The following is a 136,500-nucleotide window of genomic DNA, read 5'->3' on the forward strand; positions in this document are numbered from 1 at the left end:
AATTGTTTGAGGAAAAAAGAATATTCTTTGCGTTTTTCGTTTGACCGTCAGCTGATGATGTATTCCTGCTAACCCATCATTGTACTGTAAGTTGTGCAAAAAGAGTTTATCATTATAAACACGCAAAAATTTGACGCGGTCACGCGCTGGTTTTGTCGCCTGGTATGAATGACCAGCATATTGAGGTGCCCGCACCTCGTCAGGGGCCCTAATACCGTCACCCTGCGTAAAATTGTTACAAGCGCATTAACAAAAATTTATGCCTGGGACTGTGTTCAGTACCGCTTGAAACTTGGCAGGGGTACCACAACCAAGCAAACTGTAGTGAAAACGGAACAGTTTTTCTCGAAAAACTTAAATTTATATCAGGAATACGTGTTATAGGTATCATCACGGTCACCCGCACGCATCTTTTACGTGCTTGTCGATGGGAGTATCACGGCCACCCGCACACGTCTTTTACGTGCTTTGTCTATGGGAGCGCGGTTGACGAGTTGCGGGCCCCTTCCTTAGCGCACAACTATTCCGCATCGTTCGCGTTTGAGGACGATAGCTGCAAATTTCCGGTATCGATGAGTGAAGTTGTGGTTCTATTGGTATCTTCAGCAATTTTCCTGTATGTGAGTGGGATTTCATAGAATTTCAGTGACGAAATGTGATTAAAAAATGCATAAACATTAACTATGACGAGGTGCGGGTCACTCAACTATACAGGCAGTATTCAAAGTCCGTGATCAAAACTAGATCCGTTCTTTTCTCCCTATCTGTCTGCTACCATGAAGGATGTAAACAGGTGACAGTGACTTCAGTATGGACGGAAGGGCTCGTCAAACTTCCTGTCGGGAAAATAATTTTCAGCTCGTAAATAACGCGTGGGTATGAATGCCTTTCGTACTATGACCTGATGACGTATTTCAAACCTAGGGGAAGTCGTAACAACTTGTTTGCGCAAACGTAAGCACATACGTTGCTTGTCAAACTAAGGCAAGCTGGTCGCTCCGTTTCAGGTTAATGAAATTTTGAAGTCAATAGCACTATTTGATCGGAGACCTATGTACTCTGATGCTATGAGACTGAGTGCAAGATAGACATACGAAACGTTACTATCAGAGCTAACTCTGTAATGCGCACACTAAACTCGATCTCAACTTTCGTTATTCGGACACCACACAGTCATAAACGTTGGGCTACAAAACTGTTTTGATTAAACGGAGGTAAGCCTCTGCAGTCTTGTTCATGACGACAGCACAATTGTTTTTAATTTCTATAAAACATAAATTTTTATGAGATAGAAAATCGAAAACCGAACGACCTGTGGTAAAACAACAACAACAACAACAACAAGCAAACTGAAGAGGCTGGCAAAGTGAGCAATACCAGCAATAAGTATTGTACGCCAGTTACCCATCCCCTCATGAATTCCTTCCCCCCCCCCCTCCCTAACGAGAATGAACAGTGAACGTATATGGGTGATTGCATTTTTTGCTAACTTTTTCAGTTCGTTCATATTCGCAAAATTTGTAATGATATTCCACGATGATTACATGGAAACTACTTTTTCCCCCCGTAGTCAAGTGACAGGATTATGTAACAGTAACACTGATGTAACAGGACGGTTCTGAACAGTTCCTTTAATGTTTCGTTTAGGGTCTTTCTTTTCTTCGTGCCGTCTATACCTCCTGTGTCATTGTGTCCCTGAAGATGTTCAGATGTGGATTGATGTGTAGGCGGAATGACTTTCTGGAGCAAGATATTCGATACCTTCGCGAACCACATGTGAGTAGCTTATTTGCGACTGCGAAAATATATTCTGTGCCCTTGTGCTCTCATTCTATGACAGGATGATTCATACGAGCGATTTGTGAAGGATGAACTAGGGAAAGATAGCGGGATCCGTAAATTGGCATTCAGATCTTCCACATATCATCATCTTTCCGGATTTTTTTTTTGTAACGCTTTATGGCGGTGTAGCCTGATGATGTATCGCCGGCGAGCTGGTAAATGAAGCCATCTGCAAATAGGTATAGTCTGAAGGTTGAGACACCTGCGAGAATAGGTGCGATATTATACTCTTGCCTGGGGTGGGGAAAACACGGGCAATATTGGTTTCTGAAAATGTTCCACGAGACAATTATTGTCGCTGCTTCGACGAACGCTCTGTGTTTGAGATCAATCTTTCGAAGAGCGTATCTATAGCTTTTATCGGCGTGCTTCAAATACTTCGTATTGCTCCCTTTCTATATACGTGATGAAGGTTTCTCTGGGATTCCACCAACCCTCAGCGCTGCAACATTGTGTTTCACAAATCAAAATAAAGCAACAGACAAAGATGAGTAGGAGGAGGAGGAAGAAGAAGAAGAAGAAGAAGAAGAAGAATATCGAGACTGAAAAGAAAGAATTTCAAGTTTTGAGTTTAGCAACTGTCAAGGATCAATTGATTGACATAGAGAAAGAAGGATTTGTCATTTTTTGTCTTTTTTTGGCCAAGTATCAGAATGTTTCCTTTCTTGTCTCTTGGTTTGATCATTCTCTCTTTATCATGTTGCATTGTCGCCATGAACATAGTTTAGATGAATTTTAGCTCCCTATTAACTCCTCTACGTTTCTTGTTCATTTGTTGATGTATTTTGTGTTTGATTTCTTTGAAAACAGCGCATATAATATAGCCAGCGAATTACATTGTACAAACAGTTATTTTGCTGCAGTATTGTGCTTCTTCCATCTTTAGCCATTTGCAGTTAAGTCAGCTTTTTATATTACATTGGCAGACAGTGCATGCCCTAATCAAGAATAAAGGAAACGCATTGATATGTTAACGAGAAATTTTCGTTGATTGGTTGGAATTTCGACTGAAGTCCGAATTTGTTTAACGTAGCCACTGAGGAAGCAGCCAAATGTTTGACAATATCTCGTATAGATGGACGCCTTAACTATACTTAAAATCCACTCTAAATGACTAGGATGTAAGGACAAAGTACCAGCTTAGGGCGATACTCCTCCTGTATCGACGGAATCAAACCAAAAACCTCGTAAAAGAATCCGTGGGCTTTCCGCTGAGCCGCCAACAGTGACGTGATAATCAGGGGAGTTTATGAGTGGTTTTATGAGTGGTTCACAATCTACAAGCTTTGCTTTTTAGTGGACCTCTCTATTCTTTCTTCCTTTTTTTTCAACTGAAGCATGACTTTGTATTATTCTATCTGCCAGTATGCGCTCTTATGTTTATCGATATCATTTATTTATTGCAAAGGCAAGTGTTTTTTGTTTATGATGTAATACCTGATTCATCTTGTGTTATGTTTTTGTTGAAAAAAAGGAAGAATGAAAATAAATGAATTGAATTGAATTGAATTGAATTGTTCACGCTTAGCGCATATCTTTCCTTTTATTTGCTGCTACACCACAGACTTTCAAATAACATGGAAAGGTCTTGAAGCATTCTTTGTAGAAGCACGCCATCTTTGTAATCAATGTAGGCCTAAATAAAATGCATGGAGAGCTTTTGTTAAACATTGCTGATAAATTGTAATTTAGTATGAGACATATGACTAAATATTTCAGATTCTTTTTGCTTTAAAGTCAATGACAAATACACGAACATTCTCATTTGACCGTTGTTTTGCACATGCGCAAATCACAACCGTGAACTCCTTATTTGCGAAAGATCGATAGGCATTATCAAAAAAAAAAATCAGGTTACCGTTCCGTCATGTTGCCAGGTGCGTAGATCGCATGGCTCCAAGTCCCGCGGCAATGCATCTCTCCTTACATTCTGCGAAAGAACATCCGGTCCCTCTGCTTGACCTTCCGGTGACCAAGAAGCATTGTGGGTATCTCCCACGTCAAAGACATCCTTTTTAAAGGAAACCAAAAAACCTAAAGAGAAATGTGGATTGAGTGAAAGCAGCAACATTAGTAGAACACATCAGTAAAAGTTTGAGGAAAATCGGACAATCGATGCAAAACTTATGAATATTTAAGTTTTGATGTTGGAACAGCTGGATGAGGAGACTATAGACTAGAGTTCATGACGTCATGTGTGTACAACAATATAAAGAAAATTTAAAGAGAATTCCACAAAATTCATTTTTTCATGAAAATTGCATATTCCATCAACTTGATACTGACATATTATGTTAAGGATAAATAGTAATTATTAGCCTTGCTTTCTGAAAGCGGTTAGTCAAGTGCTCTTTCATAATGCTAGAAAATTGAAATCATGTTTAATTTTCTGTATAATTTCTCTATAACGTTGTCCACACGTGATGCCATAAACTCAAGTAGTCTCCTCATCCAGCGGTTCCAACACCAAAACTTTAAAAATTCAAAACTTTTGCATTGATTGTCCGATTTTCCTCAAACTTTCACTGATGTGTTTTACTAATGTTGCTGCTTTCACTCAATCCACATCTTTATTTGGGTTTGGGTTTCCTTTAATTGTGAGATGTGATAGCATGTGTAGTCTTACCGTGGGGTTTTTTTTTTTTTTTGGGGGGGGGGTATTCTTGTTTTAATGTTAATTTGATCGTTTAGGAGAGCTGTTCTGTAATGCTCGGTGTTGTGATATTTGTCTTTGTTTTGTTTGATTCTTGGTAAGAATAGCATATCGATAAAACGAGTATGATATTCATACAGATCATGATAATAATGATCATGATCGTAACAGTAGTGTCATTGTTTCAATGCTTCGGACGCAGCTCATGATCTCCAAGCGTTTAGATTGTTAAATTTTAATAGGTACGAGGTAATCACAACAAATTAGACTTGGTACGTCATTGTGACTTGAACCATTGACTCGTAAAATATTGCCTGACTGTATAGCTTGTCTCTGAGTAATACACGCCTTCAAATGTACTTGGTATAGGGTTCTTTTTTATTTATTTTTGTTTTATCAAGGGATCAAAACATCACACAATCTTTAGAGGCAGATATAAGCAGATAGGTAACAGAATTTACGACCGTGTAGGGTCCATGTTGCGACAAATCACAATGTTCAGAATGATCACAACTCTGCGACAGCTTTCGGAAGGCCGGTTAAGATTAGAGCATTATTGCAGAATTGGTTTCAAGATGCTGAGCGCAAGGTTCTTTCTGCCGATCTTCACAAGGGTTCGCAAACGCTGAAAACCCTTCCCTGCATGCATTGTCTGATCAGCAGCTATTGACGTGTTCAAGACAAATACCAATCACTGTCGTCGTCATAAGTGAGCGTCACAGGCGTAAGGCCGCATTGATGGCCCATTAAAAGGCAATCGGATCAGGGGCATCCAAGAATTCGAGCACGTTTTGAAACTGGCCAAGTGGTATATATTCAGAAGCTGGGCCGTTTCATAGTTTCGCAGTATTCCTTCTGAAGCGGGCGCAGGGGAGTGGGGGATGGTAGATGGGGGGGGGGGGGGGGGGGAGGGGGAGACATCAAGGGAAGTTGTCCCCCTCCTCCTCCTCCCACGAAATTTCCAGATATTGATTTTAATCGCTCAAATGCAATTCATCTTTAAAAAACAAATAGTCTAAATGTCCCAAGATAATTGTAAAGAAATATATTTGGAATAATCTCATGTAAAACTGCGAGCGATATAGTAGAGCAAAGAAGATGAAGTAAATGTATAATTTTCGCCCTGTGACAGTCAATTGGGTTCAGTCTATGTAGAGAGTTATTTCTACTTCCGAAACTGTTGCAGTAGTCGGCCAAACGTCCTTGCAAGATGTTTTCATGAGGTCAGATTTGATTCGAGTGCATGACTTAAATCAAGGTAACATTTTTTTTTCTACAATATGAGTTTACGGTGCTACAAAGCGGACTCACAGTATGAAAATACATTATATAAAAGTACGCACCACATTATACGAACAATCGAAGGAACGCAGCAGCGCTGGGTATCATGTTTTGCTAAAAAAAAAAAAAAAAACCCACAAAAGTGTCGCTTTATTTAATCGCCAACGTTTTTTATATGAAACCCACACATACCTTATGCTGATTGGCGATTTACTTGGATTTAAATGTTTTCACGCCCATTAACTGCTTTTCAGCATTCCATTCATTCACATTACAGATAGATATCATGTACTTGGCATTACGTTGCTATGGGCGCACAGTCATGACATTTGTCTGCTACAAACTGCAAATACACGGGTACGCACGGCAGAGACAATTCCCGCGAAATTCGTTGAAAAGCATCGAGAAGTTTGGCGTTATCGGCTGAATATCTGTCCCCTTCGTCAAGTTGAATAGATTAAAGTGAAGATACAACCGTCAGCCCTCGGGATGATTCAATTACCGGCTGGGTCTAAAAGCATTTTAAGCCTCCTCACCCTGCGCAAATTGTTCGTGATGCTCGGAGCGAAATTTCGCCCGTTTGAAAGAAGAAAAAGTCAGTTGCAGCAGCAAGAATTCGACCCAAAAAGGGAAAACAAACAGAGAAAGAGAGAGAAACGCTTATTGTAGTCTATACTGTATATTGTACGACCTGTTCTTTCAACACACAAAATTTACTTATTCTATCTGAATGCATCAATCCTTTCTATGATATCGTCCCAGTCAAAATACGTTTCATTCACGTCCTCCCTGCATTCCAAGAAGCCTCAGAAACTCCCATTCTGTAGGGGTAAAACACTGGACCTTTCCCATGCGGCTCTTAGGCGACGAAGCGGTGCAGTATATCCTTGCTCTTTTAGTGACAGCGCGGTAAATGGTGCTTGTAAAATGTCTGCAGTATCATATCGAAGTATTTGATCTGCCATGGGCAGCCGCCATCTAACTGTCAGACAGCAACGAGTCATGTATGGCACAACTATGCCATTTATGGAAGTCTTTAGTCAATTGTTCCGATTTTATACAACAAATAACGCATAGTGGATAAAACCTCGGACTATCAATCACGGGGTCCCTGCATGGTTCGAGCCTCAATATAGGTCACTGCGGTGTTCCCCTAATGAGTAAAACATTATCTTCATTGCCTATAGTCCCTCGTAAGGACTGAAAGCCACCGCCTGCATGCCACGAACTCGATACCCACGACTCACACAGCTAACAAGCTATAGTAAGTGAACAAGGCCCACGAGCTCGACATAAAGTAAACGAGGACCACGAGCTACACGGTCCACGAGCTGTAAGACACAAGCAGGAAAAATAAAAGGCCCTCAAGCTAGACACTAGGCAAATTGGCCTACAAGTTTCGACATTTACGTGGTGATTTTGCAGCGTATGTATGTGTGTGTGTGTGTGTGTGTGTGTGTACGGGGGGGGGGTAATATTTCAGACGAGAACATTATCAGAACGATATTTCGACCGGAAGTTCTCGAATAACCAAAAGTCATAAGGGCACTCACTCACATGATGACCTTAAGGCTTCAGGCAGTGCAGCTGCCAATATGACAGAGCGAAGATTTAATTTCGTCGCTTTTTTCTTCTGTTTTTCTTAGGACTCCCCCTAAAACATTAGAAAATATAAATGTTTCTCCCTTATGGTCAAAATATGACCTCCAAAAAAGACGGGAATGATTCTGTTTTGAAAACACTCCTTCAAATTTATGTCATATTATGCTTAAGATTTGAAATGGAAAATAAAGAACAAAGAAAGAATTCATTTAGATTGAAGTGAATTGAATAGCGGCATCTATAACAAATTAGGGACAGTGTGAATCAACTAGCAACAAATCTCTGTGCAAACAAAGCTGGTGTGCGACATCCCGTTCGTTCTGTTCATACTTTGAGGAGCGACAAAGCATTCAGCCTGCTGGAAATGTGCACCTCTTTGAAAGGTTCTGGGCCGGAGGTGGTCAGATTTTTTTTTCTTCTTCTTCTTTTGTAACCCTGAATGGCGGTGTGACCTATAACTTGTCATGAAAAATTGCACGCAAGACTCCCCCTAAGGTGACTCTCGGATTTTACAACAGACGAGCGACGCATTTCCCGCCCAAACTCATATTTACACTCTCCTGCGCCCATCAGCTCAATGGCCACCTCGCCTATCAACTCAATTGACCCATCTTTCAGCTCGACCGGAGCTTCTTCCCTTGCATCCTGCTTTTTTCCTTCTTTTTTCTTTCTTACATGGCATTGCAGTGTTGTGCTGGTCGGACTAAATTCAACAGAAAGCAGAAATCGTCATTTCTCATTTTCATAACACATGAATAATTCGAAGTTGCCAAAATCCCAGGACAGTCATTTCTGTATTGTGCTGTGCATAGTTATGATTGATGGTGTGTGTGTTTATGTTCGTATAGTGTGAATGTGTTTGAAAGCGTACACATAGACTTTTGATCTCTTCCATCTTCTGACGTCATTAACTCGCCTTTGACCGAAACATCACACACAGAAGACTTCATAGTTTAGAATTCGACTGAACGGTATAGATGATATACATCTATTAACGAAAATGGTGACGAATATTAAAAAAGATACTGCAGCGATGAATTACTCTTCACGTTTAGTCTAAGGCGCGAGGATCTGAAGTGTCAAAAGCAGTGTGTTAACCCTCTGCACGCCATATGAATCTCCTGTCCATATAGGTATGATTAGTTGGTGTGTGAGGTTTGTTCACATTTGACTGGTTAGCACTGAAGGGGTTAAAGAGGGAAGGGTGCGTTCCCTCACGACGTCCATCACGTGATTTTTCTCTGTACACACTCGATTGATAGGTGTGCAAAGAAGACGTATTGCATTATGCAGTATGTCCCCAAAAAAATTACAATCAAATTTTTGCATTGATAACACCCAAAATGATTAAACTGTCTAAATGCCACTTCAGGGCCTTAAAATATAACATCTAAGCTCTATTTTGCAGAATACCCCATTCAATTTGGTTAAGCGGTCACAGAGAAATGTGAAAAGTTGTAAAGCATGTCATGAGTTTAATTCTTCCAAGTTTAGCGCTTCGATGCTTTTGTGTGTGAATACAATAGACAGAACTTGGAGGGAAGAGATTCTTGACATCCTCTACAAAATTCCTCATTTCTCTTTGACCACTGAAGCAAATCGAATGGGGCTTTCTGTAAGATGTGGGCAATGAGTTATAGTTTCATACCCTGAATTTGTATTTGGATTGATTCACTATTTTTAAAGATATCATTGCGGAGGGTCCCGTTGTAATTCTTTTTGGGACTTACGGTATTGTATTGTATACGACATAATACATTGACGAGGGTTGCTTATTCTCGTTACAATTTTGATGTTGACGAACACGGGGGGAGGGGGGCGTGGGGTGTTGGCCCATTTTTTGCATGACATATAGGAAAACATAGGGTTTAACCACTAGGCCCCCACTTTTTTTTTTACCCCGGAAGTGGCACCATAAAAATGTGGTTAAGATTTTTTTTGTGTTTGCTTTCAAGCCGATTAACGCTGGAAGTTGTACCAAAAAATTGCCACCGAAGGCTTTTTTTTTTGCTTGTCAGCTGATGAAACCCGGAAGTGGCAATAGAAATATAGTCTGCTCCTTCCCCCCCCCCCTCCCCCTACTTTTAAAAACGCAGCGCCGGCCCTGAACACTACTCATTGATCATGATAGTATCATGTCGAATTAAAAAAAAAAAAAAACTCTCGTAGAGGATAAACGATGAACATTTTGACACATTCAAACAAAAATGTATGCATGTCTTCTTATTCGTTTATATGACACTTAGAGTTTAAAAAAAAATCATTTCAATATTCATAACAATGGAGTCTGTTCATGTTGATAAAATGACAGAAGAAAATACCGATAAGAACTCATGGACCATTTTCGACCAGTAGGTAAGACCCACGGCCCCGTTTACGTCGTCAATGGATTTATCGTGTCCGTGTGTATACGCGGGTAGGTGGATGATTTTGGAGGAGCCGTGCACGGGCACACTATCGTGTACTTGACCTAGAAGTGTCAAGGATATCGGCTATCAAAATGGCTGGACAATTTAAGGCTAATGTAAGGGGAGGAGGTTTTACCGCCCCCATCGTTCTACTTCCCCCGGCGGTCTATCCCAGCATGATATAACGGTTGTCGTACTCAATCTGCTGGAAGCGGGGACATTAATCAAAACATGCTGGTCGCAGTGTGACGTTCAAGGCCACCGCAATGTGTACCATGTTGATTTGCGTGAGGATCATGATGAAATTCATTAGTTCGTGAAGGATGCGCACGAGGGGAGGAGTTTTAGAGAATGTGTGGATGTGTGATGTGGCAGTGCGTTTGTGGTGAATTCGCTTAGTGATGTCCTAATGACCATTTTTTCCCATCAAGAATAATGTCTGTTCTTCTGCAGGGGCCGAGGAACGTTTTTGTTTTGTTTTCTTTTTTCTTAATGGGGGCGTCAATTCTATTCAATTCAATTCAATTCAAATGAGTGTCAAGGTTCAAGGGTTAATGATACCCCTCCGTTCCAATGTTAGAGCTAAACATTCAGAAAGTCATGTCTTTTCTGAATTGTTCTCCTTAGGAGAAGACCCAAGCCCTCAGCCCCCACCCCACCCCCGTTCGGCGTTACTTTTCATGTCCGTCCCGTTTGTAGTTGAGTCAGTCGCTTAGAATGCTTATAGAGCAAATACCAGGAGGATCAGGATTGTCAACCAGGATGATGTCGTTCATGTGTCATTTTATTTGTGTGTGTGTGTGTATGTATGTACGTGTTCGGATAAAGTCATGCACATTCACGAACCGATCCTTTACCCACATCATTTCAAAAGACTGAAAGAAATGTAATATAATACTTATATAATATGTATCATAATATATCTACATGTATACTATGTAAAATATAATATAATATATATATATATATATATATATATATATATATATATATATATATAATACATCATATATATAATATTATCTCAGCATTTCAGTCTTTCAGCCGTATTGGAAATGAACGTGGAGAGGAGTTATAAATGTGAACGTGTGAATGTTTACTAGAAATATAAGTTAATGGCGCATCGTCATAATTAACGGCTCCGGTTTGTTCATTACCCCGCTACGTGCCACATTAATGCTCTGTTCATAATGTGTATGTAGAAATTGGGGTGCATTAATTTTGATTCATCGGCACGGAAAGAGGTAAACCTTTTTAGAAAGAAAAAAAAAACAAAGGGAAAATCCGCATCCGTTGCCATTTCTGTAAATAGGATATTAAGAAAGATACATTGTTGCATGTTACAGTACATCGTTTCACTGTCACCTGATATACTCCACGTGACCCAAAACATTGCACCAAAGTAGCATGCATCATTCTGTGCAGTGCTTCCCTTTCAACAGCAACAACCCGAGATTGCATCACTTTCTGAGCTCGTTGAATGATGACGTGAACATATCTACGTCATCATTTCTCATAGTTTACTTGTAGTCGAAGTCACAGATACTATGTGTAATCAGACATCAAGTGTTATCCTGTACACATCTCACACACCAGCAGAGGGGGATAGGACATCCACATGATTATCATTGTTTTGCTTGACGTGGCTTTGTAGAGGCTAAGGATGCATTCTGTCTGTATCAAAATACAATGCTTAGTCGACATCTGGCCTGTATCAAAATACAATGCTTAGTCACCATCTGGCCTGCCGGTAAACAAAGCTGGAGGAATATTTGTGATTAATTTCTAGCAACCACGCTTTCCTCTAGACGTTCTACAGGAACAGAAGGGACAAATGAATCAAGATCTCCCCCTAATGACTGCAAATGGAAACCGACCTTTAAGCGCAATTCTGGTTGTGGTTAGCCGGCCAAAAGGGTATCTTAATGCGCTCAGTCAATACAATATTTTCATCGTGCCATCCTTTCTTCTCTCTCTCACACATATTCTCTCTCTATCTCGCTCGCTTCCCCCTATCTCTCCCCTCTATCTCTTTTAGTTTAACACTCTTAAAGGAGCTTGACTAGTATTGATTCATTATACACTGAACATCACTTGTGTGGCCAAAAGAATGTCTAAATACATATATGTTCCATATATTTCATAATAATGTTACTCATATCAATAACATGGAAACGTGATTACGCTCATTTTTTAATGGAAGGTGCATCCCACTGTCTTTTACTACTCGTAGTGTAGTAATGTAATAAGAGGTGGCGATTGACAGATGATGTCACTGACAGAATATTGGTTTGAATGTGTTTTTTTTTATGTGGGCGTATATGGAACTAATCTGAAGAAAAATGGTAGAAAATTATTATCAAACATAATGATTTAATGACACGTATTCAGATAATCAGTTGGCGACACAAGTGATGTTGAGGATGAACACTAGTCAACATGCATTTCAATTCACGTAGCACCTTTAACCCGTTTCCCTCGATATTCTGAAATCCCCATAGGCATTGTACAGTTTTGGCAGTCGATGTGTTAGTCTGTTGTTGTCTTCTTTCGTGTCTTTCCTTCACTGTCTTTATCAGATCGGGGGGGGGGGGGGTCCGCCTGTTTCTCTTTGTGTATGCGTCTTGGTCCCTATACAGTCATACTATAGTAGGCATTATAAACTTCTTCTCTCGCTTAGTGCGTGTCTGTTTTGCCGTACCTGTATATCAATATTTCTCTTTAATTATTGCTGTCTCTATCTTTCAATCTCCTCTTCGCCCGCTCTCTACCTGTCTCTCCAACTCTCTCTAGCTCTCACTCTCTCTATCTCCATCTATCTATCTATCTCTATCTATCTCTCACTCTTTTTATCGCTATCTATCTATCTATCTCTCACTCTCTCTATATCGATCTATTTCTCACTCTCTCTATATCTATCTATCTATCTATCTTTATCTTTCTCTCACTCTCTCTATATCTATCTAACTATCTATCTATCTATCTATCTGTCTATCTATATCTATCTATTTCTCACTCTTTCTATCTCTATCTATCTATCTATCTATCTATCTATCTATATATCTATATTTATCTATCTATCTATCAATCTATCTCTCACTCTCTATATCTATCTATCTATCTATATGTCGGTCTACATCTCTCACTCTCTCTATCTCCATATATATCTTTCTCTCTCTCTCACACACACGCCCTCTCCGTGTTTACCTTTCGACATCGTCTGATCGCCAACCCGAGCGATGAACCTCTCGTCAAAGCGGATAATGTTTTGACGTCCTTGCAGACGAATCATGTTCGATTGAAGTCGGCCTTCTTCTCCCTCTGTTTGCCGAGACTTGGCCCGTCCACACGCACACACTTACGGAGTCATCTTGGATGGCAAAGTAAACGGGCTTTGTGGTTCCCATCATCAATCTCTGCACGGGAAGCCGCAACCAAGGACATTATTTCCAATCATCTACCCATGTTGTATCCCCTTTTTCACTTTCACTCTCACTCTAATGTATATGCCGCCTGTATGTGGGGCGAGATGGTGTCGATGGTGTCATTGACACCTCCACATTTCTCATCATTGTGTCAAATTTAGGCCCAGGATACAGGCTTTTGCTACTAATGTTTTGGGTTAATGATGATGACAGTGTGCTCCTCCCCATTTCACATTCTGATTTATAAAAGCTTCTTCATCTTCCTCATCGTGTTTGAATATACATACATACATATATATATATATATATATATATATATATATATCTTGAAACAAACAAAGAAAGGGAAAACTGACTAGAAACAAAATTAATGATAAACAGTGCAAACTTTGAGCAAAGAAAATGGGTTTCCATCGGGATTCGAACCCGAGCACCGGTTTAGTAATCCGGAGGTCACGGGTTCGAATCCCGATGGAAACCCATTTTCTTTGCTCAAAGTTTTCACTATATTATGTATATGTATATGTATATATATATATATATATATATATATGCATACCTACATAATATGTGATTCCAGTTTTGAGGAGACAGTGTGTGGGAAATCCGATTCAAGTAATGCAAGCAGTAAAGCATGCGATTGAATGGGATCTACTAGAACGTTAAGGAGACACAATATTGTCTCCATAAGGTCACGTACGTGTCTCGTTAATAAAGTAATTATGAGCACATAATGTCTCCCTAAAGCTGGATCCATACCATGACACACACACACACACACACACACACACACACACACACACACACTGACACACATAAACACTTAAACACACAACGTGTATTGCTGCAGTGCAGAAAAGCATATAAGTCGATCATTGAACTATCTAAGGTAGATAGTAAAACACCAGATAGCGCGCATTTTTTCTATGATGATACAGAACATGCATGAAGCGGTAAAGTCTGCGATGCAGTGTTCTTCGCCTTAGGGGATTCATGTTATTTATGTTGTTAGGATGATGGGAAATAGAAGTAACATAACCACATTACTCGTTCAGCTTGCTTACTGGATAATCAAATAATACGAAAATGCTTACGGATATTTCTCAACCATGTCCACCACCCCGCATTTTCATAACGATGTTATACAACTAATTCTATTGATTAAGGATCGCTTCTAGTTTATCAGAAAGGCACTGACTTAAATTGATTTGCACGCTCTCAGCCATGCTTCGCCCTCGTTCCAATTCTCTATAACAAGACCGTGATTAGGATGTTAAATTAAATCACAAGGTTTAACCTTACATTGCACATAGAGAGTGGCCCTTATAAACAGCTCATCATCGTTTTATTGTGATGTTTGTAAAATGTTGCAACGGTCGTTGGCTTTGTATCTAACGCATCCCATGGATGCGGTGTTACAAAAATTAGTTTCGGCAAAGTCTAATGATATGACTTCTTATCAACCAGGAAGTTTCATCGAACCATAATAATAATAATAATAATAATAATGATAATAATAATAATAACAATAATAATGATAATGATAATGATAATAATGATAATAATAATGATAATAATAATAATAATAATAATAATAATAATAATAATAGTAATAAGGTCCTCTTTATCCAGGGTAGCCTCTTCAGTGTTTACACTGCTCTACCAGAGGACCCTGCCATTATTATTACATTAGCGTTGTCAGGTACCCATTTATACACCTGGGTCGAGAGGGACATTCATGGGTAAAAACATCTTGTCCAAGGACCTAAGCATTGGGCAGCGATCGAACTCGGGTCCTCCGATTGGGAGTCGGAAGTCTTATCCACAACAGCGCCCTGTTGTTATCGTCAGAGTCGATGAAATCGGTTATTAAAACTATAAGCAGCTAACGGAATCGCCGAGCTTTGAAGTAATTACAACGCGTTTTAGCAAGACGTCCTCATGATAGAGTGATATCTTGGTCTCACAACGTACAACGTATCATAACACCGCTTTACTGCGTATTCTGAAAGGTTATCATGAAACTTTTCCTGATATTTCAATGCTACAACATTTCCCGTATTTTTAAGAATGTGATGACCTAGGAGAATCATGTGTAGAGGTTATTGCGCTCGATTTTTTTTTCTATTAAAATCATTTGTTTCATAAGTCATTAACTGGCATGCTGTTGTTCTACATTAGAGAGTGATGTAATGATCACGGATATTTGTATAAACGTTAGGACAACGTGTGATGAATGTCTCTGTCTGTGTCTCTGTCCTTGTCACTGTCTGGGGTCTGTATCTCCATTTATCATAATTGTGTTTATCAAATTACCCACATATCATATTAATGTTTGTTAAAGGTACACTCGCTATAAAGGTTCTTTACTTCTAGAGATTATGCCTAGGGATCTTCAAATTGATCGCATCGTGATATTCGCTGGAAATAAATGTCATTGAACCGAACTGCACTGAACTGAATTCTTAATACTAGCGTGCACAACAAACAGCGTGGCGTTATTTCGTGGCGTTAGTGGAGATGCAGCTCACTCTCGGGTATTTACAATGTAGTGCAACATGCACTCGGCTTCTCCTCGTGCATGTTTCACAATTGTAAATACCCTCGAGTGCGCTACGCCTCCACTAACGCACTCTATCCTGTGCATCATTTGTATATTATAAAATGGGTTCAAGAATGTAGCCAATTGGAAGCGCTGAAATGAGTCACGTGGCGTGCATTATTTTCTTCAGGTATGCACTAAGAAGAGTCTCTCTTCCACCTCCCTGGCCTGACGTATGTCACAATGTTTTACACTAGCAGTGCGCACTCAATCAGTTGTTACAAGTGCGTCACGCGCTACTATACGCGCTGTCAATCCTGTAAACAACTTCTAGTTCGGGCCGCGGGCTGCCACAACAGCCGGCGGCCTTTCTTGTGCATAACAGTACGTGGCGTACGTATACTCTTATACGTACGTACAGTACTTATGTGCGGGATTTCCGAGTGCGACGTGCGTAAATGTTTGGGACGAACATCTTCGGACATCTTGACTTTTGAGCGAGTGCTACATGTAGCTGACTGGTATTGACCCACAAAGGTACGTGAATAATGCTGTTAGTTTTCGACCCATTTTATAAAACAAATGATGCACAAGATTATTTCGTGGCGGATGTCGCACCATTGTCAATACTCTCGAGCGCGCCGCACCTTCACTAACACACTCTATCCTGTGCATCATTAGTATAACAACAACTCCAGCCGCAAACAACCATTATTATACATTTGAGATATAGCACTGAAACGGGTGGTATAGTTTTGCCGTGGATTGGGATCCGGGTTTAACTGTTTGCGAGATGATCATAAACCACTTGTATGACATTATTAAGGAACATACAAGTCTAAGAGGAATTAAAAATTCATTTGATGAAAATCAGTTTTGAAATGGCTGAGATATCAAAAAACAAAGTAAAACAAACTGACCCTAGGAAAAAGGTTGGTCCCACCTTTTATTAGGTCATCTTTGTTTCTGGATATCTCAGCCATTTCAAAACCAGTTTTCGTCAAATAAACTTTGAATTCCTCTTAGCATTGTAAACGCTTAAAATATTTCATATAAGTGGTTTCTAATTATCTGGCAAAAAGTTAAAACCTGCATCCCCATCTCAACCAAGACTATACCACCCCTTTAATGAAGAGATGTTGGTATTACACAGAAAAAGAAGGGACCGTCTGGTGTCGGAAGTGCATGGAGCACACCGTCTGAAGAGAGACTGTGCTTGAAAGCAAGAGAATATTAAGTAGAGGGGTGAAGGTTGACGTGACTTTTCTTCAATTTGACTCCATCTAACAGAGATGAGCAGTTGCGATCTTACAAATTTCATTTGTTAGAGGGAGACAAATTGAAGAAAATTCACACCTCAACCTTCACCCCTCTATACATAATATTCTCTTGCATTTATTTATGCCGTGTCCGCTTTGGACTATACTTAACATAACAATGTCGGAATTTCGAAGCTTGGGTATTAATTTTGTTCCACGTTCATCGTGTCACTGCCGGAAATCAGGGACAGCCTGGTGGTATAGTGTCGCTGCTCGGAAAGCAGTAGATGACAGGTTCGAGTCCCACTGGTTCTTTTTTTTTCCGACATGCTTGTTAAATTACAGATCAGCAGTTGTGATCTTACAAATTTCGTTTGTTAGAGGGGGACAAATTGAAGAAAATTCACGCTTCAAGAGACAGTCCTTGTAAATGGATTTCTTTAAATAGAGGAGTACTGGATTCTTTTAGTCGAACACCTTCGGGGACTGATGAGTCGTAGAGGGAAATTAAGTCAAAACTTAATGATGTAAGTGATGTAAGTGACGAATTATCCTATATGACCCCATTATTATACAACGGATGATGATAAGAGTGTCTTTGAAAGGTATCCGTATGTCTTGACAACGTGAGAAACTGTACAACCTACAACTTTCTGATCAAATGTTGCATCTCGGTTAAGAAAAAATGATAAGAGCGATTTGTTCAACTTTGCTCTATTTTCATTAAAAATAACTTGTTAACATGGCGCAGAGTTCTACTGTAAGACATTAATTCCCAATTCCGATCATGCGTCTCGTTCTTCATTCATTTTTCGTGCAATAAATCAATGTTAGCTTCAATATTCATCTCCAGGTTCAAGCTACCATGATAATTAGCAAAAAGGGCATATGACCTTCTAGGTTCGCTGTCAATATCGCAAACTTTCAATCCTCGCTTGAGAACAAATATCTGCCTTCAACACATCTACATCTGACTGAAAAATATTTCCTGTCCACGCCCTCACTTGTCAAAGCGCCGCACTACACACTCTGTTGTTCTTACGTCATAGTGAGAGGTGGACCCCTTCAAGGTAGTAAAAGAGGGGCTAGCTTCAGCCACTATCTCAAAGGTTTGCCTAGATCACACCTGCTCGGTGTCACATTGCCTTGGGAGCGCGAAGAACGAGGCAAGAAAAGTACGGTGGCCGTAAAGAAATCAGGTCGCTGGGATTAGGTGTAATCAAGGTGCCAAGTCGACTTGAAACAAAATATGACCGCCTCCAAGTAAGGAGAAAAAAAAAAGAAAATGCGAGAGAGATAGAGAGAAGGAAAAAAGCGACAGGATAGAGAGAATATTAAACGTCATATTTCAGCTTCGAGAAATGGGATGTACTTCTTCGCATCGGGTGGAAGATGTTTATTCATATTTCCAGCCCGCAGTGTATGGGTAACGCGTCGAAAATACTGTATGTATTGCAATGTGGTCTTCGTCAATACCGAAAGTCCTCGAGAGATATGCGACGCTAATGAAAAGTAACGTCTTCGGTGTTGAATCAGACGTATGGGGCGCCAAGTGTGGCATGGTCTATTTCGTTACGAAATCAGTCATTTCGTTGATGAAATGGCATACAGACGGTCCGCCTGTATCGCTTTGCGCTTTGCGCTTTGTTCCGCCCTCTGTGTCGCTCATTACCCCTTTCTATGCCAATGAGTCTATCGATGTACAAATTGCACGTGTACAAAACGTATGAACAAAGGCAATACATTTTGCACACAGACAGTGACAGAGAGTTAAACTTGACTTGTTGGTGTGACGTGTGTGTCCAAGTTTTGTGTCTTTTCGTGGGTGCTGGTGTGAAGTGAGTAGATGTGTGTGTGCATAATATGCGTGTGTGTGTTTGTGTGTAAGAGATGGTCAAGTGTACATGCATTGGGTTTGTAATAAGGGGAAGTACATTCCATTATCAGAAAATAAACTTAGTTGTGTCTGATTTGTCTAGGAAGCAAACAAGTTTCTGTATTGCAGTCATTTCTCATGCCATTAACTAATATCAATTCGATTATTCTTGCTTGGCAAGTTTTTTGCTTCGATCGCATGAGTTTTCCACAGTAATCAAGCATTGCTTTTTCCTGCACATTCTTTTTTCCCCTCAGAGCATGGATGATAATATGGATGATAATATATCTAGTTTGTATGTATTCAGGCTTTTAATATGCTAAATACCTTTATTTGTATTGTACAGTTACCCAAGATCATTTATTTTGTTATTTTGTTATGTTCTGTGAACGAAGACAAAATAAAAATAAATTGAATTCAATTCAATTCAACAGAATTGAATAGAATAGAAATAGTGTGAATAACGTGTGTGACTCAATGGCTCCATCCATTATTCATCGTGTTAGTTATTTAAGTTGAACCATTCACTCACCTTACCAATACCATATGATTGGATTTTTTTTTCAAACAATTCCCACAGTTCCCTTTGGATTATCTAATGTACAGGGAAGTCTTTTTATTGAAATCATGAGAAGGCTGGTATGGAGGGCAGAGGTAACACCGAGAAAACATCATAGCATTATTTTTATGTCGTTTTTGAAACGGCTCTGCAATGTCTTGTCTAGTCATGGACGGGAGGCTCCATCATGAGCGGATACATTCTCCCCCGTTCTGTCAATAAAATGAATCAATTTTTGTCTGGCGGCAGTGTATTTATAAAATATCGAACGATCACGATCGAAGCAATCGATACTTCATAAAATTCAGTATAGTCACCATAGCATGGTGCCATGTATGTGTGCATTAGGTTACATTCATGATTGAAACCAGTTCACTTACCGATGTCGTGGGGCTCTCAGTTAGGGGGTAATTTTCCTCGCTTAGATGTCTCCCAAATCAGGAAATGAAAACAGAGACATTCCCCGCGTCTACAGACTGCTGCCATTGTGCCGAATGAGTCCATGAGTCAATGTAATACCGCAATTCCTTTTGCCAATTTGAACGGTTATGTTTTGATATAATTACAATAATTCAAAGTTATTTGTTTAGCAAAGGCAATGGCTGGGAATTTCGTATTTCTTTTCTATGCAATGATAAACGATAAATATTTTATATGTCATTATGACACGGCTGATGTATACTGGAGTAAAATGCGTGAAATTTACTTTGCTAGTATATCAAGACAATATGAAACATTACTTTGAAAAAATGCTGATGTTTTGATAATCTATTCTTCATTTCAAATGTCAGACATGAGTAGAACAGAGATAGATAGACAGAGGGGGGGGGGGACGTTGCTCTGTGTTGTAGTTCCCGTCCACTTCCCAGATCCCTGCTAATCATCAAGGTTTAATCTGACGCCATCCGTGCCGTAGTCATGGAAACGGACATTTCAACGGTGAACACTGACCATGACTTTGCAAACAAGGTCTATCATATACCCTCCAATCGCGAGGTCCGCAATCCTGTGGAGTTGTTGACTGTATAGCTTTCAATCGTTCTCCTGTGACTTTCCATGTTACAATGTTTTACTTGTTATGAAACATATTCATCAAACACTGCTCAGTCAAAATATCTATGTCGCAATATATAAACGTCATAATGGAAGCTCGTTTCATATCATTCCCTTTATCCCTTTAGAATTTATAAGAAACATAATAATGGCTTATTAAAACACAAAAAGGATTACCCTAAATTTCTAGATATTCCTAGTTATCTTAGTTCATAGTCACTGTTAGCTTAATCATATACTTTTATGCAATATCAAATGAAGCCATTCATGAATCCCTCCCGACCTGCACTTGCACATTTTTCTTGTTTTGTTTGCAATTCCTTAAACAAATTTTTAAGTCAGTTTTGTCATGGCAAGAGGGCTGTCATCTCATCAATCATCATTATTTCGTATGTTTACTGAGACGCCCCGGCATCGTGCCACATGGCATAGAAGAGAAAAAATGCACCAATTTACTGTACTTTGCATCGAAATGATTATTGATTGATTGATTGATTGATTGAAAAAAAATGAAAATAAAGTTTGGATTTGAATTGATTTTATTTTATTTTATTTCTGAATTTCCTTTCAATACATAAATGATATACAAAGATAATTGAACGAAATAATTGAGCACAGTATAATCTTAATCTGACAGTTAAAACGGATGAATGATTAATTCAAATATCAAACATATTTTTTCTAACACAATGCAAAATGAAAACAAGCAAGCATTATTTTATGCATATATTTATGCAAACATAGGATCCCATGTATTTGTCGTTCAAAGACAAAATAAGCAACTCTGGATGATGTCACAGAAATATAGGAGACCATCATCATGAGCAAACGCTTGACGAGGACAATGGCCTCAGAAATGATTGTCTAAATAATACGACACAGCAAGAATATAATATTCAAGTCTTCACTCACTGAGTGGCGATAAAGAGAGAGAGAGAGAGAGGAGAATAAGGAGGAAAAAAAAAGAAAAAATCTAAATTACCAAAAAAAACCTAAATTTTGTAAGACATTTTTCGTAGAAAATCTATTTACCAAAATATATGTTCTTGTTTTGTTTTCGTTCTTACATGCCATTTATCAAAGAAAAGGCTGCAGAAATAAAATGAAATTGAAATTGAAATTGAAAATTGACAAAATAAAAAAGGAATGATATCTGATATGCAATTGAAACACATTGCAGCTTGATTACTTTCACAAAAATGACATTCAATACTACACCAATCTCTCGTATTCGGCCTAACCAGTCTCATTTCGGCCGTCCAGTCTCGAGGTGCAACTATTTGAGCAAACACGATTTTGTGAACTCTCTAATTAGGCACGCGGAGATTAAATAAGATCGGACATGCGATATGTAACAGAACTCGGCCGTGGAAACGAGGCCTTCGTTATGAATGCAGTGAACGTTGTCAAGAGGTTTTCCACGTGAAGGGGGGGGGGGGGGGGGACAAGAAAAATACATTGCACCTCTTGTGCGTCGCTGCAGTATGTGGAGATAGTATTGCGTACGTATACAGTACTATATCGACTCATCTATATAGCATCTTGCGTGCTTTCCATGCACAATACTTATGCATAGTTTATACGTTGTGGGGTCAAATATTGTACCATAACACGCATGAGATCTTTACTTGTTTTTAGAGTACAAAAAGCGCATTTTTCTGGTGCCACTTCCGGGATAAGAGAGAGTGGGGACCCAAAATGGTTAGACCCTATGCCGAGTATTCCGATGTATATATTATGCAAAAAAAGGGGCCGAGCCCTCCCCCCCCCCCCCGGCTCCCCCGGTTGCGCCGGCCCAGATATGTATCAATTTCTCAATCGATCTTTTGTTAGAATACGTTCCCAAATGTGCATTAACTATTTTATTCTTATGTACTTAAAAAACAAAACTGTTGTCATAGCATATAGGTTACATCTTTATTTCTCAATTTTAGCATTTTACCTCCGCCATGCCATTGTGCGCAAACCCTCTCCACTAATTGTGTTTTTGCATATAGATAGACTAGTAATCAGAAAACCGCTCAAGAGAGTAGTTACATAGTGATGTCCATCTTTGACGCAATAACATGTATCAGCTTTTTACAGTCCTGAACAAAAAGAAATCTATTTTTAAAGAGGTTCTAAATACAAAACAATTTTAAAAAAAAACTTCAACTTGCATCTCCGCTTTAAGATCTTTCAGTATCCTTTCAATTTTCTGCCCAGTCAGGGAAGAAAGTGTATGTGTATGTCTATGTCTATGTGTTATGTGTATGTGTGTGTGTGTGTGTGTGTGTGTGTGTGTGTGTGTGTGTGTGTATGTTGCTGTGTGTGCGTGTGTGTTTGTGTGTGTGGATGGGTGGCATGGGGCAGTGTGCGTGCAATTTCCTCTCCTTCAGTCAGCGAAAAGTGTGTGTAAAAGGGGGGGGGGGGGAGAGGTTAGCGAATGTAGGAGGCGTGTGTTGGAGCGTTCTTTACCTCCGTCATTTATCAGTTTATTGTCCAGGCACACTATACCGTGATATTACACGCAGTTCCCCTCGTGAAAATATATTGACACGAATGCTATACCCTCAATACGGGCGCGATACATCATATCGTGGCAGCGATAACTCCAAATGGCATCGGTGGTTATAAAAATGTCGCGAACAGTTTATTTTTCATACAAGGCACTACATGCTGAGAAATAAACGTAGTAACTCGATTTGGTGCACCATGAAAACTGAAGATGGCTATGTTTTTTCCGGCTATGTTTTGTCCGGAGAGGAATGAAAAAGCAGAGACTCGCTGGAATGTATTTTCATTTTAAAGAATGGTATATGCTTCGAGATGACTTCGCTGTTATGTTATTTTTCTATATGGAAAACGAAAGTAATGCCGTGTTTTTGTATGAACACTTCTTGAATCATAAATGTGCATAATATATATGCGTTTTTGTATTTGCGTGTTTCTGTGCTTAGAAATCATATAAAAAGAATTAGGGGTTAAGGTATTCGTTAAGGGTTTTTTTTCATAACGAGTACTAGTATTTTGAAGTCGTTTTGTTTGTCCTTGACAGTTATGACGTTTACAGACTAATACTTTGAAAAGATCCTCTTTCCTCTTCCTTTTTTATACTTGTCTTCTTTTGTTGTTTATCTGTCTTTCTTTTCTACCACAAATAGTTGGTGTTTCCAGTATTTCTCCTTTTTCGCATAAATATGTCCTATTTTTGTCTCAAAAAAGTCGACCATGCAGAAGAACGGCATTGATTACTTGCATGGCTGCAGCACATTTTGTCCCCAGGCGAAACCAAATTTTATATTCGGTGTCGGTTTCTTTGCGAAAGGAAAACAATGAAATATTGTCTGTTCGACCCCTTTGGCACAACGTGGTGACATAAGCGGTAAAAAAAAAGTTATTTCAAGCACCCAAAAATACGAAGAAAATAAAAGGAAAAAATTAGGTGAAGATGTCGATTTTGCTCTGTAAACCGACCTGAGCGAAGATAACCTGCGACGATAGAGTGCATTGAATATCGCATAGAATTGATTCTGACTGCTTAAAACAGTGATTCATATTTCGCCTGGCGTATCCGTTTGCGCAGACACTTCATCACTGCATGCGGCTCGTGCCCTACTCTCGGTGAGTTCGAATGAAATCGGAGGGTCGGCGTGTCTTTGTAAAAGCGATCGATATATTTCAAAGAAGGAGGAGAACGCTACTGCGCATGCGTGATCATCCTCGAGGGACATTCATCAGCTTCCCACCCAGCATGCACCTGGTAGCTAAGAGAGCCAAAGTGGGGCGTAATTAGAGAAAAGAATCGATTAGCGGAAGAGAAAGCTCAAAAATTTGCGCAATCACTTTAATAGATTCACTGTATAGTCTTCGATCAAAGTGTCGTCTTTTATACCACAGAATTAATGTACTAAAATGATCTTTATACACGTAAATAAATAAAAAAAAATTTGAATGTTAGAAACTGCTGAAATTCTATGCTTCATAATAATCATTTTCTCTATTTAAAAAAAAAAAATATTTCCATGATTCATAGTAAATGAATGAATATTGTACGATAAGATAACGAAATAAAGAAAAAAAAATCAAATAGAATCCCTGGCAATTGATATACATTTTCATACATGATTTATTTAGATTAATGTAGGTACACTTGTAGAAAAGACCTGCGTTTTTATTGATGGTTGCTCTCCACGAATGGAATGAAAAGAAGACTGACTATATTTGGAAATACAACTGTAGTCGACTATCCGTAATCATTTTAAATGGCCCAAACTCCCTGACTTTGGGTGTAACAAGACTTCAACGGTTGAAATCGTGTCTTTTTTTAACTGTTCCAAGTTAGACGGGTAATAATGATCATTAAGTGTGAACACTCTAGTCACTTAACTCACGTCACAGACTTATAACAAAGCGATTAGTAATATTCACGACGAAAAAGGTAAGCATACCATGCGTGACATGGCGCCTTGATTGGTGTAAAGAACATGCAACTATTATAACTCTTCTTGGAAATCATTTTGATATTCTGCTACCTTATGCGCAAAATTTGATATAGAGAATGAATATGGCAAAACGTATTGTGTCCACTGGAAGCAAATGTAATCATCTGGGCGAAATGAAACTTGTGTGACTATAAAGAGAAACAAAAGAAAGACCTTATTTCCCCAGGAGTTCAACAAATATGATAAATAGATAAATATCAAATATCATATATGTGCAAAATAATTCAATTATGTCCATAGCCCTCAGCAAAACATATAGCATAGTTTTTTCAGGACGAAAACAAGTCCATCTTTTTCCTTTTTTTTCTACGACCCCTCGCGCCGTGGGGCAAGAAGCGTATTTGTCCGTCCACTGGAAAAATGTCAGAAATATGAAATGTTTACCCTGTTGAAATTGTTTCTTCCAAAGTTGAAAAAAAATGGCAGATGCCGTGCCATCGAATTTGTGCGAATAACAGTACAGGAATGGCGACTGAGAGAGACACTACGAAAGTGAGAACAAAAACGAAGAAATTCGATTCGACAAGAGCAGGGACGGTAATAGGATTACTTGAGAGAGATAAAAGAAATTCAGAAGGCGACAGGCGTAAAGTAGAAGGACAAAAAAAATGAAGCAAAGTTAATGGAAACGCAAAAGAGAAAACGGCAAAAGCGTATCACAGAGGCAGAAGGAAGGAGATAAGGTACAGACCAACGGAAAAAGAAATACTAAGTAGGTTTGATCTCGTAGATTGTGTCTCTTTGATGTATAACAGCAAAAAGTTTCTGCTCTGAATCTAGAAGATATTGGTTCACGACAGTCTAAATTAAAGAAACTCCATGGAAGACGTTGTTTTAACGATTTTTCGCCCATATACAATATAAGCTTTATATATATATATATATTCTATCAGAAGAGGAAGACAAAAAAAAGGAACTGGGCGTGGAATCTAGCATTTTTCATAACATAACATCTCAGCTTAAACTGCATCTTTTTGACCTAAATTAAGCAAAATTGCTGCACGTTTTCAGTTTGTTTGTTTTTTTGTTTTGTTTTTGTTTTGAATCGTGAGAATCACCTTTCTTAAACAACAAGGTTATGAGACTCTTCTGTTCGACATCAATATTGTTACATAGTCATTCAAAGCATTCAAAGGTTTGTGTTTTTTTTTCTCATCCCTGACCAAAGCATCTGATATCTGACACATGAATACCATCATTTTAGGAAAGATATTTCAAGGGCATGGGAAATGATCAAATACTGCACTACGGTTAAAGATGTTTGCGTATAGCTACTAAATCAGTGAAAATGTCAGATCAGATTATTTGGCCCAACAAACATGTGTTATATAATAAATATAAATCCACGTATGTACGTATATTGTTTACCTAATTAAATCTCTAATGAGGCAAAGTAAAGTGAGATATTGAGCTTTTAACGAGAGACGAAGACAGCGCTAGAAACAAATTTAAAACTGAGCACTATGAATGAATGGCGTATACTAACTACAAGACAAAATATAGACAAGACACAAAAAGAATTGAAAGAGCAAGATAAGTTATAAGAGAAGGGGAAAAGTTTTGTCTGACCAAAAATCTATACAAGTGTTCCAAGGCTATAAACTGTGTTCTCACGCGTCTTCACACGACTAGTAGATAGATCTTTCGTAACCATGACAACCCGCATAATCGATTATCGATCGGTACGACGACATACTTTCATGCACGGCGAAGATAGCCGTGAAAGACGAGAAAAGGTGGTGGAATTCATGATGGGGGTGACTGTAAGCCAATCTTAGAAATTAGAGAAAAATCAATGCAGTTTTTGAAAGGTAAGCTGTCTCCAAATGTCATGTTTGTATCTCGAGAAGTGTGATGCCGTTAGGGAAAATGACAATGCGCAAAAGACCTGTGACAAATTGTATAATTGTGCCTTGGATGTATACATAGGAGAGGGAAAAAAATGAAAATAGACACTCTTAGAAGAAAGAGATTGCAATTGAACCAGACCTTTTTCAAATGGTGTCTCTCGGACGATATATATTATTCATGTATCCGCTTATTTGGCCGCTGACAATCTGTGACAAGTACAGGACGCATTATTATGACAGTGCAGTGAAGGAGAACAGACTAAAAACATGAGAAAAGAGAAAAATTGTATCAGTTTCGTCACTCGGATGACAAGCAAAATTCATGTGTCCTAATGTCATAAATATGCATTTGTACCAAGTGGGTGTGGCCTGTTCGGCCCACGTTCATTGACGTTGAAGAGAGACATGGATCGAGACTGTGGACGATGGCGAGGGAAGAATAAAGTTTTCTCGTTACTTTAAGTTTGATATCATGGTGGTGGTGATTTGCTTTGTTGTCAGAATGTATGACATGTTGTTGGACCACCAACATTTCTCTCCCTTCAGTAATACTAACCATAAAGAAGATATAATGATGTACTGATATCGTAATAGTGTCGAATCCAAAAATGTTGAATCAGAGGGAGTGGTTGACACCGCCTTTTTATATAATCCCTGCTGGAAAGAACACAGTGTCCCACAGTGTGAGAGCCACAATGTGAACACAGTGTGAACACAGTTTGAAATCTCTTAACACTGTTAAATTCGAGCGTTTTAACAGTGTGAAGACATTGTGAGTCATCAATTCACAGTGTGAAACAAAGCATTACTATGTGAACACTCTGTGAAAACCATACCACAGTGTGAAATTATCTTCACACTGTTAAATTCGAGCGTTTTAACCGTGTGAACACATTGTGAGTCATCAATTCACAGTGTGAAACAAAGCATTACTATGTGAACACTCTGTGAAAACCACACCACAGTGTGAAATTATCTTCACACTGTTAAATTCGAGCGTTTTCACATAGTTGACTATGTGAACACACTGTGAACACACTGTGGGACACTGTGTTCTTTCCAGTGGGGATATGCCGCGCGATTTTCCACAATACGGCAGTATGACGTAAAAAAGGGCTATTCATAATATTTATAAAAATGCATTGAATCAAGAAGTCTCACGTACGTCTCTCGTCTTTTTCTTCTTTTTCTTCTCTCTCTCTCTCTCTCTCTCTTTCGGCATACAATATCCCATCACGAAGCTGTACAATAAGAAGGCTCACTAACTTGGCAAATTTCGTAAAATCTGTGAAACTTCATTTCCCGAACACTCACGTACACATGATCATCTGTATAATGCCCGATTGTGATATCTAGCAGTAGTAGTGTGGAAGCAGAAATGGTAATGATTATAGTAATAATGATAGTAATGATGATAGTAATAATGATGATAATGATAATGATAATTAGAAGAAGAAAAAGAAAAAGAAGAAGATAAGTGATAAAGTAGCAAGAACTATGATGCTTATCACTTATGATGATGATGATGATGATGATACTAACCAATGACAAATTTATAATAATAATAATAATAATAATAATAATAATAATAATAATAATAATTGTTTGGATATAAACTCCAAATTTTATTGTCCGAGAATGGAAATTCTTTTTGCCCAATTGATCGTGGGCCCGGCAGCCACTGAGCAGCGCCAGATCGACGTTGCTCTAACCTTTCCAACTGTTGAACGGCAAACAAGGTAGCAGCAACTCCCATCTTTTAACGTCTTTTGGTATGACGCGGCCGGGGTTTGAACCCACGACCTCCCGATTGTGAGGGCAGCCGCTCTACTCACTGAGCCAACACATCGGTAAATTGATGATAACTAGATGGTATAAAGGTACTCACGATAATTGAAACTAAAATAATGAAAATGAACCATTCTTCAATTCAATTCAAATGATTTTATTTCCATATAAAGTAATACAAAGCAATACACGTAACGCTTACATGAGTAGGCCTATTAATATTTCAAGGAACTTTGAATAAAAAAGGAGCTGAAAACCAACGACGTAGTGCCATGCACAAAAGAATCAACTTTTGAAACAGAAAAACACTCTACCAGAAAGTGACTGCATGGTGAATATCGAGAGAGCAAATCTCGCCATTTGGCCTTGACTTCTCGCCTTTTAAAAGAATCTAATGAATATTCTACGGGACACTCCAGTACGTGTGTTCCTCATTCAAAAGCACCATCCCAACGAAAGTGGAAAGGCTAAAAGGAGGCGGGCTTGGTATATGGGTTCATGTGTTTTATGAACTTTCGTACCTCGGAGTTAAAGATCATGCAGTGAGCTTGAGTTTGAGCTTGAGCTTGACCCTGAGTTTTTCAGTTTTGTGAGTAAGCTCGGTTCTTGTCGAGCACAGTGAACTTGTACAGTCAGTCTCTGCCAACTTTTAGGATTTCCTGAAAAATAAAACAAACACAAAGGAATCTTATGTGAAGTTTCCATTTTTATTAGTAGTCTTGTTCGTTAGACTTGACAGATTTTAACGAGTACCTATTTTCCAAGGCAGGTACCACGCAGGATGACAGATGGTTGACAGCCTAGTTGAGCTCTGGGAATTTTCAAGACGACTATAGTAATTTGATAATGAGTTTGTAATCAAATGAATGTATCAAAACGCTTTGACAATGAGACGTATGAAACTATTAGGCATGTGTCCCTGAAAGGTCTCAAATGAAAAATTACTTAAATGGCTTGCATATGACACAATATCATATTATTCCTTTGTGTGACCTTATAATGCGATATTTTACAGGACAGACTTGAACCAGAATGTCATGGTGTGATTCTTGGAGAGCTCTTAAGAAAGTCAATAAAAACATGTTAACATATATGAAGAAAACGCTTTCATTTTCAAGGGGTGCCTACCTAGGAAGTTAAAATTTAATGTCATACGCGCTATTTTGATGTCAGTGCTTTCTTCAGAACAGAGGGGAAAAATGGACAGATCAGAAAGTAGATGGGCAGAGAGGAGGGAATTGCCTCCAGCTTCGTTGGAGAAAAACACACATTCCATGTTGATTCAGGAAATGGAGAAACGTATCCGTCTCGTTTCATACCCAAAATCAGAAAAAAGGGGGAAAAGAGTAAATATAGGGGGAAAAAGGATACGACATTTCGAGTTTGCTTTCCCTGATCTCTGATATGTACGGCAGCTGACGTGGAGGGCTTTTGTGGCCGTTCACCCCTCGTTTTTCCAGCGCCTGACGTCCTCCTTAGTTTCCGCCACGCACTGAGCTCTCCCCTCGCTCTGTCCCCACGGGAAAACATCCTGAGAAAAAAAAGGGGGGAAATTCAAGCCCCCTTATTATGCATACCTCGCGGGCTTGAATGAGGCATGATGGTGCAACCACGCATACTGGTACTCTCCGTATACACCCAGGGGTGCAAAACGGGCGACGGGGATCCAGCAAGTACAACGTATGATATACAAAGACATCATAGCCTTGCCAAGTCAGTTTGATTTTGAACGATTCCATCAACTTACCCAGGGGCGTCACCAGCTTTTTTTCAAGGGGGGTGCGTTTTGACACTAATTGTAACGAGATTTTTTGGACAGACATTTGGAACATAGGAAGCTCTCAATCCCTAGACTTTTACGGTTTTTTTGAGGGAAGCCAAGCAGGGAAAGGGCACCTGCGTATCTAGGATTTCATCTTGAGGGGGGGGGGGGGGGGGGTGGGGGGGAGCGAGAGGAGTGAGCGAGGGGAGGATGTGGGAGGGAGTGTCCCCCTCCCACGGTGAGCACTTTTTGCATTTTGATGTTGTAAATACTCGTAGTGCAATTTGATGCAAGTTTTTTGCGTGTTTTATCGACTTGAAACAGTCCCACTTGTTTAAGGTATCAGTACATTTTGAAGTAAATTGTTATTGAACAATTTGCCTATAAATGGTGTAATCTAAATAAACTTCTAGTAATAATTCTTACACTGATGTCATGAACGCGACCGAGCCCGAACTAGCGGAACGAGCAAGGGGGGAGGTTGTGGGAGGGAGTTGTCCCCCTATAAATGGCTTATGGAATGACGGTGTGAAACGACAAATTACTGGCAGCAATATCAGGAGAATGGCATAACGACTACATGCGAGCGAGCGGAGCGAGCGAGCTTGAAAGTTTTGACATTTTACAGTCCAAAAACTGCCGTTTGTAGCCATATTTTTTATTTTTTTTTTGAGTTGGAAATTAGGGAGGGGGGGGGGGGGGCGCACCGGGCGCAACTGCTGGCAATTACAGGCAGCAACATCAGGTGAATGGCATAACAATTAAATGCGAGCGAGCGAAGAGAGCGAGCTCGAAAATTGTGATATTTTACAGTCCCCAAACTGCCATTTGGAGCCATATTTTGCGCAACTGCCGGCAATTACTGGCAGCAACATCAGGAGAATTGCATAACAATTAAATGCGAGCGAGCGGAGCGAGCGAGCTTGAACATTTTGACATTTTACAGTAAAAAAAACTGCCGTTTGTAGCTATACTTTTTCGCTTTGGAATTTAAGGGGGGCACATCGGGCGCAACTGCTGGCAATTACTGGCAGCAATATCAGGAGAGCATAACGATTACATGCGAGCGAGCGGAACGAGCGAGCTCGAAAATTTTACATTTTACAGTCCAAAAACTGCCGTTCTTAGCCATATTTTTTCGCTTTGGAAATTAAGGGGGGGGGCACCGGGCGGAACTGCTGGCAATTACTGGCAGCAACATCAGGTGAATTACATAACGATTAAATGCGAGCGAGCGAAGAGAGCGAGCTTGAAAATTTTACATTTACAGTCCAAAAACTGCCGTTCTTAGCCATATTTTTTCGCTTTGGAAATCAAGGGGGGCGCACCAGACGCAACTGCTGGCAATTACTGCAGTTGCAGCAACATCAGGTGAACTGCATAACGATTAAATGCGAGCGAGCGAAGAGAGCGAGCTTGAAAATTTTACATTTTACAGTCCAAAAACTGCCGTTGGAAATCAAGGGGGGCGCACCGGGCGCAACTACTGGCAATTACTGGCAGCAACATCAGGTGAACTGCATAACGATTCAATGCGAGCGAAGAGAGCGAGCTTCAAAATTTTGATATTTTACAGTAAAAAACTACCGTTTGTAGCTATATTTTTTCGCTTTGGAAATTAAGGGGGGGGGGGCACACCGGGCGCAACTGCTGACAATTACTGGCAGTAACATCAGAAGAATTGCATAAAGATTAAATGCGAGCGAGCTTGAAAATTTTGACATTTTACAGTCCCAAAACTGCCGTTTGAAGCTATATCTGTTTTTTGCTTTAGAAATTAAGGGGGACGCACCGGGCGCAACTGTTGGCAATTACTGGCAGCAATATCAAGAGAATTTAAATGCGAGCGAGCGGAGCGAGAGAGCTTGAAAATTGTGACATTTCCAGTCCCCAAACTGCCGTTTGTAGGTATATTTTTCGCTTTGGAAATTAAGGGGGGCGCACCGGGCGCAACTGCCGGCAATTACTGGGAGCAACTTCAGGAGAATGGCATTACGACTAAATGCGAGCGAGCGGAGCGAGCGAGCTTGAAAATTTTGACATTTAAGAGTCCAAAAACTGCCGTTTGAAGCTATATTTTTTCGCTTTGGAAATTAAGAGGAGGGGGGGGGACGCCCGATGCGCCCCTCCCCCTGGATCCGCCACTGGTAGTCAAGGATGTCGGTTTATGTCCATGACTGGGGGAGGTATGACTAGCGAGGTGGCGTCGAAGTGACCAAGCGGGGGAAGGATGTCCAAAATCTGCACTTTAGAGCATCCCCTGCTCCGTATCGTACGGAAGTACAGTACGGTCGATAAATAGTAGATATGTATAAAATCATTGCTGCCAGAACCAGGGGTGCGAATTGTTTTTGCCAACGAATTTTCAATTTCTTTTTTTTTTTTGGTCCCTGGTGCAAAATATAAAAAAAAAAATAGAAAAGAATGATTATTTAGCGTCCGGCGTTGAGGTCGCTCGCAGACTGATTCTTTTTTTTTTTTTTTAATAGGATCTGAAGGGGGGTGCGTTCGCACCCAACGCACCCCCCCTGGTGACGCCCATGTTACCAATACCATCCCATTTCGTTACTGATCGTTGCATATTCTCTCCCTCGTCTGCGGATGGATATTGTCAATGTTTTATAAACATTCTTTGTATTAGAATCAATAAAAAGATGTAAAACGAAAGCCAATATAGTCTGTCACCAAGATTCAACATCAGAAGACACAAGATATGGATAAAAACACGACGAACACAAAACACAATACCAAAGATTGACATATATCAAATATCATCCTTACAGAACTAATATTGGAGAACTACGTTCTCCAATATAAAAAGATATGTTCATAATTTACACATTACTGGGGTGAAATGCTGTGACATCCTATCATGTGGGAACACATTCTTTTATTGCTTGGGTTATTGTAGCCGTCATATCCAAAACCAAAACCAAAAAAAAAAAAAATCATAACTTTTGAACGGATTGGATTATAGTTTGTCTTTAAACAAAACTGGTGTGTTCTTCTATGTTTCTGTGTACTCAATAAATCCATAAGTTTATATATATATATATATATATATATATATATTGGGTGTAAAATTCCCCTTTAAGAAACATAACGTCAGCCCCGATTCTATATGTTGCCACGCCACGATGCCACCGTCACCATTGACATTATACAACAAAAAAAAAAGTCGCCCACTTCGATACCTACAGTAACATTACATTTTAGTCGTTGTCAAACACATTCCCCCCAAAAAAGTTTTTGCACGATACATCACTGCAAATTAAACATATTTTAAAGGAACATAAGATGATTGATATTTCTCACCACTGTATGGCTCAGTGTTATGAAACTCAAATTATATACAAAATTCGACCAGTCTGTTCACATCTTCTTTTCTCCACGGTGATACAAAAGGTCGGTATATTTCTTAGTAACAAAGTAACTTAGTGTTATGGTTGTTGTTGTTTTTTTCCTGGAAAATGTGCTAGTCGTACAAAAGATGCACAATTCATAATTCCCAATTTGGTTGTCACTTGATTTACATCAAGAAAATCTTAGTGATGTCTTCTTTCTTCATAAAAATGCGGAAGTATCTTGGCAATAAGCGTTCTTATAAGGTCTGCTTGTGGCTCTAACACCCCCCCTCCCCTTGTAGCTAAGTTTACAAATACAGGCGAAGACCATATATAATGAATTCCGGGGAAACTCATAAGGAAGTAATAATGACATTGATGACGTGTCTTACGAGTTCAAAGATATTACGGTCTCGAGCCATTGCCGCCAACCCCAGTTCGATATTCTTCCCCGAAACGCCGGCGTTGAAAGTGAATCGGCGTAGTGATGTATACGATTAGGGATCGATTATGGGAGCTGAAGTGTTTAGTGGTAATTGAATTTCCAGGCGACAAAGTAAATCTTCGGAGCAGTGGTGAGTGTCAATCTGCTCCATGTCCTCCGCAGGATTCCCATTCTCTATGTTCTCGGAGATGCTTGAAATTGAAGGAGAAGATGATGAAGAAGAAGAAGAAGAAGAAGAAGAAGGAGAAGAGGAGAAGAAGGAGAAGAAGGAGAAGAAGGAAGAAGAAATATGATGAAGAAGAAGGAGAAGAAAGAAGAAGAAGGAGGAGGAGGAGGAGAAGAAGAAGAAGAAGTAGAAAGGAACAAAAACGCTCGAAACACTATACAGTCTAAGCCATTGTTAAGCATAAAAACCAGAAATCCGGGTCATTCAATTTTTAAGCAAAGGGTTACATTCCAAACGTGGTTTACATAAAAACGATCACCATTAAGAGATACACGCTGCTGTATGGGAAATCAACAAAGGCCAAAAATTTGCGGTTACAAGAGAACTCATATACATTAAGAATATGAAGAGTTTGTTCGCAAAAACCGATAAGTCCATTTTTGAAGATTTTTAAGTACTGTCTCTGTCATAAAGTACAAAATAATACCTTTTAAATGATATTTTGGTCGCTACATATAAAGGTACATTTTTGAAGTTATGGTCAAAAGAAGCAAAAATTTACTAATTATTCTCTATTTTTCTTGACCTTTAATCGCAAATATCTCCATTTGGTAAATATGGACTTATCGGTTTTTGCGAACAAACTCTTCATATACAGTTTGGAGTTAGGGTATGATGAATTGAAAAGGCTTTGAGTGCGAGGAATATATTTGAAGTACGATTGCTTATCAGAAATCCTTTTCTGGAAATCGTTTGCTTCGTAAGCAGTCAGGAACTAAATTGTACCATATATTTAGAGTTAGCAACATATCCCTGAGATTTTATTTGGTTTCAGCGATATTTCATGTCTTTGTTCTGATTTCTACGTACTGAAAATTACAGGGATTCTCCAGGAATGCTATATACTTAATTATAAGATACATTAAAGCTTATCTAAGAAATGCTTTAGGTATGTGTGTGTAGTGAATGTGTGTACATTACGGGGGAGGGGGGATGATCACCTCACCAACAAAATAATGTTACTGTACAACCCGTGTAAGTATTTGTGGAATGTATAGTGTAGGTTGTTGACGCGTCTTTCCAACCACACTGCAAACTCCTGTACTCCCTTTTGTATCTGTAGAAGAGCTTACATTTTTTTCTTATTCTTTCGACAATGAGTTGTGTAGCCCTGAGTGTTTCTTCCTTTTCTTTTTTTTCTGTGAAAAAAAAAATTAGGAGTGTACCGCTACTGTTTATAAAATGTCCATTCATTTTTTTTTCTTTTTGTACATATATAACAATCTGTAGCGTTAAAAATGTATTAGTTGTGTATACAGAATGTTTGAATGTAATGTATTTTTTTATGTATTATGATTATGTTATTATTTCATCTGTTTTGCTGTATAATCTTTGTATATCTGTGTAATTCGACTTTTAGTCGCCGACTCAGATTTTATTTGAATAAAGACCTTTTAATCAATCAATCAATCAATCAATCATGTCGGCTAATTTCAGTGGATACCATGCAGAAAATAATAGCCTCTCACTCTCCACGTAGGTGTCATTATACACCCTCTCGCAGATTGTATCGTGAACTCGCTTTGCCACGAGTCTGATACAAGTGAGGGAAAATATGACAAGAGTTCTCACCTTCCATTTCCACCCTGTGACATTTGGGAGAGATGTCAAATGTACATTATGTAAAATAAGGTGCAAATTGAATATTTATACCGGATTCGTTATGAGCTCAAATTTTGCCCAGGCTGGCGACTTCATGACATGAAGTCGATGATGACATCCTTAAAAGCTCGCCTCGGGACCGGACACTGCTTGTCATCGAAGAATACGATCGCAAATGGAGAAACTAAAAAATTCAAGGTGACGTTGAAACCGTTGTGAACGTGTAACCTTTCATCAGTAACATACACTGAAGGGGATTACCGGGATGATCCCTGGCATCAGAGCTGTCTAGCTTCCGTCCTTCCGGGTTTTTTTTTGAGAGTTTTGATGCAGAGTTTGAAGACGAGGAAGCTAGAGGAAGACCGGAGCAGCATGGAGTCATGAAATTCTTTTTCGCGGGAAGAGAGGAAAAAAAAGAGGAAGAGGAGCTTGAAGGGTGTGAATGTCATCGATAGTTTGCCAAGAAGCAAAGAGCAAGACGACGATGGTGATGATGACATTGAAGGAAAAGAAGGAAGCAAAGAAACAGAAGAAGTATTAGGAGGAGGAGGAGGAGGAAGAAGGAGCAGAAGAAGTATTACTAGTATTAGGAGGAAGATTAGGAGGGGTGGAACTGTAGCAGGAGGAGCAGGAGAAGGAGCAGGAGCAGGAAGAGGAGGAGGAGGAGAAGGAGGATGAGAAGGAAGATCAGGATGAGGTGCAGGAGGAAGAGGAGGAGGAGGAGGAGATAAGAGAAGACAGAGGCAAACATGATGGCAAAACGAAGCAGACGGGGGGGGGGCGTGAAAGCGATGAGAAATCGAAACAAGGACTGTGAAGCAGCCAAATGCGAAAAAAAAGGAGTTTGAAGAAGCAAAAGCAACGAAGAGAAGGATAGTAGAAGATTTGGTAGAAGGTAGAGGATATCGTTCATATTCTGCAACAACCATCGCAGCAAAGCAAAGGAAGTAGATCTGTGGGAGTTCACACACGCACACACCGTGCCAAAGTGCAGTGTTACAGTTTGATTAATAATTCGGTTAGGAATACTCAGCAAGCGATGTGCCACACACTGTCCCACACTTTCTAAGGGGGAAGAGGAGTTAATGACCCAAGATGAAGAAAACAGAGCGAGCTAATGGGGTTGCCGGGTAAAGGACCATTTCTGGGTCATCCGACGACAGCCGGAAATGACGTATAAGAATCATACTAGTCTGTGTGCATCATAATTATGTTTGTATATTAACCTTGAGACTGGTAGGAAATCTATTAACAAATTTCTGTCGCGTTACCCACGGTGTCCTCGGTGGATAGGCGTATGAAGACAAGACGATCACTGAGGATGGGGGACTGTATTGTCTTTAAAGGACAAGTCTACCTTCATAGACATGTGGATTGAGTCAATGCAGCAAATCAGTGAAGGTTTGAGGAAATTGGACAATCCGTTCAAAAGTTATGAATTTTTGAAGTTTTTGCTCAGTCACTGCTGGTTGTGAAGACTACTACAGCTTGTGATGTCACATGTGTAGAACGATATAAAGAAAATGTAAAGAACATTCAACATATTTTCACTTTTCTCGCATAATAAAAGAACACTTGACTTCCCTATTTCAGAAGGTAGGGAGAATGATATAACCATTAACATATACGACAGTGGCAAATTGAGGAATTGTGATATTTTTCTAAAAAGTAAAATTTTGTGAAATTCTCTGTATATTTTCCTTATATCGTTCTACGCATGTGACATCATACAATGTAGCAGTCTTCTCATCCAGCAGTGACTGCGCAGAAACTTCAATAATTCATAACTGTTGAATGGATTGTCCGATTTTCCCCCAAACTTTCACTGATATGTTCTACCAATATTACTGCATTCATTCAATCCACATGTACAATGAAGGTGGATCTGTCCCTTAAGATGTTTACGCGTATTGTATCCGAGATATTTGTTTTGATGTCTTCGGTGATTAGATGTATGAGGACGAAAACAATTTAAACGATGGGTTTAGGTTTATATATTCCACTCTTTAGAGATATGATGTAGAGATGAAAATAAAAAATGTGATAGCAATGACTGTCTGTTTTACACCCTTATGGAGGCATTTGAGGTCAAATACATGCAATACGTAATAGCAACATAAATTATCTTACTTGCTGTAACATTGATGAGAATTTTAGATTACTATACATAAATCTATACTTTCAACGTCTTTATTATTTTAGAATACGTTTGGACGAAAAGTGGGATAAAAGGTTATCATTTTAACAGTTATATAAGTACCTCATGCGTGTAAGAATACTGAGACGATGTATAATCATTTGTATTTGAAATGCTTAATGGAGGTTGACATGGCCCCCATTGGATTGATTTTAACATCCTCTGGGTTCAGATGCGAATGAGAAGGTGGCGGAGACATTCGCGGCAACTATTAGGAAGAATGAGAAGGTGATGGGAAAAAGTACCTCAATGCCGTTTGCGTTTAGCCGCCGTGTGAGGACATTTAAGTCCGAGACGGGCATTTATGTCTCAATCCTAATCCTCTATAGCTCTGTGCTATACTATGTGTGAGCGTTTACATTAAGATATGTGCATGAGTGTGTGTGCGTGCGTGTGTGTTTGTTGTTACATGGAAGGCCTCGTGGGATACAGGGAAGTAAGAAGGTACAAGGCGAGCTCGCCTATTACTTCTTCTAGTAAACATTTGTACGCTGCTGTCAACGAAAGACTTTATTTTTCTGCCAACCTTATGGGGTATACCAGAACAATTTCACATGCAACGCGAGTTAGCAAAGATGTACTCCTCTAAATCCAATATCTGCATGATCTGTGCGGAAGGTTGTTTACGCGTACAGGCGAGTGAAAAGTGAGAAGGGTTATCTGATAATTCTTGCTCGCAGTATACACTATATCTAGCACGATCTTTGACACCACCGCATCATACTCAAAGAAACCTCATAATCAGGGTATATTCGCTGCTTTACCTTTTATGCCCATCATTTCATGTGTGCATCTTTTACAACTATGATCCACGGGGACCTTGTAGAGGAATAACACCTTGTCCATAGATAAACAACTTCGGCGGAATTCCACTCAGCGTACTCCGTACCTCACCACACTTGTTACTGCCTGCTTGACCTGCTAAAACCACTCAATATTCAAGTTTGCCTCCGGCAAAGAAATCAGAGTAAAACAATGTTGTCTATAAATCTGATCAGCGTCAGAAAAACAACGTAACAAATCATGCAGCCGAAAGCATGCATGCAAATTGAATGAGGTGACGATGCTACTGCCGCACAAATATCACATCGTCTTGCACATAATTCGTCCCCGCCAATTTCCGAATTGTAAAATGAAATTAAGATGGAGGAAGACTACCTTCGATATCAGAGAGTCATTGTTCTTGTCACTCTTCTGTAGAACCTTCATGCGATACTCAAAGATCCAATAACTTTTATATTCGAAGTCTGACATTGATTGAATTTCTGTCATTCTGTGTTACTGCTCTTTAATTATGTAAGCTTGAAAACACTGATGTTGCATTGCTATACAAATCACTCTGACTAGACGGACAACCAATGACCTACAATTCTGCATTTCATTCCATCACAACGCCTTTCCATCACCACAACCACTATTACCACCACTACCACCACTAACGCCATTAACACCATCACCATCACCGTCACCACTACCACCACCACCACCACCACCACCATCACCATCACCATCACCATCACCATCATCATCACCATCAGAATCAGAGTTAGCATTAGAATCACCATCACCATCACCATCGCCATCGCCATCGCCATCACCGTCACCATCACCATCGCCATCGCCATCGCCATCGCCATCACCATCACCATCGCCATTGCCATCGCCGTCGCCATCGCCATCGCCATCACCATCATCATCGCCATCGCCATCATCATCATCATCACCATCACCATCATGATAGCACCACCACCACCACCACTTTCATCACCTCCATTATCACCATCACCATCACCACCACCACCACTACCATCACCATCACTATCACCATCACCATCACCATCACCATCACCAACACCAACACCAACGTCATAGCCATCGCCGTCGCCATCACCATCACCATCACAATCCCTACCATCACCATCAACATCACCATCACCATCACCATCACCATCACCATCACCACCACCATCACCATCAAAATCACAATCACAATCACCATCACCATCACCATCACCATCACCATCACCATCACCATCTCCATCACCATCACCATCACCATCACCATCACCATCACCATCACCATCACCATCACCATCACCATCACCATCACCATCACCATCACCATCACCATCACCATCACCATCACCATCACCATCACCATCACCATCACCATCACCATCACCATCACCAACACCAACGCCAACGCCATCGCCATCACAATCCCTACCACCACCACCACCATCACCATTATCATAACTAGCACCATCACTGCCATTATCATCACCACCACTTCCGGGTTGAATACCGAACTTTAAACCATAACGATCATCTCTTGATCTTGTCCATTTCGTCTTCCAGTGCGCCTTCTTGACTGCTTCCGCTGCCCGCTGTCTCAAAACCACTCGGACTGCCACTTGAACAGCACTACGGAGGAATGTCACGTGGGCACGAGGACCTGCTCCATTCAGACTAGATATAGAGGTACGTGAGTGGAGGCTCCGCCTTTCTCTCCTTTTATCATATTTTATCTATGTGTGTGTGTGTGTGTGTGTGTGTGTGTGTGTGTGTGTGTGTGTGTGTGTGTGTGTGTGTTTTATTTTTTAGTAGGGGATGAAAGGGGTGGAATCTGCTTTGTTTTGTTTTGTTTCGTTGCGTTTTGTTTTGCTTTTTCTAACGGATGGGTGTCTGATTTAGATTATATGAGATCATTGTGACTATGTATCTCCGCAATGATCGTTGCGTGTGCCATTTCATATCTTCAGCGGAAAGCAGGAAGAAAAGGTCATCTACGTATTGTTGTTTTTATCATACTCTTAACTCTTAAGGAAGTCTGAGTTGCACAGTATGGTTATTTTGTTCGTTCGTTCGTTCGTTCGTTGTTTCTTTGTTGTTTCTTATAAAACTTCACGGGGTTTAATTTTCCCTGACTCAAATGCTAGTAAATATGTAACAGAATTATGATGATTGAAACCTCGCTCTTGCGTCATAACTACCATAAACATTCTGATGAATCTTATATCCAATGATTTACTCAGTTAAGCAGGAGCACATGTAATAAACAAGAAAGTAAAGTTAGGGTAAAACATTCTAGCTGAGTACTATGTACGATCTGACCTGCAATTTAATGTTTATCGGCCTTGGAGAATCATTGCAAGAGATCCATAGGCCTATCGATGATGTGGAGTAGTATAGGAAGAATAATAACGTGAAATGATAGAATATTCATACAGCGTTGTATTTCGTTATACAATTCATACACTTTAATCTATTCCGTTAAACTTAAAATAATAGGTGTATAACAATCCCATCCATCCATACATCCATTTCATCGCAAGCACTATAATTAATAAGATACAAACACAAGATAGGCACAAAGACAAGTACAATCTCACTTTCCATACATACACGCACACACCTATAGTCACACAAGCTCACACATCCCCATGCAAATGCTATAGCAGATAGCGTTCAAATTGTATGGACATAGGCTTTCATGAAAAGAGATAATTAGGTTGGAGGAAGACCGAAGATCCACGACCAGAATGGGATATAACAAGTCTTCGAAAAACTCGGCGAAAGCAAACAAACAATAGTTTGATATTGACGGGCTCACTGCACTTGAAATAGGCAAATTGTGCTTGCGCCGTCTTTTGCATTAAAAAAAAAGTTAGGGTAAACATGGCAATGTATCGGTACACGAAAAACAGGTAAATACCACACCCACTCACACACACACGCACACATGACGACACTTATCAATAATTGTTTGCCCCTCGCGTGGGACAGGTCTGAAATGTTTGAGTTATGCTGGATGGTAAAAACGTTACCAATCTCCCGCTTTCACCTCGATAGATTTTCTTTCTTCGAAAGAGCAAAAATTCAACAACAACAACATCAAAGCTTTGCCGCTAATCTTTCCTTTCTTTTCTGGCTCTCGTTGCAGCTGGCACCCGAGAAGTAATTCAGGTCACTCGCAGCTGCATGGTGGACACTTTTTGCTTGGATGAAATCGAGAGGAGCGGTAACAAAGACTGCCAAATTAATGAAACCGCGCACTACGTCTGCGTCACATGTTGTCACACGGACTTCTGCAACCAGATACCGTCGTCGTCGACAGAGGGCGTTAGGTATAAACTTGCCACGGTATCGATTGGAGTGGCGATCGCCCTGGCGTCGGTTTTCTTCCCAGGCCAATTTCTGATGCCGGATTCGTGACCGCGATCCGACGTGGATTTTTAAAAACCGCCGAACATCGGATTCCACCGATGAATTGCAAAAGACGCTATTTTCATATCTTTGCAAAATTTTCTGCCATGAAAATCCAGACAATCACGATAGTATGAAGATCTGTCTACCGTGTGGATCATGGGTCAGATTTGCGTAGTCAGTCGGTATCCTAAGAATTTCACGTCTGTGGACGATTTGTTAGAGTTGCAATACATTTTGTATCTGTGGAGCGATGATGCATAATGCAGCCGAGCTTGAGAAACGAATGAAAAGCTTCAAATAGTTTCATCGCTCAGAACGGGCAAGTTGCGTCCGAAACTTGAGAAGAAAGGAAAAAGGATATAAAAAAACAAGATCAACCAAATGGTTCAAGACGTAAGTCATTCTGTGAGTTAATGACACATTTGCATTATAGAGACAAAGTTGATACTTATTACTATTTTTAACACTACAACTTGCTCTATATTTTTCTTGATTTCCCCTTGATTTAGTGTTTCGATTGCTTGGCATCATCTAAACCATTTGTACAAATGGGAGTTGTTATAATTAAGTCCACTCCGAGAATTGCAAACCGGACAATGCAGTTGACTGCACGAAGTAGAGTGAGAGCGTGACAAAATTACACAATGTGGCTTGATGGTTTATAATCACAATTAACCGATCCAAACCTCTTGCGGCTGCTGCAGTAGAGAAAAAAAAAAATCCGGACCTATGGTTTGAGAGGTTGTTACAGGAAATCGCTACTTGTAAATGCGTTAAGAAACATGTTCGATCCTCTTAGATGATGAGAGCAAACTTGAATCAGAATAGGAGCCTAATCATTCCTCCTTAACAGGTTTCTCAAATCATGATTGGTTTATTGTGATCGGGAGGTCTTTTTTTACATCCGGTTTACTTTGGTAGTGCGTTCGCAGTCTGAACGGTCTGACTTCTAAAGCGCGGTGTCTATTAAAAGTTGATGGCATGTCTTTTGTAGTTGGCGTGTCGGCGGGGAGGAAACTCGTTTCAGTGTGTGAATGGCCCGTTGAGGACGAGTCCCGAGTATACTCGGGCAGGTGTCAATGGGAAATGTGTGCTGTAGCAAAATCAGCCCGTCCTCAACGAGTTAAGGTGATTAGAAACGTGTTTCAGTCATTGCGAACCAGCAGTTTTGTTGTAGTTTTAAGTCACACCTTGCCGAACAGGGCGTCCGGCGGAGAGCAAAATTTTCCATTCTTTCGCCTCCGTGCGCATGCGTTCCTTGTCAGGCGAGGTTCGTTCAATCTGGTGGAAAGTTTTGCGCATGCACAAAACTAGGAACGAATTCAATAGGAGAAATGCGTCACTTGGTAGGACGGTTCCTGTACAATGTACATTTGTTAGGAGATCGTCCATATTCCTCGTTCTGTACTTGTCAGTTTCGCATCCGGTGAAATACGGCTGATTTGACTCGGGGCTAGAATACTCTCTACCGCGTTTCGTGAGAGCATCGACTATGTCGACTTGGAAGGGAGGACTTTCAATCACTACCAGATGATTTCATTCTATCAAAGTTTCTATCCGTCGGACGTCCGTTCACGCTCTCCGGCAAAGTTTGACTGCTGCTTTTAGATTTGCGGGTATGGATTTCTAAATAGGATATAATCATATACTTGAGTACCAGTTTGATATGACTTTTTTTCTCTTATTCGTTTCATACAAAGTCTGCCAAAGATTAGTTGAGCCTTACGGCTTTTGTGTGCTCAAACACTGAAGCGATGTAGTAAACAACATGTAGAGATTTACAAGCGATTGCGTATACTGACATAATATAAAGGAAGGCTTAGAAAAGTTCAAGTTTTCGGATACGATGATACTATATATACATTATCATTAATTAACTTTTGAGGTGTAATTCGTAGCAGAAACATGGACCTACGATATGAGCTACGATAACCATAATGAGGGATTATGTGGCATTCTCCATTCGTAGATATTCTACTCGAGTCCAGAATGCTGACGCGTGCCCAGCGCTTAAAGGGACACGGATTCGGATAACATGAGGGCGCTATTGAATCACGTGATGATCACCGATATCTTTATTACGAAGATTTTATGAAGATCGAGATCTAATCTTACGCTTACACAGAAATCTATCGCCTTTTATTCTGCGTACTCGGTGGATTGATTATATGTCGATGGACTACATCACGTATTTACACCGAAAGTTTCCGCAGCTGTAGCTATAGCAAGAAAACTAGTCTGTGAAGGATCCGTATTAAGTAGTAGGCGGAACCAGCAGGGAACAATGGCCGAATCAAGAGAAGAACTGAGATTGACATTATTGCGCCTTCTTGAATCCTGAGTCCCTTTCGCTATAATAGATCTAGTCTCCAAGTCTGATCGCACAATGATGTATTTTGGGCTCTTGCGCAACAGAATGCATGCATTTTTTTTTTTGCATACATGTATTTTTCTTCAGTGTCAAGAGAAGAGATGGAAAAGAGAAAATAGTATTTTATGTTTTGTGTCAATCATCTTTTGGAATATGCATCTCTTTGTAGAAAGAGTTTGTACACTGCTTGACGAAAAACAGTATTCGTCCATGTTGTGAGCGTTTTCTGCTGTCTCTCTTATGCTTTGGTGCACTTAGAAAAATGATTTAGGGCCTACACTTTTTTATTCAGATATTAAGAAGAGCTATTTGCATGAATTAAATGTCGGCCCCTTCACAGTTTCACAGATATTAAGTGGAAATCTGTACATGGTGGCTCAAACAAAGAGAGCATCGAACGTTTAACTAATATCGGCCATTAATGTACTTTATTGAATTACAAGGTTTCTTTTATGCTTTCATAAAACATTACAACGGGTCAAACTCAAATGACGCTAGTTTACAGCGTCATTGCTTTGCAGGACTCTGGTCTCTGGCTGGTCGGCATAAAATTTTAACTGAAATCTCGGCTTTTTTTTTTTTGGAAATGCGAAAAGGAAATAGTTCACTTAACTCATTACATGATTCTTGATTTGTATTATTCTCATAGCAATGACGATTTTTGAAAAGAAAGCTATTCCACATATTTCGGTATGGGAATATGCTTTTACCTGTATTAGCTAAAACTAACAATTTTCCCGAATTATATAAACATACATGGAAAATTATGAGGGCATGACATCAACTCGCTCAATTGAATATTCATAAGGACTGGCCAAGACCAGTAATGTTTTCTGAAAAATGTGAAATTTCAAAATGTCATATCTTCCTTATTTCTTACCCGATTTTTGTCATTTTTGGAACGTTCTGAAGGGAACATTTTTTTCTTTCCTTTACAGGTGTTCTTTTTTTTTTGAGGGGGTGAATTGCCTCTTTAAAGCTATGAATTCTGTCGTATAAGCCACGAGGAGCCGCTAGAGATTTTTTTTTTTCAAAAAGTGTCATCATAAAATTGCATGCATCAATTTTTATGCAAAAGCATGTATACTGTTGCAGAGAATGATGTAGAAGTAGCATCTTTTTTAATCAAAGGGTAAAGATTAAAACATTTGTATGCATTTTACAAAGTGTACGTAATATACTTGTTTGATAGGATGTGCATATTTTGTGATAGCGAAGCGTTGACCGCTTTATGACGTCAATACTTGCGTATTATGTAACATCGATGTTGAATCATCAGTGTTGAATAAATCTTACACCTTCTTTTCAGTTCAATATGTATTGGCGTATTACAACCAGCGATCTACAGCTAATCATATTATATAAAGTCAATATATAATATTCGGCGACTTTTTTTTTTCAGTCGTTTTAACATGTATTCGCAAACAGTGTAACACAGAATTATGTCAATTGTTTTTTGCATCATTATGAAATAAATTGTTATCAAAACCCTTACCCCTGAATTGTATACATAATTAGTGTACATTGCAGTGTGTTAGATGCAAATATAGCACCAAAATATGACATTGTATAAAAGTAATCATGGTTAAAAAATAGCTGAAAGTATTGTCAAGCACTAAGGTGAACGGTAAGTTATAAGTCGGTATAAAGAAAAAAAAATCACAAATGATATCATATAAATCACAAATGGAAGAACACGTTTATATACAGTACTGTAATACACATACCAACGTAAATGCTTAGCTATCATAAGCTGTTCTTGCTAACAAAAGACGATGAAAAAAAGATTTAAGACAGGGAAATACATAATCAATTGAATATACAAAGATATACATAAAATTTTGGAAAGAGAGAAATGAGAGACATTTATGCCTACTTCCTTAATGGTAATGAATATCCATTTCTCACTAATTTACACTACACATCACCTATCTTCAATTACAAGTGGAAAAAAGATTTCTGCCTGAAAGTAGTAACAAAAATGTGAAAATTCAGAATTTCCAGAAAATCAACAAATTTGCATAATTAATCAGATAAATTTAAAACAACAAGAACTATCATATTTTTGACTATGCATTCTTGCAAAATACATTATGGTGACACCTACAAGGTGTAGTACAGTGCACTCCCGTTATAATAAAGTCCTCGAGACCGGCAGTTTTCTTTTGTTATATCAAAATTTCATTATAACCAAACAAATAAACAATAAAAATACATAGCGTGGATAATGTTGCCACCTGAAATTTTACTTCGTTGAAACCGGAATTTCGTTAAAACCGTGTTCGTTATAACCGTTACGGGATTGCACTGTACACGTGTGGTCATAATCAAAAGATAGATAACCGAGATGGGTGTGTATGTGTGTGTGTGTGTGTGTGTGTGTGATCCCCCCCCCCCCCCCCCCCCCCATTGCAGTTCAGGGATGCCAACCTTGTACACAGCATTGCAGTATTCTAAGGGCTTAAAAGGCATATTTTTGGTGGAAAAACAGTATTTGTAACTATGCAGCAAGACATGTGTGGTCATACAATTTGGGGAAAATGGCATTTTCCATGAAACCTGCAGTGTTTTTGCAACATCCCCCCCCCCCCCCCCAAAAAAAAAAGAGTACAAAATACTGCAAAAAAGTAACAGTTGACATTTCGGGCAGTTTCAAAATAGCCCTAGCTATATAGGGATGAGCTGCGCACCTCTTGTCATAATCATCATATAACATTAAGGGAGAAAAGGACAATAATATTAGAACAAAATGCCTAACCACATCATCTCTCACTACCACACTTTCTCGATCTTCTGCTTTTTTTTCTTTTCATCCCTACACAAAGCAAAAGAACTGCCACATAACACCACGAGGAGGTATGCACATTCCTTCATATGCCTTTAATGCATAATTATCATAAATACCGACATGATCTGTACACAGAAAAATTGAAATACATACACACATACATCCATCACTTTGTCAGTGTGAATACACAGCCACCCTGATCCCTGTCCTTGAAGTACACAAGTCAGCAAGTCAGGGCACACATACACTCACACATACACATTCACATATAGACCCTATTTTCACGAGGCACATGAGCAGACATTCTGCAGTACACTAGGCAAATTGGACACAAATCTGAAATGCACAAAATAAATAATTTTCATTCAGTACGTCTTCCACTTCCTCACTGCTTTCCTTGGCTGATTTCTTAGTCTGAAACAAATATTTCATCAGAGAGCAGACATACTATGATACTTTATGACAATAAATTATACATGAATTAAAAAAAAATGCTACCTTGTTAATATTTCCCTAAGAGTACATTTCAGCCAAGTTGGGTATAACTGAATTGATAAAATAATGTTAACGCCTTGCCGCATATTCATATATCAACATCATGGATGTACATGTCATATAACCAGACAACAGACATACTGACAGACAATCCAGATATGAACGGACATTGCTACAGTAGCACATCACATGTCCATGAACACTATTATATAACACTAATTAGAATCTAAGAAATAGTGTCCATCTAAGACATCTGTCTCTATGTGAAGAAGGAAAATATGCATGGGTATTGATATTTCTTTTTAGTGTGTCAGTCACTAGTGCGACTTCACATCACCTTGGGAATCAACAGAATACTGATTTAAGCGAACATGGTAGCCTCAAGGTTTTTAAAGTACATTTATATTGCAACAGAGTATATGCTAAGATATTTTATGTCTTGCATGCCAGCTGCATATCACAATTTGTGATTTAAGTTTTTTCAATGTAAGTTCACTGACCTTTTGACCTGTAAGCTCGTCAGATTTAACCAATATTTGAACTTGACCAGCATCTTGAGGTGACATATCAGTGGTGTGAGTTTTGTGGTCATATCTCAAAGCTGTGGAAAGTTTTTGAGAACACAAAATATATGGCACTTAAATCAGGGAGAGTTCATTGACAATTTGACCTTTGACCTTGTCAAGAATTCACCAACACTGGAACTTGACTGGCATTAACAGGTGATGTACCTGCGATGTAAAGTTGGTGGTCACAGCTCAAAGCTGTGGACAGTTATTGAGAGTACACCATGTACAATGTATGTGTACAATGCTTATTAGGTAAAGCTCATTGACCATTTGACCTTTGACCTTGCCAGAATTCAACAACATTCAGCCGTGACTGGCATCTTTCAGTGATGTATCTGTGATATAAATTTGGTTGTCATAGCTCAAAGCTGTGGAAATTTATTGAGAGTACACCACAATAATATGTGTACAGTTCTTATCAGGTAAAGTTCATTGACCATTTGACCTTAGAACTTGCTGAACTTCACCCATATTCGAACTTGATTGGAACATGTATCTATAGGGCATGCCTGTGGTGTGAGTTTGGTGGTCAAACCTAAAAAAACTGTAGAATGCTATTATGAATACAACACAATACAGCGAGTATGCTTATCAGGAAAAGTTCTTTGACATTTTGACCTCTGACCTTGTCAGACTGCAACCATATTCAAAGTTTACCAGCATTGGGTTTTTTTTTTTTTTTTGGTATGTAAATGTGGTGTGAGTTCGATGGTCATAGCTCAAAGCTGTGGAAAGTTAGAGAGAGTACACCAAATTGTTGACGACGACACCACCAACGACAGAAAAGTGAAGCCCACATCTCGCTTCCGCTAAGCGGGCAAGACAAAAACCAAACAAACCTACTTTAAGGCCTCAGTACAGCATCTACACAGTTTGTGCAACAAACATTGTAGGAAAATGGCTTGGTCTATATGTACATGGCTGATCACACGAATTTAAATGCACCAGTTCACATCTCAAGTGAATATTTCCCTCACTTCTACCAACGAATTGGTCTAAAATAGCCCACTTCACTACAGGATAAGCAAATGCCTAGTCGGGGCAGTATGCAATTGCCTTTATGGTTTTTGATTTTGTGCAACAAAATATATTATTTCCAAATAGTCTTATACACCATTATAGAAGTTATAAGAAATGAAAACTAGGTATTTCCATAGTGATGCACTAGTACTTGATGCACACCAATAACAATCCAGTATATGTACAATTGTACATGTCCGATGGAGTAAAATTTGTGCAATATGGTATCTGCCACTCAATACCCCTAAAGTTATTCATGATACACGGCATAGACATTTTTCACATAACAATTCTTTGTCACCCTTTAAGACATAAAAGTATAACATCAAATGATATTTCATTCCAATGCTTCTATGTGCCATGGTTTACTTGAACTTTTAAGAACACTAAACAACCCCAGTTGTGAACCGTGAAAGGCAATGTTTGTACTGTCTTTCATGATCCCAAATAGGATAATTTTGGGTAAACATATTTACATTTCCTTGTTCAAATACATGTATTAAGATTATGCAGATACTTGTCTGAGATACAGACTCATACAAGTTGATTACACATACTGGTTATTAGAAAATATGACCCTCAATTAAAAACTAAAAACAAATTCCTTCATTCCTTCATGGATATGTATAAATTGCTATCTTATGCCAGTGATGATGTAATCAAATGTATAGAGAGAAAATTCTGAACTTTCTTGAGGCTTTCCCCATATATCGCTAGGGTGTCTGTAGCGTACATTTGCAAGCACTGATTTATGCTTCAGGAATAGCCCAAAACACCACAGTTTAAACTAATTCTCCTTTTTAATCTGCTTTCTATTTTTATACTCTATCTACACCATGGTTGTGTGGGTGTGCTTTCAGTTTAAATGATGCACACTTGGAAAGAAGGGTGAATTTTGTTGACACAAGCATGTCGCATATGAAAATTACAGCATCGCTTCTGTAGGTCTTACTCTCAGCTTAACATTGGTACATGGTCACAGAACATAGAAACGATAATGAACATGTAAGAGGCTGTCCTCCCTTTTTTTTTTTTTTGGTTAAGTTTCCAGCTAAATTTTGGTCTATTGACTAGTTAAACATGCACATTCTGTGGACAAGCATCCTTGCCTGCTATGACTGGTAACAACAAAAAAATATATTAACTGGATCCTGTTACACAATTAAGAGGAATCAAACAGAAGTCAGAAAATTAAACTTAAGTCAGGTATCAGTCAATCAGAAATTGCGTATTCAGAGACTTATGTTTGATTTTTTTTGACTTACGTTTGATGTCAGCTTTTATTCAACAGGATCCTGGTCGCATACTAATTTCCATGGATCGGGCAGGTTTGAAAAGGTACAAGTGTACACCATATATTTGGGAATATGGGATTATTGTGAAAAAGACTGTAATTACCACAGCTATGGTATTCTTGTCAGGGAACAACTAATTAAACAAAGTTTTTTTTTCTTGCTTAATCTAGTTTGATAACGCGTGCTGAAATGCGTATGATCTTTTTTCCCCTTTACTATTCAAAGCTACAGTGTACTAGCAGGGGAAAATGAAATAACATTTTTTAAAAAATTTATTTAATTTTGCTTTCTGGTGGTTTCAGCAGAATATGGTGGGTTAAAAAAGTATATGCAGACTTTTTAAAACAAATATATGTAGTATGAATATGGACGGATGATTAAGCCCCATAACACAAGCAAGTAATAACAACTGATTCACAAAACAGATTCGGCGGCCCTCCTCTTTTTTATGCACAAAACAGAATAAGAAAGTCTCGGGTCATTGGGGCTTTGAGCTCTTTCTTGTACGAAGCACTTTCAGAGATGTTCCTTTTCAATACATGATTTTGCTACTGCTTAAATTCATTCCTATGACACATGACGGGATGGGAGTAAAAACATATCAATTCACATACTGGTAGATAGTTGCTAGGCCCTTGTTTGGCAAGGTACATGTACGTTATTGTACCACAGTTTGTTGTTGGTTTTTTTTGCATACTACATAAAAATATCTTCACACATCTTCATAAATCATGTTTTTTTTCTGTCTTATTTAAATCAAATGGAGACAAGTTATCACACACATACACATATGAACAAACATACAAAGAAATTTCTCCATATTTTTTTTTCATGCAATTTTCAATCAAAGCATGTCAACTGCCCACTTCTGGTGATTATGCTACTTTCTATAAAGTACTACGCCATTGCAAAGAATACTCCTTGATATATAAACAATGGTGAACAGAAAAAAAAAATGGCAAGAAATGTTTGTGTGCACACAGTGAAAGGCACCACAACAAAACTGATAATGAAAGAATGAGAAGATTGCTTAACCCTAAAAAGACTGGGGGAGGGGGGCCTAAAAGGCCCCCCCCCGACATTTCGCGCGATTACTCTGCAACACGCAATGCTCTCGCCGCGATGCTCTATGACTTTTTTCTTTCGAGTTTCCCGCACATTTTGACACCAAATTTGTGACGCCCGGGGGTACGGTTCTGAAGTTACATAACTTTTTGTACATGCACGTGAGACCGAAAATGGCTCAAAAATGTGATTTTGTGTACAAAGTCAATACAAATTGAGTTTTTTCACATGGTTCATATAAATATGCTTATTTTTACTCTCAATGGCTAAAATTAATTTGTTTTAGTAGTATTATGCTTCAAAAAGGGTCTGCCACAAATTTTGATAAAAAAACAACAAAAACAAAAGGTCGAAAAAACAAAGAAATACATAAGAAATTCATAAAACAATAAAATAAATAAGAAATTAATTTTGATACTTAATTTTTTTTTCAAGTACATTTGCTAAGAATGCCACAAAGAATATTTAGACCCAAAATGAGCAGTTTTGGAGCTTTATTTACTGATTTAGATCAAAAAGTCTGATTTCTCGCATAAATTAGCGTAATTAATCAAAATAAAATAAAAGAAGACTATTTTGGAAAATTTAAATATACGAACTTGTAGATTATATCGCACACTACCATTGTGCAAATTTCCGCGGCGATCGCGCGATCCACGGCTGAGATCTTAAGGGGGGGCCCTTTAGGCCCCCCCCCAGTCTTTCGAGCTACCAAAATAGCCCAGTCTTTTTAGGGTTAAAAACAACAACAAACAAACAAATAGTTTCAAAACAGCCCCCCCCCTCCCAGTACACGTTCTGGCATTACCCTAATTGCTAGATAATCATATAATAGCATGGTTGGTTTAAATGGTGGTCCACGCACTTGTCTGAGCACAGAAAAAGTTTTTCCCCCCCCCCCCCCCCAACAAACTACTGCTGAAAAATGAATAGAGTGCTTTATTGCCCTTTGGCAAATGTACATGCAGATTTAAAGCATCTGGCACCATGAAGTACAGTAGTTTACATAAAACTTGATTTTTAATTTATATGTTTTATGTTTTTTATGACTTGCTTAACCCATATCCGCTGATCTACGGGATATCCTGTCATTCGCCCAAACGCTGCTAACGCCAAACTACGGGATAATCCGTGGATTATGATGTCATTTATATAGCTTATTGTAGAATGTGAACTCTGACCCGATATCCCACAGTCCTTTGCACCACTTTCTGGTACTGATATCTTCCTTTGGATTTGTATTCACTTTGGAGGTTTACAGCAGGCTGCTGACCGACTAGGTCTACATCTATGTGCGATCGAACACTGCTGTACGCACACGTATAGGCCTACTTTAATGTAGTCCCATCCATAGCATCTATGAGTTTATAGACCAGACTAGTCCGTAGAGCGCAGATCTTTGAGTTATTATTCAATATTTCTTCATATTTGGAAGCATTATACCCTGTAAGTTATATACCATCGGAAAGCTTACATTGTGAAGATTTCAAATTTGATAGTTGTTTTTCTGTATAAAGGTTTTGAATATTTTTCATTAGTGGTTTCTTTTGAATAAGCAATATGATTATTCATTAATATGTAAATCATAGAAAAATACTAAAATCATATGACGTCACATAATTCATGACATGACGCTGATTTACATCTGATATGAAAGGCCATTACTTTCTCTTTCAACTGATATAATATAGTTTTCCATAGTGTTCTTTTCATAAGTGTCGGTGACATCACCTTAAATTTGAGACGGCACAGTTTAGTGAACGTATGTGAAATAGCCTCCATCAGCAACAGCCTTTAGACTGCACTACGCAACTGGCGGATATGGGTTAATGCACACCACTGGCTGCCAAGTGACTTGAACCATGGACCTTGTGATTGACAAACTTGTTCCTGTTGCATGAAAATATGCAATCAAGCATAAGTCAGAAAATCAAACATAACTCAGGTATCAGCCAATCAGAATCGAGCATTCACAGATTTATATTTGATTTTCAGACTTATATTTGATCTCAACTTTCATGCAACAGGGCTCTATGATCTTATCCCCTAAGCCACAGCATGTTCACTTGTAGCATATGTCGTGGTAGCTAATTTGATGTAGAGCTATTGTTGCACAACAAGTAATGCACTTCTTATTAGACTGCATCCATGCAATTCTTAATTTTAAGCATCTTGCACCATAAGCACAAAGGTTTCATGCTTTAGGAGATTGTCTTAATCACAAAATAACCATTGCAGGTACAGAGCCATCCCCATGCACCGCAGGCCCATTTCCTTAATTCAGAAAATGCTGCACAAAAAAACATCCTTGTTTGTGCTGTGTATTGAGAAGAGGCAACGATCTGATGCAAAGTGACTGGACAGCTGTTCTGCACACAGAGAAATTGCTCACCAACTCCATACATGTATATCCAGACGGCTGCATGTCCCACACACAGACTTTGATGTTATGTTTCACTCTTGAGCTCTGACATCACATATCAAGATAGTCCGTACATTGCATAGTCTGTAGCAAACTTGACACGCTGCTGCAGACTGTCTGTCCCATACATAACATTTCACGTAGGGCTTCATTTCCCACAAAAGTGCTACAACTTGCCCACGCGCAGTAAACTCTGCATTGCAAAAAAATCCCTTGTCAACTGCTGAATACCGCATGTCCCACACATAGCATTTCATTTTGGCTTCACCTCCCATCAATAAGCACTATGACTTGGCCGTCAGTCTCTGCAGTGCATAGTCTCTGGCTGACGAAACGCAGTGATCGGGGCTGGCCCCCGTCACTCCTCTTCCCCTGGCAAAAGTCTCCGAGCCAAACCCTTTCCCACTGATGGACGGCAGCACATGATTCAGCCACTCATTGGCCTGCAGACCAGTATGCACCAAGCACTGCAGAAGATACACAGATCAAAAGCAAAGTTCACATAAAAATTATTGCAAAGGTACACTCTACATGATTTCCACAACTACACACAGAGATGAACATTTGCATCACACTGTCATGGTGCGAGAAATTGGCACACTTTGGACATCTCACTACATGCTCTACAGCAAGAATCAAATGCTAGGTAAGAATTATATCTATCCCACACATCATTAAATACATTGAAAGTTCCTTTCTTTTCTAACAGAGCTAGAGAGAGACCAAACCTCATCAAATCAATGGAAATCTTAAACAATTTACGACAATGTACCTCCATAAAGAGCTTGATTAACAGGGGGCATATGATTACTTCACTTAAGACTAAAATTGACCTTTTGATTTATTTTTTGGCAGGCCTACTGGTATATATAGCAGACTCTAAATGAAATGCTACAATTGATTCTCATAATTCAATGAAGTCACTGAGACTTTGTTACAGTAGCAGCATCAAAACCATGACATTTATCAAAATGCCATTTTCCACTGGAATCAGAGTTCATTTCATTATCATTTGTAAATCAAGCTCTCTACACGCTAGACTGAGAAAATTGAGGAGAAGAACAAGATGGCAGAAGAAAAAGAAGGAGGAGGACAGAATGAAGAAGAAAAAAGGAGAGGAACTAGAAAATGGAGAACAAGAACAAGGACACGAACATGAACAAGTGAAAAGAAAAGTACAAGAGACAGAAGATTTAAGATGAAGAAGACAATAGGCACGGTCAGACTGGCAAAAGATCGAAAAGTTTAAGATCGCGACGTCTTCGCGATCTTTTGTCGTGCGGTCACACTGGCAGCCAAACTGAAGTTTAGGTCATTGGTGCGCACGCGCGACAAGGAATAAAGAGCACCCCTTCTGATGGCTAGTGATTGTGATGTAACAATGCACACCCGTACATGACACTGGCCTCGCGAAACAGACAAACAAACAAATGGCCCTAGAATCTCCTCCTGCCTTACCTCAGGTACATAGCACACACAGAAGACTTTCTCTTTCTCTGAGCTGAGGAGTAGAAGAGGTGTATCAGGAAGCTCAGCCAGTAAGGCCTGCTGAACCTTCAGGAGCACCTGGAAATCAAACACAACATGAAAAATCAAAGCTACAGCATATAAAAAAAACATCCATTTCAACTCATTCTTGTTTCCCCATGGTATTGCATTATCAGTTTACATTGAAACACATGGGAAAGTCATTTAATAGCATAAAGAGATCATGCATAAATCACATTTTATTCCCCTTCTAACATTTTCCTTGCCTTATCTATTACAACCTTACTTTGCTTTATCTCATTTGATTACATTTGATTATATCTACTATCATTTAATTTCATCACACACTCACCGTCTGTATATGAGATCTCAAGCATTCTAGTGTAAATTGTATTAAACATTTTTAAATGACAATTATCAAACACATTTTATTATCTATTTATAAAACACACATTATCACGTCTACAGTTGAAAAGGAAACATGGTCAAAATATCTTTTGAACAATCTTACAAATCACATAGTTGTGTATACTGTATACGCTATAATTTTCGCGTACATAAATTTTCGCGAATTGCCGATGTCACACATTTTTGCGAGTGGTTAAATTCGCGATTGGGGGACCAGAGAAAATATGAAGTGGCAAAGAAAGTGTGAATTTTCAACTTACTAGCATATAAGAATGATACTAGTTATACACTGCATGAAAAAGACTTGCCAAACTCTGCGAACTAGATCTAGTAAGTTAGAATTCAACATTTTTGAAGTGGTTAAGTCCATCGCGCTAGATTTCTGACGAGTGGTCCCCTTGCGATAATGGATTGGCTCTCTACAGTATTCGTAAGAAGACGTGGACGTGCGTAAACAAGATTAGCCAGTATGGTCTGTTCGGTAAGCCGTGACATGGTATTCTAGTACTGAAATGTTCGTATCATCAAGGCAAGGGATTCATTTTGGAAGGTAATATTTTCGCGTGTTGTTAATTTCGCGAATAGCTCCCGACTCGCGAAATTCGCGAAAATAAAACCCCCGCGAAATATATAGCGTATACAGTATATGCTTCCCACATTTAGACAATGAGACATGTGAAGGAACAGGGAAATGGATTCCTTGAAAATGGGACAAAAAAAAAGACAGAGAATGTGGAATAATACCACTGCAAACACAAAAGGAGAACTAATGGCACTCTAAAGCAGATGAAAGAAAACTCAATCTATACGTACTGTGTTGTCTATGCCATCACCGGCGTACTCTACAAGGCATTTCTGGGTGGCTGATTCCTTGGCATTGAACTGACTGTGCAATCTATCAGCCACCTGTGTACAGAAGAACAGAGTAGAGGTCAGTATGTGGTTGTTACAATACCGTCTTATTTCCCCAGGTTAGCCCGTAATGTTAAATGAGGCATGTTCGAGTGCATTTTAATTTCGCAAATTTCGCGGGAGCCAAGATTCGCAAAATTAAAATGCACATGAAAGTTCTTGTTTACACCATATGCACTGAATGTTAGAGGCAACTCGTGAAAATTTCATGCCACCACAAGGCCGTCGCCTCCAATTGTCAAAAATGTCATGCCACAAAAATATTGTGTTTTACAGTATTCGGTTTTAAAACACAGTGCTGAGAAGTTCCTGATGTAGGTGATTACACACTTGCTTCTAACAAGCAAGTCACGGTGGCAAACTTTAGCAATGACCTATATTAACCTTTGACCTTTACTTGTGAGTTTGGACTGCAACTTCAACGATGAGTTTCCTAAGTCCATCTCTGACACAAAGCTGGTCACAACTAGACGAAAAGTTGGACCATTACAAATCTCCAGAAAACTGTGTAGGAAAATTGTAGCATTTGTTATATAAACAACAAAATATGGACAGACAAAGGAATTGAACGAATGAAGGCAAAAAAGGACATAAATTTGAGTTAAATATGCAAAAGACACTTCTTGGCAAAATGATTAATTACACGTACCATATGGGCTCTATCTACAAAATGTCACTCGCAAGTGAACATAGAAGTCTCCAGGCGGCATTTCCTGAAGCGTTTTGTCAGATTTTTTTTTTTCTGACAAACATCTATAAGCTACTGAAATCCTTGCATCTGATGATTGGCTGAGAGCAAATTCGTCAGAAAAATATGTGATGAAAAGTTTGAAGAAATGCCCCTCAGAAGGTGAAGCAATTACAAAGGAATCAATGCACAGAGTGTTTTTCACTCGTCATGTCTGCTGAAATTAAAGGACAAGTTCACATTCATAGACATGTGGGTTGAGTGAATGCAGCAATATTAGTAGAACACATCAGTGAGAGTTTGAGGAAAATCTGACAATCCGTTCCAAGTTATGAATTTTTAAAGTTTCTGCTCAGTCATGGCTGGATGAGAAGACTACTATAGCTTGTGATGTCACATGAGTATAACAGTATAAAGAAAGTATAAAGAAAATTCACCATATTTTCACTTTTCTCGCATAACAAAAGAACACTTGACTTCTCTTTTTCAGAAGGCAAGGGGAATAATATTATCCTTAACATACATCAGTAACAAGTCCAAGAAATGTGCACTTTATTCAAAAAGTAAAATTTTGTGAAATTCTCTTTTTATTTTCATTATATCGTTGTACGCATGTGACATTACTCACTGTAGTAGTCTTCTCATCCAGCAGTAATTGCGCAGATACTTAAAAAATTCATAACTTTTGAACAGATTGTCGGATTTTCCTCAAACTTTCACTGATGTGTTCTACTAATATTGTTGCATTCACTCAATCCACATATATATGAAGGTGAACTTGTCCTTTAATAGTGATTATGACAGCTGTGTGTCCAGTCATTACGGCCACTGACCTCTTTGGCCAGAACCTTCTTCCCCAGCTTGGAGGCCTTCTTCAGCGAAGCCTGCAGCACCTCTACTCTTCTCAGCATCTCCCTCTTTTTCCAGACGTCGAAGCGGGCACCCTCCAGCTCGCCGACGAAGTTGTCGACGGACTGCGCAAGCTGCTCCTTCGTCAGAAGGCTTTCCGGAGTTGAAACGACCTGGACCTAGGTGTGGACGACAGACAGAAGATAGGGTGTCCCATTGCCATAGTAAGAAGCATGACAGTGCATGAAGGAACAGTATGTTATGTTTTTTTTTTTTTAAAGGTTTTTAAAACTTTACAGCAAAGCATTGTGGGAAAAGTTACTTCATTCTTACATTACTTTTGTAACTGAACATCTCCCTCCCCTTCTCACCCCACCCCCCAAAAAAATGGCAGAAGCAATCAATTTACACGCAACACTCTTCTGAAAAGCCTGTGTCTCAACGTATTTGCACTAAAGTGGTGAGGAGACTGGATTCAAGAATGCCTGTTTACTGATTAAATACATTTGGTATCACAGTTCTCTCTATCAAAATATGTTTGACTTGTTACAGAGAGAGTGTACACATACATGTATCATCATACAGACTATTCTCACTTTGTGCAAAGGAATAAAAATAAGACTTCCATAATACTCATGACTTACAAGTGTATGCAGGTGAAAATTTATTGCAATGGAAAAGTGGTATGGACACATTTGTTGCATATTTCTGTTATGCATAAATTTATCCTACAAATGATGTAGGCATCCTGTCTCTCCAAATGAAGTGCAGCCCCAGGAATATGCCTACATGGTTTTGGCCGCAAAATCTATGACAGCTCAAAATGACACATTGCCAGCTGTCAAGAAGCATTGTACAATGGTTAGAAAGATCTGTGCTATCCAATTGGTCATCTGCTCATCATGTGACATTCGCTATTTATTGAAGAGAGCACCTCGTCTTTCATGTCCTGCAAAATCTTGTACCATTGCACTCATGACCATTCACTCTTGTCCTTATTTTATTCATCAAGACATTACAGATTCAAAATAGTCTCCACATACGGTAACTAAAACGCAACAATGAAATGCATTTTTGAGAAAATGTGCAGCATGGGGAGTTTTCTTTTCCCACCTGAGTTTCCAGAAGGCTCAGCTGCTGGTGGTACTTGTTTGCAGCGTAGTCCGCTGACGTCAAGTCGTTGTCCGTCACCACGGTCAGACGCCGGACACCTTTGCTGACTGCCTTCTCCGAGACGATCACAAGTCTTCGAATGTGACTGGTGTTCTCAACATGACTGGATTAGTAATATAAGTTAAGAAATTACAGCATTAGAACTGAATTAAAAAAAAAAAAATGCTATCACTGGAGTAACCTACTCTCTCCTATGACACATAGCTTGATTTGGTGTTCAAAACTCAATTTTCATTTTTTCTTTTTTTTTTCTACTCAGTTTTGTCCTACGATTGTGAAGAAAGAGTGACATTAATCGTTAATACAGTACGCGCAATAGAAAACGCCCGACGAAAGTGCGTCCAAATTTCGTCCCAACGCTTTTTTCGTTGTTGATTTCGTCGGGGACGTTTTCAACGCTTTTTGCGTCCAGACTTCATGGACGGATTTTGGACGAATTCAACGAATTCAACGAAATCCCCGAACGCTTTTCCGAAGCTGTGGACGCATTCAACGCTTTCAGCGCTTTCAACGCTTTCAACCCTTTACACGCGATCACACACACACAGGAAAGTTAGCTCTAATCGCGAATTGCTAGCTCTTCTTTCGTCGAAGTTCTCTAGGTTTCCCGTCCATTTCTCTCATTTTCTCTCTTTTGCTTTCGTATCATTGTATCCCTTTCTTTTCAGAGTACAATCATACTTTAGAGAGTATTTTTTCTCATTTTTATTAAGTGATTACCGTGTTTGCCACAATTTGGGGTGAGTTTTTGTTCGAGTGTTTGTTGAGTTTTTCGATTGAACGATGTGTCGATTATCTTCGTGTGTGCGAGAATATCGTACCCACTCGTTTGTTTCCGTGTAAGTATTTTTACCGTAAAGTGTCTTCATCGTTCGTCTTCACGCATCGGGTTTTCACCCTAGTTTTCCTCATCGTAGTTTTCCACATCCATTTTTTTTTCCGGTGCAAGATACTCTGTGTATTTTCTGCTACGGTAAAATGCCATCGTCGATATTTTTTGTGTATTCATCGTAGTTTTCCACCTCCATTTCATTTTTGTGTGCAAGATGTGTAGCTAGGTCTGCGATGTCTGAATCGTTTACAGATGTGTTTTGTGAGAGTATTAACCACGATGATTTTGAGGATTTTGAGGGTTTCGCGGTGGATGAGATCGACTGGAATGATAGTGATAATGATAATGAATCTACACTATCTAGTGGTGTTGATATAAGAGCTCTTATGATGATGCAATTTATTTCGTGTGACCGACCATCATGAGTTGGCGATGACGAGTACGAAACGAGTAGCCTATACATGTACAATGTAGGCCTGTAATGATCTAAGACGAGAGTGACACTGACGACATGGCCTGGCCCTGGGGGCTGTTTTAGTGTTGCCTGCTGAGTAGGTGTTCCATTCTATCCTTTCAGTTATCTTTCTATCACTTTCTTCTTTTGACCCTGGATGGACAAAAAAACCCTATCTTGCCATGTAAAGACAGAACACATACCATCATGAAATATCATGACATTACTAAAGTAATAAAAGAAATAAGTAAGCGATGAAAATTCTTGTTTGTAAAATCATAAATCAAAGGTGATTTCATATGAACCAGCTCTTTGAAACGTATTTAATTTGCCTATTGATACTTGCTTTGCAAGTATACATTTTCTCTCCCATGGACTTTGTGTCCCCCCTTTTTTTATGTGCTTTAATGATTATTCTAATTTGTTTTGTCAATATCATCATTATTGCTGTATTAATATTACCATACTTTGATATGGTTAATTGCATTTGTTGATTGACTCTAACTTTCATTTTGTTGCCTCCTCTTGGTACTTGTACAGATCCTTTCTAGGGCTTGCTGTTTGCTCACCCCCCCCCCCCCCCCTTTGCTGTTGCTATTTCACTCTTTACCTTTCTTTGTCTCTCTGTTGTTCCTTATCTTGTTTGATGTTGCCTCCATATTCATCCTTTTCCTTCAATGGCTGCCCCCTGGCCCTCACGACCATTACTAACCTTCCCCTGCCTTTTGTCTGTCCATCCTCCTGCTCTAATCCCCCTCCCTTTACCTGTTGGGCTCATTGCCCATGACATCCTACCCTCTCCTTTTGTTTTCTTTGTTCCTTGTCCCTTGCCTGTTCCTGACTGTTCTTGTTGTGTGAAGTCGCTTTACATGTGTGTGGTTGCTTTTTCTGCCTATTTGCCATTTTGCTTCTGACGAAGATTCTGCTATGATCGAAAACTTAGGTCCCTTTTGACTCTATCCTAAAAACATTCATGTACACTCCCAAAACTTGCTGGGCTAGTAATGAAAACTTCCATTATCTAGCAGGGGAGAGGGAATGCTTTCATTTTCTCAAGAGAGCTTTTGTGTGAGAGAATGCAAAACTTGATTGAGTGTTGCCAAGTTGTTTTCAAACTTCTTCATTTTATTTGATCTTAAGCATAATCACTTTCGTAAGTACATGTACAGTATTACGATTTCTTCGCCCCTGACTGTAATCGGAAAGTTTGCCATAAGGACGATCGCTAATGTGTTTGGATGTGCCGATATGCGAAACACGTGGTTCAAAAGAATGCACCATGTGCTACTTACAGTTGTACTGCCTTAAAGGTTACTGCAAGTTGAATGGATCGAATGCGCCATAGGCTTAGTTACGGTAAACAGTTTACGTTCGATGCGAATAATTATTACGTCTTTCAGGATCGAGGAATAATACACACAAAACATGCAAACAAACAAATCCACGAACGAGTGTTAATAACCAAAATTCATATGAAAAGTAATAGGCAGTTTTGATGAGCGTGAAATTTTATTGTCATGATTTTGCCGTTTAATCGGGTGGTGGCTGCATCACATAGGACATCTCAGTGAATTTGTCTAGGCATATGAGACTTTTCATATAAATCTGTGATTGCATTTTTGAGTGATTAATCAATTCCTTTTTACAGTTCGGGAACCAGAACATCAGAACATTTTTGCAATGATTCCTTTAACTCAACTCACCCGCGAGTTCTTCGATCGATATACTACACCAAATGCGCGCATTCTTTCGTCTGGCACCTGGGGTCTGGCACGCACCTGGTTTTGTGGAAATTTCCACAAAGGGAGAGGGTGGGGTTTTTCCAATCCCAAGAGACCGCATTATACACAAGAAGACAATCTCGTCGCTTCTATCATTTTCCGTCACTCGTGTTTTCCCCTTATTCTTTGCTAATAATGAACATTTCGATTGAACTTAACGATGGTTGTTCACACGTGGTTCCTTTTGTTGTGAGGTGTAGGTATTTTCTTTTTTATCATTCTTGGGAGGGGAAAGAAGAGTAAAAGAGGGAAAACTTATTTAAATAAACGAAGGGCACGTACGCTCAGCATCCACAGCAAGCCGTCTTTTACATCAGCATCGTTGATTATCATCACTTGCACTATCATCAGGCATCACTCGGATAATTTTGTCCTTTTTTTTATAAACATTTAGAAACACGATCACCATCACTCGAGATAAACACGTAACAGTGGCAGATCCAGAGGGGGCGCATGAGGCACACGCCCCCTTTATTTATCGTGGAAAAAAAAATAGAAGTGAAACCCGGAAGTGGCACCAGAAATATTAGTTGCGCCCCTCCCCCCTCCTGTACAGAATTCCTGGATCCGCCCATGCCTGTACGAAAATAAATGCAAACAGACAAAGTATCAACAACCTCCCTGACAACCACATAAACATTACCACAGAGCACACCGAAGCGGCTGGCATCAAACACCCTTCGAAATACTGCAGCAAAGCGCGAAATCGCCGTTACGAAAATGCATGTATATATACACAGTGCGAGGCAATTGAAAGATTACCTTTAAATATTTCAGAATATGAAAGGAACAAATAAAGTGATATGAAACGAAAGAAATCGTACACCAAACGAAAGGTATAACGACCTCCAATAGGCCCTTAGCCGCAGCATATCAATAAACATGACGTATAAGCACACGGAATATGCGTGTTTCGGATTCCTCCCTTCTATATTTCTTTCCTGAACTATTCCCAATGCCCGAATAAAATAATGACTAGTTTGTTACACTGATTTCTTCTTCTGAGGTAAGGAAGTTCGTTCGTCCGAAAACAAAAGGATTGACACTCCGAAGGTTTGCTAATCGGGCAATGCCCCCCCCCCCAAAAAAAAAAACAAAAAACAAAAAAAAAAAAAACAGCCCACAAAATGCTCGTTAATCAAAACATTGGTTAATAATGTTAAAGACGATAATAATAATAATAAAAAAAATAATGATAATAATAATAATAATAATAATAATCATAATAATAATAATAATAATAATAATATAACAATAGACAGAAATAAAACAATATATGGCCCCCTATAGCAGTTACCCGCAGCATGATTACATTTTCGAATCAACAAACATGGATAGGCACAAGGAATATGCGTGTTTCGGATTCGAAATAACGCCGTAACCATCGGAATAGCGCACCCGTTTTCTTTTTTTCGGAATAATGAACACCACGGAAATGAATAAATGATTTCAAACTAAGAATCCATCGTAATTCTTGCCTTAAAGATTTTCCTCCCTTCTATATTTTATTCCTGAACTATTCCCAATGCCCGAATAATATAATGACTAGTTTGTTACTCTGAAACATGGTGTTGTGAGTTAAGGAAGTTCGTTTATCCGAAAACGAAAGGATTGACACTCCGAAGGTTTGCTATACCCATCGAACAATGGGGGAAACAAAATAATAGTAATACATTTTATTTTCACACTAGGTACGAACATCTACAAGGTGTAGGGAATTTGCGTGTTACGGAACATTTTATCACTTTCGCATCAGCGAACTTTACGTGCATTGGGTACTACAAAAATGCCTCCCCCCCCCCCAAAAAAAAAAAAATGTATATATAATTACACCAACGCTTGAGCATAACAACAAACAAGCAATCAAACAAACAAATAAACAACTTAAGATTTAATCTCATAGCTGCTTTGAATATTTCACGTTCCGTCTGCATGACTGTATATATACTTCTTTTCAGAATTATCTCTCGCTTCCCGCTTCACAACTAGGAAATAAACGATGTCAAACTACAGGTATATAAGAATTAAACTTATTGTCTTACTCTGAATATAAAATTCATTATTTCAAAAGTTCGTTTATCCTTGAATACAACAGGCTCGATACTACAGTACTCCGAAGGTTTGCTAATCCGACAATAACGCACCTATCCAATCACAAATATTCGTGTATTTTCGAATTATGAATCATAATTTGACTATCACATTTACGAACATCTATTTTTCGTGTAGGGAAGTCGCGTGTATCTGAATGTTTCATTTTCGTCCTAATGAACCTTATGGGTGCATGGGTACAACGAACATGAACCTCAAACCCCCCCCCCCAAAAAAAATAATAAAATAAAAAAAGAAAGAAAGAAAGAGCCAAGTCAAACTAAGAATCAGTCTGAATTAGTCGCTTTGAAAATTCCACGTACCGTCTGAATTATCTCTCTGTCCAATAAAGAAATAAACGATATCAAACTAAGAATTAAACTTATTGTCTTGTTTTGAATATTATTTTTTTTTTTGCTTTTCTGGGGCCCGTTGCATAAAACTTACCATTGAATTTCAATAGTAACTACCGTCAGCATCAATGATTATAAAATTTACCGCTGATTTAAGACTTACCGCATAGAAAGGAGCGGTAAGTCCAGCGGTAAGGGTTTTATGCAACAGGGCCCTGATTCAATAAAAAAACGGGCAATGTAACGCGCAATTGCTGAAGAAAGAAAATATATTTAATGACCAAATAACGGCGAACAAATCCTTCTAATTTCTTTTTTCCTCTTTTTGGGGGTTAATTTTCTTTCTATACTCAAATGGATTTTACGTACACGCAATTTTAGTGAAACCATTTTCTTTTTGGTCGGCATTCTACGATAAGGTTCCTGTGGGTTCCTGTGGGTTCACCCTCGCCAAAATTGCGTGATTTCTCTTAAATACTATGAACCCGAATGATCTCTGATTGGTAATTTAGTCTATTTCATGATCAACAGTTGTTTATTTTCTGCTTGTAAAAAAAAACAACAACACGTGAACAATTAGTAGGCCTTATACTGGGTCTTGTCATGTATCGTACATCTCTGTTTCGTTCAGCCGAGCGAGCCATGCCATGGCAATTGCGACGCACATACGGCGCACTCGCCTTTCCCACACGTGCACATTCCCTGGTTACATGCAGCCCGCATACCAACATGTGATGTATCAGGTGACGTACAAATGCAGTGAATAATCTGCTAACGGTGCCGTACTTACAGCTAGGGTAAGGGAAACTAAAACTTTTACAAATTGCTTCAATGAAAATGACATCGATGTATGTATACATGTTACCATTCTTAATAGTATTATGTGAATCAGGTGAATTCCACGCCTGTCTACTGTTCTCATTCCCGACCGCTGTGCTACTACTAGTACTTGTTGAGTCTAATCTTGCAGTGATTCTTGCCGGCTAGCGGCTGTGGATGTGGCCACTACACACACACGTGTGTACTGTATTCCATGTGCGCCTTGGATCACGGACGCTTTTAACGAAATTTGGACGAAACTGCCGAGCTCCGAACACGCATTTTCCGAACGAGCAACGCATTTGCCGAACGAAATTGAGCGGGCGGTCGTGCGTGAAATGCGTCCACAAAGCGTCAGAATCGTTGCTACTGGATCGATAACGAAATTTCGTCCAAATTTCGTCCAAATTTCGTTGCTACTCGATCGATAACGAACTTTCGTTGGAAAACGAAATTGACGGAGGCGTTTCTTATTGCGCGTACTGTATGTCAAGCAAGTCTCTGGCAAGCCAGAGAAATGATTTGAGGGTACAGTGTACGCCTTATACCCTTGTGAACAAATAACAATTATGCAGTTTTACACATATTAGTGAAACAGTCTCATCAGTAATTAACTACATTGTAGTCTACTGGCAAGTGAAAACAAATACATTACAATGTTGTCACAAAGGCTGTTCTAGACGGCCACAAATGTTTGCTTGAGACTTGCTAAATTTTAGTAAATCACTTTGTACATACTGGACTCAAACTACAATGGCATAGAATATGTCACATGGACAGCACATTTCAAGGTTTTACGGGATACATGGCAATAAATTTGAGAACACCAGTATACTGGCCTTTGACCGGAAGTACATGAGAGTGAAAATGTATGCAGAAAACATGATCTGAACAATTGTGATTGACGTCACATCACTCACGTGCCACCGCAGAGCTCTGCTGAGTTTTCCAACCCCAACGTTTCGTCCCCTTCATCCAAATGTCTGACCTGGGTTCCGACGGAGAGGATGGTTACCGGGTCCGGGTACGTCTCCCCAGCAACGCTTCTGACCCCTGCCAATCCCTGGGCTGTCGCCAGGGGAACGGCTTCGCGATGGACAGGAAGGGCTGCAGCGATTAAGTCGTTGGCAATACTGGAGATTTGTTGAAGCTGCGAATCTGACAAGGAGCCCTAAAAAAAAAATAAAATGCCAGCAATTGGACTAAATTCCAGAATTGGAATTCTTCTCATAATAATGAATGTCATATACAAATCATACTTATTTGATTAAAAGACAGCTAAAAACTCACAAGTCAGTGCTTTTCTAACTTTTAACAGAAAACTCTCAAAACTCTGCTTTGCAGAGATGAAGTCATTGGCTAGAAGCAAGGCCGCTAACATTCACCCATCAACACCAGGAAGATTCCACACAGCGTCCAGGGAGATATTTGCATATTACATGCATCTCAATGGGCAAAAATAATTCCCAAATCTCAAAGATTCTTATATTTATTCATCCAGACACGATTGTATTTATATTGGAGTTTTCTGGAGGCCTCCTGTAGAATCTGGGAGACTTGACAATTCTGTAAATGATGGTATATGCTCATAGTGAATTTAGTGGTTAACTACTTTCAAAATCAAATGTGGCAAAAATAAAAAGCACAAATGTGCAAAGATACCTGTGATACAAAGGAATACACATACATTGCACAAACGTTTACATACAAGCTGTATGCACGCATCCATAATTCATGCATTTGATTTCCACTTACACTTGACTGCCAGCTGCGATTCAAGCAATGTTATAACCATACACAAATTGTTGTTATTTTGAGGCATAGATACGCATCCATGGAAATTTACACATCCATCGCAGTTGCCTACCTCGGCGGAGAAGTCGAATCTAAACCTGTCTGGCGCCACCAGCGACCCTTTCTGCTCGGTGTTCCCCAGGACGTATCTGAGGGCAAAGTTGAGTAGGTGGGTGCCTGTGTGATTCTTCATGAGGGCCTCTCTTCTCTCCTGTTGGAAGAAGATGAAAGAAACCAACACAAAATAACCACATCTTCCATTGCACAGTCATTCAAAGAATATTCTTTCCTTTCTTGTGTTTGTCTAATATTCCTACGCTTATCACAGTGTAACTGTCAACACACTCTCAAAACACTTTTCACTCTAAATCTCCTTTTATTTGAAGGTGTGAAGCATTTACAATTGTACACTTTTGGCTAAACGTATGTGATCAAACCTTTGATCACAGGCACTGAACATTGAAACATCATCTGTGAACATGTTGAAGTCATACTGTAAAGCTAGATATTTTCGCGGCATTTTTCCCGAATTTTTTCGAATAGGAGTGAACGACCTTTATCATGGAATGAAATTTTCACTAATTGTCACTGGCATTCTATGCATATAGTGCAGGCAAGAACTTTTGCATGCATTTTAATTTTGCGAATCTTGGCTTTCGTGAAATTTGTAAAATCAAATTGCATGCGAAGATTCTTGGTTTAGGAGTAACATTAAAGACTAGAAATGTCGCTATGGCGACTGATGCCTCCGCCATAATGCATGATTCTCCCAGTAGGCATATAGTACAATGTCTTCACAATGTGTGATCCATGACAGTTTCACATAACTGGCAAAATATTGATATGACAGGTTTGTCAGAAATGACTTGAATGTTCACTTTCCTTGAAGTGGGTTTGCTATAATTGTCGAAGAGTGCAGGTACACATATTTGGGGAATTGAGAATTTTAACTTGAATTCTGACGGACCCTTTTATAAGTTTATGCATTAAAGGACAAGTTCACCTTCATAAACATAAGGATTGAGAGAATGTAGCAATATTAGTAGAACACATCATTGAAAGTTTGAGGAAAATCAGACAATCCGTTCAAAAGTTATGAATTTTTGAAGTTTTTGTGCAGTAACCGCTGGATGAGAAGACTACTCCAGTGTATGAATAACTTAGATGTCACATGCGTACAACAATATAAGGAAAATATAAAGAGAATTTCACAAAATGCCATCTTTTGAAAAAAGTACACATTCCCCTGACTCGTTACCGACAAATGTTATGGGTAATATCATTCCCCCTGCCTTTAGAAAGAGGCAAGTCAAGAGCTCTTTTATTATGCGAAAAAAGTGAAAATATGTTGAATTTTCTTTTACATTTTCATTATACTGTTGTACGCATATGACTCACAAGCTGTAGTAGTCTCCTCATCCAGTGGTTCCAACACAAAAATTTTAAAAATTCATAACTTTTGCATCGATTGTCCAATTTTCCTCAAACTTTCACTGATGTGTTCTACTAATATTGTTGCATTCTCTCAATCCTTATTTTTATGAAGGTGAACTTGTCCTTTAAGTAATTTCCAAGGTATGAAGAAAGAGTGTAATTACAGTACAATATATATATACATATATATATATATATATATATATTTTTTTTTTTTGGGGGGGGGGGGCATTGAAACCTGGCCTTTGACCCTTAACCTTTGACCTTTGACATTCTGGCTGGAAATTTCCTGGAGAATCTCCATTAGGTAATGCATGTATTTATTATTAAGTTTGAAAACTAATAATGCAAGCATTTCATATACAGCTGTACTAGTGCATGAGGGAAATAGTAGAATATTGAGGAGTTGACCTTGACATTTGACCCCATGACTATTGACCTATGACCCCTAAATTCCCTAGATAATCTCTGCCAGTCAGTTCATGCGTATGTACCAAGTTCCATGAAGATACATCGAACCACTTGTGAGAAAAGTGATATTACAACATTTTCACCTAACCTTTGACCTTTTGACCTTTGACCTTATGACATGAAACTCTCTCTGGAGAATCTTTACGCAGTAGTACATGTCTACACCAGGTTTCAAGAAAATACCTTAGGGCATTTTGACCTTTAACCTCTTGCCGATGTCACTAAAATCTACTCAACTAATTGTCCCATCATACATCATCCTTGGACCAAGTTTGGTGAAAGCTGCTTCATCCAGTTTTGAGTTATCACGTAAACAGACAAATTTCAGGATTTGACCTAGATCTTTGACCTTTGACCTCAGTCCGATTTCACTAAAAAACTAATCAAGTAAGTGTCCCATCATACATCATCCTCCGACAAAGTTTAGTGAAATTTGCTCGATCCAGTCTTGAGTTATCGCGTAAACGGATACAATTTCATGATTTAACCTTGACCTTTGACCTTTGGCGGATTTCACCCAAAATCTAATCAACTAATTGCCCCATCATACTTTATACTTGGACCAAGTTTGGTAGAATTGAAGTCAATATTACTCAAGTTATCGCGTAAACGAAAGCGGACGGACGTACGGACGGACGTACAGACGTACGTACGGACGGACGGACAACCCGAAAACATAATGCCTCCGGCACCACTTCGTGGTGGAGGCATAAAAATGCGCAAAAGGCAGAGTAATACTTCAATGAAGATGTCTACTGGACTACATGGTGCGCATTTCAAGCCATAAAATTAGGCACCTGCACAATTCACATAGATGCATACACAAATAATTACGCAGTACCCGCTGTATGCTATAAGGATTAGAACCAACACTTGCTGTCGGGAAAAAGCTAAGTGGACTGGTGGAGATGACGCCTGACCGCAGATCAGGAGGTCGTAGATTCGAATCCTGCTCATGTATGTACGCCCATGATTTTTTTATCATGGCTACTTCTAAAACACTGATCAATTCAGTGCTTATTTACAGTTGTACGTCGATGTATGGCAATTTGCCAATCAGTTGCAATGAAAAACATCTCAACAGAAGAATTTCATGAATTTGAAACACACACATACACAAGATAACAGTGGAGTGTGTATCAAAATCAGGTCTGATTATGATTTGATAATAAAACTTTGTAAGCAAAAATATTATAACAAAACTAAGCAAAATCTGAGAATGCGCAGAAAAGTTCTGATGACGTTCAATTTCTCCACAGTGCTGACAATATGCAAAATTGGAACAACTTTTGGTTTTAGTTATTGTCTTTTTCTAGTTTAAGTGTTTGCATGTATTCATACCCCAAATCAAATATGGTAAAATGTAAACCACTGTACACAACTTTAAGATTCATAACATGCAAATGACCCTACAATGCTGAAAAAGAAGAAGAAATAATCAAATCCTGAGCTCACATACCTCATTGATGTAGAGACTGACATGGTCTCCTATGGCAAGATTCTCCACTGAGGTTCCAAGATGTAGAACATAGCCACCATGGGATTGCACATTGGACACAGTGAACACCAGCTCCTGTTAGACATGGGACAAAATATCTGTAGATTACAGTATACAAATGACGTGCAGGTCCGAGTGCGTCAGTCGGAATTGTGTGCATAAGGTAACTATGGAATGCTTAATCCTCCTGGAGAAGCCGAGTGGGTTTAGGCTAAATTCCATAGTTACCGCATACACACGCATGAAGACATGTGCATCATTTGTATCATAGAATTGGGACAATTTTCTTGCCAGAAATCAATTTCTCAATCATGACGTACAGACAACCCAAAAACATAATGCCTCCAGCACCCTTTGGGTGAAGGCATAAAAAAGATCATTTATTTGGACAAAGAATTGATACCGCAAACCAAATACAACAGATCCATAGGACTACTGGTACATATGAAAGAACACATCAAGCACTTTATGACATAAAGAAATGTGTGTATTCCATTTACATGCTGAATTTGTTAAAATATAGTTGGTCGGCTGAGTTACCTCATCGTCAGCTGACATGAAGCACCCCTCATCCCACTCTTGACCGCCCTGCTCGGCGTAGAAGGACGTTCGGTCAAGGATGATGCCGCACACCTCCCCACTGCTCACCCTCTCCACGAAACCATCAGCAGTCTTCAGGGCAAGGATGTGGGCGTGGATGTGTGGAAAGACTGTGAGCAGAGAGAGTGAATATTTCTAAAGGCCCGGTCACACTGCCCAAAAGTTGCGTAAACGCATGAATCACGTAAGAAATTTGAGCCTTACGCGATACATGCGCGATTTGCGCATTTCATGAGTTTGTCTGACGTGGAACCTTCGTAGTTGTCCGCCGACGTGCGCTGGATCGGCGCTTTACAGGTTTTGAGCAGTTAAAAACTTGGCTTCGCGTAAAAGTTTACCCAGTATTGCGCTGTTTTACGTAATTTTTGCGTAATTTGTGTAGTTCTTACGCGAACAATGCGCGAAATATATGTGGAATATCAGTGATCATTCGCGAAAATGTTGCCGCTATCGCATTCATGGGCGAATCATGCGCGATTCATACGCAGTTCATTAGTGATAATGCGCAGATTATGCTTGGTTTTCCGTGGACCTCAGTCGTCGCGCACAACCACGAATTCGCCCTGTTTGGGGCCTTTGCGTGCCTATGCGCTGAAAGTGTGTGGTTTGATAGTGATTTTTGCGTGATCTCTCTGTAGTTCTTGTGCAATTCATCGATGATTTTTCATCGTGTAAATCAGCGAAAATTCTCGACGGACAAGCACGCACAACCAAATTTCTTGCGTGATTCATGGGTTTACGCGACTTTTGGGCAGTGTGACCGGGCCTTAAGACAAGAGGGATGTTTCACAAAGATGTACTTATATCTAAGTTTGCCTCAGATTGCTCTCAAGTTACAGATGGCCACCAGTGCCCACATGAAATTGGAAACCATCCTGAATCAGAAATGGTACGAGTGTCCTGGCACAAGGGCATTATAAGCAAGACACCATCCCTAAAACAAGTCCAACTTAATTCAAATTAAGTCTTTGTAAAACAGCCCCAACCCCCCTCCCCAACCCCCAGTAAAGTCAGGCTTTTCCCTAAACACAATCATTGTCTTATCTGCCATGCAAAGGCTTCTCACTACAGGGTGAGTCAGGAAAAATGCTTTAATACACTCACAACATTACCATTTACCTTAAAAAATCAACCATAAACAAAAGGTTATCATACATGTTCTGAAAGACTGTTTTATCTCAAATCATTTGGTATCATTCTTATGTGATACAACTTCATGCAAGGATAAACAGGAGACGTTGATGTAGAGAGTGCAAACATGTAAGTCACACACACACACACATACACACCAGGAACACCCACACTAATATACATACACAACATATACTCTTACAATCACATCACATAACAGGTAAAACATTCTTTCGGAATAAAAGAGGCAATCACTGTTTATTCTCTTTCACTGTCTTGTTTTAAGACATTGCATGACTACATAATGTTTGTGGTTATCTGTTTGAAACCAAATCATCATTATGAAATGAACATCTCTGTACAATTGCACATTTCCCACTTAATATAAAATGGAATTTAAATTCAATCATAATGCCGTGAAGAAAGTTTGGCGCACTCCAAACGAAACAATGAGAACAGAGAGATACACAGAGAGAAAGAGAAAGGGGGAGACAATCAGAAAAACATAATGACAGACAGACAGACATAGACACATACACACGCCCACACACACACAGAAGACAAAGACAGGAAGAAAGAAAGTTATCTCGTGACATCTCCACCAGTGGTGTACACAGTGCAACTCACCATATCTGCCATGCTCCTTGTGATGGTAGTTGTACTTGTAGGTGTCATCCGTGGCCCGCACGGACGCCGTCTGCAGGTGACCGAGGTCACTGGTGTCAAGGGATATCTCTCCAGAGACTTGAATATTCTTGACACCACCTCTTGACGTAATCTTCCACCAGAAACACCAACAAAATGCGAAATTAAGTACTGTATAATAACAGCAATATGTCATCAAAGAAATTGATGATACAGATAAAGATACATTGTATACATGTACATATACATGATACAGAAATACAGAAAGATAGAAAAATAATACTGATCCTTCCACCTGGCAAGAAGGATACATCAAAGCTAAACATGCTAGAAAAGTTCAACATTGCTCATTACATGCTAGGTACGGTAATACTGCTTAGAAAGTTGTGAGTTATTAGGGACAGGGGCATGGGGTAAGGGAAATACCTGCAACTATTCTACATGGAAATCTACTGGAAGAGAAACAAGTTGCACTACATATCACTGACTTGCATTGAATGGTAAGTGTTTCATACAATACTGTATACGCCATATATTTAGCGAGTCTAAATTTTCGCGAATCGGGACTTCCCAACGATTTCGCAAGTGGTTAAATTCACGATTGTGGAGTACTGTACTGAACGGAGAAATGTATACGTGTGCATTCATATCGGGATCAGAGTAATTATTTTTGCGTGTCTTTAATTTCGCGAATAGCACCTGAATCGCGAAATTCGCGAAAATAAAAACCTCGTTAAATATTCGGCGTATACAGTAGCACACAGGAAACTTTCGTCTCACCTCCCTAGACTTCAGCCGACATTCCTCAAAGCCGTCCAGGTCGACAGTGAGCCCATGCTCATTGGCAATCAAGGTGGTGAGATCTACTGGAAAGCCATAGGCATCGTACATTCTCCATGCAATGTCACCTGTTAAAAATATTCCACAAATGTGACTGATTACCTCATGTTGGAAAGGAGCTCAAAACGTAGGCATAAAGAAGCCCACATTTCTTTTCCTGGCTACAATTTAAGAAACATACGTATACTACTTGCATTTGAGAAAAAAAAAGTTTATAATGTATACCAAAATCTTTATCCTAATGACAAATTTGCTTTGAGTATACACAGCAAAATAGATGGAAATATGAGCCAACTATTCCATCGTTGAGCAACAGAAATATATTGAACATTGGTCAATGGTATTATATTCGATTTAATCGAAAGAGCTCATTCTGAATTTCCTAAAACACCATGTGCACAGTATTTGTCATCTAGCTTTGTAAAGAAACAGATAAAAATACAAAAACAAAGAAACCCAGGATATCTTTGCAACTGATCTTGTTCTGAGGAAATCCATCTTTGTTTGTTTGTTTTGTTTTTTTTTTGCATTTTAAAGTCGAATGTGTAAATATCAAGTCTTGATATGCATAAAGCAGAAAGGGAGACACAACATGACAGTCACCTGACCAAATCTTCTACGATGCTAACCTGTGCCATACATTCGTATCAGTAATCTTACGCTTTTTCTACTACTGGTAAACATTTCAGCGATCAGTTAATATCTCTCCTTAACAGATTTCATTCCAGGTAACTCTCTCATGGAGGTAAATGATCCTTGTAGGCAGAGGAAGGCAGGATATGACGGGAAGAGGTTTGGTTTACAGTGAAAGAAATAGAATGCGCTCTACCTGGCAGAATTTGGCTTGAGTTGAGAGTGGTCAGGGCTTTCTTGAGATACTTCTCGCCCTTCCTGAGAGTTGATAGAAATTGCTGCTCTTCCTTGTCGAGGAGGTCGCTGATATACTGCGGGTTCTCCTCCAACTCGGGATATGTGTTCCCCTGCAAATGATTCATGGATTGAAATCAACTTTATAAAAAAACTGCAAACTGAAAAAAAATATTTTTGCAATGCTCACACAGCTGCTGAAGAAGAAATGGCTGGATTTACCATTGATAATATCAAATGATTTAGGCCTGTAAATGCACTTGCTATGATAATTTTGCGTGAGTTTTTAACTGTTTAATCTCCCCCCCAAAAATTGTAATGCATGTCTGAACCCTCATGGGATGCATTTTAAAGGAAAAATAAGAGATATTACATATTTTCTCAATTAAAACATAACCTTCCCATATTCCTAACTCTGAGATTTCAGCTTTGATTACTGTGTTACTATCCATAACTACAGACTTTCAAGAAGGGGCTATGTGAGAAGGGGAAGTGGTTAAACATACCTACGACACACAGGCAGAAATAACCTATTGAGTACCATGAGTGCTTAAGATATATTAGTCCATGACAGTGATGGTGTGTGCCCAAGCTAGGTCTATTCATATGTACTTATCCATTTATGTCAGATCCACCAGATTTGATTGATTGATTGACTGAGCTATACCTCATCCTTTCATTTACTGATTACGCCATATACATGTATCTAGCGAGTCTAAATTTCCGAGAATCAGGACTTCCTGACGATTTCGCGAGTGGTGAAATTCGTGATCATGGAGTACAGTACTTGCTTGTCACTTTCATATTGGGATTAGAGTCAATATTTTCTTGATTTTACGTGAGGACTAAAAAAAGGTGAAAGTCAAGTCAATCTTGAGTTTTTAATATTTTCTGATAGTGCTATTCTTCTTCTACATATTTCCTAAGTTTGGGATCGTGAAATGAATGGGAAAGTATGTTTTCAGCAGTTTTTCTACAACCTTTTTTTTTGTAAAGTAGTGAGATCAGATGTGTCTTACAGGCCCCTTTTCATTTCTTGAAAATCCTTTGCACACTCTTCATTTTCAACTCTAATAACCTTCGAAAGAATAATGCTACTGCTTTGAAAGTTAGCATTAAGCAAGGACAGAATGTGTTAATAGAGCATGATCAATATCAGCTTAATCTGATAATCCCTTCATTGTTGTTGCTCCAGTGGTTAACATCCTGTTTTTTGTCCCATTCATGGCACAGCTAGCATGGTTTCGTAAAGATTAAGCGCTTGAATAGACCCCGTACTTCAGAGCCTCTTTTCTCAGTTCACACTTTCCCAGCGTGTGTGCTTTCTTTCCAATATTTAGATAGGTTAGAAGAGTCCACTCAAATTGAGTTATACATCATTTTAAAGCTTAGAGTCTGTTCTTTCAGAATCTGCCCTTAACTTAAAATCCACATCAGGCGACTTTTTGTTGGTTTTGTGATGCAGGGTCACAAATTGTCACTAAGATCAATTGAGTTGAACTTGGGAATGACTTTAGAGCGCAGTGAAACAGCCTGGTGAAACAGGAAGTAAAGTTCAGTATCTATGTTTGTGCATTCGTGTGAGTGTGGGTATATAATGCGATAGAAGAAACCGTTCTGAACATGGTGTGTACCATGGAAATGGTTGGTACATCAGGTTTCTCTTTTCTCACCAGTGATTGCACTACAAGAGGGACAAGGCTGCCCAGCGTGCCGGGCTTCGCCTTCAGCTTCTCAGTGGCGTACCGCACTGCCCTTCGAATGACCCTCTTGATCACATAGCTAAACCAGGGAAAGGAACAAGAATGACAAGAAATAAAAGGGTTAGGTAAATGGAACAATATTTGACAAGGAAATAGTTGTGGCAAATGTTCAGGAATGGTGTATCTGTCAGGTACTAAAGTATAGCCAAAACAGAGTCCTTGCTTGGTGATACAATTGAACTTTCTGCAAATCTCCTTGCATTGCTTGATGAAAGGCAAGAATAGTCTCATTGGTAGAAAGACAACTTTAATGTGTTTACAACGTACCCCTACACTACTACTGCTGATAGAAACGTTCATACTTGACAACTTATCTGCCAGACGAGCATTCATTGATAAAATGCCACACAGTAAAAGTGGAATTTTTTTTCACGCTTGGATAGATAAGATAAATCTTGTATAGTTCCAATTTCATGGTCAGTCACAACAAATGAGTGAGCATTTCATACAGCCCACCAGTCCTAAGGTGGCTAAAGGCTTTGGCAGCACATACTATGGTTAATGATAACTGGTCTGCATTACATCAGCAAAGTAATTTATGCTACATGACTACCAAATGTGACGAAAACTACAAATACTAATGTAGTGCATCCCTTATTACCTTAAAATATACCTACCATGAATTAAAGAATATGAAATAGTATCACATATATCAAGCATCAATTTTCACACATTGATATTCTTATTGCACCAATTTCGTGTTGTGTGGAATGCATCGAAATTTCCATCAGTGGAAAATTTCTAGTTTTACAGCAAATCAAATAGTTGTACTCACTGACCCGCGTTTCTGAGAGTCTGGCCGGCAACCATCGGCTATGGCAACGGTCAGCATCCTGACATGGTCAGCCACGGCCCTATATGCTGTGTCCACGTGGTCAGAGTCCTTCTCGCCTACAAAGCCTTGGTAAGGCCGTACTGGACATTGCTGCATCACGACACCAAGGAGAATACATAGAGAAAAAAAAAAAAAAAGAAAAGGTTGAAGCAAGACCATACATAAGACAGTCCACAGAGTACATCTCATCAAAACAAAAGCCTTAGACAGAGTTGACCTTTCCTCCTGATCAAGCAGCTCTTCTGATAAAAAGGTGGAATAATTAGCAATGTAAGCAACATCACACAGAAATCAGTACATGGGACTGAACCTTGCATCAACCTCTTATATACGACTATGAAAACATGTCAGTCATTTAGAGTACTGTTACATGAAAGTATACTGAATATCCCTCATACAGGATTCCTGCCAAGTTTGATCAAAATCTATTGACCTGTTTTCAAGAACATGACAACTGAGAAATAATCGAAGAAATAAGATAATTTGGGGCAATAGCCCTGCCATAAGTGCAACCCCCCCAGCTCCCCCCCCCTCAGCCCCCCCCCCCCCCTCAGCCCCCCCCCCCCCCCCCCCCCCCCCATAAGTCACCACTACTTGTACAAACTATGATCCCCTCTCCCCCATTGATGATTCCTGCCAAGTTTGGTCAAAATCCAACCCCTGCCTTTAAAAAAAAAAAAAAAAATGATATTAAATGTGAAAAAAGCTTTCAGCTTGAGTGTAACAATAAAACAGTCACAGAGACTCCAACTCTCCCGCGTTCGATGGGAGATCTCCCGCCGAAAACCCATTTTCACAAAATCTCCTGTTCTCCCGCTTGAGATTAAATTTCTCCCGCCCTGGCTCTGTGTCTCCCGCATGTATGGTTTTGTAGATGCCAGTTAGTTTCATATGTATGTATGAATAGCATCTGCATATGATATATGAAATAAAGTTTTATTAAGCCAAAAATATAAGATCTAAATCATTGAATTACTTACTTAGTGCCATCGTATGTTGAGAAATAAGCCTGAGATAGCACGAGAGAGCATCTAGCACCCTATTGACCCAAGGGACTTTGCGCTTCACGCACATTAAGTTGGAGTCTCCAATTTGCTAGGGGTTCAGGTGGGAGAATCTGCAGATCAGAAGATGCTTGGGGTTGGAGTCTCTGCAGTCAGTTAAATACCTACCTCTTCCAGCTTTTGTATGAGTGGCCTAAAGAGGTCTGTGTCATAGTTGGACTCCACTCCTTGCATGATAGACACCAGTCTCTCCAGTCCCATTCCTGTGTCCACATGGTGCTTCGGAAGACCATGCAGGCTACCAGTCTCATCTCTGAAGTCAAGGTGATCGGACAAAAGGAAATGCACACACAAGAAAACAAAGAAACATATTATGCCTGACAGACAGGAACAAAGACAAAAACAAAATCACAACATCCCAAAGACATCTATAACCTTGCAGCATCGACAAACACCTTCTCACTTAACTCCCCCCCCCCAAAAAAAAAAAAAAAATTCTAAAGACTCTGATCTTGCAACAATCTTAATTAAGAAGTTTTATCTTCCAGAAATCTACTCTTCCAGCATACTGTAAAAGTGGATATTTTTGCACTTGGCTGGGTAAGAAGAGTTTTGCGCATGTTTTTAATTCCACGGAATCAAGACATCAGCTACTGGAACATATGACAAGCAAAAATATTTGCCTGCTATTATTTTCGCGCCAGTTTCTGGTTGTGCAAAATGAGCGAAAATTTTCACTTTTACAGTAATTAAGAAAATATTCTCTATGTTCATCTTGATCAGAAAAGCAAGTATATTAAAAACAGAGCAGTCTACCATTCCTCTAACTTTCTTCAAAAGTTTGCAGCTGTAGTCATACAAAGTAACCAACTAACAGGTGTTAAGCTACTTGCTCTTCAAAACTTTGGTAGGCTTTAGCATATGATGATTATTTATCGTGATTATTCATACCCTTATTTCTTAAAGCTGTGAAGTGGAGCTTTGTGTTGGAGATCAGGAAAAGTTTTTGGAGGTGGAAATGCAAAATCTGTCTTCTCTGTGACAAAACACCCGAGCAAGCACAATCACGATAATTATCGCAGGTTCACTTCAGCCTAAAGAAAAATGGCAAATGACTTGTTATGACTGAGGAGTGTGTTTGTGTGTGTGTGTGTATGGGGGGAGGGGGCAATTGGTGAATTTAAGAAGTAGAGGATTTTCTATGACTCCATTTACGGAAAGAAGCCCTTCTGCACAGGTTAATCATCATCATGTCTTGGATTCTACTCCACCTGTAGAACTGCATGAAGACCAAGTTCCAGATTTCCACCACATCCGGATTGTCCTGGTTGACGAGGTGTCCTGCATCCCTGTTGCCACGGCGATCAAAATGAATCTCTGAACATGGTCCGCAGGGTCCGACAGCACCCATCTCCCAGAAGTTGTCTGTAAGGCCAAATGGGAGAACTCTCTCCTTTGGGACACTGTATTGGAAAACAGATCCAAGATGGAGGCAAATTCAGTCATTGTTTCAAAGTACTTTTGGGCAAAAGAAACTGTCAGTGCATTACTTACATCATGTAACACATCTCACACAAGTTTTCACTAATCAATGCTGCAATATTGTGCACACGAGTCATAGCCTATATCGTTGTATAGATATGCCCTTAACTAAAAATCCATATCTGGCGACTTTTTGTTGGTTTTGTGGTGCAGGTCACATAATTATGTGATCCTGCACCACAAAACCAACAAAAGTTGCCAGACATAGATTTTTAAAGGGCAGGTTCTGAAAGACATTAAGCTTAAAAATGATGTATAATTTGACTAAACATTGGAAAGGAAGCAAACACTCTGGAAAAGTTTGTGCTGAGAAAAGGAGCTCTGAAGTATAGGGTCTACTCAAGCATTAAATCTTACAAGGCTGTGCTCTGTGCAATGACTGGGACAAAAAACAGGATGTAAGACTTGATAGCAACAACAATAAAGGGATTATCAGATTAAGCTGTAATTGCCCAAGCTCTATTAACACATTCTATCAATGACTATTACCAACTTTCAAAGCAGTAGCATCATCCTTTTTAAAGCTATTGGAGTTAGAAGTGAAGGGTGTGTAAAGGGTTTCTAAGACATGAAAAGGTGCCTCTATTAAAAACATACTGTACCTCCTAATCATACTATACTTGCCCTAGAAAACTGCTAAAAACACAATTTCCCATTTGATTTATAATCCTAAGTACATTTGGCATACTGTGTATGTGTTAGTTATTAAAGGACAAGTTCACCTTCGTAGACATGTGGGTTGAGTGAATGCAGCAATATTAGTGGAACACATCAATGAGAGTTTGAGGAAAATCGGACAATCCGTTCAAAAGTTATGAACTTTTGAAGTTTCTGCTCAGTCATGGCTGGATGAGAAGACTACTATAGCTTGTGATGTCATATGAGTACAACTATGTAAAGAAAGTATAAAGAAAATTCAAGATATTCTCACTTTTCTCACATAATAAAAGAACACTCGACTTCTCTTTTTCAGAAGTCAGGGGGAATAACATTACCCCTAACATAAGTCAGTAACAAGTCAAGGAAATGTGCACTTTATTCAAAGTCAAGTTTTGTGAAATTCTCTTTTTATTTTCCTTATATCGTTGTACGCATGTGACATCATACACTGTAGTAGTCTTCTTCCCCAGCAGTGATTGCACAGATATTTTAAAGATTCATAACTTTTGAACGGATTGTCGGATTTCCCCCAAACTTTCACTCATGTGTTCTACTAAACATTGTTGCCTTCACTCAATCCACATGTATATGAAGGTGGACTTGTCCTTTAAGAAAAGCTTCATCTGACTGTCATTACCACTATTTACATCGATGATCACCATCGTTACCATCACAACCATCACCATCACCATCATCACGACCACCATTACCAGAGGCATCATAAACATCATCCTCACCCAAGTTCGAGCCATATTTCCCTCGTTTCCATGTCGATTGGCACCTGCAGCTGCCCGTCTCCCTGGAAGTAGGTGAAGTAGAGATTCTCCACGGGCAAGCCGTACACGTTGGTGAGAAGGTCCATGGCCATGGTGCATGCTTCCTTCTGCAAAGGGCAGAAAGGATAAATGTAAACGTCATCACAACAGTGTTCAAAGGTCAGCCTCTATCAAACTCACATGATTGCCAACAGAGCTGGACTGGTCAAACTTAGACACCTCTTCTCTATTACCTTTCCCTGGGAATTCTCCCCAAACCATATTTTGATGACCATAAGTTAGTGATATGAATTTTTCTCATGAACTTTATTTCTTCTGCCCCCTCATGATTATGAAAATAAGAAATTGGATTCAAGAGCTTCAGGGAAAGGCAAAAGTGTTTACATGTACAAGTAAGTAAACATTCTAACAAAAAAAGAAACACCCAAAATTGCAAATTTGCAATGTGTTTGAGCATTACAGCCACATACACATGTGACTTGATCTGTAAGAGTTGAACAGGTACAGATATAGGTAAAAGATACATTCTGTGTACAATATGAGGTACTACCAATGCATAATTGCCTTCCAGGCAGCCCTGTTTCAGATGAAATTGTGGGATGGTTCAGTAGCAAAGTTGGATCTGGTCTAGGCAGCATCTTGCTCGCCGAACCAGTGAGCGACCAGTGTGACCAAGAGGAGTTGGGGCAAGGAAGCACCTCGAGTGGTAGAGCTTGCCAACCAATCAACCCAGGTCACGTCTTTCACCCAGTGGTATTTTTGAAGGTTTCTTAGCTCATCATTGTGTGATGTGGACACTGCAGCATTGCAGAGATGACCCATGACTTTCATGGATGCAAATTTGTCAAATTGAAAATCTGTTAACTCTTTTTATGCCAAATCCAAACCAAGGAAAAGAGCACTTATAAATGAAATGCATACATCGATTGCATTGCATCATGTGGACATAGACGCAAGCTCCACATCCCAAAGCAACAATGCTACGGAGTTATTCCACAGTGCATCTGGGACAGGGCTAGGCTCTACAACAGCACTTTGCGTATTGGCAATATCCCAAATTGCTCAGCAGTGTCATTGAAGTAAAGGGGTGAAGTAGGCCTACTGAGAGGACAAGTTTTGCATCAGCTGCCCACCTTGAAGAAGTCGCCAAAGGACCAGTTGCCGAGCATCTCAAAGAAAGTGTGGTGGGTGTGGTCTTTACCCACGTCGTCGAGGTCATTGTGTTTGCCCCCGACTCGGATACACTTTTGGCTGTTGACCACACGGCGGTAGCAGTTCTGGACCATGTCTGGATGAATAGTGCCCTGGAAAATATCTTTGAACTGAAAGAGAGATAATGATGTTCATGAAATGCTTCTGTCGAGTTGTTTTTATAGCAACTGATTAACAAATTGCCCTACATCGACGTAAGTAAGCACTGAATTGATCAGTGTTTTAATAGTAGCCATGACAAAACAAATCTTGGGCACACCCAGGCAGAATTTGAACCTACAACCTCCTGATCTGTGGACGAGCATCTTATCCACTAGATCCAACTCAATGAAAGAATTTCATGAATTTGACTAATATGCAGTACCCAGTGCAAACTACTTTAGAACCTGCACTGGCTGTCCGGCAGGAGTTCGGTGGTCTAGTGGATAAGATGCCTGTCCGGAGATCAGGAGGTCAAAGGTTCAAATCCTTCCCTAGTATGTATGCCCATGATTTAATGTCTACTACTAAAACACTGACCTATTCAGTGCTTATTTATGTCGACGTAGGGCAATTCGTTAATCAGTTGCAAGAGATCATGAGATTTGAACCCAAAACAAAACACACAAAAAAAAAGCAAACACAAATTTGATTTTCATCTCTGACTGCATGGATTATCCAAGGGGTAATATAATCTTTGCTGTACCACTGCTTGTGTAGAGGTAGTGAGACGACTGAATGAAAGACTACACTCCATATTTCAATGTTGAATATAGTGTGGAATAAATATTCTGATCCATAAATGGCAAATTTCTGTATGCCTGACTACAAACAATCTTTGACACAGGCTTGTGATAAATAGTACAAACATCATACACTGTATGAAGTGTACAATGCCATCTACACCATCCATCATCTAAAGGGTTGTAGCATTTTAAATGAATCATGGAGAAATTGCAAAGTAATGGACGAGTGTGTCAATTTCACTATAACTACAACACTTAGCATCACGTATGGATTATAATACAGAATACCGGTATATAAAATACTATGATATCAAAATATAGATCAGTCAAGCCTTTTGTCTTTGTAAATCTTTATGACTACCAGTATCACTGTCATTATCTTTGCTGATCTATGATAGATCAGGGTACTACATAAGCGCTTGCCCAACTGCCTGGGGCAAGTGAAAATCAAAGTCAGGGAAGTGTTTTGGAACAATGAGAAAAAATGCTTGCCCAAATTGGGCAAGCAAAATGTTTGGAAGCCACACCTTTTTTTCTCCTTTTCCTCCTTCAAACCCATGAAGTCAACCATACAGAAGCCCAAAGATGACGACTGTTTAGTGATACAAAACACTTCAAATTTCAGCAACTTTCCAACATTTGCATGAAGAAGTCCCAAGGCAATGCAACACCAACACTTGATCAAACCAACTTTTTACTCCAATGTGTTTAAGCATGTGCTAAACCAATATGTGCTGTTCATTCAAACGATTGTGTTTTATCAAGCTCTTAACTTACAAGTGATTTGAACTATATCATTTTCTTATATCTTTGGACTTTCTTTTTGGGCAAGTAAAATCATGCTCGGACAAGTGTTCTGCAACAATTTGAAAATCTTCTTGCCCGACCAGGCAAATGGTTTAAAACAGTTATGTAACACCCTACAGATGATCACACCTTATTGTATCTTTACCTGATTCATGCCAGCATTTGTGAAGAGGAGCGTTGGGTCTCCATGAGGTACCACTGAAGATGACGGTACAAAAACGTGGTCGTTCGGTCCCTGGAAATAATCCAGAAACGTTTTCCTCACTTGGCTCGATGTCAGTGCCTCCGCACTCTGACTCGGCCGCCACCGGCTTTGGAAAGTCTTGGTGCTGGTGTACAAGTTGGACGTGCGGCGCTTCCATTTGTCGCGTGCGTTGTGCCCCGAGACGTGTGCCGCTGATATCGACGATGGCGCGCAGTCGGTGCTGGAGTGTCTGGCTGCTCGTAATATGGACAGCCGCTTCGTCCGAGACATCCGTGGAGAGACGTGCCGAGTCCAGGACATTTTGAATCAATCCACTTTGATGGGATGGTGGAAAGAGCTTGGGTTTACAAGGGACTGTATCAGCTGTATAGGAGATGACCCATAGAGGACTTGTGAAGGAAAAAGAGATGAAAACGTGATAATGGGGTTTAGAATAAAACTAACTCAATTAACACAAGTTCTTTAAAGGGACTGTACAGTACTGGTTGAGGTGGGGATTCATGTTTTGAACATTCTTAAGTGAGATAATGAGAAACCTCTTATGAAATATGAAAGAGCATGTAATTTTAAGAAGGATTCGACGTTTATTTGATGAAAATTGGTTTTCAAATGGCTGAGATACATTGTATCCAAAAAAGTGATAATAATAAAAGGCGACAGGCCACAACTTTATTAGGATCTCTTTGTTTCACCTTGTTTTTGGATATCTCAGCCATTTGAAAACTGATTTTCATCAAATAAACTTTTGATACCCCTTAAAATTGCATGCTCTTTGACATCTCATAGAGTGGTTTTTGAATATCTCGCAAAACGTTAAAAGCTAAATCCTCATCTCCACCAGAACTGTATACACCCTTTAATGAAAGACCTTCATGAAGTTTGCTTTAAGTAGCATCTGAAACTACATGTAAAACCCAGTAGATTATGGAACTGTCAACACATTATGATTAATTTCATGTTTTTCTCAACAGATGCAAACTGCCCTGTTAAAAAATTCAAATAAACCATACACGCCAAAGTAGTGGCAGCGACTTTTTACCTGTACAATGTCAATGAGTACCTGTATATGGCAAGGTATTACCAGACGCGTGCTATCTCTGCGAAATAATGAGATTCTACCATTTACGATGGGACTTCACACAAATATCTTTTAATAGCCTTTTTTTACTATTAAAATCAAACTATTGTGTGGAAATTGCCGAAATGCGACGAAAAAAAATGTAAAAATGCTAAGAGTAAAGAAATTCACATCTTACCACACATTTTATAGATGAAGATGTACAAATTGTAAGACTTATCACAAGAGATTACAACATACAAATGTAAATTGTTCGAAATGTACGCGATTGGCCTTTTACCGTAAACTACAAAATTTGAGCCCCACTTGCATTTTACTCTTTGTCGTCTGCTTGTACAAATGTGTAATTTACATTGAATCATGACTCCCGAGTATAAATTGTGATTCTGGAGCATGAATAAGATGTGAGAGACATTGCTGATGGGAATTGATGAATTTTGCACTGTGCAATAAGATAACTTTTTGTGGAGGGGTTAACTTGAAGTCAAATTTTTCAATCAGAGAAAGTAATGCCACATGATTTTTTAAAATTCATTATTTTCAGGACTTTGTAAATATATTAAAATAATTTTTGCTCGAATTTTCATCCTCTAACGATGATATTCAGAACAACAAAAAATAAGTGTCCAGTAGCTGTGTAGGCCCTATTGTGTAAAAGTCAGTGTCTAGACTCCTATGGCTATATAGACTCTATGTAGATCTAGATTTATCCACACCCCAAAAAGAGATGAAAGAGCGTGCGCACAAAATACAAGTGCATCCAGAAACACCACACCACAAACCCTCGCCACACATAAGTTTCTAAACAGGCCTTTGATAAGAAGCACCGTAGAAGTACCGGTAAATAAAAGCAGAAGTTAGAACTAACTGTTAACCTTAACGGTTACAGAACGATGCAAGCCCTGTTGGACTTAGCCCTGATCGCTTGGCATCCGAACACAACCCACACAAATTTTAGAAATAGGCCAATCAAGAGTAAGACACTGGCCTGGGCTGGCTGGCCTGGCTGGGGGCTAGCTTGGAGTACCCTAATTGCGACCAGCCCCAACGCGCATTAACTGTGTAACGTTACAAGGAGCGTCCCGCCCCGGGGTAAGGAGTACCCATGCCATGGCTCAATACACCAATCACTGTGGTGCGCTGTGCCCAACTAACGAGTTTCACACTTCACTGGGACACTGAATCACATGCAACACACCATTGGCATTAGCAATATCTGAGTAACAAGTAACGTTACACGACTCAATATTTCAATAGCCACAACACCCCATTGACTATTGAGCCTCAAATGTTCTGGGCATTCACTGTCTTGTGTTTTGTGTGTGTTAGTGTTAGGCCTACATTTCATTAGTCATTACACTACGGGCAATGCAATGCCAAATGGGGATGCCTACCCTGGCCCTTCAGCCCAGGCCGGCTTCACTCGTCGCGTCGAGCTCATTCGAGCACAGCAGATCCAGGCCTAACAGTTATTGATGTGGCTCAGCGTTATCATGCATGCAACAACGCAAACATATCCTAACAGAAGATCAGAGGGCTCCGATCAGAGCCATCACTTATTCCATCACTTATTAAACTTACCCTGAGTCTCCTCAACGCATTTTAGCAGCATGCATGCAACGCAGATCTCGGCGGGTCCGGCAGGTCGGTAGTTCTGGCTACAAACTGTACAACAGTAGCTCGCTAAGCCGTCGTAAACTGTTGCTTGAACCAAAGATCCTACCTACGTAGGATCGGCGGTCGCATTGGCCGTGAGCGAGCCGATCCCGAGCGATGCGATCGCGATAAATATATGGCAGCAAACAAGCCAGCTGCAAAAGCTGCGTGAGCTAGCTCAAACAGCGCCCCCTCTAGGCAATGAGTAATACTGTTTTCAACATTAGATCCTGGGGATCCAAAGAGGGGCATAATGCCTCAAAACATCGATGTTTTGCTCCATTCGAGGCTTACTTCTGACCTCTAAAGGTAAGAGATGCGTATGTTTGAGGTGAAAGTAGCTACCCACGTGCTCATGGCTCTCTTATTAATGTATTACCAGAGTATTCCAATTGTTGTACTCCAACGAAAGTATGAGAAGTTGTGATTATTTTGTGTCAGTGTACAGTCTACTGAGTTGTCTGGCTCTGCTGTTGCAGGTCACTTTATGCTAGTGAGCATGCAAAGCAAGGGAGTGTATGGTAGCTGTATCGTTGCTGCATCCACAAGCTGTGAGGTGCTGTTCTGGGTGTGGGACTGTAACTGAAGTGCTAGTATATATGTGTGATGATTGGTATGATGTGAAATGTGTGTCTATGCACAGATTTCTACAGATTTCTATCCAGTGCTAATGCAGTTAATGAATTATAGGTGAATGTCCCATTTTTACGTTTGGTGCTAGAAGTAGTGAGCGGTTAGAACTGAGACAGTGCTGCATGCTGTATGCACAGCACAAAAACTAAATCAAGAAATGTAACAGTAACACGTTAGACATCAATCTACGTTAATGTTATGCGTAAAGCTTATCAGCAGTCAGTATTCAGCAGGGTGGTCCACAACTTGAAATTTTAGCATGTTGCAAGCTCAGAATCTGAGAATATTGCAGAAATTGAATATGCGCGGAGCGCACACGATGAGTACGTAGTACGCAATATTTTGCTGCTTATCTCTCTTTGTGCTGCTTACATTCAATGTTCTCTCTCATGTTTTGCACACAAATATCTAAAGTACCTGGTAGTTTGATGTTTCTTATGTTATGCACATGTTTTGCACATTTTTGAATACTTTTACTTTGAGCTTGTTGCAAATTCTTAAGGATGTTGCATAGCATGTTGCTGGCTTTTTAGGATGTTGCACAAGAATTTTAGCATGTTGCAGCGACATGCTAAAACCCCTCGTGGACCACCCTGATTCAGTCGCCTACCGGAATTCGGTCACTTATCACTAAGTATAATCACAATCTATTGAATTGTCACAACACACCCAAATCACATTTCACATACGACTAGATTCTAACCCTACTGTACTGGCACTGTTGTTCACAACAGGAAAGTCCCATAGTCATCTCGAAAAATCTGTCCAAAATCCCAAATTTTGCCACAAAAAAATGCACAATTGACGCAACTTTTCCCAAGCATTACAAGTCCAGTGTTAAGAATCAGGGTTGCCGAAAAAGCACTTAAAATAGAGAAATATATTGTATACCATTCTCTTGTGAGATTTTTCATTTATCTTAGGCTCAGACTTCAGACTGTGATGGTATCCACAAAAATGCAAAAGAAAACAAAATCCCTTTACGTCCTGATGCAGTGACTATTAAAATGTTCAGAGGGGTTGAATGCAAGTGCTGCCTACCCACAATTTTGGTCACCAACAGGTGGCGCAACGTCCCCGATGCAACTTTGCGCCAACAAGGTATGGCGCGGTGCATTTTTCAGCGGCCTTTTATGCGTATTGACATTGAACGCGCATATCGTCTAACCAAATTGTGATCGCATTGACAGGATTGTGGTTGGTTATCATAGCAATATATTTTGGGATTTTCTAAAATTCTAAGATGTATTTAACAAAATCAAAATTGAGATAAAAGAAGTTTGATATATTTAACATACAGTACATTATTGCAGATGATTTTGTATGTAGGCCTAAAATGAGTAAAAAAAGAATATTGCAGAAAAGCTTACATGCAAACTTGTAGCTGACTGAATCCTGGAAGTTTTACCCTACATTGTACATGTACATATCTCCATTTTTGTCATGCATCGCTTCCATCAGACATTTTATCTACTTTCCTCGCAGGATTCAATGTAGACCTTACCATTGTTTCTGTTGTTCTCTGCAAAAGAAGTAGTCGATGGTCACATTTTGGATGGCATTATGGTTGAATTATGGGTGCCTTGCTTTATGCTAAAACTGTATTTTGCCTCAAGAATTTGGAGTGGACATGGTTTGAGAAAGTGAAGTTGTTTTTTTTTTGGCTAAAAATCAATGACTATGTTGTGTATTTAGATTCAAGTTCTATGGCAGTGCTAGGGTACAAGTGAAGCACACTGTTTGGCATAATATTCATAACAGTATTCATGGACATGGTTTAAGAAAATGAAGGTTATTTTTTTTTTTGTGGCTAAAAATCAATGAAGTCCTATGTTGTGTATTTAGATTCAAGTTCTATGGCAGTGCTAGGGTACAAGTGAAGCACACTGGCATCATATTCATATTAAACAGTGACACCATTGATAATTTCCTTCATTATATCAGTGGATTTTAGGTGGCCAGCCTTTAAAAAATGATGTGGATGTGCATCTGCCTGCAGTAGGTAGTGTCGGTACTGATATTTAGTGTTGTCTGCTAAGTAGAGATGCACAATGTTGCTTTAAGTTTGCTATAATTTCCCTTGCCTTGGATGACCAGTCAAGCACAAAACCCCTTGATTTGGGTTTATAGGATCATTCCTTCTCAAGTTTGCAGTAATGTTAGCACCACCATAAAAGTAAAAGGACATCCATGTTTTACTGCAATTGGTATTCATCAATCAATATTACAGAAACAAAAGATGAAGAAAAAGATTAAGAATGAACTTGAACACGGAGGACATGGACATGACCCTTTCTTTTTCAATTATGTCATAAGATAACGGGTTGTATAATTTATCACACTATCTAAGAGAATAGTACCCCCTTTCATTGTTATGACAATCCTGTATACTCATTGAGCCCCATACACTGTAGTTGCAATGAAGAAACACCACAACTAGGCATATCTTAAAAATTCCCCCCTCACAGAACATGGATGCAGCTTCGGAGAGCCTGGCTCTGGCTCCGCCCACCGACTACAGTGACACCAGAGCAGGAGGATACATCGCCGGGAGCTACCCCCCAGGGCAACAGCAGCAGCAGCAGCAGCAGCAGCAGCCATGGAAAGAAGAACCCGAAGTGGTGGACGGTCAGGAGAACGGCAAGTACGACTACACGAACCTGGAAGTGAAGGAAGAAGTCAGCGAGGAGGAGGAGGAAGAGGAGGACTTGGAAGCCGTAGCGGAAGGGGATGGCACCGGTGATGTTGAGGCAGAGGAGAGGGATGAGAATCGGGGATACGGGAGGAGTGACGAGGAGGAAGAAGAAGAGGAGAACTACAGCTCATCGGGTGCGTCACGTTCGTCTGATAATGAACAGGCGGACGGAGATGATGAAGAGGATGCCCATTCTGAGAGAGAGGTGAGAGATTTTAGACAAATATGTGACCCTGCATCACAAAACCAACAAAAAGTCACCAGACATGGATTTGTAGTAGGAAAGGGCAGATTCTGAAAGAGCAGACTCTGAGCTTTAAAATGATGTATAACTCAATTCAAATGGACTCCCCTAACCTACCTACTGGAAAGAAAGCACACACTCTGAAAAATTGTGAACTGAGGAAAGAGGCTCTGAAGTACAGGGTCTATTCAAGCACTTAATAATAATCTTTCACCAAACCGCGCGAGCTGTGCAATGAAAGGGACAAAACACAGGATGTCAACCACAGGAGCAATGACAATGAAGGGATTATCAGATTAAGCTGAAATTGAGCATGCTCTATTAACACATTCTGTCCATGATTAATGCCAACTTTCAAAGCAGTAGCATTATCCTTTCAAAAGTTATTAGACTTGAAAGTGAAGAGTGTACAAAGGATTTCAAAAAATGAAAAGGGGCCTCTAATACATACCTGATCATTCTACTCTCCCCTAAAAAGGGGTCGTAGAAAAACTGCGGAAAACACACTTTCCCATTTGTGGTTATGATCCGAAACCAAAGAATAATGTAGATGAAAAATAGCTCTTTCAGATAATATGAAAAACTCAAGGCTGACTTGCTTGACCCATTTCACCTACTTTGAGTCCTCACGTAAATCAAGGGGTGTGACTTTTTGTTTGTTTTGTGATGCACGGTCACATAGAAATTTATGTGAAAACAAAACGAAACAAAACTAGAGAAGCCCTCTGAGAGCGCAGACCCTCCGCCAAGCAGCTCATTTTCACCACTGATCTTGTTCTTCCTTAGAGATCAGTGATTTCCACCCGTAATGTACAATGTAGGTATTCATGCTGAAAGTTGCCCAATTTCCCAATATAGAAGCCTTTTGTTACATCATCAACCCTCAGCTGCGAGGCGTGCCTTGTCCTAGCAGAAACTAGAGTGAAGTCCGCGTATGAAAACCTCAAAAATACGCAGCGTGAACTCCCAAGTTTATTGACCCTACCTGCCATCACTATGGAAAATTCTTCATAAAATCAATAAAAATTTCTGGATCACTACCAAAATTTGATCATTTCTTCCTTGTCTCATTCTCAAGCATTCCTGCAAGTTTCATCCAAATCCGTTCACAACTTTTTGAGTGATTTTGTGCACAGACAAACAAACCAATAAACAAACAAAGAAACCAACAGTAATGGAAACATAACCTCCTCTCTTGGTGGAGGTAACAATGCAAAAATCTGAAATCCGAAGCAAGAAATTCAGCCTGATATCATGCATTCTGTAATGGTAGTCTTTTACAGAACAGCAACAAATAGATGTAGTTTCTGTTAGGTTTGTGACAGGTGATTATAGGAGACCTATTTAAATGGTGATTACTGTTAGTCCAGGCTAGGCTCCATAGAAAGTGCACCTAACCTTGTTTTTTGATATATACAATGTTTTTTGATGGTTTCTTGTCAATTCGAGGGTGCTGATTCCAAATCCGATTGATGCCACTCGCGTAACCTTGAGCATTTTCGGCAAAACGCAAAATCCAAAATGGCCGCCAGATATGCTAATTTGGCCATGATAATCCCAGTTATGTCAATTTTATGACAAATTATTCCATCAAAGTTTTTTTTAAATTCTTGTTCCTTGAGTAATTCTACTTGCACATACAAGAAATTTTTCATTTGAAGGGGTACATTTAGTATTTTAAGCTTATTTTCAATTCAAAATGGCCGCCACTCCTATACTCATGTACTATATGAATGGCAAAAAGTATGCATAGAAACAGAAGACGAATTTTCAGTCACATACCTACGCTTTTATCAAGTTTTGCATGTGCAATACAAATCTGATGAGTGCCACTAGCAAAACAAGCAAGCAAACAAGGAAACAAACTGAAAGTTTATTGTCTTTAGGCTTATTATATTCTTTTTAATACAAAACTTCAAAATGGATGCCACTCATAAACCCCTGCACAATATGAACGGCAGAGCGTGTGAAATATTTTTTTTTTTCTGTCACTCAGGTACTCTGTTTACCAATTTGTGTGCTGATTATAAATCAGAAGGTTGTTACTAACAAAGGCTGTTTTATTTTTTGATGCAAACATCCAAATTTTCTACCTCAATCTGAATTTTTCCCTATAGGTATTTGGAAAAATCCACCAAAACTTGAATTGACGCCAAGATCAAGTTCGTTTATCAGGAATTATTAGACATGAACATTTGATACTTACTTGCCTTGAGATGTTCAACGTCAAAATATTCATTCTGATTTACTGAATTAAAATGCTGAATCCTAGATGATGACAAAAATGAAATTTCCAATTAACTGCCCTGTTCTACATTATCTAAAAGCGATATTATACAAATTTTTCAGTCCCCTCATCCGAGAAAGAACATGAGGCAGGGGAAAGTGGAAAAAGGGACCACCTCACTTCCTGTTGTCAAATCTCTGAAATGAAAACAATGCCCCAAAATTTTTAATGTTAACCCAGATGAATTATATATGGTCGATGAATTTTACCACCGTTTTTTTCGGAGTGAATGTGTTTGAGTATAGGCCTATGATGTCGAGGGAGACTCTGAGATCTGTACAGTGCTGCCTCATTCTGAAAGCAGTGTTCGAACAACTTCACACTGCTTGTCTTTAATCTTCAGCATCTGCAGATTCAGGATTGCTCTCGGTAACCAGACCAGCTGTGTTAGGACTCTGAATGATGGCCTCCTTAATGGTGGCTGCAAACTAACTCCACTAGAGGTCTTTTTAACGTATGTGGTGACATTACATTCACTTCACGTAGGAAGTTTGCAGATGATCTTGCCTTTACGTCTCATAGAAAGTCCTTGGATGACATGAGCCGAGTACTGACCCATCTCAAGACAATAGTGGAGTACTTCATCTTCTGGAGACTTTGCCCCAACCTTTATTAGATTATCATCAGACCCATGCCTTCCATCTTAGTAACCATCTTGCCAACGCTATGTTCAAGGTAGCCCTCTCTGGCAAGCCTTCCAAGCATAGACTGAGGAAGTCCACCCTCCTTCACTGGCACTCGATCACTCTCCCTCACACTGGAAGGAAAGGATGGCCAGTGTAACCAGTGCCATCAACGCATACCCTGACCTTCCAAACACGATAGCATGGGGGGGGGGGGGGGGGGCATTTCATGAAGCGTTTTGTCTGACAAATTTGTCTGACAAATTTGCTCTCAGCCAATCAGATGCAAGGATTTAATAGCTTATAACAGTTTGTCAAAAAGAAAAGATCTGACAAAACACTTCATGAAATGCCCCCTTGAACAACCTGCCATCAATGCGCCTGAAATCCCACAAGCCTAGATTTCCCTACTGTAACTTGAAAGCTTTGACCCCAAAACAGATTGGGGCAGGTGCTGGTCTGATGTCATCTCTGATACCACCCAAGTTACCTACAACACTGTCTCTGGCCTGGCAACAAAGCCACAGGGCTTCAACGGGTGGTGATCAAGCAAGTCTTCATGTTTTCATCCTGTTTCTATGACAAGTAATCGCCCTCTGACCCCTGAGGAAGTGCTGAACACCACCAGTTGTGGTTGCAATTAAAACAATTGCAGGACTAATACGCATCTTTAGCCTGAGAATTCTGCAAATTTGGGGCTAATGTCGCCTGCTGCTAAACATACAATTAAAGGGTTCTTTAAAGACAATAAAAATAACAGTTTTAGTTTTAAGACAAGACTGAATGAGATCATGATTTCAAAGTTTATGTTATCAACACTTGGGAACTGTGAGAGAACTAAAAGAGGTATCTCACATTGCTCCTTGGTTGATGTTTAATGAACAGTTTGTACGGTATTGCATTAGGACAGTTCCGTTTATACCTTCAACAGTTTTTATTGTTTTAATTCAAGAAGAAAATCAGGTTTGCTCGATAATATCAAGGCGGCACTTCTAAATTAAATCATATCAAAATGATGGAGGTTATGATCCATTTCGAACTCGCCTCAGGACTGCTCCCCCCCCCCCCCCCCCCCAACTCCTTGCTGGAAAAAAAAAATCTACAATGTAAAGGGTTTTTAGTTGTGTCATGTCCGACGTGTTTTTGTCTGCAACCATGTATCTCTGCACTTACTGTATAGGATTTTTCTGTACTGTTGATTTTAGGGGGATGCATATATTACAAGCTTTCTAGCTTCCCCTCCATTTTCAACATTATTTGATAAATACTATGTATCTAGGCTCCTTAATATATTGTGTTAGTATTACATTTTTTTACTCAACCGGCATGTAGAATATGATGGCATATTGATTCCTTGCGAGACGTTTACTGAACTTATATTGTTAAGACTTTTGTTGAGACAAAATGAAATATATAAGAAATTGTGTTCAACATCGTAAGGTTTATGAATATCAAATGCTCATATATGTAGGGCCTACTGTAGGCCCCCTGTATATTGTAAGTGACACCCAACATATTGCACATGCAACACTTCGTGATATCGTATTAGGTACGGGACTGGAAATACAGTAAATTTGTTCTATATTTCCATGCATATGTTTTGCCATTCATATAGTACATAAGCATAGGAATGGCGGCCATTTTGAATAAAAAAATGAGCTTTAAATGTTAAATGAACCTATATGAAATGAAAATTCGCTTGCAAATGCAGATGGAGTAACTCTAGGAACAGAAATGTACAAAGTTTGGTGGAATAATTGGTCATATAATGCACATTATTGTGTTTATCACGGCCGAATTAGCATATCTGGCGGCCATTTTGGATTTTTGCATTTTGCCGAAAATGCTCAAGGTTACGCGAGTGGCATCAATCGGATTTGGAATCAGCACCCTCGAATTGACAAGAAACCATCAAAAAACATTGTATATATCAAAAAACAAGGTTGGGTGCCTTCTAGCCTGGACTATGTGTCCCACACAGATCAAACTGCCCCTCAATTGTGATTGAGTAGAAAATGAGATTGGTGTGTATTCTGTTTTCGTTCAGTAAGCTGTCTGATACTGGAGATACAATGTACATGTTGGGCCTTCTTTTTTATTTTCTTTTGTTGGTTTTATTATGCAGTGACCTGTAGATGGAATGGTACATTTTGTAGCTCTTTGAGTTAGACTTAAAATGAGCCAGAGTTTGTTCATATTAAACTCGTTTGTGTTTTTGACTGATTACAGACCTGTGTTAGTACTGTGATATACCAACCCCCTTGTTTATCAAAGTTTTGCATCTTTTCTTTTTTTTTTTTTTTTTTTTTTTTTTTAATGAGGGGAGGCTCACAGAACTATAAAGAATTGACTTTAACCTGTTGAGGATGGACTGATTTTGCTACAACATGCATTTCACATAGACACTTGCCCGAGTATACTCGGGACTCGTCCTCAACGGGTCAAGAATATGAAGCCACCGCGTCTTTGGTTTTTGAATCTGCTGTGTAACAATACTATAGACCGTAGTCAAGTGAAATGCACCAACCAAATTTACAGTAAGTTGTACAACATGTAGCTAGTACAGTTTATACATTTTGTTTTTCTGAGATGGGATGGTATTTCTTACAGGTACATGACGTGTGATACAGTTGCTTTCTAACATTCAGAGTATCTGATCTAAAATGAAATTTGGATGAAATTCAAGTGAACATCCTGTAGTATTGTAAGTAACTGTTCATGGTCCATTTGGCTTTGATAATTTATCAAGCACACAAAATTACAGCAGTTTCTGTGAAATCAGGCATAAAATCTAAGTAATGATGGAACTTTTATTTCCCATTTTATACCCCTAATGCAAGTCACTTTAAAAACTAAGAATACTGCAAAATAGGACTGCTTGTTCTTAAACCATTACATAGCGACTATAGAAGAAACTGACCAGAAATGAATATAATTTTAGTGGAAAAATGAACAAAGAAAATGGGATTCCATCGGGATTCGAACCCAAGACCTCCGGATTGCTGACCATCCGAGCATTGAGAATTTAGGATTTTGGGGACGAACACTGAACTAGGGCTTTCTATAGCTCAGTCAGTAGAGCACTGGGCTAGCAATCTGGAGGTCTCGGGTTGAATCCCGATGGAATCCCATTTTCTTTGCTCAGTTTCCACTAATAAATTATATTCATTTCTGGTCAGTTTCTTCTGTTTGCGTTTGTTACATACCGGTACTCAAAAAGCTGCATCACTTCGGTGATCCCTCGCATTTATCCCCAAGTTGAATTATCCTTCGGGTTTATGCCAGGTTCAAGTGTGTGCGTGTGTGTCAAACACAAACAAACTGCTACATGTATAGCTTCTGACCATCCGAGCATTGAGAATTTAGGGTTTCTGGGACGAACATTGAACTAGGGCTTTCTACAAATTGTAAAGCTCAGTCGTTAGAGAACCGGGCTAGCAATCCAGAGGTCTCGGGTTCGAATCCTGATGGAATCCCATTTTCTTTGCTCATTTTTCCACTAATAGCGACGATAAGTACAAAACGTCATCCATTGTTAAAGATTGAACTGATCAATACAAAAACATTTTTGTAGAGAGGAATACGTTTGTACATGATTTCCTTTTTACATAAGAAAATGCAAAATTATGAATAGTCATTGTTTTTAATATGCCCAGTCTGTGTGAGACCTGTTGGCAATGGCAATATGACCTCATTCTAATTTGCATGTTTATCACTCATTCTTTTAGAGTGGAAAGCTTTATAAGTCTCATGATTTCAGACCCACTTTGATGACACCTTCCGCATCATTTTTTTCCGTTGATTTTATTCTGTGTCAATGTCAGCATGAACATGGAGTGAAATGTTTGCATTTTCAATTATCATAAAAGAGATACAATTTGTACCCTCCCTTCTGGAAGCAGAATGGGTCTTATTCTGTACATACAGTGTAGTAGAGCTACAGCTGTACGTGTATAAAGGCAGCAGTTTGGTACATACAGATACAAGTGAATGAGGGATGATGATTTGTATCAAGAAGTTATGGATTTTGGAATTGTACGTATTTGGCAGCCATACAAATGTATCTGTATCCTCATGTAGCCACTTGTGTTGAGGTACTGGTACCTCAAAGAAAGTTTTTATTTGTTCAAATGACTGTTTGACAAGGTACAATGCATTCAGTGTAGTGTGTGCTTGTTTTGTGGTTGAGCTCTACATTTTATGATATCTCAAGACCCATGTTCTTTGTAGCTGTGCTCGAGATTTTCGAAGATGTGTAATGTTCAGAATTGTAATGATAGTAATGATGATAAAGATAATAATCACTAGTATAATTACTGTAATTGTTGTCATTACCATTTATAATACCATTGTTGAGCACTACCACCACTACCATCAGCATAATAATTACATGCCACAAAGGAAAAAAAGATCACTTTAATCACACTAATAGAATTTAGTAAACCAAGGAAGTTAAGAGAAATAATCTTGTTTCAAGGTCCTGCTCCTTGACAGATTGTAACACATGTACACAATGTACATGTGCAATGTACTGTGCTTTTATATGGGTATTTCCACAATAAAAGGGGTCATTTCAGGGCATTTGGGTTATTTTCTGTTTCCAATGTGCATTCCCCCCCCCCCCCCCCCCCCCCCACACCAGTACTAAATGATCTTTTGGAACACTTTGATGAGAGATAGCTACACTTGTATGTCCTAAACTTGCTTCAAAACATTGCTTGCTCAGTCTATTGCAATGTAATGTCAAAAATCGTAAAATTTTGGGACGTTACATGTATACTGGACTGACATGTGGTACAAGGTACGAACATGTGAAGGTCAAAAAATAAATGTCCATTGAAAATTGTTTTTCAACTGAATGGCATGATATTAATTAGAAAAGATGCAGCTCTAACATACCATTTCTAGACTTGATGGTGAATGTGTAACTTTAAAGTGTACTTTGACCGACAAAAATGTGATAGTTCGATCGGTACAAGTAACATTAATTTACACATGTACAATTGTAAACCACTACTTGTACAGTGTACACGTACACGTAAGTCTAGATTATGGTATTTAAAACACCTACATGCAGTGCTCAGTAGAATTTTAGGGAGCTGCTGTTATTATTTTCTTTTAATCAATATCATGCTGTTTAATAGTTGAAAAACATCAAATTTTCAGATAATAAAGTGGAGCAGATGTCTAATTAGTCCGTGATTGTTTTGGAGTGATATTGATAATGAATACATGGATTTCTTCATTTGATAGGGACAAAATAAATCAGAACGAGATAAGTTACGACATTGTAATGAATTGTACATCAAGGGGACATTCTGAATTATGTGGAAGAAATCGTTAACCTACCTAAAATATGGAAGAACCCCCCCCCCCCCCCAAACAGATGTTTCAGACAGTAAGCACTGGCAGGGACTCAACAGCAGGATCATCTTTGCTCAAACCAGAAAGAATCAGGATAAAGTGCACATCCAGCCCTTGTTCTGCTCAAAGTTCTGGTGAAGTCGTGTGGAAAATCTGGTAAAAAATTATTCAAGAGTTGTCAATGCTAGCAGAAAGACAGAAGATTCTCAGCACTTCCCTGTGTACTATCGAGACACGCACAGAAGAGCGGTACATTCATGTATCAAAATGTTCTAGTAAAAGAAAGAAAGAAAAAAAAAACAGTCTCTCATCCAGTGGCACCAGTCAATGTACAGTATTCACAATGCATTGTACGAAATGTGCAGTGGTGAAGTAATACCCCACCCCCACGCTGGCAGTCTTCAAAGTTCATATGCACTATTTGAGAATGGAGGGTGCGTGGATTGGACATTCAAAATAATATGAGCCTACACTGTACAGATCCTTCCTCTTTCATCTTCTCATTGAATGTGGCAACCGTGCAAAAAACCGCTAAATTCTAAAAACAACTAAAGAATTACAATGTAAACGTCACAGTCTGGTGATCAATCAGGTACTGTCTGAGACAGAGAAGCTCCGCAGAGAAGATCGTCTTAAAGAGTTGATAGAAATATATAGCTTCAATCAAACAAGATGTCTGTGCAGATTTGAAATGACTGAATCTGTTTCTTCTTTTTCAATACTAGACTCCTGCAAGTATTCCAACAAAATCTATAGATGATAGCAATGTCACTCAGATTTCCGCTCATGACTTCAGATCATTATTTAACTCTTTATGTGCCACGTTTGCACGTCCGACTCAGTCGACGGCGTGCCAACTTCGCATATTCTGCTCAACACACAAAGCCGCTTTACAATAAACCGATCGATAAATCGCTAATCCCGCGGTACAATGAAAGCGTTTCTCGCGCTTTTGTTCCTCTTACATACAGCTTGCCTTCTATGTGGTGATTGACTATCAAGCGATGTTCCCAACTAGATTTGCGTGTACATTCTAAGTTTCTGTTATGTTTTTATGTGCAAAAGTCATGCCTTTACAGTAATGTAGCAACTGGTCATTCAAAAGATAAATTGAAAATAGATTTGTCATACAATTTATATCGAAGGAAAGTTTGGCATTCCTGTTTAACTTTGCTCACTATTGTGTCCACCTCCTGTTAAACAGAAATTTGTAGAAGTTGTAGAAACTTATACAAATTGGGAACACCGAATTCTTTCTCAAAGCATGACTACCTTCATTTCTCAGAATAACGTGGCACACAGGGGGTTTCCACCATGGCACATAAAGAGTTAAAGGGTGTATACAGTTCTGGTCGAGGTGTAGATTTAGCTTTTAACATTTTGCGAGATATTCAGAAATCACTCTATGAGATGTCAAAGAGCATGCAGTTCTAAGGGGTATCAAAAGTTTATTTGATGAAAATCTGTTTTGAAATGGCTGAGATATCCAAAAACAAGGTGAAACAAAGAGATCCTAATAAAGTTGTGGCATGTCACCTTTTATTATTAGCACTTTTTTGGATATCTCAGCCATTTGAAAACCAATTTTCATCAAATAAACGTTGAATCCTTCTTAAATTTACATGCTCTTTCATATTTCATAAGAGGATTTTCATTATCTCACTTAGGAATGTTCAAAACATGAATCCCTACCTCAACCAGTACTGTACAGTCCCTTTAAGTATTTCCACTTCCATGCATGATGAAGTAAATGTTTTAATACATGAACTATTGGGGATGTGACAGAATGGGAATAGATGCAAATGTATCGCATGTCACCACCACCATCCCGCCCCCCCCCCCCCCCCCCCCCCCGAAAAAAAGAAAGAAACTGTACAATTGGAGTCAATAGGGGCCTGAGCTTTCGATCCTAGCAGAATCTTCATCAGAGGCAAAATGACAAACAGGTTGTTGTTGTTGTTCGTTTAATTTTATGGAGCTGTCTGCCGGGTGGGCAATTTGCTCCAAGTATATCTATTTTTGATAATCACCTTAAAATTTAACTACAAAACCTATACTACTCCTAATTATTTACATAAAATTTTATTATATTTATCATTAATCATTAGTATTTACAAATCAGATAATCACAGAAGGAAAAAGGGGAACACAGGTAGGACAAGGCCCAAGGGGACAAACAGGTAGGGAAAGCAATCACTTAATAAGGACTACACACTACAAGAACAGTCAGGGGAGGGCTAAGGACACAGAACAAAGAAAACAAAAGGGAAGAGTTGGAGGTCATGGGCAAGGAGCCCAACAGGTATTAAAAGAGGGAGGAGGATTAAGGGAGGGTGGACAGACAAAAAGTAGAGGAGGGTCAGTGATGATCCAGTGGACCATTGAGGGCAACCTTTGAAGGATAAGGATGAATAGGGAGGCAACATCAAACATGATGAGGAACAACAGCCTAGGGATAAAGAAAGGAAAAGAGTGAAATAGCAACAACAAGAGTGGGGGGGGGGGGGGGTGGGGGGGGGGGGGGGGGTACTGAGCAAGCAGCGAGCCCTAGCCTGGTGTACCAAGAAGAGGCAACAAAATGAAAGTGAGAGTCAACCAACAAATGAAAGTTATCAAACATAAAAAAGTGTTATAATCTGTACAACTGTGTACATTGTACACGTATGTATGATGAAAGCTATAGAATTTGTAATTGAAGTGGAAGTTTGCATCTTGTAAAACCAGAAATGTTTGCATGCATTTTGATTTCAGAAATTTCGCAAGAGCCAAGATTCCATTCTAAAATGCATGTGAAAGTTCTCATTGATCTAGTACATTTGTACACTATGTGCACGCAATGCCAGTGGCAGTTCGTGATGATTTCATGCCGCGATAAAGGCCGTCAGCTCCAATTCACCAGAATTTCATGCCACGAAGATTTCTTGCTTTATACAGTAAGGTATAACAGGGGTCGCACTTAACTTTTTTTTTAACTAGCCAGGCGGACTACTTAGAATCAATTTTGACACTGAAGCAATATTTTGGCTAGCCAGACGGACTAGTTACTTCAGAATTTTGTGATTTTTAGCTAGTCCGACATGATTTTGGGTGGCCAATGGCCAGCGGACCATCGCCAATTTCGAACCCTGCGTAATGTACAGTTTGTTTCTGTGAATTCTTTGGTGGGATGTGAATTCTTGACAAATTGCAAGTACATTGCGTCTATAGCTGTCCAAGTTGAATGTTCATTGTGCCCATTGATTATTCATAGACTGGTTATGCAAGGTGGATTAAGTTTTCTAAATTTGATTAGAAATCACGGGGTCATTTTATGAAGCATTTTGTCCGACCAATTTGCTCTCAACCAGTTTAATGCAAGGATTTCAGTAGCTGATCAATAACAGTTTGTCAGAAAAGAAAAAATATCTGACAAAATGCTTCATAAAATGCCCCCCCCCCTCCGCTCAGCCAGAGTGTCAACCAGGATATCAAAATGTTGGAAGTTCAAAGATGTACATTTTGTATCAAAATACAGAGTTTGTGATGCATGCCTCCCTTCTGATATTGTCTGTTCGTGAAAAACAACAACAAAGTAAAAGCAACTGACTGATTCCAAGGGTGCAAATTGCTGAAATTCATGTTTTGTCTACATCGGCTGAATCGCACAGTTCGTGCGTTACTTGCTATACCTGATAAGGCACGACTTCAGCAAGCTTTAGGGTTTCCATGGTTGCATGATACAACACATTTCAAGGTGTACAAGACAAGGACTTTTTGATACTCAGTCTAGTATGTACAATTCCCTGGTCCCTAGTATTAAGGTGATGCGGAGTGTAATAAACCTTTTACACCATTGTAGCTAATACAACTGTTCTGCAAATACAACTATTGTATAGTATAGTCACCATGATGCAGATGCAGTAAATTGCAAATTACCTACAATGTAGCTTGGTATGGCACTTTGTCACATAACATGATTCATGACTTTAAAAGGGATGGTATAGTTTTGGTTGAGATTGGAGGGGGGGTTCCAATTTCAATTTATTGCAAGACGATTAGAAACCATTTGTGAATTATTAAAGAGCATACAATTCTATAAAGAGGACTCCAAACTTTATTTGATGAAAATCGGTTTTAAAATGGCTGAGATATCTAAAAGCAAAGTAGAACGAAACAGTCAGAAAGGTGGGTTTCACCATTTATTAGGACCTCTTTGTTTTAATTTTGGTATCTTAGCCATTTCAAAACCAGTTTTTATCAAATAAACTTTGTATTAGATAAACTTTGTATGCTTTTTTCATATTTCATTAGAGGTTTCTCATTATCTCTCAAAACAAGTTGGAAACCTGAAGCCCTATTTCAACTAAAACTACAGTATACCATCCCTTCAGCTGGAAGTTGATGACGTAACAAACGGCTTCGATATTAGGAAATTGGCAGACTTTCAGCATGCATGCGTATGGCTTGAAATCGCTGATCTCTATGGAAGAACGAGATCAGTGGTGGAAATGAGCTGCTTGGCAGAGGTTTGAGCTCTCAGAGTGCTTCTATAGTTTAGTCTTAATTTACATTGATGAAGGGCAATTTGTAATGAAAACAACTCAGCACAAGAATCACTCATTTGAATAAATATAATGCAGTACCTGCTGCTATAAAGGGATCAGAGCCATTACTGTCTTTTGGGCAAAAGCTGGGTAGTCTAGCGAATATGACGCCTGTCTTGTAATTAGGAGGTCTTTGGTTTGAGAATGACAGCCTGAGTGTACAATACATGTATGTACTGTACATGCCCATGATTTTTATCACAGCTAGTACATGTACTAAAACACTGAATAATCACTGTACGTAATTTATGTCAATAAAAAGCGATTAGTCATTTTGTTGCTGTTTAAACAAAAAACTACTCAATGCAAGAATCATATTCAAGCATATTTATTTCAAGAGGTTTTGTAGCACCTCGCATATCAGTATAGAAAATTTATCTTGGTCATGTGTACATTGTGATGTGTTGTGTCACTTTTTATTATCCTTTCTCAATGCAGAGTTCCAGTCGTCAGAACTGTAGAGAAGAAAGCTCCAACCATTCATCAACAGAACTCCACCACGGACATACCGCGGAAAGTGCCAATCAGAGACACACAAAGCAAAGTGACTTGAATGTTGGCCAAGAAGCCGTCAGTGGGACGAACTGCCAGAGTGAGAATTACTCACAGAGTATTGGTGACGAACATGGCGATCACGATGATAGCAGAGGTTCCAGAGATGTGGAGGGGGAGGATGTCGAAGAGGACGAGGAGGGGGGAGATGAAGAGGATGAGGAAGAGGAGGAGGAAGAGGAGGAGGAGGAGGAGGAGGGGGAAGAAGAGGCGGAGGAAGAGGAGGAGGATGGTGATGATGAGGAGGATGAGGCTGAGGAGGACAGGATTAAAGAAACACAGATACTGGTGGCCAAAATTGAGCACGACATACAGGGACTGCGCTTCCAGGCAAAGCAGAGGGGGCACCTGCTGTCAGATGTCCACCGCTATGGGGCGCAACACCAACAACGGAAGCTGGAGCAAGAGCTACGGCAGCAGTCTTCCCCACATCCCCCATCCCTGCCACAGCAGCAGTTGCAAGCGACTGAGCTCCGGCAGCCTACGCCCGACCTAGCCCAGCCGCCGTTCGAGCCCCAGCAGGCGTACGGGGACCAGCCCCGGGATCAGGCGGAGTTGCTGAGGGGGCAGCAGCTGTCCGGCGAGGAGGGGAAGATCATCGAGCGCCCCGTCTCCATCAAGCTCCGCCTCCGCACCCGCAGCACCTCCCCCAAGGCCCAGCAGACCCCGATCGTCCCGCTGAAGTCGCGGCGGGTCAAGATGAGGCCGCTGCGGATCGGCAACCAGCTGGCGAGGTGGGAGGCTTGGAAGGAGAGATTAGCGGTCAAGATGGACCGAGATCTAGCCAAGATCTTCATGGACCAGTGAGTGTTTTATTAAAGGTCTTTTTAATATAGTAAGTATTTCTAGTTTTTGGGTGGTGGACAAAACATGCATGTGGTATTGCTACTGCTCTATCTTAATATTGTGTATTTCATAATGGGCAAGAGCACCTGTTATAATTGAAAGGCAAATGAAACTTTGTTCCTCTTTAAAAAATCCTAGAGATGCCTTAACAAGTATTTCAAGACCTATAGATGGAGAGGACTTGTGACAGTTGATGCTCTTGTGGTTTGGCTGATTACAAGCATTTGAATTTTTTCCCTTGTGGCCATGTGAATTACATTCGAGTAATTTGTGAACTTCCAGTCGGCTGCGCATGAGTTCACTTTATCAGAGCTGAAGGAACACCCACTCACTACCAAGCCCTTTTTTTGGTGTGTATTTCATACGAGACAGTGACTTGTATCATGTCTTTTTCCGCCAAGGAAGGTGAGGTTAAGTGATCATCGGCATGGTTTGTCTGTTTGCAAAATAACTCAAAAATCTGTGAACGGATTTAAATGAAACCTGCGGGAAAAGTGAATAATGACACAAGGAAGAGACGATTCAATTTTGGTAGTGATCCCAAATTTGTTATGGATTTTTGAAGGATTTTTTATCTATTGTCATGTAAGGTCAATGAACTTGGAAGGTCTACTTGCGTGTATTGGAGGTTTACATGTGCACACTAAAGCGTGTGCTCTGCGCGGGTAAGGTGCCGCGCGCACAGCTAGAAACTGAAAATGGCTTCTATATTGGGAAAGGTTGGAAATGAGTTGCTGGCTTGGTGGAGGTCTTCACTCTCCGAGTGCTTTTCTAGTTTCCTTAGTGTCTTTGTGATAATAGTGTTATCAATGATGCTAATTTTTTTTCCTTGTCTTTTGTACTCTGAAGGGTGATGGAGATATTTTCACCAAAATTTAATCTTAAAAATGCCCTTTTTCAAGCCATAGCAGCTTTTACACCATGCATTGTACCATTGGTATTCAAAATGATCCGGTGCCTGATTTTGTGTTTTATTTCAATCATTATTTGCTTGATACACTTTTTTGTATGATTGGGCAATAGGCCAATACTGTTATACCAAAGTTCGTGGATTGTATTCAACCTTAATTCAACATAATCTGCTGTCTATTTTTAGGGGGTTGCTTGTGGCGAATGCATGAAATATGAAAACCTCATTGAAATCGTCCTTGCAGCAGACATCAAACAACATGCATTTATAGAACAAGTGCAATGAGTGGATCACATGCATTGAAAATACAAAGTAGGTAGCTCTACCGAGCCTGGAATTTTATTGTCTGCAGTCATAGTCTTTGTCATTAATCTTCTTGTTCTTTTTTTTTCTCTTTTTTTTTCATCTTAATGATTAGTGGAAGTCTTGTATCAAATGTCGTGATACACTGTACCCTTCATATTGCTATAGTGAAGAGCAGTGTTGTGATGTTCATGTCGGTTTTGTTGAGAGTATTGCGCTGTGTGGGAACAACACTGTTTCACATTCAAATTCATGAAATTCTTCCATCGAGATACCCGCTGCATGCTATGAGGATTAGAACCAACACTCGCTGTTGGGCGGAAGCTCGGTGGTCTAGTTGAGACGACGCCTGTCCGGAGGTCAGAGGTCGTAGGTTCGGATCCTGCTTGAGAATGTACGCCCATGATTTTTATATCATGGCTGCTTGTAAAACACTGATCGATTCAGTGCTTATTTATGTCGATGTAGGGCAATTGGTCAATCAGTTCCATCTTACAACTTAGGAATGAGTCTTGGGTTTTTCCTTTTATTTTCATATTTTCCATCCTGTTCTGTTATGATTCATACTGCTGCCCATGCCACTGCCCATCTTCAACTGTTACCCGGACCTCGCACTAAGACATGCTACGGAGAACGCGCATTCGCAGTTATTGCACCCAAGCTTTGGAATGATCTACCCATTCATGTAGGACAAGCCCCATCAGTAGAATTATTTAAGGCACTTCTTAAAACTCATCTTTTCCCATATTGATTCCTCCCCTATTACAGTTAATGTGCTGAGTGTAACCCAATTATTGTATGTGTTTATTTTATACTGATACATGTACACATTGATTTATGTGATGTTATTCTTACTTTTGTTTTGACCTGTCTGTTTTCCCTCATTTTTCATCTTTCCTTTCGTCTTTTCCCTATGCGCTTAGAAACATTGTATCAAGTGCATGACAGTAATGTATTATTATTATCATTATTATTATTATTATTATTATTATTATTATTATTATTATTATTATTATTATTATTATTATTCATCCTTACAGTGAGTGTAATATCATTTGTGATTATATGATTGTAAGTTGTTATTCATGTTCTATTTAATTTAATAGCTTTGTGGTGAAATTCAAAAGTGCTACCCAGTCATTGTGTCACTACCAAAAACATGTATCCATGTAACTATATGTTTTCATTTTTTAATTCACAATTTTCTGTTTCAGCATTCCAAAGTGTCACCATGATTATGAAGTACAGTAGTTTGATGATACTTGAAGATTTTTTTTTTTTTTTTGTCAGAATTTCATGCAGCCCTATCTTTAAAAGTTTGTAGGCATGACACTTTTAATTTACAGTACCAGCATGTCTGCAAATTACACTGCAACTTTAAAGGACAAGTTCACCTTCATAGACATGTGGGTTGAGTGAATGCAGCAATATTAGTATAACACATCAGTGAGAGTTTGAGCAAAATCGGACAATCCGTTAAAAAGTTTTGAATTTTTGAAGTTTCCGCTCAGTCACGGCTGGATGAAAAGACTACTATAGCTTGCCATGTCACATGAGTACAACGATATAAAGAAAGAATAAAGAAAATTCAACATATTTCTATTTTTCTCCCATAACAAAAGAACACTTGACTTCTCTCTTTCAGAAGGCAGGGGGAATAATATTGCCCTTAACATACTGTACGTCAGTAGCAAGTCGAAGTACTGTGCACTTTATTCAGAAAGTAAAGTTTTGTGAAATTCTCTTTTTATTTTCCTTATTATAGTTGTACGCATGTGACATCATACACTGTAGTAGTCTTCTCTTCCAGCAGTGACTGCGCAGATACGTAAAATATTCGTAAATTTTGAATGGATTGTCCAATTTTCCTCAGACTTTCACTGATGTGTTCTACTAATATTGCTGCATTCTCTCAATCCTTATACAATGTATATGAAGGTGGACTTGTCCGTTAACTGTGCAGCTGCAGTGTTGTAAACAACTGGTACTCAACTATAAACATCTTTTGATGATATATATTTGTCAATAATTATGAGGATGGTGATGATGATTATGATTAATCTTTGCTGTTGCTGTGGTTGCTATTGCTGCTATTGCTTCAAGATTGCTGCAAGATTGCTACCATTGTGCTACCATCTTTCTTCCAGCATGGACAAGACCTATTTCCAGCAGTTCCTGCCCCCGCCGCGCACGCCACGCGGCCAGAAACGCAAAAAGAAGGAAGCCAAGCGAGGGCGCAAGGCCAAGAAACCAAAGAAGCTGAAGGCCGTGGAGGAGCCGGAAGAGTGGGCCGACTGTTACCTTGACGACGACCTGGATGACCTTTACGATGATGCTGCCGTTGAAGAGCCCGGAGACTATGATTACCATCCGTCCTATGGCAGTGACTTCAAACCACACAAGGTACGGTAGCAGGAGCAACCTGGACTTTGATGCCGAGTTTGTTGCCTTTAACCCGTTGAGGACGGACTGATTTTGCTACAACACGCATTTCCCATAGACACCTGCCCAAGTATACTCGGGACTCGTCCTCAACGGGTTAACAGATCTTCACACTAGACATGAGTTGTAAAAGTGATAACATACACTGATCAATGTTCTCATATCTACATGGTACGTTGTTGTATATAGACACGGGGAAATACTTAATTTTGAAAATGATGATTACCGTAAAGTTTTAGAAATAAGGACAACTATTATGATAACAGTAGTAGCGATGATAACTAATCGTAGCAATTAGAGACACACTCAAATTTATCGCCAACTATACCCTACAGATGATAACATGGTAATGATTACATGTGAAAAAAATCTGTGTTACATCTTGCATGTACTCCACAGTTCATGACAACACTGTGTGCCGCAAGGAAAAGTAATGAATCAGTGAAAGTTTTTTTTTTTTTTTTTCCAACTTTATTTTCCCAATTCACATGCTGCTTCATATACCAAATACATGCAAAATAATGAATAGTACATTATGGAAAAAACATACATGTATAACTTAGAAAACTATGGTATAAGAACTTGCCATTTGCTCACATGAAAATCTAGACGATTCTTTTTCATAGCTATGATGCGTTCTGTATTTTCCAAATGCTTCATAGAAAACAGAAACGGATTTAGAGTTGGAATGATATTTTTGATTTTACAAGAAAATATAAAATATTTTGCATAATAGATAATTGTATTCACGAAATGTCCCCTTCCAACATGCAAAGTTCCAAAACAGATTTCTTCATCTGTGAACATAACATTGCAGACATTTTTAGCTTTGAGCCAAAGAAATACTTCATACCAGAAGGATGACACATGGGTACATTTCAGAAATAAATGTAATAATGTCTGTGGATGAGAGTCACAAAAATTACAAAGTGCAGAATCACTGATACCTATTTTACATAGATAGTATTGAGTAGCGATTTTTCTATGTACGAACTTAAATTGAAAATTACGAATTCTGTTCTCTATCGATGATCTATAGATCAAAGAAAATCGAGACTTCCATAACAAAGAATCTTGTAAGTTCAACAGTAAATCAGTTTCCCATTTTACTTGATGGTCTGTCTCTGAAAGTGTGGTTTTATGATTCTTTACAAAGTATGAGTAACAAAAATTTGAAACTCTTGGATTTAAGAAAATTGTTCAGTAGAAGATCACAAGGATTCGAAAGTAATACAACACTTTGACAATCCATATTTTGTTTTATGGTGAATTTCCATTCTTGAGGAATTGCATATACTATTGAAAAATAAATCAAGAATGACCCTGGATTAAATTTCTGTAATATTTGGTCATAATTCATGAAGCAACCATCAGGGTTGATAATATTTCCTATGTAAATCATGTTTGATTCAAACAAATTTCTAGAATAAATAGGCTGACCATCAACTAAAATATGGGAGTTAAACCATAATGGCTGTGAAACAATTTCCTTGAATTTAACTGGATTGTAGTACTTGTAATGACACCATGCAAAGAGAACATTGTACCAAAAAATATCAATATTATCATTTAGAATAAGGTGCCGAGGTGAAAGATTCCATTTAAAGAACATATCACCGCCCATAGTTTTTACATACATTCTAAGAAAAACTTTGTGTTTACTCTCATTTTCTTTATCAAGGTACCTCTTTACCCAAGTTATTTTCATACCAGAGGTAAAAGATTGCAGATGCGGCATTTTCAGACCACCCTCATCATAATCATTATACAACAAAGAACGTTTTATCTTATCGTTCTTATAACTCCATAAAAACCCAAAGAATAATTTTTGAACCTCATCAAAGAAAGATGGAGGAGGATTTGGCAATATACTTAAAGGATAAATCAATTTTGGAATTATCAAAGATTTTATAATAACAATTTTTCCATAAAGTGTCAAAGATCTACAATTCCACAAATTCAAAAGTGCTCTTATTTCTGCAATTTTAGGTTTGAAATTCAAATCATAATCGTTGGTACAATCAGAGAGGGGAATCTTTATTCCTAGATACATAAACAAATCTGTTGGCCAAATAAATGGAATGTCTCGACACAATGTTTCTGAAAAACCTCCAAGTCTGACTACATTGCATTTCTCAAGGTTTATTTTTAGGCCTGACATTTCTCTAAAACTATCCAACACTCCAAGACATCTTCTTAGATTCAATTCATTCGGCTTCAAAAACATAATTGTGTCGTCTGCATATTGACATATTTTCACATCTATATCGTATATTCTTAATCCCTTGATTTCCTCATTTTGTCGCATTAAACAGCCAAGTAACTCAACTGCAATTATAAAAAGATATGGAGATAAAGGACAACCTTGTCTCACTCCACGTTGTATATCAAAAGATTTCGAAGAAAACCCATTATTTATTACGCAACCCTCAATTTTGCAGTATAGCAATTTGACCCACTGAATAAAAGACTGATCAAAACCAAAGGTATAAAGAGCATAATATAAGAAATCCCAATCTAACATATCAAAGGCTTTTTCAAAATCAATGCTTAAAGCAATACCTTCCATGTTATGCATTTCACAATAATGTTTTATATCAATGAACAACCGTATAATTTCTCCTATGTATCTACCTTTCAGGAAACCGTATTGATCCCTACTTATTATATAAGGTAAAACCTTTTTAAGTCTTTGGGAGAGAATTTTTGCCAAAATCTTGTAGTCACTATTAAGAAGTGATATTGGACGCCAGTTCTTTAAAAGTAACAGGTCTTTACCTTTTTTTGGAATCAAAGTTATAATGCTTCTTCGCATTGAATGTGGAAGAGATTTTTCCTCAAAACATTTATTATACATAGAACATAACAAATCTCTAATCTGAAACCAAAATATTTTGTAAAACTCGATGGGTAAACCATCAGATCCCGGTGTTTTATCGTTTGCAAACGACATTATAGTTTCATAACATTCTTTCTCTGAAATCTTTCCACCAATGAATCGTTCTTCATTCTGATGCAGTGTAGGTAACACCAAATTTTTAATTGGATCAACATCTAACTTTTTCAGATTGTCTTTGGTATATAACCGGAGATAAAATAACCTTTCTTCTTCAAGAATATCAGTTGCATCGGTTAAAATGCCATTGTTTGTAGATAATCGAGAAATACACTTCTGTTGAAAATTTCTCTTTTCCAAATTAAAGAAATACTTAGTATTACGTTCACCTTCAGCAATCCATTTGGCTTTGGTGCGGACAATTATACCACGCACGACTTCTTCCTGTAATTCTTCATATTCCCTTTCTTTCCTTTTCAGATCATTCAATAACACATTGTTATCATTCAATTTATCTGTATTACGCAATTTATTAATTTCTGATTCTAATTTACTCAATCTTTTCTGACGGACACTTTTATTTTCTTTTGAAATTTGAATACACTTTTGTCTTACTTTGTATTTCAAATATTCCCAAGTCTTTATTGGGTTCGAATCTTTGTTTTCAGTCAAAACTAAATCTACTACACTTTGTATCTTTTCCACATTTTTTGCCGAAGCTAAAATAGATGTGTTGAGTTTCCAAAATCCCGGCCCCCGCTTTGCAACGGACTTCATTAACATCAAAGAAATCAAAGAATGGTCCGTTTTATATCCAAAGCGGATATCACATTTTTCAACTGAAGTGGTTAAGCTTTGGGATATCAAAAAATAATCAATACGACTTCCTATCTTACTGTCATGAGACATCCAAGTGTATTTCAATTTTGATAAATTAAAGGATCTCCATATATCAATCAAATCAAAATCTAACATTATATCAGTTATGGCCTTGAAGCATCGTGGATGATTTTGGATCAAATTCGGAAATTTATCTAACTTAGCATCTAAAATTGTATTAAAATCACCACCGATTACATATGGTTCTTCCCCGTGCATTGCAAGTAGCTTATGCAGATCAGCAAAAAAACTATCGTTGTCATTATTGGGGCCGTAAATATTACCGAGTGTTAGCAAATTTGCATTTAATTTCAGGACGACCAACAATATTCTACCATTGTCATCTCTAACAGTGTTTACTATTTCAAAAGTTGCAGAAGGTTTCAGAAGCATACATACTCCTGCACTGTCAGATCGACCATGGTTGAATATGATTTTATATCCCCATTCTTGACACCATCTTTTTTCTGAATCTGGTGAAGAATGCGTTTCTTGTAAGAAAATCACATGATAATCTGAATTTCTTATCCAATTAAAAACGCATCGTCTTTTAAAGGGGTTTCCAAGTCCCCTCACATTCAAAGAACAGAGTTTGATATCAATTGGCTCACTCATGACGTACGTAAAACATTCTCACAGTTTTATACGGATTGTACAGACAATATATGAGAAGGAAATTGGCATGTATTTTCATTCCGAAATTCAAAAGGCACAGTATGAACAAGTGATGTGAATTGAGTTTTTGGCCTAGATTTGTAGGCAGATTTGAAATGAAACAAAACAAAAAGCACCACCACCCAAAAGAAACCGTAAAACACGAAAATTGCTGATTTGCGATTTTCGTTTTTCCGCCAGCACACATTTCGGTGGCGTGCGAAAAGGAGCTCGTCATTTGAGTATTTTTGGCCTTCTAAAACAGCATGAAATAAAATAACTCACATTATTTGACTTTGTTATCTCGAGCAAAGGATCTATATAGTGTGTCGTTTATAATAGTTACGTCTCTGTGATAGCAATTTTGTCTTTTATTCTAAACATACATTTTACAATAGACGTAATGGACAGAATAGCTACCTCCATAGAACATCATTCTATGCACTAAAGACTGTACGACCTACACTTTATGCAAATCTGACAACCTCAGTGTTTTCAGAGAACCGGGGGAATCTTTAGGGCCATCTTTGTACTTGATAAGTCTTGGTACCGAGTTCGGGATGAAAGCGAACTTGTTTTCCTCCCTGAGCTTTTTCACTTTGACCATGAGCTGCTTGTGTTCCATCCGCGTGTCTTTGTGTACATCGTCGCTCACGCCCACTTTGGATCCGCGAATGGTGACACCTTTCAGAACGGAACTACGCTTCAGAATCGCTTCGCGATCAGTGAAACGCAGCAGCTTGATATGGATGGGGCGTGGTCTCGAGCGGCTACCTTCGTTCCCAGTAGGGCGGTGTACACGTGGTGTGCGATGGGCACGCTCAATCTCCACCTCACGCATATTCAGATGAGTCGCCAAGAAGTCGCGGGCATAGGTTACGCAATCCTGTGATCCATTCGACAATTCTTCCCCTTCTGGAATCCCGTGTAGTATGACGTTGTTCTGCTTGCTGCGGTTGACAAGGTCAACAACATTCCTGCGTAGCTCATTTACATACTCAAGGTCGGCCTTTACTTTGCGAATTCCCCCAAGATCTTGCTTGATTTCTCCCATTTCTGTCTCCATATATGACACTCCATGTTCAAGGTCAGATATTCTAGTGTCTAGGCTTTCAATGTTTCCCTCTATCTTCGTGACTTTTTCGGAGATAACATCAATTTTTTTGCACATACCATCGAGCATCGACACCTTTTCTAGAATGTTACGTAGTAGAGACTCGGTATTTTCCGTACGTACCTCAGCAATGGAAGGTGATATGGGAGTGGCACTTTCACTTACTGTTTTCTCTTGGTCCGCTTCTCCTGATTTATCCTCAGAACTCGACACACGGAGACGTTTGAAACTAAGCATGGCTCTTTACTTTCAGGAAAGAAAAAACTGTTAAAGCTTGGTCCAAATGAAATTAGGCCGTCAAAAATAATGGTTGAAGCGCAGCTCCAAATTTTGCGTCCTCTCTAGCTCGACATCAAGGGCGCCCTCCGAATCAGTGAAAGTTACGTGCCCATCAGAAATTATGAAAAATAGGAAGTAATGTGATAAAATTGCTGTTTGTTCAATGGGCGTGTTTTTATTCTTTCAAACTCACACCACAGGAACATAGCCCAAAAATATTGGTCAAGATCCAATATGGTAGAGTCCAACAAGGTCAAAAGGTCAATGAACTTGCCCTGATAAGCACTGTACCCACAGTATTGTGGTGTACTCTAATAACTTTCCACAGCGTTGAACTATGACCACCAAATTCACACCACAGGTACATGACATAGAGATTCCACTCAAGCTCGAACAGTGGTGAATTCTGACAAGGTCAAAGATCAAAATGTCAATGAACTTTCCCTGATTTGAGCGCCATAGATTGTGTGCTCCCAATAACTTGCCACAACTTTAAACTTTGACCTGCACCACAAAACTCACACCACCAGTTCATCACCTAAAGATCCCAGTCAAGTTTGAATATTGCATAAGTCGGACAAGGTCAAAGGTCAATGAACTTACATCTTAAAAACACTATAATCTCAAATTGCGATATGTGGGCAAGACATCGCTTTACGTTTTTCTTGTTCTTGTTCGCCAACAGTTTTAACCATGGGCTGCTTTCATGTTACACCCCTGAAGGGAAGCAACATGCATGTTTACAAGCAATTAGTGGAGTTGCCATATTTGTGTGTCTCACCATTAGCGTGTTGTCTCTTTATTCTTATTATTCTGTTGTTTAGATTATAATTCCCCCAGCCTCCCAGTAACAACTACAATGATAAATTTGCTGGATTTTGTCTGTGTAAAAAATTGTTTGCAGGAGTCAGCTGTTGTCATATTTTGTAAGGATTAGTACCTTTGGCTCTTGCTGAAAATTCATTACGCACAATTAGGGTAAATAATGCTAGATTTTTCTTGCTGTTTCTTATGAAAAGGACTAAGAATGTTCAAGACTCAAGTGGTATTCATAACATTGCCGCTGATGTCCTTGGTATTCAGGTAAAAGGGCAGTAAGTTCCATGGAAAGATGCGATGTACAGAAAGATGTGTCTCGTCAGGTAAAAAATTTATTATGGCTGGAAAATCAAAGGAAGCGTACAGGTAACATTGCCTCATACATGTACATTCCAACTTGCATAATGTACTTAAACTTCCACCAGTACATGTACATGTATGTATTCAGCTGACTTTATGCCTGTCCCTGTCTTTGTAATAAACTCTATCCCCTTGCCTGACTTCATGGGAACATTGCAGTCTGACTGAATTTCATTGATGCTGGTATTCTTTTGTTGCTCTTGTGATATGTCGCATGTTTAGTGCTTAATCATGTTGATCTTCTCTTGTCTAGTCTGCACCGCCTATACGAAACAAGCGCAAGTCTCGCCAGCCACGGAAGGTGATGGGTAGTAGCTCCAGCCCAAAACTGCCGAAGACGCCCCGCACCCCGAAGACGCCACGTACCCCACGGATTCCCCGCATCTCCCGCGCAGCCAGGCAGGCGAGGGAGGAGCCACCACCGCCCCAGCCAGAACCAGTGCCAAAGAAGAAGAGAGGTCGCAAGCCCAAGCCCAAACCACCGGTCCAGCCACAACCTGAGGAGCCTCCAGCAGAGAGCAAGGAGGATAAGCAGGAAGCAAAGGTCAAAGTTCAAGCGGCCCGGAGGGGTGGAAGGTCAGTTGGTCAGTAGCTAAGCAAAACCAGCCTTCATGACGCTAGCAGTGCTTGCACATCAAAATTGTCTTTCAAAATAATCTTTCATGGGCATTAGAAAGGTAGGGGTCCAAATTCTGTTCTTTGAAGTTATTCAGAAGTAGGAAAGGAATGTGATCCACCATCAAGCTACGGTAGGCTGCGGCAGAATTGTGAATGAAATGTGTCTTCTAAGAGATTTTGGTTCTTTGAAGTTTTCAACACAGTGTCATCAAACTGGTGTGTAGACTTACATGAAAAATTTTAGTCATGTCACCATGACCAGAATTGCGTTTCTAGCTTATCTGAGTCAAAGGCTCAAGTGCGTCATCTCATTTTAGTTGGCTTTTTACATTTTCAGCTTCTTCTTCAAAACCCCATGATGGATTTTTACCAAACTTGACAGGTAGCTTCCCAAGGGTGATAGGGTCTCAATTAGTTCAAATTGGCACCTTGGTCATATAAAAGAATATGACTGAAAGCAGATATAATTGGACGTGTCCACCAGCGTCCTATGGCCCCATGCACACTTTTGTACACCTTGAAATGTGTGTACACACCTGTATAAGGCATTGGAATTTTCTGTGAAATTCCCTCTTGGCTATCTGCATTGTTGTACACAATGAGTTTTGCATTCAAATGCCATGGTATGTTTTACATATGTCCCATTGTGCTCAAATTGGATTAAAAAAGTTCCTTTATTGCATGACTTTAATTTTAATTGAATTACAACTCAGGATTTTTTCCTGGAATATGCATGAAATGCTTAAGCATGCATTTCTAATGAGTATGTTCCTTCGAAAATGATGTATACAAACATTCAATATAATTTTTTGATTGCATTAGAACCAGGGGCCAAGTTAGGGAAACTTTTAGGTCAGTATACTTTAGTGACTGTAAATTCCCAGCAAATTTTTTTCAGATAAGTCAAAGACTGGCCTATCTTGTGTTCCAGAAAAATGGAGCATGCTTTCTTTAGGCAGGCAATTACACTGAAAAGATTTTGAACTTACGTAACCTCATACAATACTTTCCAGTCATGAGTAGCCGTCACAAAGAGGTTTTAATTGTGCCATTTTGTTCATTGATGAGATGATTATACTGGCAGTAAAAGCAACCATATTCCACTTGCAAAGACTGTGTTAAAAGAGTAAAAGAGAAGCAAAAGGTAATGTTAAGCAAAATAGCATTTGTAAATCCAAAAAGACAAAAGAGAGTTTCTTGGAAAAGGAGAAAGTCATATTTTGAATTGAGCATTCTACGACATACTTTTTAGCTGTAAAAAAAAATCCTAGACAATTTTCGTATTGGAATATGGGGTTGTACATGAGAACTTCGTTGCCTAAGACTAAAGACTTTTAGCATCAATAGCCAAAAAAGCCCAGTGTGTTTAAGGTTAAGTATCCGTAAGTGGTTTATTATACCCCACCCACACATAGTTTAATACAGTCCTTGATGCATGTTTGTTTGTCTTTTTAGCTCTTTGTTTATGTTTTACTTTCTTGTGCGGCATTGGCTCATGTTTCTTTCGTTCTCTGTCTTCTTTCAGGAGGCCATCGCTGATGAGTACGTTGAAGAATTTAGATTGGAATGCACTTCCCAGACGTTATGAGTGCAAGATTTGTTGTCTGCGCTACGACGGCATCACAGCCTTTAAAAAGCACCTTGAAAGCAGCCACCCCTCCGAGTATCTAAAGTCCAAGGATGGACCAGAGACCAATCAGGGTGGGGATGGCACCGCTGAGGAGCGTGGGTCTGAGAAACAGTACCAGGACTTGAGTAGCATGGGTGAGGAGCAGCAAGGGATGCCAGACCCTGGCCAACGAAGGATGTCAGAAAGTGACATGTATAGGAACATGGCCAGTGCCTACGGACAGGACGCCATGGATGCCCGCCGATACGAGATGATGCCGCCATTCAAGCGGCATCTCCACGACAACTACTCCAACGACTGGAGCAAGGTGTCGGGGGGCATGTATCGCGCCGGGGTGCCCGGCCAGCTGCTGGCGGGGGAGCAGGGCTGGGCTCACAACAGGGGCTATGACCCCATCTCTGCCTACAGGAAGCACTACGAGGAGGGGAGGGAGTGGGGCAAGGTCGGAGCGCAGTATCCCAATGTGATCCAGTCCCTCGGACAGAGCATGCACATGAGCATGGAAGGAGGGGGTGCCCCGCGCCCCAACCAGGGCGACGCCTATATGACCGGTTCGCACATGATGGGCCTCGATGGTCCGCCGGAGCAGGAGAACAGTTACACAAACATGAGTGTGAGAGACAGTGATAGTCGCCAGGTGGGCCGGGATGCCGGCCCGACAGAAGAGCATGAACATCCAGCGGACAGAGGGGAAGGGCAGGATGAGGATGATCACCTGGAAGACAAGGACAAGGGAGCCGGGGCAGATGCCAATAACCATGAAGAACATGAGGAGGGGGAGGAAGAGGAGGAGGAGGAGGAGGAGGAGGACGATGGGGAGGGGGGCAAGAAGAAGAAGACCAAACCGTATAAGGAGTGGGAAGATATTGACAGATGGGCGGTGACCCTGGTACACTGCCCCCAGTGTGATGACTATATTCGGTTCCGGCCGGGGCAGAAGAACTTCCATTTCGCTGTTCATGCCGAGCGCCGCCTGTGCCAGGAATGTGGAAAGATGTTTACCAAAGAGGCGTTCCGGGCGCACGTCCGGGTGCACCAGGCCAAGCGGCAGGGGGAGGTTCTGAAGCACATCTGCGAGGTGTGCGGGAAGGCCTACCGCTTCAAGTGCAGTCTCAGCTCACACATGCGCTGCCACACGGGTGTCCGGGACTTTGATTGCAAGATATGCGGCAAGAAATTCCTCTCGGCGCATGGCCTAGAGAAACACGAACTAGTCCACCGCAAGGTGAAGCCCCACCAATGCCCCGATTGTGGGCGGGGCTTCACCCAGTATCATAATATGCTGGCCCACCGGCGGCAGCACACGGGGGAGAAGCCATACAAATGCGACTTCTGCGACCGCTCCTTCACGCACAACGTCAGCCTGAAGAACCACAAGAAGAAGGAGCATGGTATTGACCTTTGGGCGGGGCCAAACAAGGCCGGCCCCACCGGTAGGCAGCGGGAGAAGCCAGCCCAGCCCCGCAACCCTCAACCCCCCGTCACGCCCCCGCCCGCGCCGCCTCCCCCTCCCAAGCCACCTGTGCCCAGTGACAGGGAAATGATGCATACTCTAGACCCAGCTCAACTCTACAACATGATGCCCACTTTAGATTATGGCCACTATTAGGCCCAGCCAAAGCACCTGCCATTTATTTCCAGCTGCAAATGGACCATGTTAATTGTGCCGTGTATTTATTTGATTCAAAGCCTATTCTTGTTATCATGTCATTGACATTTGCTGTGGCTAAAGACTTTGCTGAGACTGATCTCGGAGACTGGTCAGAAAAGTATGGTCCTGAAATTGTCAACTCTTGATAATACCCTAGCATTAGTTGGAAACCAGGAGATTGGTTAGCTTTCTGCTGAGTCCATGCACTGTTTTTTACTTTTTGCCCAACTCCGAGAGTGACAGTACACTCTGCCTATAACATAGTTTATCATACAACTCTTTAAAAACAGAAAAGCAACCCCTGTGTGTTAATTGGACTGGCTTTGCTGTATGGTTGCAAAAGCCTGTGATTTTTTTTTTACTGCTACTAGTGACTTATACCAAATACTTCACTGAAGATGAGGGTCTGCTATTAACACTTTTTCTTGCCAGCAAATATTGTAAGAGAAACTCTACCCCCTTTCCAAACACCCACCAAGAAAGGTCCACAACTATTAAGGCTAAATATGCTATGACATTGTGTTTGCACAGCAAGAAGATAGGGCAATATGTGGTGCATCATAATCATTTTGGACGAGACAGACGGGATAATGACAAGTGGCATAAATCTTTATTTAGCATTTACTTGAAAAGAATCGCTGGACATCAGTAGCGTTATTGTGTCCTTGGTTGCTAATTGATATACTATTGGGAATGGGTATTTACTCCAAGCAGAGTTGATTAATATGGTGAGCACACACTTGCTATTACGAAAGAACAGCACAAAGATGTTTCTCAAACAACTGGGAATGAAAATGCTGGCTGTCAGGTTGGTGTTTTCTAACAATTCTTTTAATTGCCCTCTTTTATGACCATAATGTTAAATTGTTTTTAAACTTTGGGTTCTTTTTTTTTTTTTTTTTTGCAATCACATGCACAGTCTCTTGGGATATGTTGGATTCAGCTTTAACTCAGTTTGTGTTGACTTTTGAAACAAAGTGCATTGGGACTTGTGTACATTGAGTTGAACTTCAAAACATCATACAGTTTGCCCAGCATACTGAATGATGTTTTTATTGTGAGTCGCGATGGTGTATACAGGCCCTTAAGTTTTCTAGTTGATGATTATGCAGGGTTCATTTCCTTTTATGACTGCATGTATCCTGATGATATTCTTTCTGCTTCCAAATTTTCCAGTTCAGAAAGAAAAGTGCAGGTTGGGAAAAATCTGCTGCATGAAGTATTACTGTTGGTTTCTCTGCGTGTGGAATTATGTAACTAGCATGCTTTATTCCGTTACATACAGAAATGTAGAATCCAATCACATAGTGTCCGTCTTGGAAGCAAAAGGATGTCACATTCCATGTACAGCCTTCTTGTTCCAACGTGCTTAATCACATATGTCTGTAAAGAGCATATATCCACCTTATTTGCATTTCACGCGACTAGGTTGTTTCTATAGTACTATTATATTCTTCCTGATGGATAGAACTTGGAGTGACAGAGAGATAGAGTTGGAGTGACGGAGAGAAAGAGAGGGAGAGAATGTGTGTGTGTGTCTGTGTGTGTGTATGTATTTGTGTGTATGTGTGTTTTGATAGGCTGGAGAGCAGTGCAGCATGTACATTTTCATAGCACAATTCTTGCCGGTAGCCGGGCCGCTCTGATTTCTGCTGTCTTCGTACACTCTGCTAGCAGCATACGACCGTATGCATCAAAGTCCTAAATGTTTCTGCATGGTGAATTGGCAATGACACTTATTTGCCCATTTGATTTCCCACTGTCTTAATCTATGTGACAAGCCGTTGCAACAGATAACTTTTAATTTGTATAAGTGGTAAGATTGGATGCAACAGAGTCATACTTTATCCAGTATTTGTTTCATTTCTGTTAAAAATAAATGATTATATCTGCCACCTTACTATCTATCAAGATTTGCATCGCAGAAAAAAATCAAATGTGTTTGTTAATGATGGACATCGTACTCGGTATGCCTGTTAAGGTCTCAAATCATTATGTGCTTTCCGATGCTCAAAGATATCTGTAGGAAGTGTAACAATCCTTGATTCTGCGTAAATAATGTTTACCATCAACCATCATGTCAGTTGTAACATGCCTTTGTCATGTAAATGTAACAGTATCATATAATTGTAGTACTTCTCTTGCCCAAAGCCATCTCTAATTGATATATTTGATATTAGTTCCTTCCTTCACCGAGTGAAGCTGGTGTATAACAAATTTTTTTTACTTGTTTGTTTTTCTTTCTTTTCATTCCCTTATATTGACGCGTTATTTTAGGGTCTAATTGCAAATTGTATCATTTTGATAACACGTTGGATTGATGCCTTCATGCCCCTGGAAGTGACTCTGTTATGATGTTTGTTTTGTTTTCTCCATCTTTGTCACCATTATCATTAACTTAACCATTATTTCAATTTATCTTCCCACATCATGCATCGTCTTGCCTGTGTATATTGGCTACTTTTGTAATACCTTGAAGCTCTTACATTGGCGACGGAACTGATTTTGTACTGACTGGACTAGATGGACACCACCCTTGTTGACCAATCATTTGGTGACAATGGGCTGTGCTTACTGAGATAATATTAGTTTTTCCACAGTATTGGGGCAAGTTTTGTAATCTAACACGGCTGTGAAGTGACAAGCTCATTTCTTAACTATGATTTTGTTTCAGTATGAAAGATATTAAAAGACAAAATGAAGAGCTTCCAGACTTGAAAGATGTTCACCATGGTGGCTATGCCTACAAAACCATTTTTCTGATTATTGTAAGTGAATACAATGTTTGTAAGAAAAAGGTACTATAAACCAGTCAGTAATATAAACCCTGGGATGTATACATAACACACTGACCTATAAGGAGATTATGGTTATCTCTATTCTACAATGCAAAAACTGGTACTTGTGTGCCATGGGGACACTTACACATGTATACTTCTCCTGACCTGGGCCCTGTTTTATCAAAAGATATACACTGTAATCAATTATAAGTTTCCTTACCACACAGGCTGCCATAGACTTACAATAGAAATCAACTATATAAAATCAATTATAACTCTCCATAAAACAGGGCCCTGAACCAAGTAGATAGACCCTTGACGCAGTGACCAGGGCCCCGTCTTATAAAGCCTTCAAATCAATCACAAGCCCCCAAATCAATCGCAACTTGCATTGCAGCACACATGAAACTTGTGATTGATTTCTATCACAAGTCTTTATAAGACAGGCCCCAGCTCTTCACATTGCTCACCGCGAAGCTGGGTGTGGTTCACTACCAAAACCATGGAGTGATTGTCCTTGTCAGATTTGACACACAAAGATGTCAAGCAGAATTGTCTATCGTCTATCTCACTGTTTGCTTTGTGGAGTAGCTCCCTTTGTTTAGTCGGCCTCAGTTCCACCCAATTTTCATCTTGATAGATCTTTTGATATGGAAAAAAAAAGATGAAAACAAAAAAAAGAGCTAAAGGTACAATCGTACGTTAAACTTGGCATTTTTCTACTTGTTAATCTGTAGTCTTTCCTCATTCTTTTTCTTTCTCTCCTGCGTTTTTTCTTCTTCTTCCTCCTCTTTTCCACCTGCGAAATCTTAAGATTTGTCTGTGAAATTTATAGAATGATATTAAGCAATTCATAGCTTCTTCTGCTTTTCATGTTTCCTATGGCAGGAGTGGGTTGCTAGATACATGGTTTCATGACATTCCATTTTGCTCCTGCGACAATTGCTGCCATAATGTATCTGCACGCTATTAACCCTAACTTACCTGGGCTATCTAGCGAGCTTGAATTCCAGGGGGGGGGCATTATGGCCCCCCTTCAGATCTCGAACTTTGATCGCGTGATCGCGCAAAATTTTGCATGAACATAAAGCCGGATGTAATCTACAAGACTGTTGAGTTAAATTTTCAAAAAAATTGCATTTTCTATTTTAAATTAATTATGCAAATATACGCAAAAAACCTCATTTTCGTCTGTAATTGGCTTATAAAAGCTTATGGAATGCTGATTTTTTTGATGTAGATATTCCTAGTTACATTCCGCACATTTGTGCGTAAAAAAAAATTCAATATCAAAATTGATTTTTTTAATGTTTTTTATTGTTTTATCAATTTTTTATGTATTTCTTTGTTTTTTCGAACTTTTGTTTTGTTTTTTTCAGCAGAATTCGTCATACACATTTTTTGAAGCATAATTATACTAAAATTAATTGATTTCAGCCATTAGAATTAAAAATATGAATCTTTGTATGAATTAATTGAAAAAATACAATTTGTGTTGACTTTGTACACAAAATCACGTTTTTGAGCAATTTAGAGGTTGACAAAAATTTTTTGAAGGGGCGTGGCTTCGGAACGGTATGCCCGGGCACGACAAATTTGGTCTCAAAAGTTGCGCGAGACTTGAAAGTAAAAAGTGAGCGAGCAGCGCGGTCAAAAAATTTTGCGCGCCGGAATGGTCGCGGAATTCGAGGGGGGGGGGGCCATTATGGCCCCCCCCAGGTAAGTTAGGGTTTAGCGAAACATTAATTCTACCAACAAATATAACCGTAACCCTGATCCTAATCCTCACACGCTATCAAGCCAAACATTAATTCTAGCCACAAATACAACCGTAACCCTGATCCTATCCTTCCATCAAACTACAAACCTAAAACTGTATCACAACCCAAACCCAACCTCTCACATCAGACTACAAACCTAGAAGCCTATCACAACTCTTACCCCAAGTCCTTGGAGAAGATTAGACTGGAGCAGTTGTCGTAGGAGCAAATGTCGTGCTGCCTAGATACCTGGTATATAAGTTGGTTTCAGCTGATAAAAAATGTGCTTGTTTCTGTTCTGGGATTATCCTGAAGCTCAGTCAAGGAGGGGGAATAACTCTAAAGATTGTCTTATACTAGAAGTCCTTATAGCATTGAACTATTTGTAAGGGGTAAATGGGTATGAAACTACTTTTTTTTCTGGGCTGATTTTCAGCATATAAAGAATAAAAGAAAGTGTTGTATTAGCTTGAAGTTGGCTTGGAGAAAAAACAAAGAGGTAATTATACAAGTTTTATATGAGTGAAGATCTATGCCAGTATTCTGAAAGGTCGTGAGGAATGTACTGTGAAGGCAGAAAGTTGTACTGATTACTTTATGCAAGAATATCATGTTGTATGTCATTCATTTACTCCTCCCGTTCTTCTGAGAAAGTTAAACTTTCCATGTAAATAAATTGACTAGCTGCTTCCTCCACCATCTGTGTTGGATATCATCCTGTTCAGATACTCTTTTTGCTGATACCTTTTCCGGGATGAGGATAAAATAACCGTATGTGTTTGTGTTTCTCGATGTTTCAGCCAAAAGTGTTACACAGACTGGGGATGTTTCTGCTGATCCTACCGCTATTCTTAAGATGTACCGGGATAGAAAAATAGGGGGGGGGGGGGGGTGGTAGTGAGATTAAACATGATTGGGGGCATTTCATGAAGCATTTTGTCTGACAAGTTGGTTTGGACAAAGTTGCTCTCAGCCAGTGAGATGACAGATGTCAGTAGCTTATAACAGTTTGTCAGAAAAATTTCCGACCAAAACGCTTCGTGAAATGCCCCTCAGAATGCACATAATATATCATGCTCCTCTTGTTTCTATTCATATATTTAATTCATATTTCATTCTTGTCGTGCATGTACTGTATGGCATCGGATTCAAGCAAAGCGTTCCGGTTTTAGCAGAGGTGCACGAACGCTAATGTTTTCTACTCCATTCCATTGTAGTACAAATGCAGATTGTGGGGCTACGCTTCCAAAAGAACAAAGAGAATTGATCTGTTACTCTGCTCTGATATGAAAGCAATATATGTGTACTAAAGTATGTTTGATAGCATTATCACAGTCGTTCAATTGTTGCATTAAATGCATATTATATATATAGTCATGTAATGTGTGTAATTTTCTGGAAGATAACTTACTGACAGCTGATTGGCTCAGAGTCCCTACATTTGATATTTTTTGAATAATCAATGCTGTGGGCTGTTAATCAGAATACTTATGTAGTCTTCTTGTTTTTTCTGTGGTACAAATGCAGTATAACTGCATAGTGCCACTGTGATGTGTATGAAACTTTAAACTTGCTCTAAAATATGAGATATAATGTGGCGGTACTTGCTTGAAAAGTTTACTTTTCAGCAGTAACGTGAATGACCCGCCCTGTGTGTTTGTAGTCTTGTGAGTCAGACTGTGTGTGTCAAGTTAAACACGTTGCGACGCATGCAAGGTTGACGGTACATGTACATTAGTGTTACTATCTGTGACTATCTACTGAAGCATTCTATGCAGATCTGTGGCTGACTTTTGTTGTATCGTCTTCTGTACTCTCACCAAACCAAACCTACTGTGCTGTTACGTGCTGTCAGTATAGGATGCTAGCTGTCTCTTGCATTCTCGGCAGTATTAGCGTACTGTGCGTGTTTTAAACCAGCTGGGATCCAATAGCATGACCACTACTTTAATTCATTTCTATCATACACAAACTAGATACATTGGCAAGCACTTTGATAGACATATGTATTTGACACCTGCGTATTCTTAAAAGAAAAACAAAAATGTCTATTAGTGGATAATGTATGTGAATGCAGAAAATAAAACAGTTGCATGACGAGGTACAGACCCCCTCACAGATAGTTACTGTGAAAGCTGTTATTTGATTAAGGGTTAATTTTCGTGCATCCCGTGAATCACTGTTGTGCCACGAATTTAACTACATGGAAAAATATTGTGAACGGGCTGGCATTAGTGCACTTACATCTAAGCCTCAGTGTCAAATCGTGGAAATGTCTGTGACTTCATTCGCGAAAATATCTGTGCGCAAAAATAACAGCTTTTGCAGTACACAATGTTTTTGGCTATGAAATTTACTGTGTAAATTGAAGATAGTGAAAATATAGCAATGAATTGTAATATTTTTAACCTGAAAATACAGATGATGTTTTGAGCAGGAAGTACAGTTTAAAAAGAAATTACAAATCGAAACAATGTGTCTTACTGTACATGGAAAACAGCTGTCATTTCTGGGCTGTACAACAATGGTAAAGAGAACAATAACTACAATATATGATTAGTGTTATGCAAGTGATAAAAACTTGAGATCGTAAAATGCAGTTTTGCTCTTGTTTAAAGGATGTGACAATACTCACTTTGCTTGTGCGACGCTGAGTAAATGCAAAACAACAAACCTTGCCATTATTGCTGCTTCTAGCCCAGATTTCCACTAAGAATTGTAATATACATGTACATGTACAATAGCAGTATTACTATTACTGCAACTGCATATCTCTAGAATGCCAATGAGCTTCACATCTGCCTTTCGTAATAGCCAGCATTGTGCGCTCCGTCGCCAATACGGCGCCCACGGTGATTGTAACGGAGACCAAGGTTTCGGTCTGTACTACAAAATTAATCTTTTACGTCTCGACCTGTGTTCTGTGCAGTGCCGCAAGTGAGTTACTTCGCAAGATGGCACTCGATTCACACAGTGTTCGACTACTCGTATATTATACTCGTATATGCATGGCCTACGACTACTCTTCATTATGCAATATTACGTACTTTGCGTGTGACAGTGCTGACGACAGTTGAAATTGAGTGTAAATAACAAGTCACAGCATACCTACTGTGTAAGTAATTTCATTATCACAAACATCTGTATTCCAAGCATGACTGGCTGACTGTGCTGTATCATCACATACTGATCAAAGAATGGGACATCCGTTGTGTTGCCTCAGAAATTTTGAGATATTTGACAGTGTAACTTTTCTCTATACTGCATGCATGAAATTTCAAGCTGTTGGTATCAAGTAATCCATGGTGAGATTCTTGTTTCATTTACATCGGAGTATGCAAGCATTATCAAGGCAAATGGTGTGGATGTATCAGACTATAGATAAAAACACACTTTTTTATTCGCATTCACATGTTTTTTGATATTGGGATCATACATGTTGTGTTCAACATGTTACCAGTGACTGCACAAACTTGTGATTTGTTACAAGACTGATGATTTATCATTTCATGTTTTTGAGGGAAGTATTGTGGGACAAGGTTTATGAAATTATGAAATTTTGAGCAAATCTGTCTTACTGTGCAATTGCACATTATACGGCTAGCAGATAAATTTATAACATTCACATATTAGGAGTTTGCATTGATTTCGTCCAAGTTGCAAAGGTGATTTTTGTCACCTCACAATCTCGTCAGCATTAGGAGACCACTACAAGTGTAAAACAAAAAGAAAAATATTATATCTTTTGTAGGTTAGAATTCTTTTTCCTTGTAATCCCTGGAGTGTTGACACAGTAAACCCCATAGCCTTGTACACACTGTTCAAAACTTCCCGCCACGAAAATGGTTAAACTGGTTTCAGTGTGGGCTACTTGTCTCGTGCTACATGTATGTGCGATTCTTGTCAACAGATTGCCGCCATGTTCTCAATCCAGTTGATAAGATTTGATTTATATCAGTGTCTAATCCAATCCATTGCTTATATAACTGTATGTTCCAGGTACAATGTAGTAATGATACCACCGCTACTCTTTCTACACATGAAAATAATGAAAACAGAAGGCCTAACAATGCAAGATTGTTCGTAAGGGCTTGCTGCCTGTGTTTAAAGCAAATAATGTTTTATTTCGAGGTGAGTTTTAAAAGATTCCAGAAAAGAGCTACCGTTGATGTGGATGGGTAACTTGCCCCCCAAAATCATCGGTGTAAGAACACAGAGTGGCCGATCGCCATAGTTTGTGAGAGTACAGGGTTTGGGAGGCAGCTGTAAGTGAACAGAGCGACGGTAAGGTGATGTTGATGATGCTGAAGATGTTGATGATGGAAGAAGGGAGAAAAGCAGTGGGCTTTGTTATGAATTTGTGTTGTACGCAAACAACCCACTGCAACAAAAAGATCCTAAAGTCGCTGACGGCTCAGCCGTGAAAATTGAGTTTGAAGTTGCATCATCACAATTGGTCAAAACAATCTGATTTCTGTTTTTGGCATAATTTTGTAGTCTAAGGTTTTGTCTATCATCTGCCGAAATTTCGAAGCTAAATGATCAAAGGAAAGGCAAGAAATCGGCATTTTTCTGGGCCATGATTTTCCGACTTTCAAGGTAACGGAAACGTGTCTGTAGATTTGGATATAGCGCAGCAGCTAGACTGCCCATAACAACGAGGGAGTGATCTTATTGGTCAGTGCGTGGCACCCTGATTACCGATTGGTCGTGCGTAGAACGCTGGCGCTAAGCTTGAATGCACATCGCGGAGGTCGCTAGGAGGATACCTTCTATTGTCAAGCAGTGAAAACTGTCTCGCCTCGCCTTGATCATGGTAGCGTCGGAAGGAAAACTTTGAAGGCGTTTTTCTCAGAACTCTGATTTAGTTAGCCACTTGACGTGCGCTAATAAAATCATCAATATCTCCACAACCGAGTACTTTTATGAGTTGTGCTGTATTTGAAATTAAAGTAGAAGAGTAAGGGGATAATGTCATGCCATTTTCAGAAAATTGTCCTCCCCCGACTTTTGGATCCTTTTGTTGTAGCGGGTCACATATGCACATGTTCATAGGAAGCCAGTGAATACATGTATTGAATATATGAGGATTCCCACAGACAAGTGGCTAAATAGAGCTATGAGGTGTTTGCTTTCTAGCATGTTCGTTTTTGGTTTTTTTTTGTGCTGTCATTATTACAGAGATACCAACTGTTACTTTTTTGCAATGTTTTGTACTCCTTTTGGCTAAAAATACTGTACACCTGTAGGTTTCATGGGAAAAAAATGTTTTCCCCCAAAGTGTGTTACTATAGGCCTACATGTCTATGGAGGACAAGTAAAAAAATGGGGGGTTTTTTTCACCAAAAATATGCCTTTTAGGCCCTGAGAATACTGCAATGCTATTTACAAGGTTGGCATCCCTGTTAGATCAAAGTTTGTGTTGAATCAGTGGAAAATCAATTTTACAGTGAGGCTTTGGATTGGTGGTTTGTGTGGAACAACTAAGATATGCTGCATTGGCTAAACTGTAATGTCTTCAAAAGACGTAGTGTGTCACATGTGTGTTAGTTATCTTTTTCGAGCACAACTCCTGTGTTCTCAAGGGATTTTGCTTGTTTTTTATTTTGTTTTTGTTGGTTGTGGTACTTGTACAAATATATTTTTGTAAACAGCCGTTCTCATAACTAACTTATCAAGAAACGGACTGTTGTGTGTTACATTGATTATGGTCTGAATACCCCTGTGATAGTGATAATGATTACGGATATATGGGGAAAGAAAAAACACAACAACCTATGCTTATATAATCCTTGAGAAGAGAATAAATGGGATTTTGATTTTTTTTTCCAATTACATGTATGCATATGTATCATAATTTCTAAACATAAATTCCTTCGAAACCAAAGATTGTTTGACATCAACTACATAATCCTATTCTGTGTGGACAAAAAATTAGTATTAAATAGATCAAAGATTCTGTTTTCAGAAATTTGCCATTTTTTTATCAATTGTATTTTTAATCAAAGCTACAGTGCATAACTTGTCTTAAACATTTTATTATACTTATTATGGTTATTATGATAATTATTGATATTATTGTTAACCATTATTATTCTCATTGTCATCAAGGTAGTTATTATCAATTTAATTGTTGCCAAGATAAACTATGTATTATAACAGCTGGCTACCAAAAATATTGCCAAATGTGAAAGTTAATTTCCAAATTCCCATGATGTTAGACATTATGGGGCTAACTAATTCAACACGTGTGTGCTTCTTTTCTGAAATAACCGTTATCGTTCTTTTCAACGTTCTGTCACTATCAAGATGTTATGCCTATCATATTATTCTTTGAAGCTCCTTTTTGTACTGTAGTTGGTACAAGGTAATTTAAGTTTTGTACAGTATCCATGCATTTGAAACTCTTTCTTCATATAATGTCTCGTCACAGTTGGAGGCTGAAGTACGGTGTATTGATCCCTTTAGAAGCAGAAGGTTGCAATTTGTGCCGACCATCATCAGCATCAACACCTTTCTGACTCTGAAAGGAAAGTGTACCCCATGGAAAACCTTTCCACATGTACAGTTATTGAAACCAAAGTGTTGGAATAGTTAAAATACCATACTTGCCGATATCAAACAATCTGACAAGCATATCGTCATAGCCCCCTTTTTTATTTCTCTATAACTTGTTTTTAAACTCAGATACTGACAAACCCATCTTAAACATATCTGTTGTCTTGTTTGTATTGTCAGATTCTCGTTGTAATCAATTGTTACTTTTTTTTCTGGATATTGATGATATTTGAGACAAGGAGTATGCATTAGAATGCTGTAATTTGCCAAAGATTCCTGTGTAACCGCATTCATGATGTGTTTTGTGCTGTACCAGATACTTTGATATAATGTGCATGCTCTAACTTGTGCTTCACATATGTGATGGACTTTTTCCAGATGGGTGGCTTTATAGCCACGACGCTGTGGAATTTGAACGCATGTATTTACCTTGTATTTAGCCTTTATCCAAGGAGTGGCCTTTTTGTATTTGACAAGTGAATGAGTCTTTTGAAAAGACAAAGAAAGAAACTGATAGTCTTCCTCCAAGCTGTTTTCTTTTATGTGTGTGTGTGTGTTGTCTCCTTCTCTCTCCCCATGCAAGACCTAGTCTTGAAATAGTGATGTATATCGACTTTGTGATGCACAATTTTGGATAATCTCCATTCCATGTTATATTAGGCAACATCTGCATTTTTTTTTCATTTTTCTTACCTTTCTTTCTTCATATGCTTTCATCATCATTAAAAAAAGACTTATTCACCAAATATTTCCTGAATACAAATTGTAGACGGTTATTTGTGTCAATATCTGTTTTCAGACACAACATCTGCCCTGTTTACTAAAACTCACTGGTTGGGTGGCTGGCTTTTTGTCTGAAAGCCTGATCAAGGACGTTTCCTATCTCTATTCGTTATTTCACCTCCTTCTCATCTTTAATAGCTGATTCATAGATGGCCTTTTTTTAAAGTTTGTCCATTATTCATTTCTTCTGTCCTACTCTCCTTGGTATCTATAGAAATCAGTGTTTCTTCCCAAACCCCTCCCCGCCCCTCCTTCCCATGATTCTCCCATCCCCCTTTCCCCGTACCCCTTCCCTCCCTATCCCCCTTCTTTCCCCACCCCTGCTTTCCCATCCCCTTTCCCCACCCACCCCCTTTCCCCACCCACCCCCTCATTGTTCCCCATTTCTTCCCCTATCCCCTTCTTCCCCCATCCCCCATCTTTTCCCATCCCCTTCTTGCCCCGCCTCTTCCCTCCCCATCCCGCTTTTCAGATCTTCCCCTACTCCTTCCCTCCCCATCCCTCTCTTCTCCCTACCACTTTCCTTTGATCTATCATCTTTTCCATATTCGTTTTCCCTTCCCATCCCCTTTTTCTCCCCCTACCCCTTCCCTCCTCAACCCCCTCTTTTTCCTACCACTTCTATCCCTCTCATTCCTCTTCTTTTCCCTATTCCTCTCCCTCCCCTTCTTCCCCTACCCACTTTGTCCCCACCCCCTTCTTCCCCTACCCACTTCGTCCCCACCCCCTTCTTCCCCTACCCAATTCGTCCCCACCCCCTTCTTCCCCTACCCACTTCCTCCCCACCCCCTTCTTCCCCATTCCTGCTACCCCTTCTCCATCTCTCCCCCATCTCTCCCCCTCTCCTCCTCCTCCTCACCCCACCTATGTTCCTTCCCCTTTCCCTTGTCTTCCCTTGTTCTGTGTCTAAAAAGAAACTCTGTCAAATGCTACTCAAAGCGAAGCACAATGTGCACCAGACAGATGGGTGCAGGTGGAGTATTTTCCTCAGAAGAAGAACGTTTTGGTCATTTTTTTTTAATTGTGTTGTACTGGTCTCTGCTGTCCAATTTCTTTGTGTGTAAAGTTCTCTAAGCCAGTATTTTCTTGCCCCCCCCCCCTTCTGTTTTCTGATCGTCTATGTGCATTCCTATCTGTTAAGTCAGTTTCTGTTAATGACCGCATGATGGTTTGAAAAGTTTCTTTTATTATTGTAATGATATTGTGCTTGTGGAATTAGAAATTCTCAAAAGAATTTTGTATTCTCTGAAGCCACTCTGCAAATACTTGCAATATATTGTGAATAATTCTTGACATTTGCATGGTGTTTCAGCCTCTAGTCTTGACTTCAGCTCCAGGTATTTTTTTTTCACTTTTATGCTCCTGTAGGAGTAGCCCGGATATGGCAAAGAAGCTGATAATATGAGGAGGATAATCATGTCTGTTGAAAAAATGATAATTTTTACCGGACGTGAGATGATATTGATATGAAGAAGAGTCCTATCTAAATGATTTATCATAATGAAAGGTGACTCTTGTTATAATGGAGTCCTGGGGACTGGCAGTTCTTGTTTGTGATATCAAAATCTCATTATAATTGGAGGGAATTGCACCAAAGACTTCAAAGATGATACTTTTGGGACCCAAGGTTTTACTTGGTTGTAACGAAATATCATTATAATCATGTTCATTGTAAAGGGAGTACCCTGTACAAGGAATCTTGGTAGTAAAATACAAAATCATGTTGTGCTCACTAACCGTTCATATTCTCTGGGTAATATGTGTTGGTAGTATCACATCAAGTAAAATTTCTTCCAGTAGAAATTATTATTTTGCCATTATCGCATTGTACAAATGTAGTGGCCCATAATTATATCTCTTTTGCCAGCCTTTGTAAACTTGTGCACTGGCGCTACAAAACTGCAATTTTGCAAGAAATCCCACTATAGTTTCATCTAAAAACTGTAGGGACTCGCTACCCAACTTGTCAATGATACACCAGTGGGTGGAAAGAAGCGTGCTTACTGTGGTTATTCTGTGAGTTGCCAGCCGCTTACATTTTCTGGGTTTATCGAAAATGAAGCATGGGATGAAATTTTGTGGGGAGACAAGTCGTTGATTCAGATATTGATGGCTGTTCAGGGGAAACAATGATTGTATTGCCCATGGAAGGACCATATCTCACTGGTCTTTGAGGCATGCAATATGGTTCGCGCTCCAGGCAATATAATCCTATGTTCCCCTCAAGGCCAGCCAATGTCTTGTAGATAGTCAAACATTTATTGTTCTTGTTAAAACAATGCTTGTAGAACGTGGCTATACTGAGTTACTCATCTTTCAATACAGTTGGCGATCCAATAAAACATACTGTTCCTCTGATGTGAGTTACAGAAGTTAACCCGTTGTGGATGAGTCCTGAGTATACTCAGGCAGGTGTCTATGGGAAATGCGTGTTGTTGCAAAATCAGCCTGTCCTCGACGGGTTAAAATAAGATGAAGAATCATGTTTGCTTGAATATGCTGAATTGAAAGATACCACTTGCTAACATCTGATATGAACCCTTGTGAAACAGGAGTTTATACAGGCATTTAGCATGACAGAGGCAGTATTGTATTCTTCATGTGTAGATGGCATCGCAATTTTTCTGTTTTTTTTTTTTCAAAGATATTGAATATGTGAATATCTATCAGTCCCGAGATAATCTCATGATAAAGGTGAGTTCACACATGCAAAAGTTCTGTAAGAAACGCTCATGATCTCCATATTGTGCTAGTGCTTTGAAAATCCAAATAAGAAACACTAATCTGTGTATAATACTGATGATTTCCCTGTTGTTATAAGCTAGAGGTGTGAACAAGCTACGTGTGTATATTATTACAGACATGTAAACACATCAGGGGCTTAACTCTTTATGTGCCACATTTGCATGCTCAACTCAGTCGATGGCGTGCCATGTTCGGATATTTTGCTCAAACGCCTAAACCCACAAACCCAAATCGCCTGATGCCACAGTACATTGACAGACTTTTTTCTCGATTCCATTCCTGTCTCATGTAGCTTGCATTTTATGTGGTGATTTGACTATCAAGCGGTATCTCGTACTGGATTTGCTAGTAAATTCCAAGTCTCTGTCACTGTTTTGTGTGCGAAAGTCACGGCTCTACAATAATGCAACTACTGGTCATTTAAAAGAAAAACAATCATAAATTTGTCACATGACTTTACTTTTAACATCAAAGCAAAGCTTGACGGTTTCTCTACAACTTTGTTCATTACATGTCCATCATAACAAAAATCTGTGAAAGCTATGTAAGGTGTAGATGTGAAAAAGAGAATGTTTCCCCAAAGCATGACTACGTTGCTGTCTCAGAATAATTTGGCACCCAGCGAGTTTACACCATGGCACATAAAGAGTTAAGTCTGGTTATCATATCCTATGTATGGGTAAACAGAGATGGTAGGGCAGGCCTGCCATCTTTAAAACCATGTGTCATATCTGTTTATGAAAATTAATGTTGATACTTGCCAATGACAGCCTATGAGAGCAATGGGGAAGAACAGTCTACATTGCGAGTGAAAGATTTTTATATGTGTCAATTGATTTTTATCCCTTAATGACACTTCCTACTCTCTTGTCAAAATGATTAGACATAAAATGTTTGTTTGTTATTTTTGTTTTTATTTTTGTGGCTGTGTTATCATTCACAGTTTTGATAGATTTGTGTACCACCATCGTGGATTGATGGCTATATCTACAAGGTGCTTTTGCGTGTAATATCTCAGATAAGTCCGTACTGTTCAATGCGACTGTGTCCAGTTTATTCATGGATTCGGGCTGTCAGCAGAAAGTAATTCAAATGATGAAAATACAATGTAAAAATAGAATTAAAGAATGAACTTTGAATTGATGAAGCTGCCCCGATAATTGTGTAAGTGCTGATGCCCTTTCATGATTTTTTTTTCTTATGTTTGTCTTCATTTGTACAACTATATGACTTAAGTTGTGCTTGCGTGTCATGTATCAGTACCATACACTATTATAAACCTTTAGCAATCTTGTATAGATATCAATGCAACAACTCTTTTGATTGTTATTTTTACCATGGCAACGTCCTTCCATTAAAGCCATTTAATTTCTGCATCATATACTAGTACTCACTGACCGAGTGTGTTGTTTTCATTTCCTGTGTGGAGTGGTCTTTGGTTTCCTCAATATTATGTTTCTGCAGTTAGATGGGGGGGGGGGGGGAGATCCTATATTAGACTGAACATCGAAAAGGAACATATAGATGGGAGGTCCGATAAACCATGTAGTAAATATGGACTAGTAGATACATTGTAAAAGATTTCATCAAATTTCATAGTAAAATATTGAACTTAATTTTGAACTCACACCCACACACATACGCGCACACACATAACATCCATGACACACACTGTTCATTTTTAACACACATGCACGTAGAAATGCACCCCTCCCCCATGACACACACT

At 39.4% G+C, this 136,500-nt stretch overlaps 2 protein-coding genes across 2 annotated transcripts; one reads left to right on the forward strand and one right to left on the reverse strand.

The window, feature by feature from the left end:
- Positions 1 to 54,716: 54,716 nt before the first annotated feature.
- LOC139744068 (alanine--tRNA ligase, cytoplasmic-like) lies at positions 54,717 to 85,438 on the reverse strand. Its single transcript, XM_071654522.1, has 19 exons — positions 85,030 to 85,438; positions 83,274 to 83,462; positions 82,102 to 82,247; positions 80,434 to 80,625; positions 79,331 to 79,475; positions 78,103 to 78,248; positions 77,234 to 77,342; positions 75,523 to 75,673; positions 74,634 to 74,761; positions 73,836 to 73,986; positions 72,018 to 72,187; positions 71,439 to 71,552; positions 68,148 to 68,285; positions 67,201 to 67,451; positions 59,891 to 60,053; positions 58,762 to 58,956; positions 57,142 to 57,234; positions 55,891 to 55,998; positions 54,717 to 54,899 (listed from the first exon to the last, which is right to left on the reverse strand). The coding sequence occupies exons 1-19, from the start codon at positions 85,387 to 85,389 to the stop codon at positions 54,717 to 54,719; spliced, it is 3,132 nt and encodes a 1,043-aa protein (XP_071510623.1). The 5' UTR covers positions 85,390 to 85,438.
- Positions 85,439 to 88,038: 2,600 nt separating this feature from the next.
- LOC139744057 (uncharacterized) lies at positions 88,039 to 120,410 on the forward strand. Its single transcript, XM_071654513.1, has 7 exons — positions 88,039 to 88,132; positions 90,925 to 91,356; positions 104,691 to 105,299; positions 105,390 to 105,607; positions 109,011 to 109,266; positions 116,500 to 116,822; positions 118,390 to 120,410. The coding sequence occupies exons 2-7, from the start codon at positions 90,928 to 90,930 to the stop codon at positions 120,101 to 120,103; spliced, it is 3,549 nt and encodes a 1,182-aa protein (XP_071510614.1). The 5' UTR covers positions 88,039 to 88,132; positions 90,925 to 90,927; the 3' UTR covers positions 120,104 to 120,410.
- Positions 120,411 to 136,500: the final 16,090 nt, after the last annotated feature.

Source organism: Diadema antillarum, unplaced genomic scaffold, assembly GCF_040938485.1.
Source record: "Diadema antillarum isolate AM-2024a unplaced genomic scaffold, OU_Dant_1.0 seq00001133_RagTag, whole genome shotgun sequence".
NCBI lineage: Eukaryota > Metazoa > Echinodermata > Echinoidea > Diadematoida > Diadematidae > Diadema > Diadema antillarum.

What these genes read in the sequence shown, in the direction of transcription:
- LOC139744068 (XM_071654522.1), bottom strand. Translation starts at nt 85,389, where the DNA reads ATGTCCTGGACTCGGCACGTCTCTCCACGGATGTCTCGGACGAAGCGG. An exon ending in CCTTTGGCGACTTCTTCAAG is followed by an intron (nt 82,248 to 83,273) that starts GTGGGCAGCTGA and finishes TGCCCTTTGCAG; the next exon opens with AAGGAAGCATGCACCATGGC. An exon ending in GTCTTCATGCAGTTCTACAG is followed by an intron (nt 79,476 to 80,433) that starts GTGGAGTAGAAT and finishes CCTTGACTTCAG; the next exon opens with AGATGAGACTGGTAGCCTGC.
- LOC139744057 (XM_071654513.1), top strand. Translation starts at nt 90,928, where the DNA reads ATGGATGCAGCTTCGGAGAGCCTGGCTCTGGCTCCGCCCACCGACTAC. An exon ending in GGCAGCCTACGCCCGACCTA is followed by an intron (nt 105,300 to 105,389) that starts GCCCAGCCGCCG and finishes CTGTCCGGCGAG; the next exon opens with GAGGGGAAGATCATCGAGCG. An exon ending in GTGACTTCAAACCACACAAG is followed by an intron (nt 109,267 to 116,499) that starts GTACGGTAGCAG and finishes TCTCTTGTCTAG; the next exon opens with TCTGCACCGCCTATACGAAA.